Consider the following 120,279-nt stretch of genomic DNA (forward strand, 5'->3'; position numbering starts at 1 on the left):
TTTACCCATTTCTTAAGTAAAACAGCTATTGGAATTTTTAAAGCATTATTACTTTGAGTCGTTACTGAACTGTGTTAAAAGGCAGCTTTCCTCTTGACTGGAATGTATTATTGAGTAGCATTGGCTTTTCCATTTGGCTATTTTGAAGGAAAACAAAAGCCAGCAAATGGGAACAAGATAATATCAGTTAATGGTGCCACTATAACTGCTATTGTACCACGAAAGGGGGACACACAAGGCGATGCTGAAGTCTTGAGCAAAACACAAAGTGCTGGTGGAACTCAGTGGGTCAGGCAGCTTCTGTGGAAGGAATGGAGAGGCGATTTTTCAGTTTTGGTTTCCCTTCCACAGAGAGGCAGCATGGTGGAGCAGCAGGTAGACCTGCTGTTTCTCAGCACCAGAGATTCGTGTTCGATCCTGACCTCGGGTGCTGTCTGTGTGGAGTTTGCACATTCTCCCTGTGGCCGCATGGGTTTTCCCCGGGAGGTCCGGTTTCCTCCCACATCCCAAAGACATGCGGCTTTGTAGGTTAATTGTCCTCTGTAAATTGCCCCTAGTGAGTAGTGAATAGATGAGAAGTGGGATGACATAGAACTAGTGTGAATGGGTTATCAATAGTCGCTGTGGACTCGGTGGGAGCGGGATTGAACCTGGGTCACTGATGCCGTGAGGCAATGGCTCCACCAACTCTGCCACTATGCTGCCTAATCTTGACCCATGTTAACACCACAGTGTCCCCCTGTGAAAGCTCATTGGTTGGTATGGACTCGTTGGGCTGAAGGACCTGTTTCCACATTGCATCTCTAAACTATCCTATCTCATGTACAAGCAAATGTCCAGCGGAGGGGCATGGGGCCCATCCACATATGATATGTTCAACCTGCGCTTAACCTTGTCTAGGATTGGAAGAAGGCACGAGTTGGCCCGATAATCTTTCCATATAAGCCCCTTCTCTTATCATCTCCCCCACCTGACTCTTCTCACTCCACATCAGCAGTGTAATGGGTGATCAAAGCAAGGAAACAGTATATTTGTCAGCGCAGACGGTGACAGTATAAAAAAAGAAATCAGTATACTTGTCCAAATCTTGCAACATACTGAAGCCAGATGGTGCATTGAATCAAACACCAATTAATTACAGCAACAACAAAAAAAATCAGATTCTGTACAAGTGCACAGCTGTTGTAAGAATCCTACATATTTCAACTGTCCTTTGCTAATATTAGAAACATAGAAAAATAGGTGCAGGAGTAAGTCATTTGGCCCTTCGAGCCAGCACTACCATTCAATATGATCATGGCTGATCATCTAAAATTAGTACCTCGTTCCTGCTTTTTCCCCATATCCTTTGATTCCTTTAGCCCCAAGAGCTAAATTTAACTCTCTCTTGAAAAGATCCAGTGAATTGGCCTCCACTGCCTTCTGTGGCAGATAATTCCACAGATTCACAACTCTCTGGGTGAAAATGTTTTTCTTCATCTCAGTCCTAAATGGCCTACCCCTTATTCTTAAACAGTGTGACCCCTGGTTCCGGACTCCCCCAACATCGGGAACATTTTTCCTGTCCAATCCTCCAATATTGAGATAACATGCATTCTTGCAAAGGAATGAAGTCCAACAGCTTCTAAGAAATTGCCCTAAGCAGAAAAACATTAATCTCTGCTTTACACAAGAATGCTCGAATTTAGTTCACTTTTCCACAGAAAGCAGCCCAACAGTATCCTTGAAGGAGTAGGATAAATTGAATAATCTCCATCTTATTACATAAGCCTGTAAAAGTCTAACACACTATTGATTATCTGTAAGTAATGATGCAAGGCGTGAGATAGTGTTGTTAAATTATTCACATTTACAAAATTACTAAACATGTTGAATTTTAAACAATTCTGCACTGGTTACAGTTCCTGTCCAATGATTGTAGCCAATCGATTTCTTTGATGTATAAACAGTAAAATATTAAAGCATTGCAGTTAGCAAGTTAGTTTAGTTTAGTTAAGTTAGGTTTAGTTGTAGTTTAGTTTATTGTCAAGTGTAAGGCAAGGCAAGGCAACTTTATTTATATAGCACATTTCAAACACGAGGCAGACTCAAAGTGCTTCACATAAAAACATGTCATACAATAAAATGAAATAATAAAATTAAATAAAATCGAAGAATTAAAAGAAAAGAAAAGCAAAATTAAAAATGCATTATAAAAAGTGCAAAAGTTAAAAGTGCAATGTAGTTAAGATTTAGCTAAAGTAAACATATAAGTTTTCAGTCTTGTTTTAAAAGTAGTCAAAGTTGAGGCAAGTCTTAAATCTTCAGGAAGTTTATTCCAGCTATTTGTTGCATAGTAACTAAATCCTGCTTTCCCATGTTTTGTATTTACTCTGGGAATCATTAACAGATTGGTTTCAGAAGATCTTAGCGGTCTAGAAGGCTTATATAGTGGAAGCATGTCAGTGATATACTTCGGTCCTAAACCATGTAATGATTTATAGGTGAGCAGCAGGATTTTGAAATCAATTCTCTGACATACAGGGAGCCAATGTAAGGATTTAAGAATTGGTGTAATGCGTTCAAATTTTTTGGTCTTTGTTAGAACTCTAGCAACAGCGTTCTGAACAAGCTGTAGCTGCCTGACAGTTTTTTTCGGAAGACCTGCAAGGAGACCGTTACAATAATCTAGCCTACTAATAATAAAGGCATGTACAAGTTTTTCTAAGTCTTGAGCTGACATGAGTCCTCTGAAACTTGCTATGTTTTTGAGGTGATAGTAGGCTGATTTTGTTACTGATTTGATGTGACTGTCGAAATGTAAATCTGAATCCATAATAACCCCAAGATTTCTGGCTTTGTTTGAAGTTTTCAGGGACAGAGAGTGAAGGTGTTGGGTTACTTTAAGCCTTTCTTTTTTTAGCACCAAAAACAATTATCTCCGGTTTGTCCTTATTTAGTTGGAGGAAATTTTGGCACATCCAGTCTTTGACTTGCTCAATGCACTGGCACAGCAGATCTATGGGGCGATAGTCATTTGGTGATAGCGTTACATAGATTTGAGTGTCATCGGCATAGCAGTGGTGGTCAATATTATTATTTCGCATGATTTGCCCTAGTGGGAGGATGTAGTTGAATAAAGAGGGCCCTAAGATCGAACCTTGCGGGACTCCACACGTCACGTTGGTTGGTTCTGATAGAAAGTCGCCAATGGAAACAAAATAGTTCCTATCTTGTAGATATGACCTGAACCAACTTAAGACTGTGCCTGAAAGCCCCACCCATTTTTCCAACCTGTCCAAAAGTATTGAGTGATCAACAGTGTCGAATGCAGCACTGAGGTCTAATAGCATTAATATTGAAACTTTGCCAGAGTCTGTGTTAAGATGGATGTCATTTACAACTTTAATAAGGGCGGTCTCGGTGCTATGAAGAGGTCGAAATCTTGACTGGAAGTTGTCGTAGCAGCCAGTTGTACCGGGGTACAGTGAGAAACTTTTGTTGTGTGCTATCGAGACAGCAGAAAGACTGCATGTTTATAATCGAGCTATCTACAGTGTACAGATACAGGATAAAGGATATAATGTTTAATGCAAGATAAAATCCAGTCAAGTCTGATTACAGATAGTCCGACGGTCTCCAATGAGGTAGGTCGTTGGTAGCTCTCCAACTGGCAAGAAACTGAGCACTACACACATGACACTGATTCTGCCTACCACAAAACTACAGACATTGCCTGTGCTTGTATCTGACCGACTTCGATTGGCTGAACGTCATCGGGTGGCGTCGCGAGCGTGTTCGTCCTTTCAACTTTTTTTGTGTTTTAGTTTGTTTTAGTGTGGGGGGAATAGGGGGAAACCGTTTTCAGTCACTTACCTCGACGGAGATGCGACTTTTCTCTTTGTCGCATCTTCGCCCCCATCACGGACTAACAACTGGATTGGTGCGGCCTTTCTCGGAGACAGGCCCAGAGTTTCAGCAGCAGGCGCGGCGGAACTTTAACATCGCAGAGTGGGGCGATCCCATGTCGGGGATCGGCAGAAGATGTACTCCGACCACCGGCCTGCGGACTATAACCATGAAGCCGTGGTCTGCGGAGCTTCTAGACGCGTGTGTGATGTGAACTTTCCATCGCGGAGCCTGGGATCCCTTGCCGGGGATTGCCAGAAAAGGTGCTCTGACCGCCTGCCTGCAACGCAGATATTGTAAAGCCCTCAGCTAATTCAATCTTCTATATTGTGACAGTGGCACTGTGGGTTGAGCAACTGCCTCACGATGCCAGGGACCTGGGTTCAACCCTGACCTTGGGTGCTGTCTGTACCTGGAGTTTCCAAGTTCTCACTTTAACTGCATGAGTTTCCTCCAGGTGCCCCGGTTTCCTTTCCAAGGACATGCAGGTTTGCAGGTTAATTGGCCCTCTCTTAATTGCCCCCTAAGTAGGATAACTTAGAACTAGTGGGAACAGGTGATCAATGGTCAGCATGGACTCAGTGGGTGGTAGGGCCTATTTCAATGCTGTATATTTCAATTCAATTCAATCCAATTCGATATAATCCTATTTCATTTCATTCAATTACATTCAAATTCATTTTAGTTTTGATACAGCTTGGAAACCGGCCCTTCGGCCCATGGAATCTGCGCTGACCAACAACCTGTATACTAGTTATATCCTACACATGAGGGACAATTTACAGAACCCAATTAACCTGCAAATCTGCACGTTTTTGGAAAGTGGGAGAAACCCAGAGCACCCAGAGAAAACCCACATGGTCACAGGGAGAACGTGCAAACTTCATACAGACAACACCCATGGTCAGAATTAAACCCGGGTCTCTGGCGCTGTAAGGCAGCAACTCTACTGCTGTGCTACTTTGCCACCCGATTCAATAATAATTCAATTCAATTCTATAACAGCACATTCTTTTCAATTCCAAATATGATTTCAACTATTTTTTTATGCAGGATGAAGATCTCATACTTTGTTGTTCCCAATGGTGGTTATCAATGTTGAAACTCTTCAGGGAAGATCTAAGAGACTTTGAATCTCTTTGTCTACCACTTTCTATCATTTGCCCTCGGTCAATTCTCCGTGAAATACACCACTGATTTTCCAGCACCCTTGGTTCCAGTGCCTTTCTGGTTTATCTTTCTGGTTTGCTGGACCAGCAGAGGTCACAGCCTCCGGGAGGAGTCCAACGGTGCCTGAATGGTCCGCCTGGGCAGCCAAGGACCCACGATACCAGCCCGCAAAGATGGCCTCGGAAGTCGGCTATGGGAACGGATCTGCCTACTCCGGCCAAGATCAGGCGCCTCACCCAGCCTTGGCGCCACATTTTCATGTAGGCATTTTTTTTGGGGGGGGGGGGGATCGGATTTCAAGTGTACTCTCCTAATTTTGTCCGGATTAAAGTGCCAGACTACCAGTTGCCAAAAAAAAAAAATCGCTGGTGGTGCTATAGCTGCATTGGTACTCAGTCACCCAACATTCTTTGTACAAAGAACTGCAGGTGCTGCTTTACTAAAGAAAAATGCAATGTTCTGGGTGTCGATTAACCATATTAGTCTGCCTTTACGCAGTTGCGGACTGGCCAGGGTGTCAGCTTGCCCGATGGCATGTGGGCCCCTGATGAAGTGATAGATAGCAAGTGGGCCCCTATTAAATGATAGCATTGTAGTTGTGGGTGGGCCCCCTTTGTCTCCTGGCAACCAATATTTTTAGACCCAGTCCGCCACTGCCTTTACTATATCTATCACCACACATAGTACGGATGCTGCACATTCCATATAAAGTCTGCCTTTGCGAAAGTCCAGTCCGGATCTTCATCCCTACCCCGAACTATTGATAACAGCACTTCACCATCTCAGTCAGACTTGATGCTGACTACGGAGACAATAACATGCAATGTTTCCTCCGCGTGTGTTACAATAAAGACTATGAGTTGTTACTCCTGTGTATGGTCATATTACACAACACTGTGGGGTAACTCACAAGGTCAGGCCACATCTGTAGAGAATATGGGCAGGTGACATTTCAGGCCGGGACCCTTCTTCAGACCCAAAACGTCACCTAGTCATGTTCTCCAGAGATCTAGTCACCTAGTCATGTTCTCCAGAGATCTGAAGAAGGGTTTACGGCTCGAAACGTTGCCTATTTCCTTTGCTCCATAGATGCTGCTGCACCCGCTGAGTTTCTCCAGCATTTTTGTCTACCTTCGATTTTCCAGCATCTGCAGTTCCTTCTTAAACACTCCAAAGATGCTACTTGACCTGCTGAGTTACTCCAGCGCTTTGTATCATTCTTCGTACATACTCTGCCTGCCTGAACTGTAATTCTTCCAGCAACGGGTAGATGGATGCTGGGGAGGATTGTCCGGGGCAGTCTTTGTACCTGGAATCTTGATTTCCTACTTGATGTGAGGTATTCCAGCCTACTTATGTGCTGTGTGACTATGAATAGGTGTGTCTTGTATCTTGTCTTGCCGCTCAACGTGAATCTATGCAGACGGGTCCTGTGGAAATAATTGAACTGTCTGGTATGTCTGCTGTACACTGCCCATGTCTCACAAGCATAGAAGATAGACATAACGTGTCAGACTGAATCTGACTGATGAAGGGTCCCGACCCAAAACATCACCCATCCTTTTTTCTCCAGAGACTTGCTGAGTTACTCCAGAATTTTGTGTGTATCTTCGGTATAAGCCAACATCTGCAGTCCCATTCTACACATTTCCTCAAGCATAGAGCGAGTTGGTAACAACACGATACACCTTCAGAGGCTTTCGACTGATCGCTATTTATTCCCACACTTGACTTCAAAGTTTCCCAGAGCAGAGCTGCCTTTTGCTTTCCTGTTTTTGACTTTGTGTACTGAGGTACAGTGAAAAACATTTGTTGCATGCTATCCAGTCAGTGGAACGACTATACATGATCACAATCGAGCTTTTCGCAGTGTACAGATACATGATATAGGGAATAACATTTAATACAAGGTAGTCCAGTAAAGTTCAATTAAGTCTAGATGGTTTAATTGCCTGATGGCAGCTGGGAAGAAACTGTCCCTGAATCTGGAGGTATGCGTTTTCACACTTCTGTACCTCTTGCTTGAAGGGAGATGGAAGAAAAGGGAGTGACCGGGTGAAACTGGTCCTTGGTTAGGCTGGTTGCCTTGCCTAGGGTTTGCTTCTGTGAATGGGGTGTTTGGTGCATACATTTCTGTTTTCTCTGTGCTAATTGTGAGGCCAAAGCTGCCCCAGTTACTGGCAACACAAAATTGCTGGAGAAACTCAGCGGGTGCAGCAGCATCTATGGAGCGGAGGAAATAGGCGTCGTTTCGGGCCGAAACCCTTCTTCAGATCTTCCAGCATCTGCAGTTCCTTCTTGAACAACCAGTTACTGGCAAAATTGATTGCGGCTGGAATCTTGAACAAAACTCAAAGTGCTGGAGGAGCTCAGTGGGTCAGGCAACATCTGTGGAGGGAATGGGCAGACGATGATTCAGGCCAGGACACTTCGAATTGAGATGCGATTCGGGGATCGACTCTGGTAGAAAAGAAGCTATGGTTCATGTACAAAGAACGAATCTCAAAATCATTTTTTAATTTGTATTTATGTAAAATACAACGCCAGAAATGTCGTTATATAACAGTCACGACAAATGAGACGTATACATCTGTATACTTTAAATAACACTAAAAGCAAAGACATCGTCTGTAGACTTACGCAACCCCGCGTAATGCAACACCGTGACTTTCCAGTGTGAGAGAGGACTGTTCTCATCAAATCAACGAGCTGAATGTAAAAGGTTGGAGTTTAAAATTAAGGTGTATCATACACATGTATTATACACACTTTGCAACTCATTCTGAACAGACACTGACTATCGACAGGTGCCGTGGGTTTGGTTTCCTGCATAATCAATGCAACCCCCCCCTGCAATAAATCACATGCAACAAGTGCAATTCAATACAATTCCTGCATCCAGTTTCCAAGCCTTTGGCTAGGATGACTATTAACAGCTGTCGCAGGGTCTTTTAAATGCATCCCTCCTGCAATAAATCACATGCAACAATTCCTGCAGTAAGTATCCAAGCATCCGCCCGCAGCGTGGGAGAGGAGAGGATGATTGACAGGTCCCCCGGACTCTCTCGCAGGAGGCAATGCCAGGAAGCATGACGTATCCCCGGAACTGCATGGGGGAGGGGGAAACTGTCTGATGTCACTGCGGCAGAGGGAGGGTGACGGTCAATGGCGCGTGCGCAATGGCCTGACGTCACTACGGCCGCAAGAAGAGTAAGGTGGGGGAGGGGAGGCTCGAAAACCGGCGGTTGCGCATGCGCTGTTGGGGTAGGCATGGAATCGGTCACGCGGGCGCGGGACGCGCGTTGCCTGACGTCACGGGAGAGGGCAATGAGCTTGGAGTTGCAGCGCTGGCAGCTGCCTGTCGGGGGCGCGCTTTGCTGGGCGCGGGGACGCGCACCGCTTGACGTCAGTGTGGGGGGGGGTGGGGAAGCTGGAGCGCGGGCGGCTGTCAGAGGCGCGCACGGGCGGGTTGCTGTCGTCGTCGCCGCTCCGGCGCGGCCGTCTCTCCCCTCCCTCAGCAACCATGGCGGAGCTCGGCTGCAGGTCGTGACTGGTGGCGCGCACTTAGCACTTGTTTTAAACAAGGCGAAAGGAAAAAAAGAATAAGCAACCTTTTAATTTATTCTCTACATTAATTATTTAGTTACCTCCCCTCTCCTTCGCTTGCTCGCTCGGCTGGGCCTGACCTCCGCCGCCCCGGGTCTCTGCACCATGTCAGGAGTCAGGCCGCACTACTACCGGCAGGAGTTGAACAAGACCATCTGGGAAGTGCCCGAGCGATACCAGAGCCTCTCGCCCGTCGGTTCCGGCGCCTATGGCTCCGTCTGGTACGTGTCTTCGCTTGCTTGTTTTAAACATTTATTTACTTCTCGCACTAGTTGCACAAGGAGGAAAGTTGTTAAAAAAAAAACATTTTTTTGCAACAGCAATAGGTTCTACTTTGCAACCTCACTAGGCCCAGAAATGTGTCCTTACTGTTTGCATTTTTGACCCCCGAAATATGTCCTTAGTGTCTGTATTCGCCCTCTGAAATGTCCTTAGTGTTTGCATTTTGCCCCCTGAAATGTATTCTTAGTGTTTGTAGTTTGCCCACCCTAAAAATGTCCTCGGTGTTTGCATTTTTGCCCAAGAAATGTGTCGTTAGTCTTTGCATTTTGCACCCCCCGAATTATTTTGCATTGTACCCCCCACCCCCCCTCCGAAACGCCGTCGGTGTTTACATTTTGCCCCTGACATGCCCTCGGCGTTTGCAATTTTGGCCCCAAAATATTTCCTTAGTGTTTGCTTTTTTGGCGTGTTTAGTTTAGATTTGTGCATGCTCTATACCGATGACCATTTTGCAAACAGTCATTGCATTAAGCGAAGGTTGTTATCAACTCCCTCCGTTCTAAATGAAAGAAGGTCGGAAGTAGGTTGCTCGGGAACATGTTGCAAAATAAATCGGGTTCTCCTGGTCTAATGACTGCTTCAAGTCATGTTGCAACAATAGCGCGAAGTAACCAGATGCTGGCCAGAGTATGTAGTTTCTTTCGTGATTGAATCGGAGATGTGATCCAAAAGCAGGTTAAACTTTCAAAGACAACACTACAAAGGTTTGTGATATTGCCCCGAACCCGGCTGCATTAATTTGGACAATCAAGCATTAAAGTGATTTTATTTTTCCTTGTTACTTCTTGACACTCTTGACTCTCTCAATGCTTTATTTCTTAGTAGAATTGAATAGCATTAACATTTTCTTTCTTGGGAATCAAATTGTAATCTGCTGGTTATCAATGATTTAGCTTATTAAAATGTTTCCCTTTTTTTTGGGAAAGCACCTACATTGTTTGACGGTGGTTTGTAATTTGCTTGGTTTGTGTTTGGCAAGACTCGTTTTTGTACCTGGTGTTTTCTGTAGGTTTCGTTAATTGCTTTGCTCATCCGTGCCAAAAAACTGCTGTATATAATTCTCTACTTAGCCTGAACTGTTGCAAGAACAAGACTGAATCTCGTTATATGATGGTACAGTAGATGTGTACTAATTTCAACAAATTTAAGTAAAAAGTCTTGCTTGTGGATCTGGAACTTGAACACAAAGTTAGGGTGGAGTAAGACTGCAGAGGAACTTGTAAATAAGGCGGAGGATGTCTTTAGGGATATGGAGCTCATTTAAAGAGATTAAAGAAAAATGTATTTTATTCATGTGTGTGGTGTGCAGCAACTCGAAGAGCTCAATCAATAGACAACACTGATGGGGAGAGGATCCCCGCACACCCCACCCCCACATTGTTGATCAGCTTCTGCCAGATTGGTTGTGCTACCTGATAAATTGAACCTATGTTTTGAACAGGCAAAATTGGTTCACATAATTAAGTTTTACATTGAGGAATCCTGCTGATGCCAATGAATGCTGTGACAAAGTTGCACAAATGGTGTGACAAAGTTGCACAAATATATTATTATTTACATTAGTACATACCCTACAATACAGTTGGACAGTAGTCAAAGCAAAGTAAAACAGAATGGGAATGTGAAACAATGCTGACAAGTGCATGATAGGTGACGCAGCATCTGTGGAGATGAAAACGTTTGTTAATGCTTCTAGTCGGCGAGCTGTTCTGATGAAAGGTCTGTTTTTTCAGCAAAGATTTTGCCAGACCTGTTGAGTATTATATAATTGGACACATTTGTTCATTACAGTAATGAGTAGAAACACTTTAACAGGCTGGGTAATAAAATAAGATATGGAATGGCAATTGGGTGTGCTTTTAAAGCCTGTACTTTTTTTAAAGCTTTCAACTACTATTTGGAGGTTGTTCATCGGAAATGTGAAGTTAAGGTGAGAAGGTGCAAGTATGGTGAATAACCAATTCAGAAGATTTAAAAAATGTACATATTTAAATATAAAATAAAGCCGATTTTGTCAAGGCAGCACTTTGAGACGGTAATCCACGCCTTTGTTACCACCCGGCTGGATTACTGCAATGCACTGTATCTGGGGGTTAGTCGGTCCTCCATCGCCCGTCTCCAGATGGTACAGAATGCAGCTGTTCGTCTCTTGACTGGCACACGAAAGCATGATCATGTTTCTCACCTTTTGGCCTCTCTCCACTGGCTGCCTATTCAGTATAGGATTCGTTTTAAAATTCTTTTATTTACTTTTAAATCCCTAAGTGGTCTTGCCCCGTCCTACCTATCTGAGCTTCTTCACCCTTATTCGCCCTCCCGCTCTCTCAGGTCAGACGATCAGCTGCTCCTGATTGAGCCAAAGACTAAGCGGAAGCTCAGAGGGGACCGTGCCTTTGCTGTGTCGGCTCCGAGATTGTGGAATGAATTGCCTCTGCACGTTAAACAGGCCCCTTCTCTAGCTGTTTTTAAATCACTCCTGAAGACATATCTATTCTCCATGGCCTTTGTAGACCAGTGAGGTGTTGAATTGTTTATTAACTTTATTTGCTTGGTTTTGCTGCGTTGTTCGTACTTGTGTTTTATGTTTTTTTTTTAATTTATTGTTTGGATTTTTGTATGTAATTTATGCGCCTCGTGTTAGTTGTATGTTCTGTTGTTCTGCCTGTTTTATGATGTCTTGCTTGTTTTCTTTTTTCTGTACAGCACTTTGGTCAGCTTTGGTTGTTTTTAAGGTGCTTAACAAATAAAGTTATTATTATTATTATTATTATATTCAAGACCCTAATTTTTATCAATTTGGATATTTGAGGAAGTTCTTAACCTCTGCAGCATTGCTAAATGTGAAATGTTGAATCGTGAAATATTTTAATTTATCAATGCCGCAGGGTTTAAGAATATCAACATTTATAAAACTTAAAATTGATGATAAAATATTGGTGGGCCATTCAATTTGCTTTATTTTTATGAACAAATTGTTTTGTATGCAAATTCATTTGTTTTGAATGCTTTTATCAAATGATTGAAGAAACATACCATAGTCAATGATTACTGCTGTTTATCACAGTAAGTAAATAAGCAGCAATTAATGGTCACGTTTTCACATGATAGTTGCAGTTTGTTTCCTGTGGCGTAATGTTAGTACACCAGATTTATGTATTCAATTCCGAAAAACCACATGATCTTGAGATAATCCAGTAAGACCCTATTTAAAAATTTGCAGTTGTTGGATTACGCAATACATCTGCTCGTGTTAATTCATTTTCATACTTGCTAACAAGCTGATGCCAGTCATTTCATAAACAATATTGAGATGGAATCTTTTTTCAGATACTGCTAATAAGTCTTTCCAATTTATCCAATGTTATAACTATTTAAAAAAAATTCTATAAGAAAAAGTTATCTTAGTTTAAGCACCAATTTGCAATTTTTTTTTCCCGATTTTATATAATGGCTGTTATAATCCTCCAACTATAGTTCATGAGATGCAAGGAACTGAAGATGCTGGAATCTTAAGCAAAAACACAGTGCTGGAGTAACAACAGATCAGGCAGCATCTGTGGAGGGAATGGAGAGGTGACGTTTCAGGCACCTTGTGCGATGCCAAACAGCTTTACATTTACACAGTGTCATTAAAGCAGGTGTTCCAATGTGTCATGTAAATAGAATACCAAAGCGCAGTGTAAATGGGGGCACTCGGAAAGATGAATTTTGGAGTGTATTTAAAAGTAAGGATGTGAACAGACTTGGCAGAGTATGAATGGCTCAAGGAATATTATCTTTGAATGAGAAGCAAAGAACAAATGGGATAGTGCATGACAGAATGTAGCGCTGAGCTTTGGACGAGTTGGAAAAAAGTGGCGTATCAGAGACCAATATCGAAAACGTTAGTGGAGCCAAATCTGGAAATGCAAAAAGGATTTTTGGTAATGCCAAGTGTATACATTGAAGAAGGCTGGAAATAATAAAAAAAAAATTTGCTAGGATACAAATTTGCTTCTGTGAATGGCAAAGTCTGCTTTGAACTGGTATATGAAACAAGCAAGTGAAATTTATATTGGCTTAATATATTTTTTTAAGTTTCCATCGATGTGCTAATGGCACTCCTTGGACTTTTTATTTAAAAAAATATTTTCCTGTTTCATCTGTTTATCCACACATCAAAAAGGATAATGATGCTTGTAGTGTTCAAGATGATGGTCCTATTCCAGAGGCTACCATAGATTAGGCAGTTGCATTAATGCAATGCAGGGTGAATGCAGTACTACATTGATAGATGCTTTTTTTCACGCTTATTGTGTGCTCAGCCTCTGCAGAACGATTTGGACAATTTTTGTGAAAGTTCTCCCAGGTGAGTCAGTGTTGCCAGTAGATTCTCTGATCATCTTCTTTACCTTGCGAGCTCTGATGTGGAAATGTGCCGTTACACTTCCTATATTGCATCAGTAATTATACTGCAGAAGTTTTGTGATGTACTGACATCATGAAAAGTACAATGGAAGTGTAAGTACCTAATTAGTTTAAATTATTCTTAAATGTATATATTTGGATGACTGAAAATCTGTATTCGTGTAGGGCTGATTTGATTCACCTTTTTACCAATAAGAACCTGCATGATGTCAGTGCAGACCAATGTAATCCTGCTCTATCTGCAAATGGGTTTAGTTTAGCTTTTAGTTTAGAGATACAGCGTGGAAACAGGCCCTTTGGCCCACTGAATCTCAATCGACCAGCGATCCCCACACATTAACACACACACACACACATTAACACACACACACACACACACACACACACACACACACACACACACACACACACACACACACACACACACACACACTCAGCCAATTAACCTACAGACCTGTCCATGAGGTCACGGGGAGAATGTACAAACTCCGTACAGACAGCACCCATCGCCAAATCGAACCCTGGTCTCTGGCACTACAAGCACTGTGCCGCCTGGTTAAATCTAGAGAATTCAGTTAAAACTATTCAAACCCATTTTTTTGGGTTGAACATTGCATACTTCAGGCTGTTATCATTGACTACAGCTTCGAGTTCAGACCCATTATACCCTCTAAACGTAGCAAATTCAGGGAACTGAATCTTTGCTCATCCCTACGCAATTGGATCCTCGACTTCCTCATCGGCAAACCTCAATCAGTACATTAGAACAATAACTTCCTCAATGACATCAGCAAAGGGGTATCTTAAAGCTGCGTGCTTTCTTTATACCCATGACTGTGGCCAGACACTGCTCCAATGCCATCTTTCAGATCGTCGATTATACCATTGTTGTTAGAAGAGATAGAGGACAGGCGGGAGACTAATAATCTGATTGAATGGTACCACAACGTTAGCAAGACCAAGGAGCTGATTGTTGACTTCAGGAATGAAAAGCTGAGGATGCACTTCGAAGGCATTTAATAAAAGCATTTATATTTAATTGGGCGAAATGACTGACCTTGATTTAATTCTCATCTTTTATGTCATCCTAGATTTTTGTGTGTAATAGGGGGGTTGCACGTAAGGTCACTGGGTCATAGGTTCTTGACGCACGGAGCCACTCAATCCATCTGGAGGACATCCGTAACTTCCGGTATATGTTATTAATGCAAGAAACGCGTACTTTCCTACATGTTAAAAAACGCCAAAATGTTGAATTTTTGCGCTGTAAAAAAATTGTGGAAGTTGGGGTAAGTGTGAGAGACATGCATCCAACTTCAAAATTTGAGTAAAGAGAAGCAAGAGCTGAAGGGATTTCAACAGCTAAAGTGCTTGGCGAACATTGGCTGTGCAGATATCGGAATTAAAAATATTGGGAATTATCGCGTTTGCTCACTGCATTTCATCAACAGTAAGGCATTATTTGTGTTTTTTCTTGATTCCTTTGGTATCTAAAAAGCCTCAGTGATAAATCTGGCTGTAAATTTTTCTTCAGATGCATTTTCATTTCGTATGTTAAAAACCCACTTGAGAACCATGGGCGATTTAAAAATTTACAGCCGGATTTATCACTTCTGAAACTTTTTAGATGCCAAAGGAATCGAGAAAAAACACAAATAATGCCCTAGTTGATGAAATGCAGTGAGCAAATGGCCAATGTTCGCTAAGCACTCTGGCTATTATTGTCCCTTCAGCAATCGCTTCTATCTACTGTCATTTCTCCTCACTTTTGGAATTCTGAAGTAGGCTAAATGTCTCTCACGCTTATCCCGATTTCCATAATTATTTACAGCGCAAAAATCGACAATTTTGGCGTGTTTTAACGGGCCCACTACGATGGGAACAATGATAAGTGCTTACCTGCAGTTCATCACGTTTACTCCAGTTGGAGTAGCGTAGCAACAGTACGGGTCATGGGTCGTGACCCGACTGCCGTGAAACCTCCCTAAGGGCCTGTTTCCACGCTAATCCACTGTACCCTCATCTGGATAAGAGTGTTGTGAACTGAAATCATATTTGACACACATTATTTGACACACATAATGGATATAGGGGCCATATGTTTGTCCAATAGTCAATAGTCTATTTAATTGTCATTTGGACCCCTGGAGGTCCAAATGAAATGCCGTTTCTGCAGCCATACGTTACACACAAATAGACCCCAGACACAACATAATTACATTTTACATAAACATCCATCACATAGCTGTGATGGAAGGCCAAAAAAACTTATCTCTCCACTGCACTCCCCCCCCCCCCCCCAATGTCAGAGTCAAAGTCAAAGCTGGCGATGGCGATTGTCCCGCGGCCATTAAAGCCACGCCGGGTGGTGCGAGGTCGCACACCGGGTCTTGGTGTTAAAGACCCCGGCGTGCGCTCGCACAGTCCCGCAGCCATTCCAAGCCGCGCGGGGCAGTGATGTAGGCCCTGCTCCAGGAGCTCTTCAACCCCGCAACTCGGGCGGGGGAAGTCGCCGTTGCAGGAGCCCCGAAAAGCGGTCTCCCTCCAGGGATCCGCGGGCTCCCGGTGCCGCCGTCCGCAGACCCGCAGCAGCAGCCTCCGAATCAGCAGCAGCAGCCTCCGACTCTCCGGTAGCAGCAGCAGCGGCAGCGGCAGCGCTCCTCCACTGCTCCACCCGCTCCGGTCTCGGCCAGCTCCGCGACGGTGAGGTAAGTCGGCACCAGAGTCCCCGGCTTCTTCCTGTTGGAGGCCGCTCCTCGTTGCGGCCCCAACGACAACCGAGTCCCGACGAGAAAAGGTCGGGTCTCCAGTGCAGGGAGAGATTCAAAAGTTTCCCCCACCCCCCCACACACACACCCCAACATAAAATAACAAAAACTACATAAAAACACAGACAAAAAATAATAAAAACGCGGACAGGCTGCAGAGGCCGCTGCTGACCAGAGTCGCGCCGCCTACCGCCTGGTCACGTCCTGCTCTGCCATCCTCCAAACTTCATGTGTTCCTTTTGCTACATTGAGTATCTGGAAATAAATGCTAAGGTTCATGGATTTATAGTGGGGTTAATAGTAGTGGTAGCCCTGGTTTTTCACAACTGTGCTATTGTTACTCGTGTAATGTTGCTACAATGTGTTTTAGCTGCAGAATGGTCTGGGATAACACACAATTTTTACCTTTTTGTAAAAATAAACCTGTGCTTAGTTGTGAAGATTATAATTGGTCCATTTTAGTAACACTATCTACACATAGAATTTAAATAAATCACATTTGCACCATTTAGCATATTGCATTTGAGTTTATACTTTCAAAGCACATGATCCCTTGACTCTCTAGCGTGTATTTTATGTCTTTAGCATAATAATATATCCATAGTTCTTTGGCACATTATCAAACATAATTTGCCTGTAAATCACACAATGATATAAAAGGACAGGTGTGAGAGGCAAGTTTAAAAACAGAGGTAACTTCAGAGTTTGGCACCATATCAGCAGATAATTTGACTTTCAGTGGAACAGTAAAAGTCCGGAAGAAATCAAGACTGGCACCTTAAAAAATAAAAAATAAAATAAAAAAAAGTAGCACATGCTTTAAAAGGTTCCAAAGAGTTTTAAATCCATGGTATTCTTTGAAGTGGTCACTGGTGTAATGTAGGACTGAATATGGGCAAATTGTAAACTGTAAGCAACTATAACGAGTAACATGATGACTTTTTCCAAGTCATTAAAAATCGCTTGGAGTAATTTTCCTGCTTTCCTTCAAAGTAGTCTTTGGAATTTTTTTGCAAGTAGTTGAGAGAGCAGACAATACTTGTAATAAATGTCTTAAATTATATGACTGCATGTTTGATAGTGTAGTACTCATTCAGAATATGTTGTCATTTTTAACAAAATGTTTTGAGATGACATGGAGAACAGGATTTGAAAGATCTTTGGTGGGGAGCGTTGTGGGTTGTTGTCAAACAGAGGAGTGATTTGAAAGTGTTGGGGATAAACTCGGGGTTCGAAAATAAGTTTATAAGAATTTAAAAATCAACTAATTGATAGACTCGATTTGTCAGCTGAAAGTAGGTGAACAATACAGGCTGAAAGTCAGAATATAGCAATTATTGAACAATAAACATATTACGAGAGGTACTAGACAAGGCAGTATCTATGGAGGAAAATGGACCAGTGACGTTTGTGTCAGGGTCCAGTCTGCATAGTTGCAGTGAGGCGGCAGCTGGTGCAGGGAGACAAAGGTGAACAGAGTGGGGTCTAACTTATGTGGTTGCCTGTGGGAGACACCTGCAGAGAATGAGGACTGAGTGGTGGCCGGGTGAGGCGAGGGGTGAAGGTTCACGGGTCAATAATCGAGCAGTCTGGCGTAGGCCACCGGAGATCCTGAAGCAGCCTGCGGCTTGTTTAGATTGTGCATCGCTCCAGGGGGCCGAGCGTGGGGATCGGATACGGCCTGCAAGAACACGGACAGTGGAGGACGCCAACAACTTGGCTTAGCCAGGCCAAATCTGCAACACTGCCTGGACAGCGGGCTCTTATGGCCAAGTCGAGTACTCGATATTTGAAATTATATCTGGAGAAAAGGAATAGGTGATGTTTCGAGACCCGAAACATCATCTTTTCTTGTAATTAAATCCATGCTCTGTACCCCAGTCAGGTCATCCGAGTTGTTAATGCTCAGGAAGTTGAAGCAGTTGCCTCTTTCTCACTGAGCCACCAATGAAAACTGATTCAAGTCTCCTGACGTTCCCTTCTAAAGTTCTGTCATTCTTTAGGGATAGGGAGTTCCCCTCTTCGACTATAGATGAGGCTCTCACCAGGGTCTCTACTATATCCCGTAGCTCCGCTCTCACTCCCCATCCCCCCCACTTGTAACAAGGACAGAGTCTCCCTTGTCCTCATCTTCCACCCCACCAGCTATCACATGCAACAGATAATCCTCCGACATTTTCGCCACCTCCAACGGGATCCCACTACTGACCACATCTTTCCATCTCCTCCTCTTTTGGCTTTCCGCAGAGACTGCTCCCTCCGTAACTCCCTGGTCAATTCGTTCCTTCCCACCCAAACCACCTGGTACTTGCCCTTGCAACGGCAGGAAATGCTACACTTGTCGCTTTACCGCCCCCCTCGACCCCATCCAAGGACCCATGCAGTCTTTCCAGGTGAGGCAGAGGTTCATCTATTGCATCTGCTGCTCTAGGTGTCAACTGCTCTACATCGGTAAGACCAAGCGCAGGCTTGGTGATTGCTTTGCCCAACAGCTCCGCTCAGTTCGCATTAACCACCTGATCTCCTGGTGGCTCAGCAATTCAACTCCCCCTCCCATTCCATATCCAACCTTTGTCCTGGGCCTCCTCCTTGTCCAGAGTCCCGCCGCAAATTGGAGGAGCAGCACCTCATATTTTGCTTGGGTGGTTTACACCCCAGCGGTATGAACATTGACCTCCAATTTCAGGTGGTCCTTGCTTTCTCCCTCCTTCCCCTCCCCTTCTCAGCTCTCCCACAGCCCACTGTCTCCGCCTCTCCCTTTCTTCTTCCTGCCCCCCCACCCCCACATCAGTCTGAAGAAGGGTCTGGATCCGAAATGTCACCTATTCCTTTGTTCCATCGATGCTGCCTCACCCACTGAGTTTCTCCAGCATTTTTGTCTAACTTCAATTTTTCCAGCATCTGCAGTTCTTTCTTAAACACTCCCCTTCTAAAGTCAATGGTTATTTCCTTGGTCTCCTATGTATACTTTTTCCAGGTGAAGGTTTTAGCAGTAGGGAGGGTGACTCGATGTTTAATGAAATGCGTAACATTCTAATATTGGAAGAGGAAGTGGGTTTCTCCCAAAGATATTCAAACACAAGTGCCTTGCATGTGAGAGTTGAGATGCGGATCGTTATATTCTCACTAGGGTGAGGGAACTAGTTTTTAACTGAAGTTAATGGTCCAACTTCAGAATTGGAGAATTTTTTTATCAAAACATGTCTTTTATATATCACCCCATCTTTCTTTGCAACAAGTTCACTCAAAAGCTTGTAAACCGCATGTGGTTAGTTGTTAATGAAGTGGCTGAGCATTTTCCTTTGACACTGACCACAAAAGTGTATATGGCTTAACTAGCCTTCTGATTGTGTGGGTGTAGTGAAGAGAGAAGAGGTGGGTTCATGGAGCAGAACGATATTCTTTGCTTACAAAACTGCTATAAAAACTTTGGCAAATAGTCCAAATATTACCGTGTGCCCGAGCTGGATTTCAAAGTTGTCGAGAAGATTGGACTTTATTGCCTTCCATCACAGTGAGGAATGTGGGGAATCCGCTGTGGTGGATGTTTGTGTTAACTTTTATGTAGTTGGGTGTCTTGTTGCTTTGTTTTAGTATGGCTGTATGATAATTCGAGTTTAACTGTACCTAAATTGGCACACGTGACAATAAATTGACCTTTGAACCTTTATTTAAAATATTCACATTCATTCAGATTTATTTAAATTAGGATGTTTTAAAGTTTAATTATTACTATTCAACAAGTAAAATATAAAACATTTCAAACTTTTACAATTTGGGAAAAAATTGAAATAAAAATGTAAAATTGCACACTTAATATCTTGAAGGTGTGTTACAAATATGGCGAGTTTAATAGCCTGATGGCTGTGGGGAAGAAGCTGTTCCTGAACCTGGATGTACCAGATTTCAGGCTCCTTCCTGTACCTTCTGCCTGATGGCAGCGGAGAGATGAGTGTGTGGCCAGGATGGTGTGGGTCCTTGACGATGTTGGCAGCCTTTTTTGAGGCAGCGACTGCGATAAATCCCCTCGATGGTAGGGAGGTCAGAGTCGGTGATGGCCTGGGCAGTGTTTATAACTTTTTGCAGCCTTTTCCGTTTCTGGACTCTCAAGTTGCCAAACCAAGCCACGATGCAAACAGTCAGCATGCTCTCTACTGTGCACCTGTAGAAGTTGGAGAGAGTCCTCCTTGACATACCGACACACCGTAATCTACTCGGGAAGTAGAGGTGCTGATGTGCTTTCTTTATAATTGCATCAGTGTGCTGGGACCAGGATGGGGATCTTCAGAAATATGCATCTCCCCAGGACCCGACCTTTTTTGAAGTGCTTGAACCTTTTCCACCATCGACCCGTTGAGCTGGCCGAGACCGGAATGGGACTGCTGTGCCGCCGCTGCCCATCCTACCTGTTCCTGCAACGGGAATTCTCCCGCCGCGTTTGCGGGGTCGAAGAGCCCCACGGAATCAACCTTTTTTTCCTTGGTTTTGCTGGTGTTGAGAGAAGAGGTTATTGTGTTGGCCACCATTTGGTCAATGCGGTCGATCTCAACACCAATACTCTGACTGCGACCTCGCACCCCCGGCGTGGATACGGGTCCCACAACCGTGGTGACTTTTGTCGGGGGGGGGGGGGGAATTTGATGATGATTTTTTTTTTTGGCCTTTCGCACTGATGGATGTTTCTGTAAAATGTAATTACGTTTATTTGTGTGTCATGATGGCTGCAGAAACGGCGGGCATTTCGTTTGGACCTATAGACTCTTGACTCTTGATGAGTGAGTACAGCAGGGGGCTGAGCACACAGCCTTGAGGTGCTCCCGTGCTGATTGTTATCGAGGATGACACATTTACACCAATACGGACAGACTGTGGTCTGTGAATGAGGAAGTTGAGGATCCAATTGTGGAGGGATGTGCAGAGACCCAGCTCTGAGAACTTGGTAACCAGCTTGGAGGGGATGATGGTATTAAACGCCGAGCTGTAGTCAATGAATAACAGCCTGACATGAGTTTTTCCAAGTGGTCCAGAGTGGAGTGGAGAGCCAGTGGGATTGCATCCACCGTTGATCTGTTGTGGCAGTAAGCAAACTGTAGTGGCTCCAGGTTTTTGTCGAGTTATGAGTTGATTTGCGCCATGATCAGCCTCTCAAAGCACTTCATCACCACAGACGTTAGTGCCACTGGTCGATAGTCATTGAGGCACATCACCTTGCTCTTCTTGGGCACCGGTATTATTGATGCCCTTTAAAGCAGGTGGGAACCTCAGACCTCAGAAGTGAGAGGTTGAAAATGTCTGTAAAAACTCTAGCGAGTTGGACCGCACAGGTTTTTAAAAAAAGCCCGTGTATACCATCAGGTCCAACCGCTTTCCGAGGGTTCACCCCTCTGAAGGATCTTCTGACGTTGGCCTCTGTGACTGTACCAAAATACCATCATGGTGAATGGGGGCTCGGGAAGGCAGATCAGTGTTCTCCCTATCGAACTGTGCTTAGAACGCATTGAGCTCGTCAAGGGGTGATGCTTCACTGTCATTTGAGCTGCCTCCTGATTTCGCCTTGTGGGAGGTGTTGGCATTCAAGCCCTGCCACAGTTGCCGAACATCCGTATCATCCTCCAGAGCAGAAGTCCCTTTTGGCCTTTTTGATGGCCTTACCAAGGTCGTATCTAGACTTCTTGTAGACCTCTATCTCCAGACTTGAATGCCCGGGATCTGGTCTTCAGAAGAATGCGGATCTCATGGTTCATCCAAGGTCAGGAAGCACTCGCTTGGGATGCAATCCTCCACACATTTCTTTATGAAGTCTGTAACGACTGTGGCGTATTCAGTCAGGTCCGTTGCAGAGTCCCTGAACATTGCCCAGTGTACAGACTGCAGACCTGGAGTTGTCTCTCTGTGCCCCCCCCCCCCCCCTCCCCCCCCCCCCCCCCCCGTACAGTCTTCACCTCTGGGGGTGCGCTCTTCAATTGCTGCCTGTAGGCAGAAAGAAGCAGCAATTCAGTATGGTTGGACTTACCGAAGGGCATGGGATAGAGCGATAGGCGTCTTTGATGGTCGTGTAGCAGTAGCTGAGGGTGTTTGATCCTCTGGTGCAGCAGGAGACATATTGGTGGAAGTTAGGGAACGATTTCTTCAGGTTGGCTTTGTTGAAGTCTCCGGCTATGGTGGTAAATGCCTGGGGTAAGTCGTGTGGTGCTTGTTGACCACGGCGTGCAGCTCTCCCAGTGCCTGATGGACATCTGCCTGGGGAGGGATATAGACCGTGGTCAGGATGATGGAGATTAATTCCCTCGGTAGGTAGGAGGGACGGCACTTCACAGCTAGGTGTTCCAGGTGTGGAGAGCAGGAGTTGGATAGGACTGCCACGTCTGAGCAACATGCAGAGTTGACCATGAGGCAGACGCCTCCTCCTTTCCCTTTCCCAGATGCCAGTACGGTCCATGCGATGGATGGAGAAACCTTCAGATTGGATGGCTGTCTAGGGAGCTGGGGGTAAGCCATGTCTTTATGAAACAGAACACGGAGCATTCCCTCACCTCATTCATATTTGCGTGGTAACCAGGATGTTACTTACAATATAGGCAATATTTAGGGATTGAAATATCTGCAGTTTTTTACTTTTTAATTCCTTAATCTATTAGCCTGGTTCATAAGTGTGTGCCAATAAATCTAATCAGTGTGTTTTATTAGCCTGATGTTATTATGCATACCTCCTTTGGTATTTCAACAAGTATCAAATCCTGACCAAAATAATACCCAAGGCTCCAAAGTAATAATTGTCAAGATATGTGTTACTGCTAATTTAGCAGCAAATATTTTATTATTTATTGCCTATCCTATTGTACTTAATAAATCCATAAGTGAACACTCCACTTTACTAAGAAACCATACAACATGGTTAATAACTATTTTTGTAGTAATTTCTTTAATTTATTGCAGCCATGGCTGTAATTATTTCATTTGTTGAAACAAATTCAGAACGATAGTTTGATAAGTTTTAAATGATTTGGAATTGTAAAATTTCTCAATTTTGATAATTTCATAAAGTTTATTTGGACAATAAAAAAAAAAAGTTAAGGAGTCCCTCTGGCCATTGAATTTATTTAATTACTTTGAGCAAAGAACCAAGGGTTGTACACTGTTACCCTGCTTATCATTAATCTGCAAAATGTTCATTTGCTATGACGCTCTTGGTCCTAGTCCGAACACACAGAATAATTTAACCACTGCCCCGTCTCCATCGGATCGCTCATTAAAGCAGTCTTCAAATCTGGTGGTGTGTGCTGCTCTGCAGGCAAACTGACGTGAAATATTGCCTCGATTTGTGTTCCCTCAGCAATGAAATTGTGATGGTGTCGCCACATGGCATGATGACCACCAAGCTAATGTGCAGAATATGCTTGTGCCAACTGCTGTTTGGACAAGTGGTACAGCTGTTCATTGCTTAGGTGTGATGCCCGGGGCATAATCCTGGTCAATTTAGTAAGTATGGCCATTGTTGGGGACTGGAATTGGCTGTTCCATGTACAACCATGTTCTCTCACTGCCTCCTGATGGATATGATAGAAACTATTTTCTACCTCTTTGTTCGGCTGCATAGCTCTCCTGAGCCTCGGAATCTTGTTGGTAATATGCCCAGAAGGGGAGATGCCGTTTTTCGTTACACCTCATAAGGATAAAAGGGACCTTGGGACCTAACAATCTGTCAGCACATGGAACAGCCACTGCTAGTCCACAGCTAGTCTTTCTCTTCCCCTCCTTGTCACTCTCCCTTGGATAATGCGGATGGGGTAAATTGCTATTACACAATTTCTTTTGAGTACTGCATTAGGGGCTTGTTTGATAATTTGGAAGCCTTATTTTAGAGACTTGCTAGGAAATGTTTAGTAAACATTCAGAGAACTAATCAATATTGATACTCAATAAATGTACAGTAAAATCCTGATAATCTGTCTGTCCATTTCGGAAATTCAGATGATTAAGTATCTGGCTATCAAGGTGATGTTTCCTGTGCTCCCCTCCCATGCACTGTGGCCTGGCTCACATGCCTCCTTCACACAACCTGGTGTAAAGTAAAACTAAAATACTATGAAAAGAAGTGAATTGAATGCAGGTTGGATCGGAGAAATAACGTTCACAAATCCAGAACATCTGCTGGTCTGGTGCCATCAAAGTCCAGTGGGTGCTGCGTTGAGTTTTACTTTAAAAGCATACATTTGGACAAATACTTTGTGCTTCTTGGTTGTCTTTCTGTCTTTGTCAGCTAAATCTTGGTTCTGTTTCCAATTGCTTGTGTATCAAGCTACTAAAACTGCTTGAGCATATTAGGTTTGCTCATTTGTCAAAGTAATTTGTTCATGAATGTCTGTTTGCATTTCCAGAATTAGATGCTCTTTGTTTATTAGAGAGCACTAATGACCAATTGCAATTCTTTTGAAGTATAATTGACTAACTGTTTAATTACGCACACATTTTTATGAGGAGAGAGATAAGGAGCCTGTTTAATTCCAGCTATAAACTGTAACCCCTTCTGGGGTTTACATGAAACCTATTGTCGTTTACATAATGTGTCTGTCCCGAGTTTCATGCACAAATCAATCTTATTTAGAATAAAGGTATATGGCCAATCTTTTGGGGATAAGAGCAATCGTGTGCTGTAATTTGCATCTTTCTATCCCTTTGGTAGCAACTTGTATTTAAGGTTAGTTTAGAGATACAGCAGGAAATAGGCCCTGCGGTCCACCGAGTCCGCACCGACCAACGATTCCCGCACATTAACACCACCCTACATACACTAGGAACAATTTTACATTTATACCAAGCCAATTAATCTTCAAACCTGTACGTCTTTGGAGTGTGAGGAAATCGATGATCTAGGAGGAAACATTCGCAGGTCACAGGGGGGTACAAACATCATACAGACATGCACCCGTAGTCAGGATCAAACACTGGACTCTGGCACTGTAAGGCAGCAGCTCTACTGCAGATCTATTGCAGCTCTACTGCTATGTCACTGTGTCGCCCATATTTCTTTAAAATATACTTGTTCTGTTTTCATGCAATGTTGAAACCAAACTTTATTGGGGTTTTACCATCAGAAGCATTATATTTAAATATACAATTCAATCCTAATGTTGATGTGAATTCATGTTATAGGAGCAGAAATAGGTCATTTGGCCCATCAAGTCTACTCTGCCATTCAATCATGGCTGATCTGTCTTTTTCCCTCTCACCTCCTCCCCCCCCCCCCCCCCCCCCCCCCCCCCCCATTCAACTGCCTTCTCCCCTGACCCCCGTACTAATCTAGAACCTATCAATTGTCACCTTAAAAATATCCATTAACTTGGCCTCCATGGCCTTCTATGGCAATGAATTCTACATATTCACCACCCTCTGACTAAAGAAATTCCTCCCCATATCTTTTCTAAAGGCATGTCCTTTTATTTTGAGACTGGCCCTAGATTCTCCCACTAGTGGAAACATTCTCTCCAATTCACTCTATCCAGGCCTTTTGTGGTCTTAGAGTAAAGAGTATGCATTTGAGATCTGAAGTAATGTTGAATATGGGCAAAAGATTGTTGCAGAATGGGTACTTTTTTGTGGCACTGACCCGTAATTTTTTTTAAATCGGTCAAATAGGTGACAATTTTTGCCCAAACTTGAAAGTTAAATTGTGGTTAATAAACCTTTTGTTATTTTGTTATAAGCAAATTATTGCTGAGTACAGAATATTGTGCAGAGATCTTAATGGTTAAATTGTTAATATTTTTGTATCATTTGTATTGTCGTACAAATAGAGTTTTATTTGTATTTTTGTAGTTCTGCTTTTGACAATAAAGCTGGTGTTCGAGTGGCAGTAAAAAAACTTTCCAGACCATTTCAATCTATCATTCATGCAAAACGAACATACAGAGAGCTGCGATTGTTGAAACATATGAAACATGAAAATGTAAGTATTTACTAAATGTATCAAATTAGATTCAAGATTCAATTTAATTGACACGTACCAATTAAGGTACAGTGAAATGTGAGTTACAAATTATATTCTGACATTTCAAAATAACTGAAAAAGGAAACATTTATATTTGTACATTTGATCAAACATCATGTTCATTGGTGCCATGGAAATGGCAACTTCATTGCTAAATGTAACTTTGTAAAACATTTATTTTTGAATTTGAAAATTTGTAGTCTTTAGTCAACTTTGTTCCAGTTAACATTGTGCCATAGATTTGGGTGTTTACTGATACATAGTGAAATTGTTTGCAGTCACTGTAATATGAAACTGATAAAACAACGATGTAGTTAAATGCAGAAATCCAAGTGATTTCCTGCTCCTCCAAAGGTTGTGCTATTTTGCAAAGTTCTCTGGTGTAATTTTGAGAAATCATAAACTGAAAATAAATTTATAAACAACCTTGCTAGCATTCTCCTAAAGCACCTTAAAAATTATGGGTTTTTTTGCTTAAATTATGTGCAACTTTGTTATTTAATCTAAACAAAATTTAATTTAGTCTATTTCGATAAGTATTTAAAATGCCCAAATCAAAATAAAACCCACAAGCAAAATGTTGCAAATGCCAAATCGAACCTAAGATATTAACTTTCTCTTGCCAGACTTGCTGAATATTTTTTTATTTTTGGGTTTATTTTTAGCGTTTTAAATGTTTTCCCCCAAAGTTGATTTTCAACTTCTACCTTTATTCATATCAATCTTTACTTCCAGCTTTGTAAAGTGATTAGTTAAATATTGTGCGATTTTCCCTCCTCTGTTTGCAGTCTGGTAATTCTTCACGGTGAATAACTGTTAAGCTTGTTTTGATGGGATCGCTATTTGAAACTAAAAGCGGTGCCTGACAGCCCCTGGCATTGGAAAATATCGAAATCCACACCAGAGGTCACTGGATCTATGCTTTTCAAGATCAACAGTGAACACTGCTGTTGATTACAAACTCAGGACTCGTGGCATTGCTGAAATTAACTTAATACAGATCATTGGGTTTAATTTAGTTGCTACATAATTGCGAACTGCTAATTTTTTAATATTGTGACTGTTACATGTTTGTATCTGAATCTTCTTCCTTGACCACCACCATCTACCCAAACTAACTTGATTGGCAAAATGTTATGGTGGCACCGATTTCCATAGTACAGGTGGTTAACTTAATCAAATATTTATAGAATCATGTAATTTTGATCGTTGTACTCTTTCAATGAGCTCTTCAATTAATCCCACTGATGTACTCTTTCCCCAGAGAACAGTGGTTATTTCCTGCATGCACATCAACTTCCCTTTTTATATTTGCAATGGAATATTATTTTCAACCCATTCAGTGCATTGCTGATCATTGCAAGTTTCTGCATTTATAAAAGCCTCCTAATTCTTATCAGTCACCTTAAATCTTAATGTTTGCTTTACAAATCGTACTCCCATCCATTAACTCCCTTTCTCCGCTCCTTTACTGTGGCATCCTTTCATCCCTACCTGTCCTCCATAGTTCCCACTTTTCGGTAATGGTGTGCCTGAAATTGATTTATCTGATAATCTGTAAACCAATGATACCTAAAAGTCCACACAACATAGAACCATACAGCACAGGAGCAGGCCTTTCATCCCACAATGTTTGTGCTGAACATGATGCCAAGTTAAAATTATGTCCTCTGCGTGCACCTGTTCATTATCCCTCCCTTCTTCATATCTGTATATCTATCTATTGCCTCGTGTATGCCCCTTTTGTATCTGCTTCCGCCACCATTCCAGGCCGCGCATTCCAGTCACTCGCCACTCTATCCAAAGCACAATCTTGCCCTGCTCATCTCCTTTTCACTTTGCCCAGCTCACTTTAAAGCTATACCCTCTGGTATTTGGCATTTCCACTATTGATGAAAGGTTCTCACTATACCATCTATGCCTCAGAATTTTATATACTTCTAATGGTTCTCCCTTCAAACTCTGATGCTCCAGAGAAAGCAATCCAAGTTTGTCCAACCCCTCCTTGCAAATAATGCCAGCGAATCCATGTCTTGCATATAATCCGTGATTGAGCATTTACAATTTTCCATGGTCAGATATTCAAAAAATTGTCTGTGCACAGAAATTGTTCATTACCTTGGTCTTAAATTTGGATCAATCTTCCTGATTGAAACATCTCGGGTTTAGTCCCTTGACCTAGTTTTAATTTTTTTTATATATAGGTGATCGGCCTGTTGGATGTGTTCACACCAGCTATGACTTTGGAAGAGTTTACAGATGTGTAATTATGCAACTTTATAAATTTGTCCTTTTGCATGGCTTTATACATTGTGAATGCTTTTACGTCATCCTCTTCCTGTTCCATCAATTGACAAAAGATTAATATCCATTATTTAAGAGTTACCAGAACTGTAAATAGAAGCCATTTCCTGTGTGGAATTAGCTCTGAGTAATCATCTAACAAATGAATAATATGAAATAATGGAAAACATTACTAAATTTTCCTTCTGATTTTATTTTGAGGGAGAATTGTATACGCCATTCTTATAACTAAAAACCACCATAGTACTCTTGCAGCAGAATTCTGTTCACTCTTAACATAATTGATTTCAGAATTACAATTGATTGCATCCCAATAAAATGGTGGTTTGATCGCATTAGAATCAAGTGATGATAAATTGATTTTTGAATGTGTAAGCATTGTAAAGCAGAGTGATCCATCAGGAGAAAGGTAACATAACTGAAGCTTATTAAAATTGTTGTTCAAGCCGTCAAAACATTTGTTCAGATTATGAGCCATGAAGCCTTGTTTCTGTGGCAAAAAAAAATCACACATCTGAAGTGTAATGAAAAGTGAAGTGGGGGAATTTGACCTGGAGTTTACAGACCCAGGTTCACTTTTATAAACCTCAGAAACACCAGCATTGACAATCTTAGAGACAATTGGCCGGGCCCATAGCGGAAGTAGGGACTGAACCATGTAATGGTGGCGTGTAAGTTGGTCAAATGTTCCAGAAGGCTTTTGACGACGAGCAAAGCCCACTGAGAGTCTGTCTGAAGAAGGGTCTCGACCTGAAAGGTCTGGACCCTGCAGCATATGGCAGTTAAGTGATGTTCCTTTGAAGACTGCTCCACAGTTAAACAACATCAAGGTTCCTTTCCTTGAGTGACACACCCCATGGTGAGGGATGTATCAGAGTTTTCCATCGCTTTGATTCAGCTGGTCCACTGGTACCATTTCAGCATAACCATTGTCAATTATTTCTGTGAGGAAAGAGAAATTTCTTATTCTTGCCAAACCTGCGTTTCAGGCTCTGGATGAGCTGGTCTGCAATGCAACGATTATTTGGCATGCTGACGCTTTCTTGTTTGAAAGATAAGTCTAGACAATAGTGTCCATCTATCATCTTTGCTGAGTGATTCATAATATCCAAGAACTTTACATCTTCCCTGGACATTTGTTCTGTTTCCTCGCGGGTTCTTTCACTGAAGTCGTGATTGAACTGCGAGACCAGTAGCCTCTAGGTTTACAATGGATTTTCGATTGACAGCAGCAGCAGGGCAGCCATTTTCATCCCTGCTTTCGTTGTCTCTTCTCAAGGGATCATAGATGACCCATCCCGGTAGGGCCCTCACGGCGTACGGTCCATCGCCTTGGCTGTTGACCAGCTCCCAAGGTTCCAATACCTTTGAAGCATTTGTCCTAATAAGTAGGTCAATGCCAGAGTCTATTTCAGGAATCTTGATATCCTTCAAGTAAGGCCATTGTATCAGGTCTTCCTGTCTGGGAATGTTTAGCTGGGAAACAGGCATGGTCTTATGTGTGAACACCTCAGATAGTTGTATTAAATCGTCTTTGTCCAGACTAGATCTTTCCAAACCTGAGATATGATCACAGGCTTCGTTGGGTTCATGGTATGCAAGATAATATTGGTCTTTTGTCCTGTAATGTTCAGCCTTCTCATCAAGCTCTGTGTGCAAAAGGTAGATGAACTTCCATGATCCAAAAATGTGTATGTTTGCAACACTGTGTCCCCCTTGTGGCTCTTTACCTGTACTGATACAATGGAGAAGATGCAGGTTTCGTCATCTGCCCCAATATGCCTACACATATGAGACGAGGGAACAGCATTACTCACAATTGGAGTCTCATTCTGTTCTGTACGCTCTGGCTTCTCTTTGTTCTTTTGTTCAATGTGCAGTATTTCAGGATGATTTTGGTTGCACACATCACAAGTCAAACGACTCTTGCAGTCTTTGCTCGTGTTCCTATCTTCAAACATCCAAAGCAGACTCCCTTCTCCTTGAAAAAGTCTATCAATAGACAATAGGTGCAGGAGTAGGCTATTCGGACCTTCAAGCCAGCATCTTGTGACTGAGCTTTAGCTTTGACCACAGTTCACTATCTCTTTAAGACTCGTTGACGTAAAAGCCTTATGCCAGTATTTCAAACAACTGATATCGTTCTGATTCTCAAGCTCAATTCTCAATTCTCCATTTTAGTAGCTGTTTTCCAATACAGCTTATCAAATATAGCTTGTCCAATAAAACTTAATGCTGTACGTACTCACTCTCCCTGTGCTTTGGCTTTCGAGGATTCCAATCTCCGTTAGATTAGCGCAGGTGGCGATCTTGTCCAGTTGATCGGGAAAGGCAGCGTCACTCTTGTGAAATAAAACAATCCTTGTTCCGTTTGAATGATTCGCCAGCTCCAGTTTCACTCATAGACCTAGCTCTCACTTAAATATAATGGAAATGTCCGCCTCTTCCAGTGTCCAACTTTCCGTTGCCATTACTACACGGGTAAGTAGGAGTGTTCTTACGCCACCAAATAGAACAGATTTTCCAGTTGTTATTTCCAGTGGTTCTTTATTGAAGTAGTTGCACAGACAAAGAGATGAACATACCAGGTTTTCCTTTTCTGCACACAAGTTGTAGCTAGCTGTTCTCCCTGGTCTGATGAGAACTGGATGCTCTCCCTCCCTGTGCCTGGTCTGCCCCTCCCATCTGTGCATCTAATGGCTGCCCTCAAGTGTCCAAAATAATACCGCAAGATATATCCTGACAAAATAATATAATATGCCAACAGTAGCTAGCCTAAACATAAACATAAACCCCATGAGATTTGAGATGGGCAGATTTTGTGACCTGCCACTGTGGGCTAAATATATGATTTCAGTGGTCAAAGGAAGGATTTCCACCCATTCCAATCAGTTCTTAGATTTAATTCTAAGTGTTACAAAGTGTTTTTAGCTTTTGAAATAAATTATTCTTGAAATAGAGAAAAAATACGGATGAAAATAAGGTCTGTTTAAATATATTTAAGCTCATATATCCTTTGAATGCTTAATTGCCAGAGTGGGTTTTTCTTTGTATTGTAGATTATAGCTTGAAATCTTTTTTTATTGTTGTACTTTGACTTCAATGTTTTGTTCACAGGTATTTGGTAACACATCTAATGGGAGCAGATCTAAACAATATTGTTAAATGTCAGAAACTCACAGATGACCATGTACAGTTTCTAATATATCAGATACTACGGGGCCTTAAGGTGAGTTCATCTCCACAATGAGTTTAGCTTATTGTCACATGTACCGAGGTACAGCGAAAAGCTTATGTTGCGTGCTAACCAGTCAGCGGAAAGATCATGCGTGATTACAATCGGGCCATCCACAATGCACAGGGAAGGGAACAACATGAATAACATTTAATATTTGGTAAAGTCTGATCAAAGATAGTCCAATGGGCTCCAATGAGAGATAGTACAAGACTGCTCTCTAGTTGTTGGTAGGATACATGCATAGATACATAGACAATAGGTGCAGTATTTGGCCATTTGGTCCTTTGTGCCAGCACCGCCATTCAAAGTGATCATGACTAGCATTCACAATTAGTACCATGTTCCTGCCTTCTCCCCATATCCCTTGATTCTGTTAGCCCTAAGAGCTCTAACTCTCTTTTGAATGCGTCCAGTGATTCGGCCTCCACTGCCTTCTGTGGCAGAGAATTTCACAAATTCACTACTCTCTGCGAAAAAGTTTTTCCTCATCTCAGTTCTAAATGGTCTACCCCTTATTCTTAAACTGTGGTTCCTGGTTCTGGACTCCCCCAACATCAGAAACAAGTTTCCTGCAACTAGCGTGCCCAATTCCTTATTTTACATGTTTCTATAAGATCCCCTCTCATCCTTCTAAATTCCAGTGAATACAAACCCAGCCGCTCAATTCTTTCATCATATGACAGTCCCGCCATCCTGGGACCTCTTGAACCTACGCTGCACTCCCTCAATAGCAAGAATGTCCTTCCTCAAATTAGGAGACCAAAGCTGCACACAATATCCAGGTGTAGTCTCACCAGGGCCCTGTACAATTGCAGAAGGACCTATTTGCTCCTATACTCAACTCCCCTCATTATGAAAGCCAACATGCTATTAGCTTTCTTCATTGTCTGCTGTACCTGCATGCTTACTTTTAAGAATGGTTCAATTGCCTGATAACGCCTGGGGAAAAAACTGGCACTGAATCTGGTGGTGTGCATTTTCATACTTCTATAAATTTGTCCAATGGGAGAGAGGAGCGGAGGGTGACCAGAGGGAAGATACGTCCTTGATTATGCTGGCATCGACATTGATTATGCTGGATTACAAGGCACCGTGAGGTGTAAATGGAGTAGATGAAAGGGAAGATAGACGCAAAAAGCTGGAGTAACTCAGCGGGACAGACAGCATCTCTGGAGAGTAGGAATGGTTGACGTTTCAGGTCGAGACCCTTTTTGGAGGTTGGTTTGAGAGATGGTCTGGTCTACATCCAAAATTCTCTGCAATTTCTTGTGGCCTTGGATGAAGCTGTTCCCAAACAATGATGTGATGCATCCTGATAAAATGCATCATACGGTGGATGGTGTGGTATTCGTGCCTTTTGTCAATTTGACCCCACCATCTGCACTAACCATAAACATGCAAATCATCTTTAAGGGCCTGTCCCACTTGTCGATTTTTTCGGTGACTGCCGGCATAATTGACTGACGTATCAGGTCACCGAAGAAGTTGCGGAATGATACGGTCGGTGACACGGCATGACGACGTATTGATGTGCGGTGTTTCCCCTAGTGTCACAACTTTTTTTTGTCGCCGCTGGTTTTTGAAATGTTCAAAATCTTTCGGCGACCCTGATACGTCAGTCAATGATGCCGGCATTAGCCGAAAAAATCTCCAAGTGGGACAGGCCCTTTTTGGGCACACCTTCTGCTGTTTGATTGAAAAAAACTGAAGTAAGTTGATGGTAAACAGTATAACCCAGGATCTGTTACTGTAAAAGGGGACATTTATCCCTAGTGTGTCTATGCTGTCTGGTTAAATTGAACACTCAGTTTTCAGTCCAATTTTCCAGTTTTGGTTTGACTATTTTTTTTGTATCTGGCACAATCATTTAATTAGTAGATTGCAAACACTGTTGTTGAACAATATAGCAAAATAATTCCTAAAAAGAGTGGTTATGATCTCTAATATGGTTATGAGCCAACTAAAACAATATTCCTGCTTTGGGGCTTATGTGATATGTATGTTACTTGCCACTTAATACAGACAAAAAGTCTCTGTCAGATCTTGACATTCATTGACATTATTAACCTGGATCTCCCACTGATTTTGCAGCAAGTAACTTTTCTCCCAACTTTCTCAATGGTTTTTAATCCTGTCTACAAAGTTTGAGTATGATGGAATATTGTTCATGTGCAAGGACAATAGTATTTGCAATGACATTAGAAACGGCGCAAGCAGTTCATTTCATTGATAGCCACCCTAAATGTTCACATTCTTCATCTTTTGCTCAATATTCCATTATCTGCAGTTTCTTGTCTCAGCCCTCATCACTATTCTGGATCAAAATCTTCAAACCCTCCCTTTTCATCATCATGATAGTACATTCACCATAAATTCTATCTAGAAAGCACCTTCTCACTGTCATTTGGGCATGAGTGTTAGTGTAAATGTTGACCCTGCCAGTTTCATCCACATCCCGAGTATGAATCAACTTGGTTTAAAATTTTCAGTTGCATGGCTTTCACATCTCCAATTAACTAACACTAGTCCCTTTGAGAAGAGAAGTGAAAGCAAATGGTTGCTTGCTGCCTTTAAAATTATTATTACGTCTTCATTATAAATAATATCTTGTTTTAGTATTTGATGTGTAAAATATAGTTTGATTTTAAAACTTAAACAATACCTAATTTTGCTTCTTTACAGTATATTCATTCTGCAGGAATCATACACAGAGTAAGTAGTTTGTATTTTGAATGTATAGATTTGTGTTTACTGCATACCCTTTGGAAATATTATGAAAATAGAATCCTTAGTGCATAAAATTTGGGAGTTCAATAGACTTGGTACGCTGGCATTTACAGTGTTTAAGGCGCTGAAATTTCCAGTATAAAACGTTTGCTTAAATTTAAGATCTAATAAATATCAGTTATACCAAAGAAGTTCAAGGGATTGATAGTTATCATTTCATCTAACAATGCAAACTCGTTCTTGTGAATTTTGTTGTTATGCTTCTATGGAAAGTTGACGAGGGAAGATTCATCGCCAATTAGCCTTTTGATTAAACAAAATAAATGCCAATTGTAATTATAAATGTAAATCAGACAAGGCATACTGAGAAGTTGTTTGAATAGCCACTATTAACCGAATTGTTGTAGTCTACATTAACATCTATGAACCAAACTTGCTGGGTGGAGGAGAGGGGGGGGTGGGAGTCTTCAGTTTTCCATCTCCTTACTGACGAACTAAACCAGAAAAATTGCCAGACTACGTTCTGTCCTTGAGGTTGATATTCATTGCCATTTCTAAGATATCCAAAGCTTGCATAGTGTCGTAATTACAAACAGGACATTATCCCACTATTAGGCCAGTTTGTCATTCATCAGTTGAAGCCCATTTTCTGTGTATTCAGTTTGGAGTGCTTTTTTTTCCCCCAATGGAGATGTCTGGAAAGCTTTAAGTAATCTTTCTCAAACTGCATGTTCAATGCATGAATTCTGAATATTTTGAGCAAACTACAATGTAGCTGAATAATAGATTATTTGAAATTTGTTTTGTCTGATAGGATTTAAAACCCAGCAATCTTGCAGTGAATGAAGATTGTGAGCTGAAGGTAAGGAACTACAATATTTAACGTATTTCAATTATTGGAACCATAAAGTAGAGAATGTCTATATCTGTTTCTAAATGGATAATTGGATATAAGATTACTTGAGAAATGGAATTAAGTTATTTTGATTCCCTTTACCATAATGCAGAGATTTCTTTGTTGTTTCCAAATGGATAATTGGAGATGTAATTACATGAGAACTGAAATTAAATGTTGATTAAAGAAAAACTCTTTGATTGCTTGGAATCTTTCTTACATTTTTTAGTGGATTTCACTCCAGAAGAATCATTTTTGGAATAAATTGTTTTGATCAGCATGTGCTGCAAGACGCTTCTCCCACAACGAATGCTGCTGCAAAACTTCGTAGTAATGTTAAAACCTTTGCAATAAATCATCATAGAAACATAGAAACATAGAAATTAGGTGCAGGAGTAGGCCATTCGGCCCTTCGAGCCTGCACCGCCATTCAATATGATCATGGCTGATCATCCAACTCAGTATCCCATACCTGTCTTCTCTCCATACCCCCTTAGCCCCAAGGGCCACATCTAACTCCCTCTTAAATATAGCCAATGAACTGGCCTCAACTACCCTCTGTGGCAGAGAGTTCCAGAGATTCACCACTCTCTGTGTGAAAAAAGTTCTTCTCATCTCGGTTTTAAAGGATTTCCCCCTTATCCTTAAGCTGTGACCCCTTGTCCTGGACTTCCCTAACATCGGGAACAATCTTCCTGCATCTAGCCTGTCCAACCCCTTAAGAATTTTGTAAGTTTCTATAAGATCCCCTCTCAATCTCCTAAATTCTAGAGAGTATAAACCAAGTCTATCCAGTCTTTCTTCATAAGACAGTCCTGACATCCCAGGAATCAGTCTGGTAAACCGTCTCTGCACTCCCTCTATGGCAATAATGTCCTTCCTCAGATTTGGAGACCAAAACTGTACGCAATACTCCAGGTGTGGTCTCACCAAGACCCTGTACAACTGCAGTAGAACCTCCCTGCTCCTATACTCAAATCCTTTTGCAATGAAAGCTAACATACCATTCGCTTTCTTTACTGCATGCTGCACCACATGCCTACCTTCAATGACTGGTGTACCATGACACCCAGGTCTCGCTGCATCTCCCCCTTTCCCAATCGGCTACCATATTAGTGATTTGGTTGTAATAACTTACTGCATTATACGTCATTTTTTATTTTATCCTTTCCACTCTTCCTCCATCTTCCGGAATATCCCAACCTTTCAACTAACTACAATGTCATTAGAAAAAAAATATTTTAAAATAATTATTTGGATTGTATACTGAGAACTTGCCTAACACTACCAGCCTCATTATCTTGTAATAATCTTGTAAATTAGGGTCACAGAAGCAGCCCTCCACAATCCTTCACCAACTTGTTAACGACTTGATCATGTGGGTTTTAATGTTTTGGACATATTTTCCACTTGTAGGGTCTTGTGAAAGGTCTACATTATGTATAAGTCTGCCCTTGTCAATGGGTTTATTTATTTTTCTCAAGAGAACTCTATGAAATTAATCAGACAAAATTTCCCAGCAAATACTACCTCTGATCCATTGCTGCCTTTCCAACTGTAGATTAGTCTTGCCCTTCAGTATTTTTCTGTTTTCCTATAACTGGCACTGGACTGGCTAGCCTATATTTACCTAGCTTTTCTCCTTTCTTTCTTGAATTGGCATTAAAAAAAATGTTTAAGCTTTTTACTAATTTATTGGTCTGCATCAAATTGGTAGATTCTGTATAAGTCGGTCGCCAAGCAGGAACTAGCCAAATTGGTTTAGTAGCTATGTATGATAACTGCTCTCCATCCCCAGGCAGTATAACACAAATTTCCCATTGTGGATGTATCAAATTACTACCTAAAACTGAGATGAGGAATAAAATTAGTTCTTACAGAATTAGCGGTGCGGAAAAAAAAAGATAAATTAATACAGTTTATCCTTACTGGACACAAATGCAAATGACATGGCTTCTGCCTTACTGAAAATCGCAATACAGATCAATTTCTAAGATTGCAATCTCATGACTCACCAAAGGTCCAATAACATTAGTATGAAGTATGACAAATCAGATTTTCTGAATGTCCTCTACCCCCTTCCTTGATCTTTTGAATGAAAACTTTAAACACATTTCAATCTGCTTTTTCGAGAGTTAAAGGCTTTCTGTACTCTTAATGAGTATGCCAATTATATGACTCCTATTCCTGGCAATTTGGGTGTGAGCCCAATTTCTCCAATTTTCCAGCACATGTTAAACTAACTCATTGAAAGGGGGATAGTGCTTGTTGTAAGAAACTAAATGTTTTTCCAGCAAAAGCATCGGTAGATGATGAAATATTTATTTTAAACAAAATTATTTTATTCATTTTGTGTTAGATCAATTCTTTTTACATATGGTGCTCTCTAATAAAAAAACATAGTTCAATGCTAACTCAATGCTAGCATTTATTTCAAGAGAGCTAGTATACAAAAACAGGGATGTAATGTTGAGTCTCTGTAAGGCGTTGGTAACGCCACATTTGGAATATTGTGAGCAATTTTGGTCACCATATCTGAGGAAGGAAACCTCCTCTTCCAAGAATGATCCCAGGAGTGAGTATGTTAACTTATGATGAGCATTTGTCGCACTGGGCCTGTGCTCACTGGAGTTTAGAAGTATGAGGGGGGACCTCATTAAAACATACAGAATAGTGAAAGGCTTGGATAGAGTGGATGTGGAGAGGATGTTTCCACTAATGGGAAAGTCTAAGACTAGTCATAGCCTCAGAATTAAAGGACGTTCTTGTAGGAGGGAGATGAGGACACATTCTTTAGTCGGAGGTGAATCTGCGGAATTGTTTGCCACAGAAAGTTGTGGATGCCAAGTGAATATTTTAAATTCAGAGATAGATTCTTGAGTAGTGCAGGTGCCAAAGATTGTGGAGAGAAGGCAGGAGAATAGGGTTAGGAGGGAGAGATAGATCAGCCACGATTGAATGGTAGAGTAGACTTGATGGACCAAATGGCTTAATTCTACTCCTATCCCTTATGGCCTTATAGTTCGATCAATTTTCCGAAGTTATTTTCTGATCTCATTTACATTGATTTTTGACTTCAGTTGATTACTTTCAAATGCTAAGATTTTTTAAACTTTTGCTATGAAATGACATGAGTCTGTATACACAATTTAGTTTTAGTTTTTAGTTTAGAGATACAGCGCGGAAACAGGTCCTTCAGCCCACCGAGTTCGCAGCGACCTGCGATCCCCGTACACTAACACTATCCTACACACTAGAGCCAATTTTACATTTATAACCAAGCCAATTAACCTCCAAACCTATGCGTCTTTGAAGTATTTTGATTTCCAGAGTTGCTTCTTTGTGATTTTTTTTCCCCCCCTCCTTGGCCTTCTGCAATTCAATAAAAAAATTCCTTTATTTTTGGTTCTTTAAAATTCTTATAAAATATATTCATTTTATCATTGTAGATTTTGGACTTTGGATTGGCTCGTCATACAGATGATGAAATGACTGGATATGTAGCCACAAGGTGGTATAGAGCACCAGAGATCATGCTAAATTGGATGCATTACAATCAAACTGGTATGTTACATCAGTCTTCTTACCAATTGGTTTCTATATTTCATTTTGTGTCGTTTCTAATAAACTGAAATAATGGACAGGATTTTACCTCTTTCTCACAAGGGGAGAGGAGGACTTTGAATTATCCATCTCCCACTTCTCGTTTATGTGAAACTGCATTGCCTCTTTATCCCAGACAAAAAAACACTTACTATTTGTGTTAATTATTGAAACTGCTGGCAAGAGGCTTCTGACTACTTGTAAGATTAGTCTTTATTTTTGTAGAAGTATTTGGTTGCCAAACCAACCAAGTCATGTTTTAACAAGTCTGTAACTGCGGTTTTCTCCAGTGTGTTCGACATAACTCTTTGGAGCAGTAACCTTGTATTTTTCAAAAAAGGGTTCACAATTTGGTCAATCAATACATGCTGGTTTCAACCACATGGACCTGCATTGTAAGATGTTAAGTGTATTTTTAAACACTGAAAATCTGTTTAATTTTTTCAATGACTGATTTTTGCGACAGGTTTTTTGATGAATTTTGTTGACTGCTGACACTTATTTTAGTTCCTTTGATAATTTTTCCACTATTGCCTAAAGCCTGTAACCACTTTTTTACTGTGCCAATTAAAATAAAACATTATCAAATTAATTTAAGTTGTCAGACTGATTGGCATTAGACAAGCCTGGCACAGTTCAGAATCTGCACCAGTGACAGAACTTTACAGTTTTCAATGTAAAGGAAATACAAATTTAGAATATTAATTGAATTGAATAAATTTTATTAGCCAAGTATGTATACATACAAGGAATTTGCCTTGTGCTTTGCTTGCAAGTAACAACACGATATACAGTAGACAATTTTAAAAATGAAACATTATATAATGTAAACGTGAAGAATTAAATAAAATACCAGAGCACAAGGAGGTTACAGACCGTTGAGTACAACCACTGCTCGTGGAAAAAAGCTGTTCTTATGTCTGGCTGTGGTGGCTTTAATAGTCCGGAGTCGCCTTCCAGAGGGAAGTGCTTCAAAGAATTTGTGGCCAGGGTGAGAGGGATCAAAGATTATCTTACGCACTCTCTTCCTGGCCCTTGCAGTGTACAGTTCGTCAATGGGGGGGAAGGTTGCAGCCAACAACCTTCTCGGCTGATCGTATGATGCGCTGCAGCCTCCAGATGTTATGCTTGGTGGCTGAGCCAAACCAGACCATGATGGAGAAGGTGGGGACAGACTCTATGATGGCAGTATAAAACTGGACCATCATTGCCTGTGGCAGATTGTGATTTCTCAGCTGCCGCAGGAAGTACATCCTCTATTGGACCTTTTTGACTGAATTGATTGTGGCATCCCATTTAAGGTCCCTGGAGATAATGGTTCCAAGGAACTTAAATGACTCCACAGATGTGTCTGTAGTATTGTTGGTGAGGTTATATTACACAACATAAAGAATGTTTCCGTATAAAATATTTCTATATAAGAACCATTAAGCTTGGTTTCAAGTTGCATTTGTTGTACATGGAATCTAATATGGTAGAGGTTTTAAAAGTGAGGACTCGTGGATGGGCTATGGATCAGGCAAAGGGGAACAGTGTGGGCTCCAAGGAGCATAAGTAGGGTGAGGGTGGGTTAGCAGGTACTAATTCTTTGCATTAACTTCAACTAACCAGTTTAATAACCTTTTTTCCCCCCCCCCCCCCCCCCCCCCCCCCCCCCCCCCCCCCCCCCCACTGTTGAAGGAGGTAGATTAAAATGTGAAGTATGGTAAAATGTGTTGTGTCCTTTTAATATGGTCTTCCATGGACCCAAATACTGAATGTCTTCTCTCTATCTCCAGTTGATATTTGGTCCGTTGGGTGCATTATGGCGGAGCTACTGACAGGGAAGACTCTATTTCCAGGCACTGACCGTATCCTTGTTTTATTTAAAAATACGCTTGATATTTTTGTGTATGGGCAGGACAAAGATTTATGCTTTGTTTTCATAAGATCAGGAGCAGAATTAAGCCATTTGGCCCATCAGGCCATCTAGTAAATGTATGTTATTCCCTCAGTAAAAGTGTTTTATTGAATATCTGCCCATTAAATTGTCAATATCTTGTCAATGTTGCATTTAATAATTGAACTATTTTCAAATGTGATTTAAATATTTTATTTTACCATTGTGATCAAAGTTAATTGTAGCAAACAGAAATTTGTTTTCATATTCCTCTGCATCCGAGTTTGAATCTTGATTTTAAAACAAATGTTCTCATTTCAAAATATTTCATATCATCCCCATGAAGTGAGTTTCAGGTGCAATATTTATTTTAAAAGGGATGTTTTGGGAACTAAGTTGCATCATTGTTAACCTTTTGGTAATTACTCTGCTGAAACGAATTCTATAAATGCCGTTTCATGTGTACAAGACTAATGTTGACCTGCTCCAACATGGAAAATACTATTGGAAAAGGTAGAAATCTTGTTGGAGACCCATCTGGCTAGTTGCACTCAAATTCCATCTAATCTAGAACTCAATTCAAAGTCAATTTTATTGGTCACATACACCCAAAGGTGCAGTGAAATGAATTTGCCAGCAGCGATACACATTAAAAATAACACACAATACACAATAAAATTGAACACAAACATCCACCACAGCATTCTTCACTGTGGTGGAAGGCAACAAAGTTCAGCCAGTCCTCCTTGTTCACCCGTGGTCGGGGCCATAACCCCTCCGAAGTCGCCGCTACGGACGGCCGGATGTACAGGCCCTTTCGTCGGGATGATTGCAACTCCGACGTCGAGACGGTCGAATACACTCCGTGGCTTGGAAGTCCTGAATCGGCACATTCTTACCGGAAATGATATGATATTATGTATATCATGTCTGATTCTTGCCAGTTGTTAAAAGGCTGATCATCAACAGGAAATGTAAAATAGTATCCTCTGCCTTGTTTTCAAATTCATTTGACTCTTCTCTGTTCCTTTTTCCACCTGTAATTTCTGAAGCAGTGTTCTTAATCACAAAATATCACGCTCATTTGACAATTTTGAAAACATTTTGGCTTCTATTGGCGAACAGTTTAAAAAAATAAAATAAAATATGGTGATAAATCTTCACTTTTTTGTTTGAAAATTGGTTTGCAATACCTTTCTAAACAGGAATTTTTGTTAAGAATGGTATTAAGTTACTTTTTTGCAAATATATTACCCTTATAGTCGACTACTATCAAAACAAGAAAGCTAATAATGCTTTCCTGAATATTGGCTACTCCATTGCTTTTTGTAAAACCTTTTGTCAATTTGTGCTAATGCCAAATATTTATGTTTTGAGCGAAGGTTGATGGAAAAAGGAAACGTTTTTTAAAACTTGTGCTCAATTTGGTAGTTTAAAAATGTGCAAAAATAGTTAATTTTGGCATGCACATTATCGAAAAAGTTATTTTATCGTGTTTTAAGCAGTTCTACCTCAAAGTACATTAAAAATATTTGAAATTATTTTAATTTTACTTTGGTCCTTATGGTCCTTTCAATAAGGGTTGTTAAATGGTTAACCCATGTGATTACTTTACAAATAATGGTAATTAATTATAGTTGATCTGTTCCTAAAAAAATATACTTCTTTTAATGTATATGTATCAATACAATTTGTTTCAGATGGAAGTTTTTTACTTCCATGTTGTACAAGATTTTTTCAAATCCAGACTGACCAGATTCAACAAATTCAATAATAGAGCTGTTTGCCAAATGAAACTAATCTGTGTTCAGTCATGATACCTAAAATTGTTTCAAAGAAAATGAAATTCCATTTCTAAGATCATCCTTTGTCTTGGTTCTGCCTTCTTGTAACTGCATTCTGTCTACTCCATTGGATTAAATTACAGGTCTTGTACACTTTCCAGTGCAATAATAAACAAGTGACTTCAGTTCAGATTTCTATTGGAAAAATACGTTTCTGTGGGCATTGTTTGCTAATGAAAACTCTTTCATGCTTTCTTAACTCTAAATGCCTCTGAGCTTTTCAGCTTTTGACATTTTATATTTGAATTTCTTTACACAATTATAATATTTAGTATTTGCCTAGAAAACTGATCAGTTTGCGAGATTTTTTTAAGTGGGCAAGTTGTTCATAGTATATGGGGTACTTTTTCTCATTTTCTTGTTGTGATGGTGTGGTAATTACATATTTGCATTTAATCATATTTATCTTGATTATTGAATGATTCTATAAATTGCCTATCGATTAAATGATGTTTACATTATTCTGATAACAATTATTCAAATGTTTGAATTTCCTTTTATCAAACTGCTATATTTTTGTGTGCTGGAATTGTATTGAAATACTTTTCAGATGAACTTTAATTTTTTTTATTTAAATGTTTGTTAACACTTTATGCATGAATCCATGCTTTGCTGCTTTGGAATGTTTTGCATGTAATTATTTTCTCAATGCACATTCATTCTTGATTTAATCTTTATTTTGCTCAGAAGAAAGTTTGCAATTGCTGCTTCACCTGTGCAAGTCACAGAACTGTTAAAGGAAAGTGGCCTTGTATTATAACTCAGTGGTTATTTATACTTTGCATGAGCCCATAATTTCATCTGTTCCCACTCATGCTTTGTGTTTTGTCTTTACTAACCTAATCCTGCACAGACAAACATTTCAACTACTAGGTAGAACTCTTAATGCTTATACACCAAGAAAATTAACAGCAGGTTACCTTTGAATGCAATTATAATCGAACTTGCATGTTGAAAGTAGTATTAAAGGGCTGAATTCAGGTTTAAAGTTTTATGAAGCAAAAATTAGGCAGGGTATGATAGTCTAACATTAAATGTCATAATTAAATTCACCAATAATTATCATTTTTTTTGATAGTTCAATAAATTAGCTCACTTTTAAGATATTAAGGGTTAGAATTATATTAATTTAGTTGACTGCAAAGATGTTGCAGAGCATGTATTGAAGTGATTTATTTCCAAGTTCAGTTTTCAGTCTGAACACAGAACTTTTCTCAGCAAGGGCAATAGATCCAGTAATGCTGATGTCTGGTTGGAGAGGTGTGTTGGTTGGGGTTCTTGCTCTTCATCAAGCCGATATTGTAAATAGGTACACATACATGGAAATTAAATGGCAATGGTCAGGCACTAAAGATTGAAAAGAAGGCATGTTAAAAACTACCAAAGAGTGGACAATAGTGCAAGTTATGTAAGCTAATCATGCTGAATGGAACTGTATGCTAACCCAAATGAGCACCTTAAACCTATTTTAGTGTGATTCTAACATTTAATGGCAGAAACAATTAATTCTGTAGTTCATAAAATAATACTAATAACAATGATCAAATTTTTAATTTTCTTGTTAAATCAAATGGGATTTAAAATTATGCCTCACAGATCCTCTTAACTTTTTTATGGGACACTTTTTGATAATCTACTACTTGCACTCTGCTTCTGTTTAGTAAAAATCTGGCTTGAATTCTTGATACATTGATTAATATTGTGACCTTGCTGCTTCACTAATTCACTTTCAATTCCTTTTCTGATGCTGCAGAATATAAGCCAATATAATGTTTTTTGTTTCAAATATTCAAAGGAAATGTACAGTAAACAGATCTATTTACTGATCATGGAGATTACTTCAAATAAATGTAGTAAATATACAATATTACATAATGTAAATATAATATTTGGAGTGCAAACCTTAAGGATTTATTTTTGACGATTTCATTCAGTTATAAATTTCAAGGTAAAGTGAAGTGTGCCTTAAACCATGTTTAATCTCATTTGAGACACCTGGAGTGTAATACTTAATAATTTCAACCTTATCACTGGAATGGATTTCCCAAAAGGCAAATATTAATAATATCTAGTTCTGTGTTAGTTTACTTTCCAGTAGTAAGATTTTACATTTCTCTGATATCCAGTTTGTGGTTGTTTCAAGAACATAAAGGTCCCCAGAAGGTAGGAAGATGGAGAGAAATATGAGACTGGAGTAAAGTGTGTCTGAACAGGATATTTTTATTTTGCCTCTAGTTTAGAGTTGTATCGGTGATATGAAAATAATTCTACGATGAAACGGTCTTTCAAATCCTGCAAACATTTGTACGGGTTACCCACATTGGCTGTCGCTTCTAATCAATATGGATAAATAAGGCAAAAATATTGGTTGATAAGTTTAAAGCCAAACTTCTACAAATAATTTAAAGCATTGGAAGAACCTGGAAATTCTATACTCGGAGAGGGATACTTCTGTCGTCATTAATCAGATCGGAAATCTTCAATGCATACTTTGAAATAACTTCATTGTTAAACTGTATGCATGTGAAACTTGACAAAAAAATAAAGGGCGGATCCAAAATCATGATCTGATCTGATTAGTAGATAATGCCAACTGGTGTTAATTGAACTTACTCCTCTAATATGTTAATAACTAATATTGTTTTTAATTAAGTAGCTACTCCAGATAAGACTAAATTCTACTCGTAATTGAATTGTGCTCCTGCCAATACAATTTAAGAAAATCCAAACCTTCAAAAATTGACAAACCTTGAGCAAGCAAATGTCACCTATGATGAGCAGGACATTGGCTGATGATGCCTTTAAACTCCATTATCGTTACAACTCTAAAGTACATGGGCCGTTTTTGTTATAACCTGTCCCCTATGTTTTCCTTTATGTTACAATGTTAGATATTGATCAGTTGAAGCTAATAATGCAGCTCGTCGGAACTCCAGGGCCAGAACTTTTGATGAAAATATCATCTGATTCTGTGAGTTGATGTATTGCCTGTACTTTCTGCTGGTGGTTATTGACCACTCCTGGTAAATGATTTCTTGCAGTGCTTCAAATAAAATCACCAAGCACAGATTCACCAACATTGATTGGCACGGTTTGATTTACTTAGAGGTGTTTTTTTTGTTTGTTGATATGATTTTAGTTAATGCAGAAATAGTTTTGTAGGTGATGTTTTAACATATTCTATAACAAGCCAGAATTAACAAAACTTTTTGATTAATCTTCACTTTTGCTAAATGTGAGATTTGGTGACTCTTAGATTGTTTGTAATTTGCTTATATTTGAAGTGCTCTTTACTCTTAAATACAGTAACATACATTCAACACTAACAAATCTAATGCCATAGCATGCCTCGTGGATATCACTGCTATCACCCTTCAGCCTTGCATGTTTATGTCTTTTATTTTCCTCTGCAACCTTTGTACATTTTAATGTAGCAACCAGCAGCACATGAATTTTGCTAAAATTGTTATTTAAGTGGATGAAAACAGTTTTCCAAACTTGAGTATCCTTTTGACAAATGGATAAACGCCTTGACCTGGGCGTTTAAGATATTAATCAGCTTCAGCAGATCATGAGATTGACAGGAACGCCTCCAGCATCCTTAATTAACAGGATGCCCGGCTATGAGGTGAGACAGACAGGCTGTCAAATGAGCTCCTTGTGGGGGAGGCATATTGATGTTGTGTATTTTCCTTGGGTAAATGGAGCACTTATCTAATGGTGTCAATGTAGTGATGAATAGATGCCAGTTATTTGTGTCTGGAACGATGACGTCTATTTCCCTGTAAATTTGGGTAAAATGCTAAATTTGACTGAAGATTTTAATCTATCAACGATGCATAAGTTGTTTGTGGGCTGGAATATCCATGTGGGTTTTCTAAGGTCTAAGTAGTGTTCTACCATTTGATCAGTGTTCATGTTAAAGCGACTCTGAGAGTAGCGTGGCGGTTAGGTTTGCAACAACCAATTAGGTGTTTCAAATTGCTATTTTTATTTCTAACATCTTGGGCACACGAATAGCTATTATTCTACACTTTTGAAGCTAATTTGTGATAGAAAGAGCAATTTCGAGAGGAGGGCTTTTTCTGGCTGCTTTCAGTTTCAGGCATTTTGTTATTACAACCAAAAGTGTCATTTGAAGGAGGTGATTTTTCTCTGGTTTATGCTTCCTTGGGCATTGAGTATCTTTTGCTATGGAGGCAATAGTAAATCATTTAGTTTGTGTAGTCTAGTCAGTGCAAGGCAGCACTCGTCACCATTTTAAATGTCTTAGCATTTAGCCAGGGAAGTGTTTTGTATGAATATTTAAAATGTAACCCCTTTCAGAAACTGAACACAAGATATTTAATTTTAGAAAGACCATGTGCATCCAAGAATGAATGCAATAAACTTATCCACTATCCATAGTTCTTTGTAAATTTAAATATGCCAGGGAATAAAATTGTGCATTTCTATTTTTACGTGCGGTATCAATGTATTTAAATTCCTGTGATTAATTGCAATCATTAATCTATTAAACTTAGGCCCTGCTCACTAGAATGCTGCTCTGGCTACCAGATCTGCCAAAGCTAATAGTAATTGTGATTCTGTCAAAAATAACCAAGAAGCGTTTTTGACCAATTTGTACCATGATATTAATCAGTTCCTTCTTGCAGCATTAGAGCCAAACTTTATTCCCAAAAATGCTTTAATCCATTTATTTAGAAATGGGAGATGAAAATACTTGTATTGAAAGCAGGCGTAATCTGGATTTGGTTTGATCAAGATTAATTGAAAAGTTTGAGGAAATACTATTCATTGTCCTTTTGTCTGATTTAACAACTTTAATTTTATGTTCTCTTTGTAGTCTGAAATCCATCAGCGATAGATTGATTAGATCATATTCATGGAAATTCCTAAACTACCTGTGAGCCTTGTCCAGTTAGGAGTAGTAAAATATCTGCTTATCCCTAGTGCATACCACATGGATAATGGCTCTCATTATGACTAGACACTTGTCCCTCCCAATACAATATACTAGCACTGATGTAAATATCCCAATTGTTGATCAAGGGTGGAGGGGGTGGATGGAATATTTTGATGTAATCCCTCTTAATTCTTGGGTGTTTGAGACCATTTCCGAGTATCACCTTAACCAAGTGAAATCTAGAAAAGTGTTGCTTACTGTATAGTTGATCAGTTCTTGAACTGACCCAGCTTTCTCATAGAAGCAGGCATTTAAAGACTAATTGATGTTTTAGTTTACTTTTTTTAAAGATTGAGTTAATTCAGTATATAAATATTGTGCATCTAAGTAATCATAGCTAATTAATCCGGCACTCAAATACACCTGGACTATTTCCGACACTTCCCTACCATTCCTTGACCTCACTATCTCCATCGCAGGTGATAGACTTCTGACCGACATCCACTATAAACCTACTGACTCCCATGGCTATCTGGACTACACTTCTTCCCACCCTGCTTCCTGTAAGGACTCCATCCCCTACTCCCAATTCCTCCGTCTACATCGCATCTGCTCCCAGGATGAGGCTTCCACACCAGGGCATCTGAAATGTCCTCATTCTTCAGGGAACGGGGGTTCCCCTCCTCCACCATAGATGAGGCTTGCACCAGGGTCTCTTCCATACCCCGCAACACTGCTCTCTCTCCCCATCCCCGCACTCGCAATAAGGGCAGAGTCCCCCTAGTCCTCACCTTTCACCCCACCAGCCGTCACATACAACAAGTAATCCTCCGTCAGTTTTGCCACCTCCAACATGACCCCACCACTCGCCACATCTTCCCATCTCCCCTCATGTCTGCTTTCCGCAAAGATCACTCCCTCCGTAACTCCCTTGTCAATTCTTCCCGTACCACCCCCTCCCCGGGCACTTTCCGTTGCAACCGCAAGAGATCCAACACCTGTCCCTTTACCTCCCCTCTCGACTCCATTCAAGGACCCAATCAGTCGTTCCAGGTGCGACAGAGGTTCACCTGCATCTCCTCCAACCTCATCTATTGCATCCGCTGCTCTAGATGTCAGCTGATCTACATCGATGAGACTAAGCGGAGGTTGGGCGATCGTTTCGCCGAACACCTCCGCTCGGTCCGCAAGAACCAACCTGACCTCCCGGTGGCTCAGCACTTCAACTCCCCCCTCCCATTCCCCATCCGACCTCTGTCCAGGGTCTCCTCCTTTGCCAGAGTGAGCAACACCGGAAATTGGAGGAACAGCACCTCATATTCCACTTGGGGATTGCATTCTGCGGGTATGAACATTGAATTCTCCCAATTTTGTTAGCCCTTGCTGACTCCTCCCCTTCCTCAGCCCTCGGGCTGTCTTCTCCCATCCCTCAGCCCTCGGGCTCCTCCTCCTTTTTCCTTTCTTCTCCCTGCCACCCCCCATCAGTCTGAAGAAGGGTTTCGGCCCGAAACGTTGCCTATTTCCTTCCCTCAATAGATGCTGCTGCACCCGCTGAGTTTCTCCAGCATTATTGTGTACCTAGCCAATTAATTGCTTGGCATGGTTTTTGATCCAGCACTTTTACCTTGTTTTACTCCACCTCCAAGATTTTATCCTTAGTCCTCACTTGTTATCATCAAAAGATTGCTGCTAGGGGCCACTATCCAAAATAGTGTTGGATCCCCTTGTACATTGACACATCCAGCTCATTTGACCAGCCTGGCTCTAACTTGTCACATTGCTTGTCTGGGAGAAAGTAGTGAATGAGCAGAAATAACCTCTGGAATACATGGAATAGTGGAATACAGAAGACATTTTCTTATGTCTGTAGATTGCATTCCTTGAGCATATTCTCCCTGCCACTGATAGAGGTTGAATGAAATCTTGCAGTCGCATTTATAAGTGTAATGACAGTTCACACTATCACTAAATCCATTGCCGTGCTATGCATCAACACATGACTACATACCAAGTCCAGGTGTTACTGAAGACCTATTAAGTTATTTTGAAAAATTAAAACTCTGACTTCCTTTATTTTACTTTCTGTAAACTCGTGTTTTTGCAAATCTCTGTTGCCCAAGCCCAGTTTTGCTTGCTCCCATTTTCTCACTGGGCCACCAGGCGGCCACGAAAAGTGTTTTCTGTTTTAGAATTTTGGTCTTTGGTTTCTAATACATTTGTAGCCTTGACCTTCCCTAATGTCATGTTGCGCTACAGTTCTCAGATATTTGCTCTTTTCCAGTCCAAGCTTCTTGGGCATCCTTAATTTAGATTCCCCATTGTGTGTATGCCTTCAGTTTCCAAGGGCATGCGCTCTGGAATAATGAATTTAAACATTTTTTGCCTTGCTCTCTTCCTTTAAGGTAATCTTTAAAACCTAACTCTTTAACCAACTTTAGTCATTCCATCCTAATGTCACGTTAATCGCCTTGGTGTCAAATTTTGCTCCAATGTCATTACAAGGTCCTTTTATTATGATTTTTTTTAAATGTCCTCCAGGCAAAAAGATTTGAGTATAGGAGCAGGGAGGTCCTACTGCAGTTGTACAGGGTCTTGGTGAGACCACACCTGGAGTATTGCGTACAGTTTTGGTCTTCTAATCTGAGGAAAATACATTCTTGCCATAGAGGGAGTACAGAGAAGGTTCACCAGACTGATTCCTGGGATGTCAGGACTTTCATATGAAGAAAGACTGGACAGACTCGGCTTGTACTTGCTAGAATTTAGAAGATTGAGGGGGGATCCTATAGAAACTTACAAAATTCTTAAGGGGTTGGACAGGCTAGATGCAGGAAGATTGTTCCCGATGTTGGGGAAATCCAGAACAAGGGGTCACAGTTTAAGGATAAGGAGGAAATCTTTTAGTACCGAGATGAGGAAAACATTTTTCACACAGAGTGGTGAATCTCTGGAATTCTCTGCCACAGAAGGTAGTTGAGGCCAGTTAATTGGCTATATTTAAGAGGGAGTTAGATGTGGCCCTTGTGGCTAAAGGGATCAGGGGGTATAGAGAGAAGGCAGGGATGGGATACTGAGTTGGATGATCAGCCATGATCATATTGAATGGTGGTGCAGGCTCGAAGGGCCGAATGGCCTACTCCTGCACCTATTTTCTATGTTTCTATGTAACACAGTAACTTGTTATATTAAAAATGAGCAGTGATTATGTTGTATGCATACACAAACTAAATGGAATGGCTGGGAAGGCGTTCCATTTAGTGTTAACTTTAAGTCAAAAATCATCAAAAGATTCAACATTATTGTCCCGTTACGCCCAGGGTGATTAAGCATATTGCCCTTTGGTAATTGTAAATCCATTAGACTGGAACAAATAAGACAAATATTAGCATAAATGTGTAATTATCCTGGAAAGTCTTTGTTTGCCAATGGCAATTTCATTTTTAATATTAGTAGATTTAAATAGTTTTCCCATGTAAATTTGTCACAACTTTAAAGAGATAGTTGGGGACAGCTGTTAATATGTCCCATGGTATATCTCAGTTGCATTATCAAACACAATCTTACACTGAGCCATTATGAGAAAGTAGGGAAAATAACTGTGATCCTGGTATGAATTTAGTAGCTGAAAGTACAGCTGCTACTGTTGGAGCAATTCAATTTGTGGATGATCAAGAGGCCAGAATTGGAGGAGCACAGTAAACTCCAATTCAATGTATCTGAAGGAGATTAATGTTAGAGGGGCAACATCTTGGAAGAATTTAAAAGCAGGCCTGGAAATAGTGACCCAAACTTTACTTAATGTAATGTAGGCCAGCAAGCACAATGGCGATAGATAAAAGGACCTTGAGCTGTAGGATTTTGGCAGCAAAGTTTTGGAAAGACCAGAAAATTAAGGCACGAAGGTTCAAAGGCACCTAGCCTGGAAGATTAACACGCAAAGGATCTGAGACTTGGTACCCTTTGTAATTTTACAAGGTTGTGGCAAGAACAGAAAAATGATTGCAGTAAAAAAAATGGGCAGCGCTATCAGCTACAGAAGGTTGGGTGATATTTTGGGGGCTAACAGAAGGTTGCAGATGGGAAAATAGTGTTGGCAGTTTATGGAGATGGGCAGCAGGTAGTTTGTACAAGGAGACCAGTATTTGGTGGGGGTGGGGGGTGAGGGGAGGGGAATGGAAGGACTGCTTAAAGTGAGAATAGGCTTGAGTAAATAGCATGCGAGACTCATGAGCAGATTAACCTCAAAGAGCATGAAAAAGATGAGGCAAATTCGGAAAGTTTGTCTAGGACAGAGGAGAACTTCATAATTTGGGCTAGTGGATAAGGGCATGACTCCAGATACCGAATCAAGAACTTTTTTGTGTATCTTTTCACCATTTTCCCTTTAACTCAAATTGAATAGGTACTCTAATCTTTGTATGCATGGTAACTTCTTGGCAGACTGGTTATGGTTACCCATTTTACTTCTCTGCATTATCACCACCTTATCTCTTCAACTTTAAATTCCCAAACTTCCATATTGGGTTTTAAACTCATCTCTGGATCAATAGACCCAGAACTCCAGCAGCTACTCCACTATATCAGTATGTTACTAAATTTAATTTTATTTACATATTTTGTGAAAAGTTGCTCCTTAAATTGATTTTATTACATTTTTTTTAGAAGCACAGCAGCTGAAAGGTATTAACCTACTCTTGGTATGTGACCTTCATGTGGGCAGCCGAGGAAGAATTGTGAAATATAATCAAAGTCCTGGAACAAAGCGCGTGTTGATCTGCATACATACCGCTTCAAAAAGCTCACCTCAAAAATTGTGTCTCCGTTTTTAAAACTAAGATATTCCCAGTTAGCATTTGGAAAATTGCAATCTCCCAGTACAATAATCCTATTTTTGTGCAGTTCTCTGATGTAAGCTTTTATATTTGTTCCTCTATCTCCTGTTGACTTGGGAGATCAATAAATTAACATTATCCCTTTGTTTGTAACAGATGAAGCATCTTTGAAAAGAGAAACACAAATTAACTTTTAAAAAGCGTAATAAGCAAAGTAGATTAATTCATTGATTTAACATGTCGTTCTATGATATTGTTGCTATCGTTGCACTATGGATGAAGGACAGGCAGGACTAGTAACTCGGTATCCCAAGATGTAGAATTATCAGGCGAGAGCGTGGAGTAAAAGGGAAGGAGGTATGGCACTGTTGGCCAAAGATGGCATTAATTGAGTAATGAGGGAGGCAATAGACTTCACTTTACACTTTAGAGATACAGCGTGAAAACAGACCTTTCAGACCACTGAGTCCATGTCAACCAGTGAAGACTCCCCAACACTAGCACTATCCTGCACACAAGGAACAATTTACAATTTTACTCAAGCCAATTGGTCTACAAACCTGCATGTTCCTTGAGTGTCGGAGGAAACCGAAGTACCCAGGGAAAACCCACGTAGTCCCAGGGAGAACGTAAATACTCCATGCAGGCAGCACCCATAGTCAGGATCGAACCCGGGTCTCTGGCGTTACATCACTATGCTGCCAAGAACGCATTTCATGAAGCCATACGGGTAACGATTAAGAACAAAAGGGATATTGTTGCTATGTATTGATCTCCCATCAGTCAACAGGAGAGAGAGGAACAGATATATAGACTTATATTAGCTGTCTGGCAATTGTACATGCAATTTCAATTTCCCAAATGTTAACTGGGATTATCTTGGTTTTAGTGCCTCGGAGTGGGGGCAACAATGTTTAGGTGTGTTTAGGAGAGCTTTTCAAAGCAGTATGTAGATAGATGGACGGGGAAGGAATATTACTAGACTCTACCTTGGGGCATGTAGATGGCCAAGTGGAGGGAGTGTTAGTTGAACTGCTGGAAATTGGGGCATTCCAGATTTTCTTGATAAATAACCATTTTAATGATTCCTAAATGTTTGAAATTTACTCTCTGTGAATACGGTATGATTTTTCAAGTTTTAAATATTTCACAAATTCAGAGTAAAATGAACAACATTGGGGTTTGATCTGCACAGATAGTTCTGATAGTTACATATTTGGTAGGTAACTACAAACTAATTGCTTTTCCTTTAATATAGAGTTTTGATTGTTTGCAAAGTGTGTGCAGTGCAGAAACTGTTCTGTCATGATCCAAGCATGATTTGTATGCCTGTAAAAGAACAAACAAATCTATAGTAGTGATGTATAGATTATTATTTATACCGAGATTAAATATTCACATTTTATGTCTTCAGGCAAGAAACTACATCCAATCTTTGCCGCAAATGCCAAAACAATGCTTTGAAGATGTATTCATTGGAGCTAATCCTCAAGGTACATATATTTTTAATATCCATATATCCATATATTGAATCATTTTTGGGGCTCTGGGCAATATTGGCATTTATTGGCCATTGTAAATTGCCCGGGGAAGGTGTGTATGATTGTAAGCTTCAATTACTGGAGTCTTTTTGATGATCAATCTATGATGCTGTCAGGGAGGGAGTTTTAAGATTTAGTCCCTGCAACTATAAAGGACCAATGACATGATGGCTGCAGTCGTTGAAGGTGACAAGACGAGGATCACTACAACCTCATGTGGGATCAATAAAATCAGGATCCCATGCAGCTTGGAAGTGATACCTTATCTTGTAAATCCACTGCACATGCCCTTGAGGGTAGTGCTTGAGTTTGGAAAATTCTTTTGGAATAGCACAAGAGAGTAATTGCATTTTATAATGCTATACACTTGGCTATTGTCCACCAGTAATAGAGAGAATGCATGTTTATGTTGGGTGATGGGATGCCAATTCTCTGTTGTGCCTCACGGGCATTGAAAAAGCTTTGGGCTGAGAGAAAGTGAGCCAGAAGGCACCCACGTACCTCTGACCTGCCCTTGTACTCATGGTATGTATGTACTTGGGCCAGTTGACTTTCTGGTGAATGGAAACCATCAGGATGTTGATTATAATTTTTCTTTATTTTTTAAACAGTCTGATGCTGGAGTAACTCAGCGTGTCAGGCAGCATCTCTAGAGAATATGGATAGGTTACATTTCAGGTCGGGACCCTTCTTCAGAGTGATAGGATATTGCTGATGATATTAATGTCATTGGATGTAGGGTTGGCTGGCTAGATTCTCTCATGTTGCAAATTGTCAGCATATATTTTCGTATTCAACAGGGTTCTTCATTACAACATTTTAATAATTAGGAAGTAATTCCTGTTTTCCAGTATTGCCACATAGGTGTAGAAAGAAAGTGTAAGAGTAAACTAGATCATCCCAAAGTTGCTGATGGTGACAGTTTTTAGTTTCTTTGCCATGGACAACAAATACTAGGTCCAGGAAGCATTGTTTAAGCAACGGCATTACCTCATATCACTTCAATTGGCTTTACAATTTGTTAAAAAATACTGGGCTAATATTGAATGTGATTGATCCAACTCGGGTCCAGAGCTACCTTTTTGTTTAATTGTGTAGAAAAAAGTAATATCTGAGAAATATTTTTAATGGATAAGTAATGATGATTTTCCTTCTTCATCTATCACTACCATATGAACAAAACACCACCAATAGATTTTACTTAAAAAAAAGACGTTGCTGGAGTAACTCAGCTGGCCAGGAGACCATGGAGATGGCCCCGTCACTAAATGTCACATAGGTCCCAACCTGAAGCGTAACCTTTCAATGTTCTCCAGAGTTGCTGACTGACCCGCTGAGTTACTCTAGCACTGTCTTGTTTTTATATAAACCAACAATTCATTGTTTCTAGATTTTACTTCAACTCTGGTGGTTTTCTGAGACCGATTGGATTTTTGGAAGCAGTGTTAACTTAATGGGTCTAGCACCTCGCACCATTAACCACTAGTAGATGTTGTAAATTACAAGGAGAGTATGTTTTATAGGATTCAAAAAAATTATTTCACCTATATGGTTCATCTTCAAGGAGAAGGCAATGAGAAGATTCAAATGATGTTAATGTATTTCACATGGGTGCTATTTCAATGGTAACATTTAGCTTGCTTTTGTTAAAAAAATGTTCATGTAATGTAGCCATAATTCAATGATTCTTCATTGTCACGTGTACCTAGGTGCAGTGAAATGCTATATTTTGAATTCAACCTGGTAAAGTCATACAGCAGACATCACCTGGGCAGTACACGAGTGTCGCGTTTCTGGCACTGACCAGCATGAAGTGTGAATACTTAATTAAAATAACGTGCCTGTAATGCTGCAAATGTGTCTTTGTTTTGCATACGTAGCTGTGGACCTCTTGGAGAAAATGCTTGTGCTGGACACAGATAAGAGAATCACAGCAGCAGAAGCCTTGGCTCATTCTTATTTCTCTCAGTATCATGACCCGGACGATGAGCCAGAAGCAGATCCTTACGATCAGTCTTTTGAAAGCCGAGAACTTGAAATAGAAGAATGGAAAAGTAAGTGCAACGGTTATTTTTTAATGAAATAGTACTTGAAACATTATACTACACACTGAACATTTTTTCTCATTTATTTCATTGTTCTGGCTGGGAGTAATGACAATAAAATACTCTTGAGATCATCAACTTTAATGAACAAAACAGTGCTGGAGTAGCACAGCAGATCACGTGTCATCTGTGGAGAGAAAGGATAGGTGTCGTTTTGGGTTGAGTGCCGTCGGACCAAAGGGTCCTGACCTGAAATGTTGCCTAATCATTCCCTACACAGATGCTGCCTGACCCATTGTGTTACTCCAGCACTTTGTGCTTTGGTCAATATTCCTGCAGTTCCTCATGACAACTTTTGAGTTCCTCCAGAAGTTCGTTTTTTGTTCCAGATCAAAGCATCTGCTGTTTTTTGTCAGAACCTTTATGCCGTCATTACTTCCTTTATTTGTTGCTTGTTAATTGGACGGATGAAAATCTGACTTTATTTTGAATTGGATTGCATCCAATAATGGAAAATCATATTAACCATATAAACCATATAACCATATAACAATTACAGCACGGAAACAGGCCATCTCGACCCTTCTAGTCCGTGCCGAACACATAATCTCCCCTAGTCCCATATACCTGTGCTCAGACCATAACCCTCCATTCCCTTCCCATCCATATAACTATCAAATTTATTTTTAAATGATAAAAAGGAACCTCCCTCCACCACCTTCACTGTAAGCTCATTCCACACAGCTACCACTCTGAGTAAAGAAGTTCCCCCTCATGTTACCCCTAAACTTCAGTCCCTTAATTCTCAAGTCATGTCCCTTTGTTTGAATCTTCCCTACTCTCAGTGGGAAAAGCTTTTCCATGTCAACTCTGTCTATCCCTCTCATCATTTAAAAAACCTCTATCAAGCCCCCCCCCTTAACCTTCTGTGCTCCAAAGAATAAAGTCCTAACTTGTTCAACCTTTCTCTGTAACTTAGTTGCTGAAACCCAGGCAACATTCTAGTAAATCTCCTCTGTACTCTCTCTATTTTGTTGACCTATTGATCAATGAGCTCGAATAGGTAGGCCTTCCGGCCAAGTGATCCTGTACCATCGTTCAAGATAATGACTGACATTGTGTAATTTTCCTGGAAAAAGAGGCCCTTATTTGCCATGAAGAGAATTGTGCTGAGATGCTCTAAGTTGTTGCAGGACTTGTGTACCTATGCAAACCACAAAATGCTGGTGGTACTCAGCAGGTCAGAAGGTATCTGGAGGAAATTGACCCAACATCGCCTGTCCATTTCCCTCCATGGATGTTGCAAGAACTGCTGAGTTTCACCAACATTTTGTTTCGCTCAATATGTCAGCATCTGTAGTGTCTTGTTTAAATGTGGCTAGTTTCAGAAAATGCAGACATGTTTCAAAGAAGGTATTGGGAAACTAAAAAATATATTAATGTGTGTGTTTAAAATCTGCACCCAATCATAGGCTTCACATGTGGAATAACATTTTCCTGGCATATAATACCAAATTGTTGCTGGATCGGTTGTCACCCCCTGGACTGCACTATTTAGTCCTGATATTTATATTTATCCAACAATTAAGTTCTTCCATGCTAACTGAATTGTCCAAAAATCCCTTAAATTGTTTGTCATTAAGATACTACGGGGGGGGGGGGGGGAGATACTGGCACGCAAAGTTAGCCGTGGAAGGCATCCATGGGAACGGGTCTGTCCGCTCCAGCCGGGCTGGAGTTCCAGAGACCTGGCTGCAGGGTGCAAATTTGACCCGCCGATCGGTGCAGAAGTCCTGATTAGGTCGAGATCTAGGCCCCACATTTGTGGGGGGGGAACCTCTGGGGGAATGGGTGGATTTTGTTTGGATTAAAGGGGGATCCGGACCACCAGTTGCTGCAATAATCAATGATGTACCTTTCATTGATTATTTATGTGATATTATGATACCACATAAATATCCATTATTTCCCTTGAATGCTGGTTTCACAATCTAGGATCTGAATTTACACTAATGTCTGTTCTACTTGACCGTACAAAATATCAATCTTCATTCTGTTTTTGTTTGCTTCAAATTAATCTCAAGATATTTAAGATTATGCTCTTTCCTGTTCAGGACTAACCTTCGTGGACCTGATGAGCTTTGTGCCGCCGGAGCTAGTCTCTGAGAGTATGGAGTTGGAATCATGAAAACCTTTTACTACCATAGATTTTTTTTTATCGCATCACTGTGAGGACTTGACCAGTTCCAACATTATCAAGTGCCTATCAGGGTCTTGATGACAGATTGTTTATGGGTGAGGGCAAAAATGAAACTTTCATAATAATTATTCTACATCCTGCATGTTTTGCTAAATCCTGGGCGACTGCCAACTGTTTGTATATTGCCATTTTCATCCACTGTGAACTCTGTTTGCTAACAAGAACTTTTGCAAGCACTGGTAAAAATTTGTGTATTTGTATGCCTTATTTTCAGAATTGCATACTATTTTAAATGTTTAATTATATGTACAAAAGTCACACACACATCTAAAAACATGCAAGCAGTAATTGTTACATTTATATAAAGTACAAATGGGATGTACATTAATTCATAGATGTATTTGCTGTTAACAGCATAAGAGGCAATTGTTTTATGGTAATTTCATTTTTGAAACCTACTTGACTGTTCAGCAATACTACTACATACTAAAAGAGTGCATGTTTAATTGTTTATAAGGGATTTGGAATGGGAATGTCATGGCACAAATTCAAAGGTGTAGGTAAATATACATATTTGTATTAATATACTTCACCACTCTTGTACTAGGTTCAGTAGAATTATATGAAAAATATTTTCATAATTACTCCAGTTCTATGTACCTCTCAAGTTCTTGTTGTAATTGGGACGTGACTTACCATGTGTGATATTGTAGTGAGACCATACAATAAACTATTCTGAAATAAATTCAAATGCTTTTTCAAAAATAAGTAGTTATTGTGTCTTGAAAACTGTAAAAATGTTTTCTTCATCCAAAGCAATGTAGTTTTGATGAAAATGAAATGTGATTTGATTCAGTCATTTCATGGAAGATGTATGTTTTGAATAATATTGCTTAATATCATATGTTCATTATTGATTATTAGTCATTCCATTTTTAATGATGTTCAGTATGTGTACAATACAAAGGTGAATTAAGAGTAGTCTTTCCACACCTAGATAAAATTTTAACTAATAATTCTCCTGTTCTCCCTGATGAAACATCACCCAAATCTTTTTCTCCAGAGATGTTGCCTGACCTGCAGTTTTGCTCTCGCATTTCGTATCCATCTAAACCCACCATCGAAGGGATCTACGGTAACAGCTGCCTCAAAAGGCAGCTAATATCATCAAAGATTAATCACTTTGGCCGCACTCATCTCGGTCCTACCATCAGGGAGAAGGTACAGGAGCCAAAGAACGGTTACCTTCAGATTCAAGAACCACTTCTTGCCATCAACTAGCAGGCTCTGGAACCACCTTACACAATGTTACCTTGGCACTAAACTACCATGGACTTTGTATGAGGTTATACTTATACAAAATCCATGGTAGACTATGTACTTTGGCTTGCATTATTATGGGCTAGTTACCTAGTATAACTGGTAATTTATTGAATTGTTAATTACATATTTATTTGTTGCTTTCAATGGTACTTTATTGTCATGGACCTAAGTGCAGTGAAATTATTTGTTTTTGCATGCCATCTGGTAAAATCATACAGCAGACTTCACAGAGTCTGTCTCGGTCAAGGGTACCTGACCTGTGGTAAATTTACCCCCAGAGGGTAGATTTTGCCTACCTATTTGTTGATTCTGGATTTGTACGTATTTTTTCTGATTGACTGAATGTGTTTGGTTCTGGTATTTGTTCATCATTAGTTCATAAATAAATGAAATAACATTGTTATGGGCTATTAAAGTTGCCAGGGGTAGACGGGACGAAAAAGGTTGGGAACCCCTGGCTGAAGTGAAGTCTGGCACTGACAAAGTTACAAAAGGTTCTTCAAACAGTCTTATCTCGCAGCAGGAAACCAGGTCCTTTGATCCCCCCCCCCCCCCCCCCGCACCAGGTCCCTCCATGATCTCAGCAGCTTGTGTCCCACTGTTGGTGGCCTGCCCGTTGGGTCGTTCGACTCCATGGCGCATCTTGGGAGCTTTTTGCTGCTGCGCAGTGCATCTCACATTCTGTGGTGCGAGAGCCAGACCTGCCATTGGAAAGGTCCGTGGCTCGCCGGGATTCCTTTTGCAGCACATGGCTCGACGGAATCTGTAAAGCTGTAGAGGTATGAATTTCATTGTTCCATACCAGGTGCATATGACAATGGAACATTCTTGATACTCAATTTCAAAATCTTCCTTCGTTCTTGAATCATCTGCCAATGTATACAGTTCCCTGCTGTCTAATCCGGTTATGAGTTCATAAAATACTACAAAATATATTCTCAATATTTGATAACAATCAGTTCTGTCTAATCAAGTTGCTGAAATCCCTCCTGCTAGAACTAGTCAAGTAAATTTGTTGTCATTCTCTCCATTGCCTTCCCTGCATATTATTCTCTACATTTATTTATAAATTCCACGTTTAGCTAATGCAGTCAATCTGCCTTGCAGATTGCAGGGTTTTCTCTGGGTGCTCTGGTTTTGTCTCACTCTATAGATGTGTGGGTTTGTTGGTTAACTGGCTTTGGTAAAATTGTCCCTAGTGTATAGGATAGTGCTAGTGCACAGGGTGATCGCTGGTCGGCATGGACTCTGTGGGCTGAAGGGCCTGTTCTCTGTGAGCTGAACGGCCTGTTTCTGCACTGAACATCTTAAAGTTTAAAGTAGTCTAGATCACTTCTGGCTGCACTGTATTAAACTTAATCTATTGCTTATTTACTCATTCTGCGCGCATATCTCTGCCACACACTATTAACATTCTCTTTCTTGTTTACCACATTTCTTGCTATTTTGTCTTCTACATATTTGGGAAATGTTATCTTGCATTTACCATCTATAAATCATAAATGTAATCAATTCATAAAAGGACTAACACCTGGGGAGCATCATATTCCAGTCTGGGAAAACAAATGTTCACGATTAAGTTTCTGCTTTCTGCCTTCAAGCCAATTTCACATCCATGTGACCTTTTACAGTAATTTTTGGGACAAATACCCATTTATTTATTTGACTCTGCACCCCACAATTTGAGATTTGTAATAGAAAAGATCATATGTGGTTAAAGTGCACATTGTCAGATTTTAAGATAGGCCATTTTTATACATTTTGGTTTCACCATGTAGAAATTGCAGCTGTGTTTATAATTTCAGGGCACCATAGTGTTTGGGACACAGCAATATCATGTAAATGAAAGTAGTCATGTTTAGTTTTTTGTTGCTTATCCTTTGCATGCAATGACTGCTTGAAGTCTGCACTTCATGGACATCACCAGTTGCTGGATGTCTTTGGCGATGCTCTGCCAGGCCTGTATTGCAGCCATCTTCAGCTTATGCTTGTTTTGGGGGCTAGTCCCCTTCAGTTTTCTCTTCAGCATATAAAAGGCAAGCTCAATTGGGTTCATATCGGGTGATTGACTTGGCCACTCAAGAATTGACCAATTGTTGCTTAAGCAGTATGTTTGGGATCATTATCTTGCTATAGAATGAACCACCGGCCAATGAGTTTTGAGGCATTTGTTTGAACTTGAGCAGATAGAATGTGTCTATACACTTCAGAATTAATTATGCTGCTACCATCAGCAGTTGTATCATCAATGAAGATAAGTGAGCCAGTACCTTCAGCAGCCATACATGCCCAGGCCAGAACACCCCTACCCACAGTGTTTCACAGGTGATGTGGTATGCTTTGGATCTTGAGCAGTTCCTTCTCTCCTCCATACATTGCTCTTGCCATCACCCCTGATATAAGTTAATCTTTGTCTCATCTGTTCTCAAGACCTTTTTCCAGAATTGGTTGCTCTTTTAAGTACGTCTTGGCAAGCTGTAACCTGGCCATCCTATTTTTATGGCTAACCAGTGGTTTGCATCTTGCAGTGTAGCCTCTGTATTTCCGTTCATGAAGTCTCATGCGGACAGTGGTCATTGACAAATCCACACCTGACTCCTGAAGAGTGTTTCTGATCTGTCAGACAGGTGTTTGGGCATTTTTCTTAAGAATTATTCTGTCACCAGCTGTGGAGGTCTTCCTTGGCCTGCCAGTCTCTTTGCGAATAGTAAGCTCACCAGTAGACAATGCTGGAGAAACTCAGCGGGTGAGGCAGCGTCTATGGAGCGAAGGAATAGGTGATGTTTCAGGTCGAAACCCTTCTTCAGTCTGAAGAAGGGTTTTGACCCGAAACGTCACCTATTCCTTGGCTCCAGAGATGCTGCCTCACCCGCTGAGTTTCTCCAGCATTTTTGTCTATCTACGATTTTGCATCTGCAGTTCTTACTTAACCAGTAAGTTCACTAGTGCTCTCTTTCTTCTTAATGATGTTCCAAACAGTTGATTTTGGTAAGTCTAAAGTTTGGCTGATGTCTCTATAACAGTTTTATTCTTGGTTCTCAGTCTCATAATGGCTTCTTTGACTTTCACCGACACAACTTTGGTCCTCATGTTGATAAACAGCTATAAAAGCTCCAAAAGTGAAGGAAAGATTAGGTGCTGAGAGCTCATATCTGCATTAAGGAGACATTTAAACACACCTCAGCAATTCCAAACACCTGTGAAGCCATGTGACCCAAACATGATGGTGCCGTGAAATGGGGGGACTATGTATAAACACAGCTGTAATTTCTACATGGTGAAACCAAAATGTATAAAAATACCCATTAACAAAATCTGACTGTGCACTTTAACCACGTGATTTTTTTTTTTTTTTTTTTTCTATTACAAATCTCAAATTGTGGAGTACAGAAGCAAATAAATAAATTATGGGTCTTTGGCCCAAGCATTATGGAGGGCACTAATTCCATGCAGCTGAATATACAAGGAAGATGAAGAATTTAGCTTTAGGGTACAAGATACGGATATTTGAGCTGCAGTGGTAAAACTTGGATGCAATGCCAGCAAAAAATAGGCTGCTCTGGCAATAGTGGAAACGATGTGTCAGCAGTGTAGCCACTTGATGTGTAAGTAATGTGCTGAAGCCACAAATGGATGATGGAAACGCAAGGACATGTAGATGCATAAGCTGGGGTGCACAATAGATTTTGCCTCCAAGATTGGCCAGAGCTCTTTTCGGGACCCTTCTTCAGATAATGGAAATGCAACATGTTCATCATTCAATTGAAATCACGGTTTTACTTGTCTTTAAGTGAAAAGCCGAAGCATGCAGTCTGAAGAAGGGTTTCAACCCGAAACGTTGCCTATTTCCTTTGCTCCATAGATGCTGCCTCACCCGCTGAGTTTCTCCAGCATTTTTGTCTGCATGCAATACTTGTTGCATTTGGCATTGAAGCTGAGCGCTTGCATGGTGTAGGCTGTAGGGGATGCTCACACAGTTCTTGCTGTAGTGAATGCAGCCTCTTAAATATATATTGCAAGGTGCAAACATATCTGAAATGGCAGGATAATGTCATGTTTCTCTTTTTCAAGAAGATCCAATTACATGTTTCTCATCAGGAAATAGCCTTGATCTAAAATATCAATCCTGCAAAAATGCAGTATTATCCAGGTTAACTTGATTAATGCCAACTTTTACGGTTAGTTTAGTTTATTGTCACGTGTACTGAGGTACAGTGAAAAGCTTTTGTTGCATGCTAACCAGTTAGCAGAAAAACATTACATATTACAATTGAGCCGTCCAGTGTACAGATATAGGGAAAGGAAGACTAGGTCAATGCACTCAATGACTTCCCCATCACAATTCTCTGACATAGAAGGTTCCAAAGATTAATGACGGGGAAATTTTTTTTCTCATCTCCATCTGTAATGGGTGATCATTTATTCTGAAACACTAACTAGGGAATAAGCAGCTGAGAGGAGCCGCTATGGAGACTCAAAACTGAATGTTTAATGTTCGGGAGTGACTGCTCCAGTGGGTATGATAGGAAAGCAGGTACAAGTGGAGCGGTTGTTTTGGGAGAAGCTGTTGAGGTGAAGTACTCTGAGGGTAATTGTTAAGGCTTTGACTTGAAGCGTTGATGAAGTGGATGTGTGGAGGTAGAAGGTAAGATAAGGTAATGTTTCATTTACCCGCCAGTTCTTTAGTCTTGATCCAGTTGGAATTGCTGGGCATTGGTATGCTCCTGCAGGATGTGGGAGATCAGGGAGAGCTCCAGTGCCCCTGAGGACTACCTACACCTGTGGAAGATGCATTCAGCTGCAGCTCCTGGCTGACCGTGTACAAGATATTGGTGAGGCCACACGGATTGTGTTCAGTTTTAGCCAGCCTGCTGTTTAAAGGATATAATTAAGTTGGAAAGAGTACAGAGAATTTACGAGAATGTTGCCAAGACTAGAGGGCCTGAGCTATAGGGAAAGGATCAGAGGGCTAGGACTCCATTCCTTGGAGTGCAGGAAGATGAGGGGTGATTTTAATGAGGAGTGTAAAATCATCAAGGGAATGGATAGGGTGAATGCAGTCTTTTACCCGGAGTAGGTGAATCAAGAACCAGAGGACATGGGTTTAAGCTGAGGGGGCAAGATTTAATAGGACACTGAGGGACAACCTTTTTACTTTGAGGGTGAAGGGAATATGGAATGAGCTGTTGGAGGCGATAGTTGAGGCAGGTTCTATAACAACATTCAAAAGATTCTTGGACAGGTACATGGATAGGAAAGGTTTAGAGCTTAGATGGGGCATCTTGGTCGGCATAGACGATTTGGGCTGAAGGGCATGATTCTGTGCTGCATGACTGTAACCTCTGAGATATAGGCAGACTGGTGGAGGCTATAAAGGATGGTGTAAGGAAAATTATTCCAGGTTGTATGTGTAATCAAAACTGTTCTAGACAGAAGTTAGTTATTCATCACATTTATGAGCATTAGGACAACTTTCCAGCCCTTTTTTGTTACATTTTGTTGATGTAGATCATGCCAGCCAGCTGCATAGAGGGCCCCACAAAAAGCAATGAGATGGGCATTGGTCTATTGTCACATAGATATAGTGAAAAACTTTGTTTTGTGTGCTATCCAGGCATATACCGCCATATAATGAATTCCTATGAGGACAATTGTGAAAAAAGGGTAAAATAATGAGTGCAGAATAGTGTTTACGCTAAGGAAAATGCTAAGTCTGTAACAATGAAAATTGGGTGATAGAGTTCCTTAGTTTATGAGAAGTTTAGTTAAAAGATACAGCGGAGAAACGGGCCCTTCGGCTCACCGACTCCGGGCCAACCAGTTATCCCTGTACACTAACGTTTAAGAAAGAACTCCAGATGCTGGAAACAAACTCAGCGGGTGAGGCAACATCTATGGAGAGAAGGAATAGGTGATTTGGGTTGTGACCCTTCTTCAGACTGATGTGGGGGTGGGTGGGAAGAAGAAAGGAAGTGGTGGAGACAGTGGGCTGTGGGAGAGCTGGGAAGGGGATGGGAAGGAGGGAGAAACCAAGGACTACCTGAAATTAGAGAAGTCAATGTTCATACCGCTGGGGTGTAAACTACCCAAGCGAAATATGAGGTGCTGCTCCTCCAATTTGCGGTGAGACTCTGGCCATGGAGGAGGCCCAGGACAAAGGTCGGATTCGGATTGGGAGTTGAAGTACTGAGCCACCGGGAAACCATGTTGGTTAATGTGAACTGAGCGAAGGTGTTGGGCAAAGCGATCGCCAAGCCTGCGCTTGGTCTCAATGATGTAGAGCAGTTGACACCTAGAACAGCGGATGCAATAGATGAGGTTGGAGGAGGTGCAGGTGAACCTCTGCCTCACCTGGAACGACTGTTTGGGTCCTTGGATGGAGTCGAGGGGGGAGGTAAAGCGACATTTCCTGTGGTTGCAAGGGAAAGTACCAGGGGAAGGGGTGGTTTGGGTGGGAAGGGACGAATTGACCAGGTGGTTATGGAGGGAGCGGTCTCTGTGGAAAGCCAAAGGGGAGGAGATGGGAAGATGTGGCCAGTGGTGGGATCTCGTTGGAGGTGGCAAGAATGTTGGAGGATTATTTGTTATATGTGACGGCTGGTGGCGTGGAAGGTGAGGACAAGGGGGACTCTGTCCTTGTTATGAGTGGGGGGATAGGGAGTGAGAGCGGAGCTACGGGATATGGGGTAGACCCTGGTGAGAGCCTCATCTATAGTCGAAGAGGGGAACCCCCGTTCCCTAACGAATGAGGACATCTCCGATGCACTGGTTTGGAACACCTCATCCTGGGTGCAGATGCGACGTAGACGGAGGAATTGGGAGTAGGGGATAGAGTCCTTACGGGAAGCAGGGTGGGAAGAAGTGTAGTCCAGATAGCCATGGGAGTCAGTGGGTTTGTAGTAGATGTCGGTCAGTAGTCTGTTACCTGCGATGGAGATAGTGAGGTCTAGAAATGGTAGGGAGATGTCAGAAATGGTCCCGGTGTATTTGAGTGCCGGATGGAAGTTGGTGGTGAAATGGATGAAGTCAGTGAGTTCTAAATGGGTGCAGGAGGTAGCACCAATGCAGTTGTCAATGTAGCGGAGGTAGAGTTCGGGGATAGAGCCATGGTACGCCTCGAACAAGGATTGTTCGATGTACCGAACAAAGAGGCAGGCATAGCTGGGGCCCATGCTATGCCTGGGATTTGGAGGAAATGGGAGGAGTCAAAGGAAAAGTAATGTTATCCTACACACGCTAGGGATAATTTACAAAAGGCAAATTAACCTACAAACATGTACGTGAGCACCTGGAGAAAACCAGAGCACCTGGAGAAAACCCACTTGGTCACAGAGAGAACGTACAAACTCCGTACAGATAGCACCCTAGTCAAAGTCAAACCCAGGTCTGATGTATTCAAATTAGATGAAGCTCTTAGGGCTGACGGAATCAAGGAATATAGGAAGAAAGCAGGAACTTGGTACTGATTTTGGATGATTAGCCATGATCATATATTAGAGGCTTTGCTGGCTCAAATGGCTTACTCCTGCACCTGGTTTATGTCTCTGGTGCTGTAAGGCAGCAACTCTACCACTGTGCCGCTTGTTCAAAAGCCTGACAACAGCAAGGAAGAAGCAGTTCATGACTGTTTGTGCTTTCAGGCTTTTGAATTTTTTTGCTTTGTAGGAGAGTGGAGAAGGAGGTATGACTGTGGTGTGAGTAATCCTTGTTCATTAAGTGTGCTTTCTTATTACAGCATGAAGCAGAGGTAGAGTCGATGAGTGAGAGGCTGGTTTGTGTGGATGGACTGGGCCGTCTTCATATCTTTGCACTTTCTTGCAGTCTTGGGCCAGGCAGTTGTCATGCAGGCTGTGATTCATCTGATACGTTGCTTTCTACTGTCTGCAGAAATTGCTATGAGTCATTAGAGACATGCCAAATTTCCTTTGTGTTTTGAGGAAGTGGAGGTGTTGTGCTCTTTGGCTTTAGCATCTGTGATTGGTACAGGGGAAATTGTTGGTGACATTTACGCCAAGGAACTTGAGTTTCTCGCTCATCTCCACTTAAGCACCATTAATGCAACGATGGGCACTGTCTACACTGCTTCTTCAAGTCAAATGGTCAAATAGTCTGTTTTAGTAATTCTGGCTAAGAGATCTGTGTGGCAGGGTAGCACCACCTTGTGCATTTGAAATTCAACCAAGACTTTGTCCTTGTTTCAGGAGTGGGTGTTGAACCGTGAACCCTTTCAATAGACAATAGGTGCAGGAGTAGACCATTCGGCCCTTTGAGCCAGCATTGGCATTCAATGTGATCATGGCTGATCAACCCCAATCAGTACCCTGTTCCTGCCTTCTCCCCATATCCCCTGACTCCGCTATTTTTAAGAGCCCTATCTAGCTCTCTCTTGAAAGTATCCAGAGAACCGGCCTCCACCACTTTCTGAGGCAGAGAATTCCACAGACTCACAACTCTGTGAGAAACAAAGTGTTTCCTCGTCTCTGTTCTAAATGGCTTACCCCCTTATTCTTCTATCTGGATTTAAAAGGGAGTTAGATGTGGCCCTTGTGGCTAAAGGGATCAGAGGGTATGGAGAGAAGGCAGGTATGGGATATTGATTTGGATGATCAGCCATGATCATATTGAATGGTGGTGCAGGCTTGAAGGGCTGAATGGCCTACTCCTGCACTTATTTTCTATATTTCTTAAACTGTGGCCCCTGGTTCTGGACTCCCCCAACATTGGGAACATGTTTCATGCCCCTAGCATGTCCAAACCCTTAACAACCTTATGTTTTCATTCAGACGTGAGAGGTCTACTAGCTCACCACAGTTGGTTTGTGTGTTTCAGAGAAGAAGCAAACCCCAGACCATCACACAAACCAACCCGTCTTGCATTGACTCCATCTACACTTCACACTGCCTCGGCAAGGCCATCAGCATAATCAAGGACCAGTCACTCCCTCTTCTCCCCACCTCCCATCAGGCAAGAGGTGTAGAAGTTTGACAATGCATATCTCCAGATTCAGAGATAATTTATTCTCAACTGTTATCAGGCAGCTGAACCATCCTCTCGTGAGCTAGAGAGTGGTCCTGACCTCCCATCTACCTCCTTGGAGACTTGATCTATTTTTAATTGGACTTTATCTTGCACTAAACATGATACCATCTATCCTGTACCTGTACTCTGGACGGCTTGATTGTAATATATAGTCTTTTCACTGACTGGATAGCTCACAATATAAAGCTTTTCGCCGTACCTCAGTACTCGTGACAATAATAAACTAAAGCAGGAATTGGATGTGTGGAATAGTTTATTCATAGGCTGTGAGGTACAGGAGTTATTGCCCCCGAACTAAACCATTTCGGAGAGAATTTAATCATCAACCACACAGCTCTAGTCTACAGCCCAGACCAAGCATGCACGGCAAATGGTTATGAAGGACATGACTGAATCAGACTAGGGACAAAATTACAATTTGCAGAAGCCAATCAACCTACAAACCTGCAACCAAGACAATGTTGCAATTCATCAACTCACTAAAGGTCATTATAACTTAATCTGGATCAGTCCACCACGAGAGACCCTGTCAAATACTTTACTGAAGTCTACGTAGACGACGGCTACTTCCTTGCCCTCATCAATCATCTTCGTCACTTCCTCAATACACTATCATACATTGGTGCTTTGTTGCAAATAATTTTGTTTAAGGCATTGATTGCGGATTTCTGAATCTAGGTGAGATGGCTCATCGCCCCGGTACAGTGCACATGTCAAAGGGAATGGGCTCTAATAGTTTTATATTGTGGCAGCACCACAATATTGTGGCAGCACCAGTCTTAAAATTGATGTCTAACTAAAGCTATGAACCAACCAGACAGTTAGTAGAAACTAAGAACTGTTGATGCTGGTGTATACCAAAGATAAACTCAGTGCTGGAGCAACTCAGGGGGTCGGGCAGCATCTCTGGAGAAAAAGGATGGGTGAAGTTTCTGGTGGGGACCCTTCTTCAGACCCTCCTTCACCCACTACTTTCAGTCTGAAGAAGGGTCCCGATCTAAAACTTCATCCATCCTTGTTCTCCAGAGATCCTGCCCAGCCCACTGAGTTACTCCAGCACTTTGTGTTTACCTGTCGCGACGATTACATGGACATCACGTCATGTTCACATTTTAAAGTTTGTTCTTCCACGTGTAATACCCTTTATATACACACACACACACACACACACACACACACACACACACACACACACACACACACACAGAAGTCTTCTGAACCTTTTCATTAAAAGGGAAAAGATATTGAAGTCAAGCCCAAGCACGATGAATAGGCGGGTGGGTGGAGTGGCTGAGGTGAGAAACTAAATGATTGTGTGTTTGGTGATGGTGAAACAAAAGCCAATCCTTGCAGGGTGGCGAGCCAAGAGAAATAAAGTTACACAGATGGCATTGATGCTGGTTAAGAGGGCTTGTGTATTGCAGGTCATCTAACTGGGGGAGGTATAAATGTAGGGAGACACAGGAGAATATGAGAGAAAAGAATGTTAGAACTGTGTAAAAAAAAATCAGTTTTAGGTTAGAGACGCATCGTGGAAACGATTTCTACCCACCGAGTCCACGCTGGCCATCAAACACCTGCCTGCACTAGTTCTATGTTATTCCACTTTCTCATCTACTCCTTACACACTAGGGGCAAATTTCCAAAGGCCAATTAAACCTACCACCCTGCATGTCTTTAGGATGCGGGAGGGAATTGGAGCACCTACAGGAAACTCATGATCGCAGGGAGAATGTGCAAACTCCACACAGACAGTGCCCGAGATCAGGATTGAACCCGGGTCTCCGGTGCTGTAAGGTAGCGGCTCTACCAGCTGCGCCACTGTGCTGTCCAGTTGCTGGAAGTCGTACATAGAAATACACATTGAAACAAAATAAATAGGCCAGGCAGTGTATGTGGAGAGCGAAACAGTGAAAATTGCAGCGTGATGACTTTTCAGTGGAACTGGTCAGTTGGGACACAGACTAGGAAGTTGATCAACTTAAATTGGCGAATTCAGTATCGTGTCGTGTTAAGGGGTCAGAGTTTTAAGCATGTTTAATTGGCATATGCCTTGGAACTCAAAGAATGAAATTCTTGTAAATTGACTAAATGAATTTTACTCCAGACGTTGTCTTTTTTGGGGGGGTATAAACAAGCAGTGTCTGCATTTCCTCATTATTACAGAATTCAATTCTTGTTGCATCTTTACAGGCACAGAAAATGCAAAAACACGGCAGGTAAATAAACAATACATTATCACTGATTAAGAAGGAACTGCAGATGCTGGAAAATCGCAGACAAAAATGCTGGAGAAACTCAGCGGGTGCAGCAGCATCTATGGAGCGAAGGAGATAGGCAACGTTTCGGGCCGAAACCCTTCTTCAGACTGATAGGGGGTGGGGGGAGGCGGGGAGAAGAAAGGAAAAAGGAGGAGGAGCCCGAGGGCTGAGGGAGAGGTAGGAAGGGGAGGAGTCCGCAAGGGTTAACAGAATTGTGATAATTTATCAGTTCTAGGAAGCTAAACCATAAATTATCAGTTCTCCTAGGAAGGTAAACCAGCCAAAGTATACAATGCACCTTAGTGTAAAGTCCATGGTAGATCATTGCTGAGGTAGGGTTGTGGTTAGTGGTTCAATAGCTCATCGTTGAGGGGAAGACGTCCTTGAACCTCTCGGGCTCCTGTGTCTCTTCTCGATGGTAGCAGTGAGATGAATGTGTGGCCATCATGACGCGATGTTTGATGATTGCCGTCTTCAGACAGCGCTGCCTGCAGATTCCTTCAATGGCTGGGAGGTCGATATCGTCCTGTGATGGATTGGGCAACGTCTGACACTTTCTGTACTTTAGAGATACAGCGCGGAAAGTCTTGAGTCTGCAGCGAGCGACCAGCGATCACCCAGACTAACACTATCCTGCACACTGGGGACAATTGACTTTTTTTTCTGAAGCCATTTGACCTACAAACCCACAAGTCTTTGGAGTGTGGGAGGAAACCAGAGCACTCGGAGAAAACCCACACAGTCACGAGGAGAAAGTACAAACTCCGTACAGACAGCACCCGTACTCAGGATCGAACCCGGTTCTCTGCCGCTGTAAGGAAGCAACGCTACTGTTGCGCCCCCATCCCGCCCGCTGGCTGTGAACATTGAATGCAATACATTAAAATAGAAGGTGGTAAGTGATTTGTACTTCACATGGAAGGTGTTTTGGTATCTGAGGGAAGAGATGAGTGGGCAGGTGTTGGGTCTTTATATAGAAACAAAGAATTGCAGATGCTGGTTTATACCAAAGAGCAGGCAGCATCTCTGGAGAAAAAGTATACGTGACGTTTTCGGTCCGATACGTCACCTACGCTTTTCCTCCAGAGATGCTGCCTGACCTGTTGGATCTTTATAGTTTTATTTGAAAGATAAAGCATGGAAAAAAGTCCATTTGGTCCACGCCGACCATCGATCACCCGTTCACACTGGATCTATGCTATCCCACTTTCTCATCGACTCCCTACAAACCAGTTGCAATTTACAGAGACGAATTGACGTACGAGCCTGCACATCTTTGGATGTGGGAGGAAATGAAAGCACCCAGGGCAAACCCATGCGGCCACGGAGAACGAACAGACTCCACACAGACAGCACGCAAGGTCTGCATCGAACCAATGTCTCTAGTGCTGTGGGGCAGCAGCTGTGACAATGGGCGCTTGTTGTCATGATGTTCCATGATGTGATGATGTACACTGTGGACAGCTTGATTATAGTCATGTACAGTCTTCCCGCTGACTGGATAGCACGCAACAGAAAGTGTTGCACTGTATTGGTACGTGAACCATAACCGGCCACTCCTTCTTCTCGTCTCTCAGTTCAGGCAAGAGGTACAGACATGTGAAAACCCACACCTCCAGATTCAGGGACAGTTTATTCCCAGCTGTTATCAGGCAACCGAACCATCTTATCACCAGCTAGAGAGCAGTCCTGACCTCCCACCTGCCTCATTGGAGGCGTTCGAACAATCTTTAGTTGGACTTTATCTTGCACTAAACGCTACTTCCTTTATCCTGTATCTGTCCAGTGCAAAGTCACTTTCCGTTGACTGGATACCACGCAATTAAAGCAGATTTTTTACTGTACCTCGGTACACGTGACAATAAAAACTAAACTAAACTCTGAGATGGAGGGGCGTCTAGATAAGTGTTAGTGGTGGATGTGGAGGGCAGACTGAAAATTGGCAGCAAAAGTACAGCACTGTACCAATATCAGTTGATTCGCTGTGAATATGAATCAGTTGCTGAATAATCATGTTGACTGAATAATCATTCAGGCTTCGCCAGGCTGTGTTGTTGATGTGCCGCCTAACCTGTAGAACCATGCCTTCGGTGTCTGGGAGCTGCGAACATGTTCTTTCAAATGCTTGCCTTACCTTGTGACACACAAAACACAACACACACCCAACCGCTGGGGCGGGGCACGTCTTCCCAGGCAGGAAGCGATTGTTCCCATTACTTTACCATCACAAAACCCTCCTTGGATTGCCACTCCACTGCTCAAGGAGGTGGCGGAGAGTTTCGCAGCTTTTAAAACATGTGTGCTGCCAGTTATAACATCGAGAACACGCTGTGGGAAGTGCGGGGGAGGTATGCGAATCTCTCTACCATCGGTTCTGGAGCCTACGGGACCGTGTGGTAAGTGCGTTCAGTAGGTGTGTGTGTGTGTGTACACCATGTGGAGACTTTGGTCACTTTGTAAGCAATGCAGGGGCAAAACAACTCGAGCTAGTGTCCTCTCTCCCTCTCTGTGTGCAAATGAAACGGCGAGTATCACCACATAGGGTGAAATATCAATATTTGTTTCAATTTGCATTGTAACCAACAGCTCGGCAAGTGACAGGCGGACGGGACTCAAGGTCGCAATTAAGAAACTCCATCGCCCCTTCCAGAGCGAAACTTTCGCCAAAAGAGCGTACAGGGAACTCAAACTTCTCAAACACATGAAACACGAAAACGTAAGTTTGGCAGCGACCCACCCGTCTGGCCCTTCGGCCCTTTAGGAATTCTATCTCCTCGGCATTCTTAAATAACAAGTAAAGTTACAGGGGAAAAAACATTGAAGACAAAACGAGTTTCAAACATCACCAGAGTCTCCTAAAACAAATTCTAGATTGCATTGGTTTATTAATGTCCCGCCCACTGAGGTGCAATTAAAAGGTTTTGTTTGCATGCTATCCGATTAAATCAGATTGAACATATTGGACACCAGGACAATCAAGTCATATACAAGTACAAAGAGAAAAGTACCAGAGCATAGAATATAGTTTTATAGCTTTGTAGCATTACAGAAACAGAGAAAAAGTCCAGTCAAGAATGGGGTGGGTTGGAAGATCGGGACCACATCCTAACTTGTTAGAGGACCCTCAGTAGTCTTTGGGTGTTGCTGGCATATGGTAGCGGAGACCTGGGTTTGATCCTGACTATGGGTGCTGTCTGTTCAGAGTTTATCCTTTCTCCCTGTGACCACGTGCTCCAGCTTCCTCCCACATTCCAAAGTCATGCAGGTTAATTGGCTTCTGTAAATTGGCCCTGGTGTGTAGGGAGTGGATGAGAATGTGGGATAACATAGAACTAGTGTAGACGGATGAACGTTGGTTGGCGTGGGCTAAGTGGGCCGAAATGCATTTTCCCAAGCTGTTCCAACCCTTCTCCTGCTTTCTCCCCATAAACCTGACAGTCCCCCCTCCTTCCTCTACTTTCAGTCTGAAGAAGGGTTCCATCTTGAAACGTCACCTATTCCTTTTCTTCAGAGATGCTGCCTGACCCACTGAGTTACTCCTGCACTTTGTGTCTATCTTCAATGCGCTACAATGCTGAAAACTATATTCTGCACTCTGTATCTTCTCCTTTGCCTTGATTGTATTTATGTATCGTGTTTAATCAAGGACAAGTCGCACCATGGCCACTCCCTCTTCTCCACCCTCCCATCAGGAAAAAGGTATAGAAGCGTAAAAACGCAATCTCCTGTGTGAGGGACAGTTTCTTCCCAGCTGTTATCAGGCAACTGAACCATCCTACCACAACTAGAGAGCAGTCCTGAACTACTATCTACTTCATTGGAGACCCTCAGACTATCTATGATCAGACCTTATTGTCTTTATCTTACACTATGCGTTATTCATATTATTCTCTTTATCGTCCATCTGTACACTGTGAATGGCTAGATGATAATCACATATATTGTCGTTCCACTGACTGGTTAGCACAACAAAAACTTTTCACTCCACCTCAGTACACGTGGTAATAAACTAAACTATTATCTCATCCGATTGGATAGCATGAAATGGTGTTGGGTAGATTGATGGGACTGAAGGCTGATAAATCCCCAGGACTTGATGGTCTGGATCCCAGGGTACTTAAGGAAGTGGCTCTAGAAATCGTGGATGCATTGGTGATCATTTTCCAATGTTCTATAGATTCAGGATCAGTTCCTGTGGATTGGAGGGTAGCTAATGTTATCCCACTTTTTAAGAAAGGCGGGAGAGAGAAAACAGGGAATTTCGATAGCAGTAACAGGATTGGTCCGAGTCAGCATGGATTTACGAAGGGGAAATCATGCTTTGACTAATCTTATGCTTTTTTTGAGGGTGTAACTCGGAAAATGGACAAGGGAGAGTCAATGGATGTAGTGTACCTGGACTTTCAGAAAGCCTTTGATAAGGTCCCGAATAGGAGATTAGTGGCCAAAATTAGGGCACATGGTATTGGCGGTAGGGTACTGACATGGATAGAAAATTGGCAGACAGGAAACAAAGAGTAGGGATTAATGCATGCCTTTCAGAATGGCAGGCAGTGACTAGTGGGGTACCGCAAGGCTCGGTGCTGGGACTGCAGCTATTTACAATATACATCAATGATTTGGATGAAGAGATTAAAAGTAACATTTGCAAATTTGCAGATGACACAAAGCTGGGTGGTAGTGTGAACTATGAGGATGCAGGGTGACTTTGCCAGGTTGAGTCAGTGGGCAGATGCATGGCAGATGCAGATTAATGTTGATAAATGTGAGGTTATCCACTTTGGTGGCAAAAACAGGAAGGCAGATTATTATCTGAATGGTGTCAAGTTGAGAAAAGGGGAAGTACGACGAGATCTGGGAGTCCTTGTTCATTAGTCACTGAAAGTAAGCATACAGGTACAGCTGGCAGTGAAGAAAGCTAATGGCATGCTGGCCTTCATAACAAGAGGAGTTGAGTATAGGAGCAAAGAGGTCCTTCTGCAGTTGTACAGCACCCTAGTGAGACCACACCTGGAGTATTGCATGCAGTTTTGGTCTCCAAATTTGAGGAAGGACATTCTTGCTATTGAGGGACTGCAGCGTAGGTTCACCAGGTTAATTCCCGGGATGGCGGGACTGTCATATGTTGATAGAATGAAGCGGCTGGGCTTGTGTACTCTGGAATTTAGAAGGGCGAGAGGGGATCTTATTGAAACATAAAATTATTAAGCGATTGGACACGCTAGAGGCAGTAAACATGTTCCCAACGTTGAGGAATCCAGAGCCAGGGCCCACAGTTTAAAAATAAGGGGTAGGCCATTTAGAACGGAGATGAGGAAAAACGTTTTCGCCCAGAGAATTGTGAATCTGTGGAATTCTCTGCCTCTGAAGGCAGTGGAAGCCAATTCTCTGGATGCTTTCAAGAGATATTTAGATAGCGTTCTTAAAGATAGCTCTTAAAGAGTCATGGGATATGGCGAGAAGGCAGGAACGGGGTACTGAATGTGGATGATCAGCCATGATCATATTGAATGGCGATGCTGGCTCGAAGAGCCAAATGTCCTACTCCTGCACCTATTGTCTATTGTCTAAAACAATGCTGTGCACTGTAGCACCATGCACGTGACTATTATAAATCTAAACAACACCTAATTTCAATGCATTTAATTATTACTATCTGAGTTAGAACACAATCATCATGCCATTCCATGGGCACTCATCCTTCCCACTGGACTGCTGAATTCAAGAGTCAAGTCTGTTCTCTAATGTTAGGTAAACATTGCATTTTCCAATCTTAGGTAACTATAACACCCCCCCCCCCCCCCCCCCCCTTCCTCCACCCCACCCCTTTCCCATCCCCTGTGTCCCACTTGTACCTATGTCTCCCCAGCCCCTCCCCTTCCACCTACATCCTTTCCTCTAGCTTCACAATTCACAACACTTCAATCCTTTTGTCTGACACCTGTCTTTGTCCCAACCATCTGCCTATCACCCCCCCCCCCCCCCCCCCTCACTTCACCCAGTAACGATCTATTGCCTGCCAGGCTTTATCTTGCCCTTCCTCTTTTCCAGCTTTCATCCCATCCCCCACTGGGCAATCCATCTGCAGAAGGGTCTTGATGTCAAACGTCAAGTATACGTTCTCCAGGGATGTTGCCTGGACAACATGGTCCTGTTGAGTTCCTCCAGCACTCTGCGCCCTTTTTCTCTCTAGTCAAGAGTGTATAATTGTTATATGTACTGTCAACAGAACAGACTGCAGCACAGCAGGTCTGTAAACACAATAGCAGGTTCAGTGCAGGCTCAGCAGAGAAATCCCATACATAGACACAAAATGCTGGAGTAACTAAGCGGGTCAGGCAGCATCTCTGGAGAAAAGGAATAGGTGATGTTTCGGGTCGGAACCCTTCTTCAGACTGCCACCCTGAGCTGTGGGAAATCTAAAGCAGTATGTGGCCTGGATCAGAAATTAACTGAGCGGGGAACTGATCTTAGCCACATGTAGTGAGCTGGTTATGTGTGTCTACTAGTAGAGAGATACAGCAGAGAGAATGGGGTTGAGGGGGACTGCCTAACTTTGCTCCTATAACTTATGAACTTACTAGAGGTAGGAAACTTTGTTCAGACTGAAAAGTCTGAATGACAATAAAGGATACTTTACTTTACTCAAAAGGCTAGAACAAGTTGTAACGCATCAGTTCCCTGGACAAGCTTGATTTTTTTACATCATAATCGTGTGTGTTGTTGATGCTGTTTTTCCAATTGCTTGTTTCGAATGTGAATGCCAACAAAATATCCAAAGGGGCGATTTGGCCAACGGCTATCAGGATGCATCCCAACTTAGTTTGGGAACAGCTCAATCCAAGACCAAAATAAATTGCAGTGAATTGTGGACGTAGCCCAGAACATCATACAAGCCAACCATCGCTTCCATTGACTCCATTTATACTTCACGCTGCCTTGGCAAGACCAGCAGCATAAGCAAGGACGAGTCACATCCTGGTCACTCCCTCTTCTCCCCTCTCCCATCAGGCAAAACATATAGAAGTGTGAAAAGACACACCTCCAGATTCAGGGACATTCCTCCCAGCTGTTATCAGGCAACTGAACCATCCTATCACCAACTAGAGCAGTGCTGAACTACTATCTACCTCATGGGGGATCTCTGATCGGACTTTACTGGCTTTACCTTGCACTAAATGTTATTCCCTTATCATGTATCTACCTATACACTGTGAATGGCTCTATTATGATCTTGTATAGTCTTTCCGCTGAGTGGTTAGCAGGCAACAAAAGCTTTTCACTGTACCTCGGTACACATGACAATAAACTAAAACTGAACTGTACTGAAACTGGCTTAGTGGGTCAGATCGACAAGGCATCTACAGCTGTCAGAACCCCCCCCCCCCCCCCCCCCCCCCCCCCTCCTCCTTCCTCTGCCCCCAACCCAATCTTCAAAGTTCTTGTTGGCACAACAAACTGCAGATGCTGGCTTACAAAAAAAGCACATGAAGTACTGGAATAACTCAGCAGGTCAGGCAGCACCTCTGGAGGACAGGGATAGGTGACGGTTCAGGTTGAGACTCGTCTTCAGGTTGATTGTACTATGGGGAGAGAGAACACTGGAGGAGAGGTGGGGGTTGCAACAAAACCAGGCAAGTGATGAGCAGTGACATCCATGTTCTCCACAGATGCTGTCTGACCCTCTGAGTTACTCCAGCACTTTTGAACTTTTGTTCTTTTGGTTTGTTCGTTTCTATACCTTTCATTCATTTGTTCCTTGTACATTTTCACAACTCACAGCTTCCCTCTCCCATGTCTCTCAGTCTGAAGAAGGGTCTCGACCCGAAACATCATCTATTCCTTTTATCCAGAGATGCTGCCTGACATGCTCAGTTACTCCAGCACTTTTGAGGGCTCCATCTTGAATGAATGGCTGCAGACTATAAATATAAATATCTGTACAGTGCTACCTGGAACAACCACAATTATTCAAAGGCATAGATTAATGAACAGCTAGATCTACTTTGAGAATTCAAAATCTATTATTCTCAATGTTCTTCCACCATTTTGATGCTCAATATGTAAATTTGTTATAGAATCATTGAGTCTTATAAGCACAGCCACCAATATGTCCTATTTACACTAGTTCCACCTGCCTGCGTTTGGCCAATATCCCTCTAAGCCTGTCGTATCCATGTACCTGTCTAAATGCTTCTTAAACATTGCAATAGTACCTGCCTCAACTACCTCCTCTGGCGGCTCATTCCATACACCCACCACACTTTGTGTGTGAAAATTCTCAACTCGATTTCTGTACCTGTTAAATTCTGACCACAGTTTGCCACAATTGCTCATGTGAAAAGTTAATTGCAAAACTGTTCCTGCAGATTGTAATATGTGCTGGACGGTTTGTTAGTTGTGAAACAAACTCGGGAAGTGAATTCTAGTTATGTACGTCACCTCCTGTCAGCTGATTAGCTCAATAAAATGCTTCACTTACTAATGTGGTTTTTGTTCACTCCCTGAATTGGCTTGTGTTAGAAATCTGATGTATTCGGAGTCATCTGCATCAGATAATGTGTGGTAATTACCTACTTGCTCGAGAAAATTGCAAATAATATAGAACCTATATGTACAGCACAGGAACGGGACCTTCGGCCCACAATGTTTGTGCCAAACATGATGCCAAGTTAAACTGATCTCATGTGCCTGTACCCAATTCATATTCCTCTATTCCCTGCACATCCATGTGACTATCTACAAACCTCTTACAAATCACTGTCATATCTGCCTCCGCCACCAGCCTTGACAATACGTTCCAGGCCAAAACCACTCTCTGTGTGAAAAAAAACTTGCCCCGCACATCTCCATTAAACCTCACAGGTCCTCTAGTGTTGAACATATCCACCCTGGGGAAAAAAGGTTCTGACTGTCTACCCTATCTATGCCTCTCATAATTTTATCTGCCTTTATCGAGTCCTCAACCTCCGACATTTCAGAGGAAACAATCCAAATCTATCCAACCTTTCCCTGTATCTGAAACCCTCTAGTTCAGGCATTATTCTGGTAAAGCTCCTCTGCACCCTTTCCAAAGCCTCCGCATCTTTGCTGTAATGTGGTGACCAGAACTGTACGCAATACTCAAACACGGCCTAACCAAAGTCCTATGCAGCTGGATCATGATTTCCTGATTCTTCTATTCAGTGCCCCTCACTTCTATTCAGTGTCCCAGGCCTTTACTACCCTATCTATTTGTCTCCTCTTTGATGCCTGGTCTGGTTTGCTAATTGGAGATGAAGAACGCAAGGTGCTGGAGCAACTCAGCGGGTCAGGCAGCATCATCGCAGAACACGGATAGGTGATGTTTAGTTTAGTTTTTTGTCACGTGTACCAAGGTACAGTGAAAAGCTAACTTTGTCTGCTAATCAGTCAGCGGAAAGACAATGCGTGATTACAATCATGCCACCCACAATGTACAGATACATGGTAAAGGGATTAATGTCAATAACCTTTAGTGCAAGATAAAGTCCTGAAAAGTCCAATTAAAGATAGTCTGAGGTTCTCCAAGAAGTCTCTGGGGAGGTCGATAGGCTGCAAGTCTTGATGGTTGCAGTAGGCCTCACCGGTTGGGCCCTCGTGGCGCCAAGAATTGTGTCAGGACCCTTCTCCAGACTGATTGTGGTGGTGGGGGGTGGGGGGGGGGGGGGGGGGGGGGGGGGGAGAAAGCTGGAGAACGCTTGTTCCTTGTGGCTGCAATTTGGATAGTTGAGAACCAAGTGACCTGACATCGGGTGAACGCTGACTGAAAGAAACAGCTGAAGCGAGGATTTTGAAATGGATTTTGACAGCCAACAAAACATTCAAGTGTTGAGCGGCAGAATATCGATATTCATGGTGAAAGATATATGCCCTACATTGAATGTTTATAAACAACGGTCTCTGATCACCTAGTAACCTCCTGCATTTTCCACACACTTTGCCAATCTCCTTATTTAGCAGCAAGCACAATCTCCATTTCAGTCCCCTGGGACTTTGCTGAAACACAAGGCAGAATAATAGTTATCCCTGAGAACAATTACATTATTTGGGCGCAAGGTCTCTTTGTCAAAAGTTGCAGCAGGATCTTGGCCAGGTGGGCTGAGAAATGGTTGAAGGAATTTAATAGAGAGAAATGTGAGATGTTGCATTTTGGAAAGTCTAACATGGGCAGGACTTGCACTGTGAATGGTCTGTGAATTACTCTGGGGAGTGTTGTGGAGCAGAGGGGTTTAGGAGTGCAGGTACATAGTTCCTTGAAGGTGGCATCACGGGTAGATAGGGTGGTCAAAAGGTTTTTTGGCACGTTGGCCTTCATTAGTCAGAGTATTGTGGATGGAGGTTGGGAGGTCATGTTACAGTTCTCATAAATCGGTGGTCTAACCGAGGGGATGGAGCTCTTACTGTTGCCAATTGTAATATTCTACATTTTAGATCTAAAAATGAAAAAGAATACTAACAGATCCCTGGGGCACACATCCAGCCCAAAGCATTGACATCTATTCATTCCAGCTCCATTTATTTCAAGACTTTAATGACTTCAGTTTTCCGAGCCCCCACTCCGTCATCTTTACTATGGATGTTCAGTCACTCTACACCTCCATCCCCACCAGGAAGGCCTTAAAGCCCTCCATTTCTTCCTCGACCACAGAACCATCCAATTTCCCTCGACTAACACTCCACCTAGCGGAGCCGGTCCTCACCCGTAACAACTTCTCCTTCGACTCCTCCCACTTCCTCCAAGTCCGAGGCGTAGCTATGGGCACCCGCATGGGCCCCAGCTGTGTAGGGTACGTTGAACAATCCCTGTTCCAGGCGTACGTTGGCCCTAACCCCAAACTCTATCTCTGTTACATTGATGGCTGCATCGGTGCTACCTCCTGCACCTATGCAGAACTCATGGACTTCATCAACTTCACCATCAATTTCCATCCTGCACTTAAATTTACTTGGACCATCTCCGACACCTCCCTCCTCTTTCTTGATCTCACAGTCTCCATCACAGGAAATAAACTATTGACTGGCGTCTCTATTACAAACCCATTGACTCCCATAACTATCTCGACTGCACTTTATCCCACCCTGCTTCCTGCAATGACTCTATCCCCTACTCCCAATTCCACTATCTATGCCACATCTGCGCCCATCCGAGATGTCCTAATTCTTTAGGGAATGGGGGTTCCCCTCTCCCATCATAGATGAGACCCTCACTCATGTCTCCTCGGTACCTCACAGCTCCACCCTTACTCCCTCTCCCCCAAGTGTCAACAGAAACAGAAAAGTGTCAAGAGTCCCCCTGGTCCTTACATTTCACCCTAGCAGCCATCCCTTACAATACATAATCCTCCAAAATTTCCGCCACCTCCAACAGGATCCCACCACCATCCACATTTTCCCATCTCCACCCCTTTCCCCCTTCCGCAGAGACCATTCCATCCGTAACTCCCTGGTTAACTCATCCCTTCCCACCTAAAACACCTCCTCCCCAGGTACCTTCCCCTGCAACCACAGAAGATGCAACAACTGTCCCTATACCTCCTTCCTCGACTCTGTCCAGGGACCCCGACAGTCCTTTCAGGTTAGGCAGAGATTCACTTGCACCTCCTCCAACCTCATCTACTGTATCCATTGTTTGAGATGTGGACTCTTATACATCGGCGAGACAAAACACAGACTGGACGATCGTTTCGCTGAACACCTTTGCTCAGCCCACCTGATCCTGCCTGATCTCCCAGTTGCCAAACACTTTAATTCTCCTTCCCATTCATACCCAGACCTTTCTATCCTTGGTCTCCTCCATTGTCAGAGTGAGGCTAAATGCAAATTGGAGGAACAGCATCTCATATTTCACTTGGGTAGCTTGCATCCCAGTGGTATGAATATTGATTTCTCTCACTTCAGGTAGCCCCGGCATTCCCTCTCCTCTCTCTCTATCCCTCCCCCACCCAAGTCGCACCAGCTTCTCGTTTTCACCCAACAAACAGCTAACAAAGGCCTGTTTCCTTTCTCATCGTTACTTTTTTGTATATCTTTCATTCATTGTTCTTTATCTCTCTAAATCATCGTCTATATCTCACGTTTGCCTTATCCCTAACCAGTTTGAAGATGGGTCTCGACACGAAACGTCACCCATTCCTTCTCTTCAGAGATGCTGCCAGAACCTGAGCTTTTTGGGTCTGTTTTCCATCTATTTCAAGACTTGTTTGGGTTACATTCGCAGGGTTTTGCAATTTTCTCACGCCCCTTCTCTGGCACTTCATCAAACTTCTAAAAATACTTCAACAAACATTCCATTATTTTTCTCTGTATATTCTGCTGCAGCTTCAAAAAAAAATTGCCCTTGGTCAAACATAAGCTTCTGCAGTGGAGGTTATTGCCAATTAATTTGGCTGTTTACAAATATTATTACAGATTATGAATTCTTGCAACTTGTCCATTATTCCTTTGTTAACTTGTTTTCACAAGCGTACCGATTGCAGTCATTCCATTCTTTGGCACAATTCCTATTTCCAGATTTGGAGAATTTTCTACTTTCATCCTTGTTAAGTATTTCCATTTTTCTACTTGTCTTTTTTCCCCCCATATTATCCCAAAGACTTCTCTCCCCTCCATTTTATTCCCCATGTTAAACTGAGGTAATTTATTCGATATTTCTAGGCTTCACAGTATGGGTTAACTGGTCTCAGTAAATTGCCCCTAGTGTGCAGGGAATGGATGAGAATGTGGGATAGCATAGAACTAGTGTGAACGGGTGATCGATGGTTGGTGTGGACTCGGTAGGCTGAAGGGCCAGTTTCCATGCTGTATCTCTAAATTACACTTGAAATTAAATCTTATTTCGGTCAGCAGAGTGGCCGCAGCAGTAGAGTTGCTGCCTTACAAAGCCAGAGACCTGGGTTCCATCCTGACTATGGGTGCTGCTGTGCGGAGTTTGTATGTTCTCTCCGTGACCCGCATGGGTTTTCTCTGGGTGCTTCACTCTCCAAAAATGTGTCGGGTGGACACGTAGATTAAATGGAGTTGGTAAAATTGTCCCTAGTGTGGAGGATAGTGCTAGTATACGTGGTGTTCATTGGTGGTTGCTGACTCGATGGGCTGAAGGGCCGGCTTCTGCACTGGATCTCTAAAGTCTAAAGTTATGTTTAAATAATTTGCAGAATTAGGGAGGGTTCGATAACCTGGAGTCCAGCTAGTCCACGTCAGGAGAGTGCTGTGGTCAAGCTGATTCATTTACACTATGCTTTGCTATTACATTAGATTCCACTGCAAAAAATGTTCACAGCACCTCATTTATTTCAGTTGCAATGTACGTACATACACAAGCGGCCATGTGTGAAACACAAGGGACTCTGGAGGCACTCAGCGAGTCACGCAACATCTTTAGAAGAAATGGATAGGTGACATTTTGGGCTGGGACCTGTCTTGAGATTGGGAGGAATGACCCACCCTCGCTGAGTCTATATGTGTTGTGGGTCAAACACAGTACAGTGATGTCCCAACTTGTATGTTTCTAAATATTTGTCTGATAACAATCGACAGAGAAAGTTTTCATAACTGTGAGGCTCAACTGAATTAAATACTTTAGAGAACAAATAGTTTTTTTTCCCTAACACTTGCCGTAAGAGTGTTTTTATCAGTCCAGGTGTTGGGGAAAGGAAATGTTTGGTGAATGCACTTATTGAGAAATATTTGGCAAAGATGAAGTTTATCCTGGCTTGCTTTCTTGGGTTTCATTGGCTTCTATCCATTACCCGAGTTCATAAATTCATAAGTTCCAGGAGCAGATTAGGCCCATCAATTCTACTCTGCCATTGAATCATGGCTCATCTATCTTTCCCTCTCGACCCCATTCTCCTGCCTTCTCCCCATAACTCCTGACACCCGCACTGATCAAGAATCTGTCAATCTCCGCCTTACAAATACCCAATGACTTGGCCTTCACAGCCGTCTGTGGCAATGAATTCCACAGATTCACCACCCTCTGATGCAAAAAAATCCTCCGTTTGGTGTTCTGAGAATCCTAACAACACTTTCTGTCAAGCAGTAATTCTTTTCCTCCCTCCTCCTTAATATGGAACTTAGGATTGAAGTGGAGTTGGCGTACTTGCTTGCATCTGAAATATTTCACCTCTCGCAGGTAAATCAAACCTGTTGTCTAATCTCTTCTGCCTTCTGCATTGTTGCTGACTTGCCAGTGTGTGCTCTGCTCACTCTCTCTGCACGCTGAGGCCTGCACGGACTAAGCCTTCTCCATTCCGATGAGAAGCCGGAGAACTCGAGCATTGTGTCGATCTCCATGGATACTCCCTGACTTTCTGTACACCCCCAATGTCTAGTGTGTTAATTTCAGATCTCCGGTGGCCTGAGAAGTATATTTCAATAAACCAGTTCTTTGGGATTGAATGTGTAGGAAGGAACTGTAGATGCTGGTTTTAAACCGAAGATAGATACAAAAAGCTGGAGTAACTCAGCGGATCAAACAGTTGCCTGACCAGCTGAGTTACTCCAGCTTTTTGTGTGTATCCTTGCGATTGAAGGTGACTTGTTCCGTGTGTACTGAATTTGCTGTTGAACATAGAACATCGAACAGTACAGCACAGAAACAGGCCCTTCGGCCCACAAAGACCATGCCGGACATGGTGCCTGATCTCCTCTGCCTCACATGATCCATATCACTCCATTTCCCTGCATATCCATGAGCCTATCCAAAGCCTCTTAAATGCCACTATTGTATCTGCCTCCACCACCATCCCCGGCAGCATGTTCCAGGCATCCACTACTCTCTGTGTAAAACAATCCTTCCCCGCACATCTCCATTAAACAATGATTAATTAATACTTTATTATCACGTGACGTCACAGTGAAATTCTGTAGGGATTTTGCACCTTTTCGCAAGAGGGGCTTTGAGAACATTTCGGGATGGCGCGGTGGCACAGCGGTAGACTTGCTGCTTTTACACGCCAGAGACCCAGGTTTGATCCTGATCCTGACTACGGGTGCTGTCTGTACAGAGTTTCTACGTTCACCCTGTGCCTGCATGGGTTTTCCCAGGTGCTCCAGTCTCCGCTCACAAACACCAGCAGGTGTAACTGGTATAGATGGGACATGTTGGTCTGCGTGGGTTAGTTGGGCTAAGGGCCTGTTTCCATGATGTTGACTCTCGGCTATTGTGCACTTGCTGTTGTATCTATCATTATTGTAGAGAAACATAGAAAATAGGTGCAGGAGTAGGCCATTCGGCACTTCGACCAGTCGGTCATTCTATATAATCATGGCTGATCATCCAAAATCAGTACCCCGTTCCAGCTTTTCCCCCATATCCCTTGATTCCCTTAGCCCAAAGAGCTAAATCTTCCAGCATCGGCAGTTCCTTCTTAAACATTAAATCTATGAGCTTCACATGAATAAGGAACTTCATTGCATCCTTGTGTATATGACAGTAAATTGATCTAAATGTCCACCAATGTCCTTGAGGCTGATTGCCATTATTATCACTGTTATTACTGTGAGGGGAAATGGCTGATCCCAATGCAGCAATTGTGGTGAGAGTCTGCCCTCTTGTGGCAAGAGACGTTAGTGCCGATTGATAATGTTTTTACCCATCAGTGAAATTACTCCTGTCATTAAAGTATTTCCTAAACAATACATCTTAAAGTGGACACAAAGAACTGCAGATTAAAAAAGCTTACCAAAAAAAGGCACAATGTGCTGGAGTAACTCAGCGGGTCAGGCAGCATTTCTGGAGAACATGGATAGGTGACGTTTCGGGTCGGCACCCTCTTCAGATTGATCTTTTTGGATAGCATGCAAAACGCCTGATACACGTGACAATAATAAACTTAAACCTTCCCGCTTCTGCTTTTTAGTCCGCAGGTCAACTTGCAGGTCAGTGAGTTTGTAGGTTTTTCCTCAAGTTTACGAAATGTAATTCCCCCCCCCCCCCCCCCCCCACCACTCATAATTTCATAGTGCGTGAAAGAGATGTGACTAGTTTTTTAGCAACAACAAATGAACTCATTCCTAATACAGAATGAATGCTGGTTTTTACAGGGAGTTGGTAGAAGCTGGTTATTGTGGTGGAGAACTTGCCTGAATAGTTTATTATTCACTTGCAGGTCATCGGACTCATTGATGTCTTCACGCCCGCAGTCACATTGGATGAATTTCATGATTTGTAAGTGTTCTTATATATAATATATAAAGTGCACAATATAGTGATCAAAACTATAACGAACCTGGTGTTACATACAATCCGCTCACAAAGAAAGATCATGGGGACAGAATCATAGAGTCATACAGCATGGCACCGGGCTCTTCAGCCCAAGTTGCCCACGCCGACCAATATGCCCCATCCGCACTAGTCCCACCTGCCCGTGTTTGGCCCATATCCCTCTAAACCAGAGCAAATGATTCTAGTTGAGATGAGGCATGTGGGTTGACATGGACAGTTGGGCCGAAGTGGCTGTTTCCACGCTGTATCACTCTGACTCTGTGACTCAAAGAGCTTGCCATGAAGATTAGCTTCTAAGTTATGGAGAGTGCTGCAGTGCAGTGATGCCCTGACCTAAGTTTCTAAACATCTGTGTGATGACAATGGGCAGAGAAAGTTTGTGAGACTCTACTGTATGAAATAATCAAGGGAACAAAGATAATTTTTTGCTAACACTTGCAGTAAGAGTTTTAAAAAAATCGTCCAACCCCTGTTGTGGAAAGGAAATGCTTCAAAAGCTTCACTTATGCCAACCCACATGCCTCATCTCAACTAGAATCATTTGCTCTGGTTTAGAGGGATATTGTCCATCTACCCGCCCAAATGTCTTTTAAAAGCTGCCTCAACTACCTCCTCTGGCAACTCATTCCATACACCCACCACCCTCTGTGTGGAAAAAGTCACCCCTTGGGTTCCTATGACATCCTGTACCCCCCCCCCCCCCCTCCCCCTCCCCCTCCCCCTCCCCTCGTCTGAAACCTATGCCCTTGGTGCATGATTCTCCTGCCTTAGGTAAAAGACTGTGCATTCATGCTATCCATTCCCTTCATTATCTTGTACACCTCTATAAGATCACCCCTCAGCCTCCTGTGCTCCAAGATATACATTCCTAGCCTGGCCAACCTCTCCCTACAGCTCAGGACCTTGAGTACTGGCAAAATCCTTGTAAAAAAATCAGTTACACTGTCAACATCAACTGAGAGTGTATTTGGTAGTGTTTGTGTAGTACTAGTTGAGTAAATGTTAGGTCCTCACAATTCTGCTCAATTAGCCATTCCATCCCCCTCTACACCTGGGTTGTGTACAAAGTGTTTAGATGTCTAGACAAGTTATAGTTCTGGCACCAATTTAACATTCAGTGCCTGGAACTAATCCAGGCACTTGATTAACAAATAGTATGTATTCTAAGAGGCAAAACCACCAACCTTCCCCCAAACTATCATCAACAGAGCGTTCTTGGGGTCCAAATCCACAGATCCCTAAAAGTAGCAACACAAGTAGTTTGAGTGGTAAAGGGGGCATATGGTACGCTTGCCTTCACTGCTTGTAAGAGTCAGGAAGTCATGTTGCAGCTTTATCAAACTTTGAGCAACACTCAAAGTGTTGGTCAGCGGGTCAGGCAGCATCTTTGGAGGGAAATGATAGTTAACGTTTCAGGTCGAGACCCTTCCTCAGACTGATCATAGTAGGGGGAAGAAAGCAGTTCTGGTTGTCCCATTACAGACAGGATATGGAAACTTTGGAGGGTTATGGGAGATGCAGGGAATGGAGGGAAGTGGATCACGTGCAGATAGTTTAACTTGGATTCATGTTCGGCATGACATTGTGGGCTGAAGAGCCTGTTTCTGGGCGCCACTGTTCTGTGTTCTTAAATTCAGTAACTTGTTTCTGTAGACGGGCGAGCAGCAGGAAGAACAGATTTAGAATTAGACTGTTCTTGATTTTAAAAGTTCACTTGGAGCAGGTAAAACTCGTTGGCAATCTGGCCTTCAGGTTGAGGTTCTGAGAATTCCAATTTGGAATCGCACAGGAACGTTGTGACTGCCCAGCGGAGGTTGCAAAGGAGATTCTCCATAATGTAAAAAAAAAAGGCAAAGTGCTCGGTGGGTCAGGCATGCTGGTAACACGGATAGGTGATGTTTCTGGTCGAGACTTTTCTTCAGTGATTGTGGGGGTGGAGGGAGAGAATAAGGCTGGAAGAGAGGATGGGCAGGGCAAACCTGGCAAGTAATAGGTAGACACAGATGAAGGAGGGGGTTTTGATAAGGCAGATGGTTGGACAAAGGTCCAAGATGAAAGGACAGAAGCTGAGGGACAAAAAGATTGAATAGTCGCAAATTGGGAAGCTAGAGGAAGGAATATAGGGGGTAGGGGGGGGGGGGGGGGAGAAATAAGTGTGAGTTTAGGTGGGGCACAAGGAAGTGGAGGGGGGGTTGGGTTAAGGGGACGAATTTCTGGTGAATATGGATCAGATTACATTTTGGGTCGTGTCTGAAGAAGGGTCTCGATCCGAAAAATCACCTATCCATTTTCTCCAGAGATGCTGCCTGATCTGCTCAGTTACTCCAGCACTTAGTGTCTTTTTTTGTAAACCAGCACCTGTAGTTCCTTGTCCCTCCAGGATGTAGCCTAGGTCGGTGCACTTTAGTTACGAGAAGATTCTGGTTAGGCTGGGTTAGTTGCTGTGGAGTGGAGAAGGCTGAGTGACAACCTAATATAACATTCTGATGGCGATACATAGGAGAGATGGTAAAAATCCTTTCCCCAAGGTTGGGGTTATGGTGTCACGGAGTCTCACAGCACGGAGACAGGCCCTTCAGCTCAACTCATCCATTCTGATCAAGATGCCCATTTATGCCCATCTTTGACCCAAATGCCTCCCAACCATTCTCTGCCCAGAGAACAAGGGCAAGAGATCATAGGGCTGAGATCAGAGATTTAGAGGGAATCTGAGAGATTTATTTCACAAAGGATCTCTGGAGTCTGGAACGTTTTGCCTGAAGAGATGATGGAGGCAGATACCCTCAACATTGAAGAGCCATCTAAACAAGTCCTTGAATGGTGAAGGTGTGGAAGGCTACAGAGCTGATGTGGGTGGAAAGGCAGTGGAAACATAATCATTGTGTACTGTTTCAGCCTAATGCACTATTTTCACACTCTTCAACTTAAGAATGGTGGAATATTTAGACAGAGCTGTATGTAACTAAGTAATTTTACTGCTACAGGTGCTGTCTGTATGGAGTTTGTACGTTCTCCCCGTGACCACGTGGGCTTTCTCCGAGATAGAAACATAGAAACATAGAAATTAGGTGCAGGAGTAGGCCATTCGGCCCTTCGAGCCTGCACCGCCATTTAATATGATCATGGCTGATCATCCAACTCAGTATCCTGTACCTGCCTTTTCTCCATACCCTCTGATCCCTTAGCCACAAGGGCCACATCTAACTCCCTCTTAAATATAGCCAATGAACTGGCTCAACTACCCTCTGTGGCAGAGAGTTCCAGAGATTCACCACTTCCTCCTCCTCACTCGGTTTTAAAGGCGTACTTGGGCTTGAAGGTTAATTGGCTGGTGTAAGTGTAAATTGTCCCGAGTGTTTGTAGGATAGTGTTAATGTGCAGGATTCACTGGTCAGTGCAGACTCGGTGGGCTGAAGGGCCTGTTTCAGTGCTGTATCTCTAAGCTAACGTCAACTGTACCGAAGTACATGTGACAATAAAATACCATTGAACTATTGGTACACAAGGGGTCGTAAGGACAATGTGGTGTGAAGGGCCTGTTCCTGTGCTGTAACACTGTGACTCACAGCTGAACCAGATAAACTGTGGAGAATGAGAACCGCACCCATTCGGTTGCTAAGGGATGAGTCGTCTCTCTAGGTAAGTTTTGTAACTTGTTTTCAAGCTGTGAATCAGTTTTGCAACCTGCTACATTAGACGGAAAATACTGAATACTGTTTTTGGGCCGACAAGCTACTTTCTCAGTGATTGCTATTGCTCAGATCTTACTGATCAATGATAGAAACTGGTGCTTGACACCTGAAACTCCACGGAATTGGAGTGAAGGAGACTCCTTTTAATATTAGCAGAAAACAAAGTGTTAGAGGAACTCAGCAAGTCAGGTAGCATCACTGGGGGGAATGGACAGATGGTGTTTTGGGTCGGGGCCCATCGTCAGATTGACGAAGGACCCTCCCCAGGTGCTGCCTCACCCACTGAATTCCTCCGGCACTTTGGGTTTTGTTCAAGATTCCAGCATCTACAGTTCCTTGCGTCTCCTTTAACATTACTATGCTATGTCATAGAGTCCCTGCTTCAAACAGTGTGGAAACAGGCCCTTCGGCCCAACTTGCCCACACTGGCCAACATGTTCCAGCTACACCAGCCCCATCTGCCCATGTTTGACCCATATCTTGCCAAACCCGTTGTGTCCATGTACCTGTCCAATTGTTTCTTGAATGGGATAGTCCCTGCCTCAAGTACCTCCTCTGGCAGCTCGTTCCATACACCCACCACCCTTTGTGTGGAAAAAGTTATATCCCAGATTCCTATTAAATCTTTTCCCCTTCACCTTAAACCTATGTCCTCTGGTCTGATTCACCAACTCTGGGCAAGAGACACTGTGTATCTACTGTATGTGTCCTGTAGGTATGCAGACAATAGATCAGTACAGCACAGTAACAGCCCCTTCAGTCCCACGATGTATGTGCCAAACATGATACAAGTTGAACTAATCTCCACCGCCTGTACATGATCCATGTACCTCTATTCCCTGCATACCCATGTGTACATATAAAACCCTCATAAATGCTGCTGTCATATCTCCCAAACAGCAATTCTGTTTATGACCAGGAGTTGGCTCAATAGATCTCCACAACTGTATGCAAGCTAATATTCCCAGTTGGTTTCAAGTGTGCAGTGAAGGCTCAGTATACTTATCCCACACTCTTTTATTTTTAGCTACCTAGTTATGCCATTTATGGATGCAGATTTGAGTAAAATCATGGGAAAACTGACAGACGACAGAATTCAATATCTTTTATATCAGATATTCAACGGCCTTAAGGTAGGTAACATAATGTAAAGTTAACATGTTAGAAGTTTTGGAAAATGTATTTGGAAGCTGTGTGATAAATTTATAAAACATTAAGTGTTTGGACTCTTGCGTTTTTTGCTGAAAACCTAAACCATGTAATTGTCAGAGTACATGAATGGTGGGATTGTGACTCTTGTGAGTGGTTTATCATTGCCACCAGTGTGATGTCACCGTTGCCACCAGTGTGATGTCATCATTGCCACCGCTGTGATGTCACCGTTGCCACCAGTGTGTTGTCATAATTGTCACCGGTGTGATGTCATCATTGTGATGTCACCGTTGCCACCTGCGTGATGTCACCGTTGCCACCTGTGTGACATCATCGTTGCCACCTGTATGATGTCAGTTGCCACCAGCATGATGTCACCATTGCCACCAGTGTGATGTCACGGTTGCCGCCAGTATAACAACATCATTGCTGCCAGTATGGTGTCACTGTGATGTCATCTGCCCGGTGTCACTGTGATGTCATCTGCCCGTGTCACAGTAATGTCATCAGGCTGAGTAGGCTGCTTATAATAGATCCTTTGTTCATATCAATAAGGAAATTTTAGCTAATATATTAAACCCTTTACAGAAAATGATATAATGCTTGGAATATCTCATGAGTAAGGTCAGAGTGAGTGACATGTCACAAATAAAATTTTTATGAAAATGAAATCTGTTATTTTTTTAAATATCTGGTATAAAAATGTACTGGTATAAAATTATTTTCTATAGGTTGGGGAGTTTACTGTGCAGGATTGTTACACCATTTAACATCCTACTTAGACCTACAACAGGGAAACATTTTGCCAAGGAATTTTGTGGAGATGCAAATGTATAAATACCTGTGCTCTGATCATTTCAACGACAGACTGTGATGATAATTGCCGCAAGGCAGTTTTTGAAGAGGAGCTGAATCACTGACTTCAGGATTTTGGCACTAAATTATGTGGAACTGGGCACGAATGCCAATAGTCAGATGCCATCTATACAATTGCAACACATAGGAAATTAATTTTCCAAGCAATGCAAACCATGACCCATGATCATGAGAAAATATATTCTACTTATGGTCTTGATGTGTTGATTCCTAGTGGAAATCAATTCGTTAAAGGCAAAAATGTTTTTAATAATCAGTTAAACGGCAAACAATTCTGCCCATTAAAGCAATTTTCTTACCTTTGGTATAGAAACATAGAAAATAGGTGCAGGAGTGGGCCATTCGGCCCTTTGAGCCAGCACAGACATTCAATATGATCATTGCTGATCATCCAAAATCAGTACCCCATTCCTGCTTTTTCTCCATTGTATTCACTTGAATCCACATCCAATTCTCTTGAAATCCACAGATTTACAACTCTCTGGATGTAAAAGTTTTTCCTCATCTCAGTTCTAAATGGCCTACTCTTTATTCTTAAACTGTGACCTCTGGTTCTGGACTCACCCAACATCGGGAACATTTTTCCTGGATCTAGTCTGTCCAATCCCTTAAGCATTTTGTATGTTTCTGTAAGATCTCATCTCATCCTTCTAAATTCCAGTGAATACAAGCCCAGTCGACCCATTCTTTCATCATATTCATCCCGCAATCCCAGATGTGGATTGGTTAACAGGTATTATAGAAACTAAAATAAAATAAACATCTGAGAAACACACAATGACATTTTGGTTTAAACACACTTTGTTTCATCTTATTTGTTTAGAGTATTCGGCGGAAGGGAAATTCTTCCACCGGCCATTTATATTCGGGAAGAGCGATGGGAATAATCTTTTACCAGAATGCCTGTAGGGATGTTTATAGATTATACCCCCTCTTCCAAGTACAGTTAATTAATTGTATTGAATTTCCAAATGTAATTAAATGATGCCTATTTCATCTCTCCTCCTCATTGAAGGCTTCTACAATATTCATTTTTGACAAAAGGTGAATATGGAAATTGACTTAAAAATTCCAGTCAGTCTTTTTTAAGTTTAGTTTAGAAATACAATCGGAAACATGCTCTTTGGCCCACCGAGTCCGCACCGACCAGCGATCCCCACATATTTACATTACCCTACACCCACTAGGAACATTATACAATTTTACTAATCCAATTAACCTACAAGCCTGTATGTCTTTGGAGTGTGGAAGAAAACCGAAGGTCTCGGAGAAAACCCAAACTCCGTACAGACAGCACCTGTAGCCGGGATCGAACCAGGGTCTCTAGAGCTGTAAGGCATCAACTATGCTGCTGTGCCACCGTGCCACCCTCCGTGTGCTCGTTAGCAAAGAACAAAACAATATAACTGTAACAAAGGTCTCATTATTCTATTGCTTTCTCCTAAAAGACTGAAGGAATGAGGAGTTCACAACATATCAGATTGTGATTATGTAATTACTATGTGACAGAGCATGTTAAAGTATCAAAGCACCATATCGCATGTCAGTGCGAAAGTACACTTTCATTATGCCTATTTTAATACTAAACATGCTCTAATTTCACAGTTGTCGTTTCTCAGTTAATGAACGCTATAAATAATTTTTTTTTTAAATTAAATGCTACAACAATATTTACGATAAATACTACTCATTTTGTTTCAGTATCTCCATTCAACTGGAATTATCCACAGGGTAAGTCTTTTTTTAACAGCCTGATTTTGATTTCAAATGCTATTCAGAAGAATATGGAGAAGGGCGGTATCACGTGGGTGAGGACTACATTTAGGTGGGTTTATCATGAAGTGAGAAAGTAGAATCCACACGCCTATATGGGTTGTATATTTCCGCTTCAGTACTGGAGGTGAAATGTGGTGACGTCTTGATTATATTTGATGCTGAATGCACGGGGAAGTATAAAGCCCACTTTACTGATGTTAATATGTTATTGAGCCAGTAACTGTCTGTGTCGTGTCTATAGATGTAGTCCTCTGACTATGGGGTCTTGCATAAAGAACTCCAGTGATTTTTATTCAACCTGGGTGTGTATGTGGTTTTCTCAAATCAGAAAACTGAGAGCATCTTCAACCACGTTGACCTAGAAATGTTCTTGTGCCAAGAAAGTGCATTGAATTGGTGGTGTGAAAGGGAAACTGCGGATGCTGGAATCTTGAACAACATTTGCTGGAGAAACTCAGTGGATCGGGCAGCAACTGTGGAAGGAATGGACATTTGTATTTTCAACAGATTAATTGAATGTACAAACGTATGAATTAGGAGCAGGAACAGGGCACTAGGATACAAGCATTTATTTATTTTGCTGCCAGTAGGTGTGGCCTTGCCAAAGCTAGCTGCACACAGAAGTGGTTCCTTCACTGTGTAATGCTTGGACATGCTGGAAGTATAGTTCTATATCATCCCACTTTCACATCCAATCCCTACACGCTAGAAGCAATTTTACAGAGGCCAATTGACCTACAAACCCACACGACTTTGGGATGTGGGTTGAAACTGGAGCACCTGGATGAAAACCACGCGACCACAGGGAGAACGTGCAAACTCCAAAAGGACTGCACCAGAAGTCAGCATCGAACCTGGGTCTCTGTTCCTGGTTGTTTCCACTAGTGGGAGAGTCTAGGATCAGAGAATACAGCCTCAGAATAAAAGGACGGAGCTTTAGAAAGGAGGAATAATTTCTTTAGGCAGAGGATGATGAACCTGTGGCATTCATTGCCACAGATTGCTGTGGAAGCCAATCATTGGGTACTTTTTCAGATGGAGATTGACAGATTCTTGATTCGTATGGGGGTTAAAGGTTACAGGAACAAGGTAGGAGGGAAAGATAGATCAGCAGTAATTGAATGGTGGAGTAGATTTGATGGGCCGAATTACCTAATTTTGTTCCCATGCCTTATGAACTTCTGAACATATGACGGGCAGAGACTAAAACCTGACAGTGAAACGCCTCCAAAAAGCTTTTGGTTAGCCAATTCTAATCCAGGATGTGGTGGACATTTTAAAATTTTGCAGACTGCGATTGAAAGTAGGATTCACATTGCCTGACATTGTCCTTGTGCAGCAACAAGACATCAATGTGACATTCGCCTGCTGGTGACCGGAACAGCGGGGATGGTTTCCAATAGCAACTGCCTCATGGGTTCCGAAGCATACAAGCAGAATTGTGCACTGATTAAGATTTAGTGCAAATTGGACCTGCCTATTAGATTATACCGTTAAAATGATTTGCTTGAAAAACAATTATCAACAACACAGAAAATGGTGGCACAGCGGTAGATTTACTGCCTTACAGCACTTGCAGTACCAGAGACCCGGATTCGATCCCGACTACGGGTACTATCTGTACTTAATTTATATGTTCTCCCCGTGACCGCGTTCTCAGAGTGCTCCGGTTTCCTCCCGCACTCCAAAGACGTACAGATGTAGTTTAATTGGCTTGGTATAAGTGTAAATTGTCCCCAATGTGTGTAGGGGATCGGTGCGGACTCGGTAGGCCAAAGAGCCTGTTTCTGCGCTGTATCTCTAAACTAAACACAAATTCGATTTATCACTGCAACTTTACTAAATGGAAAGGTCCCCATACAAAACACGTCTGTTCATTCCTTCACAGATGCTGCCTGACCCGTTGAGTTTCTCCAGCAATTTGTGTTTAGCTAAATATGATTCTTCCAAATATATTTAATTTTGCTGATTACACATCGAAAATGATTACTTATGATCTTTGGAAAATGATAAATCAATTGAAAAATGTATTAGATGGAGTTTAAAAGAAAAACGGCCAATATATAAAACTTGAATGTAATGAATAGCACTTTAAACTATCTTGACTGCGCTGATTTGAAGCTACTGTTCTGTAATAATCCAAAGTAATTTGAATTGATATTTTTTTACGTGACATTTTCTTTGGTTTTTGACATTTCCATCTGAAAATAGTACATCTGGTTTGAATGTTCAGGTATTTGCAGTTAAGTTTTCATCGGCAATTTAGATTCAAGAGGGTTCATGTTAGTGAAGAGCAAAATCACCATTCAGCTTGTCATAGCTTCCGAGAATGGCTTTCTAGTTATTATATTGATCTTTTAATGTTAATTGCATCCCAAGGGCAAAATACACTTCACAGAGAATAATTTACAACAGTCTTACTGAAATGGGCTTTTTGGTATTGAGCACTAACTACATTTAACATTTCTACGTAATTGATCATGGTTTAAAATTGCATCACTGTTAAATGTTAACCTAATACAAAGTAAAGGTCGTAATTATTATGTATTGGTTAATTTATTTGATGTCTAGAATTAATGCTCTTTTTTTTGGTTTCTTAGGATTTAAAACCTGGCAATTTGGCCATAAATAAAAATTGTGAATTGAAGGTAATACACCTATTTTAAATGTAGCAGGAGAGGTGGGTGAGGGATTAGATTTAAATACCAATGCATTTAATCTCAAAGTATTATACTGTTATATTTTAGACCAGATAATCAGATATCAATTATAATATGAAAACAAGCTATTATGATAATTCAGTCCATGTTGCTGTTGTTCTCCCAACGTGTAGCAAACCAAAGATAGACACAAAATGCTGGAGTATCTCAGTCGGGCAGACAGCATCTCTGGAGAGAAGGAATGGGTGACGTTTCGGGTCGAGACCGTGACATTTCAGGTTGAGACACTTCTTCAGAAGAGTGTCTTGACCCAAAACATCACCCATTCCTTCTCTCCAGAGATGCTGTCTGTCCCGCAGAGTTACTCCAGCATTTGTGTCTATCTTTGGTTTAAACCAGCATCGGCAGTTCCTTCCTACACAGGTAGCAAACCAAATATTGTTTCCTGTATTTCCCATACCATACCATTCTCATTCCCCTAATGACTTGTCTCACCTAATTTTAATTGTTGACATAGTCTCTGTTCAGTCATTATTTCTGCAAACACTTTCCATAGTTAGTTTAGTTTATTGTCATGTGTACTGAGGTACAGTGATAAGCTTTTGTTGCGTGCTAACCAGTCAGTGGAAATACAATACATGGTTACAATTGAGCCATCCGCAGTCTCAATCTTCTGTGTCCAATAATGTTTTTTCTGCTTTCTGCCGTAGACCTCTTAAGTACAGTTTACATCCATAATCTTGATTGATACGTCACTGATAAATAGCTTTCTTCAAAAATCTGGGAGGGTATGTACGACTGTTGGTCTGACTTTAGGCACAAAATGCCAGACTAATTCAGCGGGACAGGCAGCATCTCTGGATAGAAGGAATGGGTGCCTTCAGACAGAAGATGGTCTTGACCTGAAGCGCACCCATTTCCTCTATCCAGAGATCCCACTGAGTTACTCCACTATTTTGTATCTATCTTCGGTGTAAACTAGCATCTGCAGTTCCTTCCTACACATGTTGGTCTGACTAGAGGGGTGACGGTGGAATATGGGTGCTGGGGAGTGCAGGGAATCAGGAAGGCCGAGGAGATGGAAGATCTGTCAGATTTAACGGGGAGAAAGTAACATTTGTTTCTCTGTTTTCCACAAGTTAATTATAGCTGCTGGATGGAATAAACTAGCACCATGAACCTACAGCTGTGGTCTAAGAAGTTCATGGCAATGAGGGCAGGCGATTTAAGATTAGGAACTTGCGAGGTGCAGCTATTGGAGAAGGGGGAGCAGAGGGAAGATGGGCGGAGGGGAAGAGGCGGTGATGGGCGGTGATTGACATTGAGAGAGAGAGGGTATCAATGGCAGGAGTTCAGCTAAGCACCTGGTCTTTGTGCTATTGCTAAACAAAGACATTCTCTCCTATCACGTGTCCCACCGTGAGGGCCAATATCAACCACCACTATCTGTTGCACCAAATCCAAAGAAACAAGAAAGGCAGAAATCTTAGAATAAATTGTGCACACTCATATTCTGCCCCAGGGAAGCTTCTTGCTGTCATTATCACATATAATGATGTAATCACAAATCCCAGTCCTTTCCGAGGTAGTTTGGAAATCTTGATACTTGCCATCATCAGACACTTGTAGAAAGCATTTTATCGCGATGCATCACAGCCTGGTTTGGGAACAGCTCCATCCGAGGCCGCAAGAAATTGCAGAGAGTTGTGGACACAGCCCAGACCATCACGCAAACCAACCTCCCTTCCATTGACTGTATCTACACTTCACACTGCCTCGGCAAGGCCAGCATCATAATCAAAGACCAGTCACACCCCAGTCACTCCCTCTTCTCCCCTCTCCCATCAGGCAACTTGAATGTAAAAACACATACCTCCAGATTCGGAGACAGTTTCTTCCCAGCTGTTAACCATCCTACCAGTAACTAGAGATCTGATCTACTACCTCTCTCAGGACCATTGAACTATCTTCAATTGGACTTTACTGGACTTTATCTTGCACTAAACATTATTCCTGTTACTCTGTACACTGTGGACAACTTGATTGTACAGTCTTTCTGCTGACTGGTTAGCACGCAACAAGAAGCTTTTCATTGTACCTCAGTACATGTGGCAATAAACTAAACAACTTATTGCAATTTGGTGGAAAAGCAACTTCCATTTGTGGAACCCCCACAGAGATTTGTGGAAAGTATCACTCAGCCTACTGGGAAATTGAACTGTCAGTCCCAGAACAGAAATTGATGGAAAATTGACTAAAATTCATCCGTGCTAAACAGGTGCTGTGCCATTGACCAGCCATATCACTGTCCAGGTATTTGTTCCAAGTCAATGAATATGTTTTCAGTAGGGTATTTAACCTTTCCAATCCAAGACTTTTACAGAAGACTGCAGTTTAGATTTCTATCTTCAGAGAATTTGCAGATAGTGATTCACTTCCAGATCTTTGACAATCTAATCTTATTCTGCTCATTAAACTTATTTTCATTGGTATTACATGTATTGCACTTATTACTGCAGTGGAATTCAATCTTTTTAACGGGGGGGTTTCACGCAACAGCAGAACTCAGTATTTTGACATAACATTTAAAAGTTATAATGAAAAATGGTCCGATCATACAATTTATATCAGCTGGTATATTTGCTACTTGCACTCTATCAAAATCTGGATAAAACAACTATTTTGCTGTATCTGTTAAATTTAAATTACTGGATATTTCTGTAAATGTTCGTACATTAGGCTTGCAATTTTGTTATTTGTAAATTGTGCAAGGAGTTCTAAACTATTCAAATAAGAAACCAAAAACCGTTGACATTTTGGATGTTGACTCATTGTACAAAATTGCACCTCACCAACACTTTTTATCTAGTCTCCTGTTATGAATGCAATGAATCGGGTTTTAAAGAAACCTATAATCCACACTCTCCATATATCATTCATCCAATGAACCTAGGCCTGTTCTTCGTGTCATATCTTACTTGGTTTTCATCACACACTTTGAATGGGAGGAAATGCTGGGTGGAAGGAATTGACTAAATTCCTTAAGTCTATTAGACTTAAGGAATTTAATTTGACTTAAATTTGACTTGAATTGACAAATTTAATAGACTTAAGGAATTTGAAGGAATAAGGGCTTTTTCAGTGCCACTATTGACCTGTGGTTGGTTTGGCATGTATGCATATCTAGGTTGGTCGTATCTCAATTGCAATTAAACTGATGCTTGCTGCAACATGCAACAAAAACTTTTGGCCAAAAAAGTTGGAGGACTTCCTTGCTTATTATTTATAAAAAATGAAGCTGGTGTATAGGAACTTGAGGGGTGAACCTTTTTCACTCAGTGGATGTTGGGTATATGGAATAAGCTACCAGAGAAGGTAGTTGAGGCAAACAGGCAATTATGGCAATGTAGCAATTTTAATGCATTGCAATCAAACTTTTGCTTAGTTTATTATTGTCACATGTACCGAGGTGCATTGATAAGCTTTTTATGTTGTGTGCTATCCAGTTAGCAAAAATACTATACGTGATTACAATCAAGCCGTCCACAGTGCCCAGATACAGGATAAATGGAATGGGTTTAGTGCAAGATAAAGTCCAGTAAAGTCTGATTAAAGATAGTCTGAGAGTCTCCAGCGAGGTAGATGGTAGGTCAGAATTGTTCTCTAGGTGGAGATAGGAGGGTTTAGTTGCCAGATAACAGCTGGGAAGAAACTGTAGATAGACACAAAGGTGCTGGTTTATCTCAGCTGGTCAGACAGCATCTCCAGAGAAAAAGGATGGGTGATGTTTCTGGTCGGGACCCGTCTTCAGACTAAAGGTAGGGTAGGGGAGGTGGTGTGGAGTGAAGAGCCGGAAGTAAGAAAAGGACCAATCAGGGCTGGCCATAAATGACCTCAGGCAGGGTGGTGCCCTGGTAGGCCCATTGTTGGCGAGGGAAGGTGCAATCTCAAAACGGATACAATGTGGCAGACTCTGGAACTGGTTAAATGACTAGGGTGGAGCAAGAAACTATCCCTGAATCTTGACAGACACTAGTTGCTGGAGTAACTCAATGGGCCAGGCAGCATCTCTGGAGAAAAACGATGAGTGGCGTTTCAGGTTGGGACCCTTCTTAAGGCTCAGTCTGAAAAAGAGTCCTTATCCGAAAGGTCACCCATCCTTTTCCTTTGGAGATGCTGCCTGACCTGCTGAGTTACTCCAGCACTTTGTGTCTATCTCTGGTATAAACCAGCATCTCCAGTTCTTTGTTTTTACCTGAATCTTGATGTTTGACATCCAGTTTATCAATGTTTAAAATAAATTATCCAAGGATTATCCAGAACAAAACATTTGAAATTGGATCTGCATATTTGTAGATCATCGACTTTGGTCTTGCCAGACAAACGGATTCAGAAATGACCGGCTATGTGGTTACAAGATGGTACCGTGCACCTGAAGTCATCTTGAATTGGAGGCATTACACTCAGACTGGTGAGTCCTCATCACATCCCGATCACACAAATCATTTGTTCTCAGGCAAAAATGTTTGTATCACAACACGATTAAACATTTATACTAAATCAATGCTATCTGCATTAATATGGGAACTAAAAACGCAAACTGTTAAGAATACAGAAGTAAGCCAATATCTAGAAGAACAAAGGACAGTAAGCCTATATCTCGGACAGAAAATGTATTTTTTACTGTCAGTGTTTTCGTTTTCAGAATTTGAGTGTTGGTAGATTTTATTACATAATAGTAAAAGCTACTTGAAATTGTTATTGAATATTATTATCCTTTAGTTTATAATTATTGTCACATGTACCGACGTACAGTGAAAAGCTTTATGTTGTGTGCAATCCAGACTGGACATGATTACGACACAAGCCGTCCACAGTGTACAGAATAAAGGGTATAACGTTTAATGCAAGATAATGTCCAATATTATTGTGTTCAGTAATGGTACTAAAATGGTTTGAAAAATGCTGCTTGGTCAGCTATTGCTGACTGAGCAAAGTAATTTATTAGCAAAATGAAGCCAATCCCAGTGAATACAAGGCAAAGTTTAGGTTAGATTTCAAACGTCCTACTAATAAAAATATTTTACGAGAACAGGCCATTAAACTGAGATTCAGCGGCTCAGTGTTGCCCACAGCAAAGATTTGCAGCACTTCAGTGTTTCTCACTTACTGGAATCCCTAGGCACTGTTACTGTCATTGACATTGAAAATGTAGTCAGTTTGTTTTACAGATATGTTGTCTTTCTTCATTGCACCCTTTTTTAAAATCCATTTTATCCCATACTCTCTCTGATGGCTGGATAACATTCGCTGCAATTACAGGACTCCAAGTCATTAATCCAATGCAGACCTTTTATATACACAAGACCAATAATAACCACTTGAGTAACTGCTTTTGTTAATTTGCTGCTCAAATCCTAAATGGCCAATCTATTTGGGTGGCACAGTGGTAGAATTGCTGCCTCACAACGCCAGAGAGCCTGGTTCGATCCTGACCATGGGTTCTGTCTCTGCGGAGTTTGCACGTTGTCCCTGTGACCGCCTGGGTTTCCTCCAGGTGCATCCTGAAGACACGCAGGTTTGTGGGTTGATTGGCTTCTGTAAATTGCCCCTGGTGTGAGGGTGCAAAATTGGGATAACATATAACCTGCGTATGGGTGAACAATGGTCAGGGTGGACTCGGTGGGCTGAAGGGCCTGTTTCCACACTGTATCTCTAAACTAAACTGCCTCAAACTAAATTCTGTTGATATGGATATCATGATATTTTATATTCATTTTTAAAAGTCTGATAGGAAGATGAAATAAACTAATGCACAAATGTTACATTCCAGCTTTCTCCAGAGCTGTTTTAAATATCTTCTGGATGTAAGAGACACTAACAAGGCTGCTTTTATTACACATCCCTTATTTAGAAGGGAATAGGCCAACTTGAGCGAATTTATTTTTATAACTGAACCCACCAATCTCCTATCTATCCAGAGGCAGCCAGTTCATAAAAGGACCAAGGGGACTGGACCTCACTGTGAATGGATGGTGTGATTTTCTGAAGGAAAATTGACCGATGGAAATAATTCACCTCAGAGAGGCAATGTAGTCGAACCTGAATCTGTTCACACCAGAGATCTATTCTTTATGTATGAATTAACAGCACACAACATCTGATTCAAAATTCAACACAACAATTTTGTCAATTTTACAATAATTTAACAGCTTTCTCTATTGGTTTTCAATTTCAGTTGATATTTGGTCCGTCGGCTGCATTTTTGCTGAAATGATCAATGGCAGGACATTGTTCAAAGGAAAAGACTGTATCCTTTTATCCTGTTTTGCTGAAGTAGTTCACGATTACTTGAATAATCCAAATTGTCTTGGCCTCCCCCATTAATATCTTAACTATCGCATGAAGCAATATATGACTTAAATTGGGGTAGGTTATTTATTAATCTCATACACTACAAGTGATAGATAGAATCTACAATGTAAGCTTATTTTAAATGTTATTTACAGAAATATCATCTTGTTAAGTATATCAACATGGTTGAGGAAGGGTTAGTAATGTAATGGAGTTGAACAGATCAAAAGGGAAACCAGGTTCAAATCTCTTGTAGTGCAATCTGAAGTATTGCAAAAAAGAAAAATGTGCATGTGGTGGGATAACTAATAATATTGTGTATAAGAGTATGTGGCAGCACCTCAGAGAAGGGGGTGTGAAAGAGGTGATTGGTACAGGAGTCTGATAGCGGTAGGGAAGAAGTAGTTTTTGAAGTATTTTTGTCCAAGCTTGCAAACTTCTCTATGCTCTCCCAGAAGAGAGAAGCAGGAAAAAGGAACGGCTAGGGTGGCTGACAGGCATCTTTGAAGATACTTTCAACCTTCCTGATGCAATGCACTGGATGGAAGGAAGTGACACTGACAAGCCTGTGATGGACTAGGTTGTGTTCACCACTCTCTGTAGGTTCAGGCAGCCAGAAGCAGAACTGTTGCCATGGCATTGTTTCGGAATAGTTTCAGTAACGCATCTACAGAAGTTTGAGAGAATCCTTGTGGACATGCTGAATCTTCCCAGACTCTGAAGAAAGAAAATATGCTGTTGTGCTTTCTTGATCACCTCATCAGTGTGAAGGGACCAGGTTAGGTTGCTGGTGAAAAGAATGCTGAGGAACTTGAAGTGGTCAACTATCTCTACAGCAGCTATGTTGTGTTGACCTGGTTCTTTAGGTTAATAACCAACCCTCTTGTCTTGCTGCGACAAGGGTCTCAATCTCTTTCCTGTACTTTGTCCCATAATTGTTGTAGATTTGTCCGACAACAATGGTATCGTTGACAACTTAAAGGGTGTATTGGTGTGATCCTTGGCCTTACAATCACGGGAGTGCACAAACTTGAGGAGCACCAGTGTTGATGGTCAGGTTGGAGGAAATGTTATGGACAATTCTAACTGCCAGATGTCTGCCGGTCAAGAAGTCCAGAAGCCTGTTGCAAGTGGATGCCCCAAGGCCTGGGTCCATAAGTTTAGGTGGGAGGTTCTTCGATATAATTATGTTGAAAGCTGAGCTCTATCAATGAATGGCATCCTGCCATAAGTGTTCTTATTGTGAAGTAGATCAGGAGCTGGTTGTAGTCCAAAGGAAATGGAAGGTAGACACAAAATGCTGGAGTAACTCAGCGGGTGAGGCAGCATCTCTGTAGAGAAGGAATGGGCGACGTTTCTGGTCAAGACCCTTCTGGAAATAGTGTCCTCTGTGGACCTATTCTCCCTGTACACAAATTGTAGATCTAGAGATTTAGATTGTCCAGGAGACTGGCATTGATATACACCATTACCAATCTCTCTAAGTACTTCCTTATGGTCTATGCTAGAGCAGTTAGGTGTTAATTATTGACACAGATCGCTTTACTTGGTCAACTGTGGCAACTGTGCTGAATTACCACTGTGTATTCACTGACTGCTGGAAATTGGGATATTACTGTTTAACCTGATTGTATTACTAATTATGGCCAAACATTTTAATGGCAATAATTGATTCTTGACCAAAAGAACCAGATCTAGATCAACTAGCACAGATTATGAAGATTACGGGCACTCCTGGGACTGAATTCATTCATAAATTAGAAAGCATTGAGGTAATGCAGCATTATAGACTTTGCATGGTTCACATTGTTCTCAGTTTAATACCTTCTGTAATACTTATTGCTAGCCTTTAAAAATGTTGGATTTTTGTAAGAGTGCAACATAGTATTAATCATTAAGTGTAATGTGTAAAAGTCTTTAACAGATGATGGGATTTTCAGTGTACTTGCATTAATGTTTAGTGCTATTGCAAGGCTAACCATTGCAAGGCTACACCCTACATTTCCAAACATTCCCTGATTTGATATAGTTGATAAAAACCATAATAAAATGTACTTGGGTAATGTGGAACACTGAAGATACCATCAGTAAATGGACCACACACTCACAATACCAGTACAATTCACTCAAATTCAGTTAACCCATCTCCAAACTCAGTAAAACTCTGTTACTTCACCTGCTCGGTACTTTGATCTTGGACTGGCAGATTTTCAGCACAATTGGATATTACTCCCACTAATATCATAACACAGAGTCCTTGGAAATTGCAGATGCTGGAATCTTGAGCAAAACCCAAGTGCTGGAGAAACTCAGTGGGTCAGCCAGCAGGACTTTATGCATTGAAGTGCAGGAGGATGTGAGGTGATCCTACAGTGGTGTATAAATAAGCTCATGAGAAGAAATGCATATACAGGGTAGTTGTTTACTCAGAGTAGGGGAACCATACTTAGGTGCACTGATGAGGTTAAAGTTTTTAAAGTTTTAGTTTTAGAGATACAGCATGGAAACAGGCCCTTCGAGCCCACGCCAACCATCGATCACCCATTCATACTAGTTCTATGTTATCCCACTTTCACATCCGCTCGCTACACACTCAGGACAATTTTACAGTGGCCTATAATCCTACAAATTCGCACATCTTTGGGATGTGGGAGGAAACTGGAGCACCCAGAGGAGACCCATGGGGTCACAGGGAGAATGTGCAAATGGCACAAAAACAGCACTGGAAGTCATGATCGAACCTGGGTCTCTGACGCTGTGAGGCTGCAGTTCTACCAACTGATCCATGGACATGTGACCTGGTGAGCCAGATGTCGACCCATCGAGATTTATAATGGAAGAGCATATTATCAGACTTTTATTGTGATGGAAAAGTTCGAGTGCATATTGCATTCAGGGTAATTCTGTCATCTTTTACACAGAAAGCAAGCACTGCTTGCAAAATTGGCCTGTTTGTTCATTGCTCTGAATTCCAGCATCATTGTGTCTGTAGCTGTTATGAGCACTTGGTCTGCATCCATGGCTTTGTTGAACATTTCTGTGTAACATTCTAAATACTTTTTTTAGTGACTTTAAAATTAGCCCATTCACCCAGGCTGTGATGCATCCCGTCAGAATACTTTCGACAGTACATCTACAGAAGTTTGATAGAATCCTCTTGGACATGTTGAATTTTCTCCTATGACTAAGTAAATAAATACGCTGATGCTGTTTCCTGATCACCCCATTGTTCTAAAGGGACCAGATGACTGTCTCACAGTCATAGATTCCCAACTGGCTCCAGAATAACATAAAATTGCTAATTTATCAGGAGGTTTTCCAACATTATTTAAGATGTTTGCTTTCATTTTTAGGCTCGAGAATATATTAGAACTCTCCCCTATATCAAGAAAACAGACTTCTCTTTCCTATTTCCCAACACCAAATCTATAGGTAAGTTAATATTTTTCTTTCATGAGTGATGTTTGTTTAATTTCACAGATTTTTCCCTTCAACTGAGACTAACCAGTTGAAATTGGGTTTTTTTTAAGTTTAAAGTTTTATGCTTTGGTGAAACTTTTATGGTCAAAAGGGATTAAAAAAAAGCAGTGCAGGGCTTTTTACATTTGTAGTCATGCAGCCTATATATTCACAGTGTCAGTGCTTCTGTAGATTAATGGTGTTAGCACATTTTTGTGTACATGGTACCATTACCACTCGCTTGGCTCTCTGGAGTGATACAAACTTTAGGTGTTTGAGGGGCCTAAGTGTCCAGTGGCTGGAGGACCTTGGACTGCAGTCCTTCCCCACAAAACCTTTCGTAGGCTGCATCAGTGTGTCCCTTGTCAGCATTCCCTTATGGATGTCTCATTGTACTGGAAGATTCAGACAGGTGCAAAGAATATCTTTCACTGAGTTGATGAACTTGCAGCAAGAATTGTTTTAGAGTGAACGGGTGATTTATGGTAGGATTGGACTCGGTGGGCTGATGGGCCTTATCCCATGCAATGGATTAATCAATGATAACATGGCTGATGAAAATATTAAGAGTGCATCTTAATGAAACATAGTCAAAATAATTATACACAGATGAGTATTTTATCAGCAGAAATGTTTTAGAATTGTTGTTCAATCCTGTATTGCATGCAAGATTGGAAAATACCTATATTTAAAGGTACAGTTATACATTTTCTCAGTCAGTTACATTTATTAGTGAAAGTATTTGCAGTGGATGCAAGCCATTCTTGGTCGTACGGGACTGCCTCTGAAGAGAGGAAAAATATACTACATCAGCAATTTGAGATCACTGGCTTCTGCATATATCATTGTGGAATATGAATCACATCTAATGATAAATTGTGACAGTCTGTTTACAAACCAGGATATGGGAACCGTACACAACATAATTATGCAGAGATTAAGAATGGATGCTTTGTTGTTCCATCAGCTATTTTTTCCTATTGGGACTGAATGAAGAGAGAGGGCATCAGCTTATAAAAATTACACATTCCACTTTTGCACTCCTGCTCCTGTACTCTACTTTTCTCATCAGTTGTGTATTAGTTCTACTATTTAGATTTCCAGCTCGGACTAAATCACCAATGGTGCTCAATAAGGTTTTAGAAGAAATTGCACTTTCCTCAACTCGTTACAAGTAGTCACTCAACTTGCAGTAAAGCAGCTTTATTCTCTTGTTATGCTTATTAAAGATTACCAATAGTAATTACTTCTTTGCATTGAAGTGCAATGTTGTGGATTGATAGAATCCTGAAAATTCAAAGGTTTTATAAATGTTCAGCCATGATCACAATGAATGGCGGTGCTGGCTCGAAGGGCCGAATGGCCTCCTCCTGCACCTATTTTCTTTGTTTCTAATTTTGTCCAAATTTGTCAACATTAACACTGCAAACAATCTAAACGATTTTAAGCTTGCAGTCACAAAACGGTCCAGGTTATACTGGTTACTGGGCCTCTCTATAATTCTCATTGGCAAGTTTTCCATTGAGAGCTCTGAGCCAAACAGAAATCAACTCTCACATTCCAGAAACATTTTCTGGCTGGCTAGCCCAAGGCATACTTAAAGTTGTTACAGACCTCTCAGAGCAAGGATACGTGTCATCCTTTAATTTCCAGGGTACTGGATGAAGCAATATGTAACATATGAGCGAGACAAGGCTGCATATTTCCAGAGCTAATGTTAGAGGTGCAGTATGGTGGCGCCTCGTTAGTGTTGCTGCTTTACAGTGCCAGAGATCTGGGCTCGATCCTGACTTTGGGTGCTTGTTTGTACAGAGTTTGTATGTTCTCCCTGTGACTTGCGTGGGTTTACTCTGGGAAGCTCCAGTTTTCTCTCACAATCCAAAGACGTACAGGATTGTCAGCTATTTGGCTTGAAATTGTCTCTCTAATGTGTAGGATAGTGTTAGTGTATGGAGATCGCTGATCGGCGCAGACCCGTAGGGCCTGTTTTCCGCCCTTTACCTCTAATCTAATCTAAAGGTGAGGTCAGGGAGGAAACTCATGACAGCAGTATTTTAAATCTTTTCTACCTTCTCAAATTCCCTTTAAGATCCCCCCCCCCCCCCACTTGCCTCAAATAACTGCCCTCTAGTTTTAGACTTCTCTGCCTCCAGGACAGAGACTGTGACTATTTATTTTATCCACACCCATGTCATTTTAAGATCACCAAAGTGCATCATGTGCCAGAGGGAACAAATGCAGTCTATCCAGTATCTCCTAACTAACATTTACCATCCTGATGAATCTCTCCGCCACACTTTCTAATATTGCCACTTTTTTCCTGTAGTGGGTTGACCAGAACTGTACAAAATTTTTGGTGTGTCCAAAAAATAAGTGTGGCTTAACCAATGTTTTGTACAGCTGCAACACGATGTTCAAACTCTTATGCTATGTGTCTTAGCTTCTAAAGGCAAGTATGCCCAATGCCTTCTTTGCTGCCCTGTCCCACTGTGTCACCATTTTCAGGGAACATTGAACTGAAAACCCCAATATCTTTATGTACATCAGCACTCTCAAGGTCTCTGCCATTTACTGTATATGTCCTGCCAGATTTGATATCTCAAAATACATGACCTCATAAATGTCTGCATTAAATTCCATCTGCCAACAATTCATCTAACTTTTCAGCTTATCTATGCCCGACTGTATCCTTTTCTGCTGTCTGGGACTCCACTAATATGCACGTTGTTAGCTTATTTACTAATTTTAGTTTTAAAGATACAGCATGGAAACAGGCTTTTCAACCCATCGAGTCCATGCCGACCAATGATCACCTTATACACTAGTTCTGTCCAACTCACTGGGAACAATTTACAGAAGCCAATTAACCTACTTCAAATATACCTGCACATATTTGGGGTGTGGAAGGAAAGTGGAGCACCCAGTGAAAACCCATGCATCACAGGGAGAATGTACAAACTCCATACAAACAGCACTCGTAGTCAGGATTGAACCCAGATCTCTGGAGCCGTAAGGCTACCACTGTGCCACCATACAATTTGAGCTCCTAATTTCAATTTAAATAATTAATGTATATATGTGGCAAACAACAATGGTCTGCACCAAACTTTGTGGTACATCAATGGTTTAGACTTCCAATCAAAGAAACAATTCTCCCCCACTACCCTCTGTTATCCTCATACCAAGTCAATTTTGGATTAAGTTTGTCAATACACCTCAGGTTCCATGTGGTTTAATCTTCTGATTAATCTGTTGTGTTGGACCTTGTCAAAATCCTTACTAAAGTCTATGTAAATCATAAGTAGACAAAAATGCTGGAGAAACTCAGCAGGTGAGGCAGCATCTACGGAGCAAAGGAAATAGGCGACGTTTCGGTTCGAAACCCTTCTTCAGACATTTTCTATGTAAATCATGTCTGCCAACTCACCATCAAAAATCTCGATTGGACATGCAAGACGATTTCCCCTGCACAAACGATGCTGACTCTTCCAAATCAATCCCTACCTTTCCAACAGATCATAATTTCTTTCCCTTAGAATTTTCTCCAGTAACTTCCCTACTACTGCTGCAAGGTTCTTTAGCCAGTAGTTTCATAGTTCATCCCTGCCATCCCTTTTGGAATAAGAAGACAACATTTGCTCTCCTCCAACGAGGCTAACGAAGATGTTAAAATCTCGATAATCTCTTCCCTTTCTTTTCATGGTATCCTGTAATAAATCCTGTCAGGACCTTCATTCGACTCTTTGTATTCCAGTAGGAATTTTACGAGGACTGGAAACTTCCCCAAATTACACTAACGATAATGCAAAGCTCAATATTCCTCTCTGGTATATTTAAATGTGCCACTTTGAAAAATCAGAAATCTTGCTTATTCACAGAACAATCATTTTATCCTGAAATAATGTTATTTGAAATGCTAACATTCAAAGAGAACCAGGGAAACCTACGCAAGTAGAGAAGTCCTAAGATGCTAGGAATTAATTCTTGGAATTTGTTTACCCATTTAGTGTGAGTCCAATGAATATCAGTCCTTCACACGTGGGCAAATGGATATATTCCAGTGAGCAACTTGGTCAGTGTAGACAAACGTGGAGGTGACAGTTTGCATTGCTGTTATACTCTATGACTTGAGATTGACAGCCAGAATTGTGCTAAAGAAATACAGCCATTGGAGGATAATATAAAGCAACAACCAGTGTACTGTTATATCACGGCGAAACAAATGTACAGATTCAATGTGTTTTTTTTTAAGAACTCACAATGTTTGTGTGTTCCTCAAAAAAAAAGATGCCGAAGTAGCAACAAGGGAGAAAAATCTGCAGATATACTATGAACTTAAACAATTAGCTAAGTTTTACTATAATAAACAAAACAATTAAAAACAAAACTGTCACCCGGATCATCTAATGTGGATCATCTTACAAAAAGCATTATCCATCGAGTGCTTTTGAGAATTCACAATTTCCTTGAAAATACTCTGAAAGATTTGCACTTTGAGATGAAAAAAAACAAGCTTTTCATTAATCTGCTAGTTATTCATCGTTGACATCAATCTGACTCATGGGAGTGTGATCTGCATATTTCAATTATCCTTGTAACTACTGTGACCTCGGGCAGCTCCTGTGAGCATTCCTGACATTCTTAACAGTGCAGTACCGCAACTGCAGAGAAATTGTTTTTCGGAGACTCAACTAAACTTTACTGAAAATAGAAAGAAAGAAAGACAAAACTATTTAAAATATTTTAATAGAAAGATTTATTTATTTGTGTTTTGCATTTCAACTATTGCTTAATCAGAACGAAGCTATACGTTTCAGATCAAATGGAAGCTCTGAATTACACTCTCGTAGAGAGCATGGCCATTGGCATGTGTCCATTTGCACCAAGAATGGGAGGGTATTTGACATGCACATACAGTACCAGAGTTTGCAGCATTTATTTAACTATTTGAAAGAGTTGCTGTCTAGCTTTTAGCACCAAGTGTCAATGGTTTGATTTCATTCAGCTATTGAATGGGATAGATTTGCCATCATGATATCTTCAGACCAGGTAAATGTTCATGAGAATAAGATTAGTTTAGTGAAACAATCTCTTTATATGTGGTATATCTTTCCTTACTGGCAAACTATTAATTGCTAGTGCTTGTGGAGGAACGGGGCACAATGAGAAATTTGCACTCTATCTGTTCCTGAATACAAATTGAGTAGAAATCCAGTTAATTCACTAACTCAGCATTGAGTAATAGAATTGACAAACAAGATTTTAAAAAAAATCATTATCAAGATCAAGATCAAGCATGTTTATTTATCATAAGCACAGGATTTGAATGGGAACAATGAGATTTTTACTTGCTGTAGCTTTAAAGGCTCATTAAATGCAACAGCATCAAAAATAAATATACAATAAATTAGTTATTATTCCATATAAACTAGATTAATATAGAGCAAAAAGCTAAGTATGTAGAGCAACCATAGTGTAATGACCACGGTGATTTGGTGCTGAGGTTGGGTTGCGGTTAGGTTAGAGTTGTGCAGATTGGTTCAAGAATTTATGGTGATGGGAAGAAGCTGTTCTTGAACGTGAATGCTTAATCTCCTCAAACATTTGAGGAAGTAGACAGTGGAAAATCTTTCTATTTTGATAACATCAATGTGTTGAACCCGTGACAGATCTTCAGAAATGTGTACACCCAGGAAATTGAAGTTGTTGACTCTCTCCACCACCACCCTACCAATGAAGAAAGGCACGTAGCCCCTCGGTTTTCCTTTCCTGAAGTCAACTATTGGCTCCTTGGTCTTGCTAGTGTTGAGAGCAAGATTGCTGTGCTGGCACCTCTCAACCAAATTATAGATCTCCCATGTTGGGCATAGGCTAATCACAAATCAGGAACTCTTATCACATTTAAAATATCAATTACTCTGGGAATATATTGTACAGTAGTAAATGAAGCTGTTTATCCTTGGGAGTATTCTGGATTAAATTGTTCAATTATTATCAAACTTCATTCTTCGTCTTGCCTATGGTGTGCACAGCCTAACAAAACACTACATCTATTTGTTTGTGCACTTCGGGTTGGTTGCATTAGTCGAAACAAGGTGGACCACGTGAAGGTTGAAATCTCCCACCCCTTCAACTTCATTTAAGTATAAGTATTAGGTAGTCTAACTGCATTAATTTTCAACATGGACAGCCTGGATAGGATTTAATTAAAAATTATATTTTCCTATTGCACAGAACTGGTTCTGAAGAAGAAGTCTGGGCCCAAAATGTTAACTTTTACTCTTTCTACTGATAGTGCCTGACCTCCTGAGTGTTTCCAACATTTTTTGTTTCCAATATCTGCAGCTTTTAATTCTGATACCACTTGTCACAGTATTCCTTCTCTACAGCATGCTTTCTATTTGCTTTTCCCTTAAAGAAAATCTAAGTTTGTCCAAATATTTAAAACTTTGTGGTGAGGTTGTGTTCCATGTCACTTAAGTGAATGGTATTGTAGATAGTGAAGATGGTTGTCAAAAATTGCAGCAGGATCTTCATCGGTTGGGCAGATGGCCTGAGGAATGGTTAACGGAGTTTAATATAGAAAAGTGAGACATTGCATTTTGGGAAGTCAAACCAGGGCAGGTAATTCACCTACACAGTGAATGGTAAGGCTCTGCGGTGTATTGTAGAGCAGAGAGATCTGGAAGTGCAGGTAGATAATGTGGTCAAGAAGTGTATCGGCACATTGGCCTTCATCAGTCAGATTATTGAGTATAGAAGTTGGGAGATAATGTTACAGTTGTACAAGACATTGGTGAGATCACATTCAGAGTATTGTGTTCAGTTTTAGTCACCCTGTTATAGGAGATATGTTGTTAAGCTGGAAAGGGTGCAGAAAAGATTCAGAGGATGTTGCCAGGACTCGAGGGCCTGAGCTATAGGATGAGGTTGAGCAGGCTAGGACTTTATTCTTTGGAGCGCAGGAGGATGAGGAGTGCTCTTACAGAGGTGTACAAGAGGAATAGATAGGGTAAATGCACATAGTCATTTGCCTAGAATAAGTAAAACTAGAGCAAATAGGTTTGTGAGGGGCAACGTTCTTTACTCACATGGTGGTAAATGTATGGAATGAGCTGCCGGAGGAGGTAGTTCAGGCAAGAACTAGCACATTTAAGAATCATTTAGACAGTTACATGGATAGAATAGGTTTAGAGCGATAAGGGTCAAACGCAGGCAGGTGGAATTAGTGTAGATGGGCATGTTGGTCGGCATGGGCAAGTTGAGCCGAACGGCCTCTTTCAGTGCTGTATTAAGACCCTGTCTAGCATCAAACCAGTCTTCAAATTGCAGGCTGGAGTGTCTGGGCAGATCTTGCACCCCTCCAACATCAAGAGTGGATCTAAAGCAAAATATTGGAGAGATATTAACCACCTTCCACTCTTATGGTACCACCCGTGGCTGAAGATGATGCAAATATATCTGCTGGGGCTCCAAATATTGACAGAACTGACTCTTTCTACAAAGGATGTAATTTATGGATGCAATTTCACAGAAATATTGGTAGAATGCTATACAGATATTTCTGATGGTAACTTTTGGATTAAGAAGAGTTGAAAGTTCTCTCTTCTTTTAAAATATCAATGATTTCTCTTAGCATTGGACCTCCTGGAGAAAATGTTGGTGTTGGATGCTGACAAACGGTTATCAGCCACTGAAGCTCTGAGTCATCCTTACTTTGAACCATTCAGAGACGCAGAGGATGAGACCAAACCTGAGCCATTTGATGATTCTTTGGACCAGTTGAAATTATCAGTTGATATGTGGAAAAGTAAGTGATTGTTGAATAGTTAGTAAGTAAGCTGCATCACTTCTTTTCACGTTGAGAAATTATTTTCTTTTCTAAAACATATGCTGAAATATTACTTGATTTGCAGATTAACAAAAGCAAAGGACTATTTATGGATTTCTTCATGTGCTGATTAATTTATGGGATACTAACAACCTTAAAAAATGTCAAGGAATTATTCACAGGATAGACAGAATTGTTTTAAGCTTGTTATTAATTAATGAAGGCTTTGCAAATATATAAATAAATCAAAACCCTTGGAGGTAAAATGTTAAATATCTGTATGTAAACCAGAAAAACATTTAATTGATTACTGTTATTTTCAGGGCATGCATTTCAGGAGGTGATGAGGTTTGTTCCTTTTTCAAGTCTAAACAGGATTCCGAAGGAAACACCACTGTAGCTCTCTGACCACCACTGACCCAACTCGTGTGTTGAATTGAAAATCCTAAATAGTACATGCACATTTATAAATGACAGAATTTCATACATTTTATCTTTTGAACATTTAAATCACATGTATATGTTAATATTAACTTTAGTCGAATGTTCTGTACAATCATTGACATTAAGAGTAATTGATAGGAAAACTAGATGTGAATATAATTATTTCTATAATTTTGCCAAGATGTCCAATAAACAATGTTCAATGTATGCTCAATGGATTAAGCTTTTGTTTCCTTTGAACTTATGCAGACATAGGCTAATTTTCTGTGGTGACTATGGATAAGTTGCTCACAAATCTACATCTCCACCATCAACCACAATAAACTGTCTCTCTAATATTCTGGGTTGGGTCAGAAGTGTGAAGAACTAAGTTCTTGGCATATTCTGCTATCTCTACCTTTCTCTTTGCTTTGACTATTGTACTTAAGTCTGAACTGATTGTATATATGTATGGTATGTGTGATGTGTTTAGATAACACACAAAACAAAGCTTTTCACGTACCTCAGTACACGTGACAATAATAAACCTAAAACGTAATCCCGGTTTAGATTTGCAACAATGTGTAAGAAGGAACTGCAGATGCTGGTTTAAACCATACATAGACACAAAAAGATGGAGTAACTCAGCGGGACAGGCAGAATCTCTGGAGAGAAGGAATGAGTGACGTTGAGTTACCCCAGCTATTTGTGTCTATCTTATTCATAATTGTGTCAATTTATTCCAAGCAAACCCTTCTGCTCTTGAAGCAGACATAGTGTCAGATGCATACACCTAACACACCTACAGGTCCTGTTTAAATGTCAGCAGTGTCCTACCTGATTCAGAAATGGTCATAAATGAACTAAAAATGCTGAAAACAACTTGGCAATATACAATTTAATTTGTAGGCGTTTTTAAGTAGAAATTATTAACTTTCAATCTTCAGAGAAATTTGGGTGGCTTCCTAAATCAATCAGAAAGTTTATAAGTAAAAGCAGCAAGCAGTTAGGAAGACGAGCTCTATGTTGCCCTTCATTGCAAGAGTGAAGAAGAGCCCATCCAACACATTGTTGTCTAATTCCATCCACAGATGCTGGCTTGCCTCCCGAGTTGCTTCAACTGAGTTTGTATTAGTTTTGAATGAACTCTGTGACAGTGTTTCCACAGCCCTGAGAGGTAGATTTCCAAATATTCTCCACCGTATGAGTTAAGAAATAGTTCCTTTTCTCAGTTATAATTAGATTGTCCCTTATTCTCAATATGTTCCCCCAATATGGTCTAGAGTCTTCAGTAAAAGGATACATCCTCTCTGCATCTAGTCCACCAAATCAATAGGTCTTGACTCATACTACTGAACTCCATAGAATAGGTTGATTTATTATTGTCAGATATACCAAGATACAGGAAGGAAAAAAATTGGTTTGCATGCTATCGTGTCAAAGAAAATACTGTACATGAATACAATCAAGTTGAATGGATGAATACTTTATTATCACATGTGACAAGTCACAGTCAAATTTGCTTGCATACCCATAAAGGGCACTTACAAAGTTACAAAGTACCCCTTTGTCCCCCCAGGCCGGATCCTCCATTGTCCATTGTTCTTCCCCCTCCCACACTGGGTCCCCAAAGGTCCAACATTTAGTACAAAGATATAACATTGAAGTTCGACAAAGTTCAATATCCCGCTCTACTTGCTCTTGCCTTGTATAGTAAACTCACCAGCTCTGGGTTCAGTCCTGTGAACCTTTGCTGCATGCAAGGAGACAAGAAAGTAAAGTGTGGTTTTACCAAGGCTCTGTAGAATTGTGATAAATTTTCCCTTCTGCTGTAATCCTATACTCTTGCTATGAATACCATTTGTTTTCCTCATCACCTGCTGAATGTACATGTTGGTTTTCAGTTACTTGTGTACAAGCACACCCACCTCCCAACATGTAGTTAAGGCAAACAGCATTTCACCCTTTATTGTGAAGGGGTTTGTTTAAAAATAGGAGGGGGTTGTTACATTATGTAGGGTATTAGTGATGCCATATTTAAAATACTCTGCAGATTTGGGCTCCTTACTAAACAAAACACTGGAGACAGTATAAAGATTCAACTGGGATTAGAGAGAGTTGTCCTGTTAAGAGACTAGACAGTTTGCAACTGTGTTCCTTGGAATTTGGAACAATGAGGTGTGATCCTATTCAAACATGTTGACAAAACATTCTCAATAGTAGATTAAAAAAGGGACATAAAGTACTGGAGTAACTCAGTGGGTAAGGCAGCATCTCTGGATGGATAGGTGACGTTTCGGGTTGAGACCCTTCTTTGATAGATGTTGAGAGATTCTCACTGACAATCAAGAACACCGGGACACGAACACAGGGAAAAATAAAGGGCCAGTAATGCCTAAGGATTTCTTCACTCAGAGGGCAGTGAATCTCCGGAATCCTCTGCCCCGAAGAAAGGTGGACCAGATCATTAGATATATTTAAGGTGGAGATAGGTAAATATTTGAAAGATCTAGAAATTGTGGATTATGGGGAACTGGTACACAAGAGGCAAGGCCAGCGTAGATTAGCCATGCTCATATTGATCTGGTGGCCTACTCAGATATTGCTATTTCCATGTGATTTTGTGTATTCTTTGCACATCAACAGTGTCCAATCTCACATCTTTTAATAAATAATTAGCTTTTTTGTTAAGTTCATCAAAGTGGAGGATCTCTCGGTTTTCTGCATTATATCCCATGTGCCAGGTTCCGGACCATTTATTTAGCCTAAATGCCTCACTAATGTACATGTGAAAACATTGACTGTCCTATTCTCATCAATCACCTTCTTGATAAACTCAATCAAGTTTATAAGGCACGGACTAAGCCATGTCCTAATTATTCCATTCCTAATTATCCCATTCATTTCCAAATCTGTCTTGGTATTTTTGTTTTTGTTACCGTTGACATTAAATCCGGAAAACATCACAGCTCCGATTAACTAATTGTATTTCTTAATTATTTATTTAAGCAAAATGCAACACAGTGTGTGGAAATATGTAAACTGAAGCTTGTAATGTTTTCTAAAGCGCCCGAGGCAACGGGAATCTCATGAAAGGCTTATAACTCAAATTGTAACCAAAAATGAGAAACTTGAAAAATATTTAATCCGTTTACAACTTGAAATTTAAACTATACTGACAAGAGAGATGATGCAGTGGATCTTTTACTTCATTAGTTAATTAAATATACTCCATAATTATTATTAATCTGATTTAATTTGGATTGTTGGATGGAATTTGGTAGAAATGATTTTCCCTAGCTAATAACATTTTAAGCTGCGTGATGCCTATGTGTTGACATGCCAGCCAGCTAAGCACACTTTCAGTGCAGAGGGGCCAAAATAATATTTTTAATAATTATTTAGCACAAAACCATTCGATGTGACAGTTTGAAAATCCAATTGTCTCAAGTATTCTGCAACCGGGTATATGGACACATCGAATTTGGATTTTTACACCGGCATTCGATCGAATTTTCACTTCAAAACGCAATAAGGCTGTGTCCCACGTTTTAAAAAAATCAGTTTACAGATCTGGATCAGTTCCGGTAATTTGATATTATGCAGTACGAATTATGCAATGTGTTAACGGAACTATCAATGAGCGCTATTTCTTTCGCTTTATTTTCAATCAGACGGGCAAAAGGACAGGTGTCATCACGTTTTAAAGTTCCACAACTTTTTCATGACATTTTTTGAATAGCATTTATTTTCATTGAATAATAACAATGACTGAATACATTTAAACAAACGAAATCCTTGAGTGGGAAAGCACGTGACATAAACATTTGAAGGCCAAAGACAAAATCTGGATTCGAGTTGTGAATGTTTTGATTGAGATATAAGAGTCTGAAGAAGCTGGAACCTGGAGCAAAAGATAAACTGCAGGAAGAACTCGGCGGAGGCAAACAAAAAGGGGAGGGGGAGGGGGGAATTGATATATCGGGTCCAGATCCTGCCTGACCCGCCGTTCTTCCAGCAGTTTGTTTTGTGAAGCTTTTCTTGCAAGTTACTAAGTTACATCCTTGTGGAAGGATGCGGAGATGCGTAGCAATTTACTCATCAAAATACAATTTATTTAGAACCTATCGCATTGGATTGAACTTTTGAATTCGCAATTATCGCTGCCAGCAGCGTTGCAATAATATTGAGTGCAATCGGTACCATAGATCTGTGATCTTTGATCATTGATCAGTGCCTCTGGTTTGAGAGGAGATATTGTTACTGGAATCTCGAGGGAAACACAAAATGCTGGTACAACTCAGCGGGCCAGGCAGCATCAGTGGAAGAGATGGACATACGTTTCAGGTTCAGAATTTTCTTCAGATTCCGAAGTCCGGAGAAGGGTCCAGACCCAAAACGTCTCCTACCCAGTTAGATGACCCATTGAGTTCTTCCAGCACTTTGTGTGTCCCTTAGATGTGAGAGGACACTGGCCAAGCTTAAAGCAGGGGAGCTGCTGCAATGTTGCAAACGTCTATTTAAAGTTCTTAACGGCCGTGCATTGATGTGACTAAAAAAGTGTTGGAAGAATTCTGCGAGTCGGGCAGCATCCGTGGAGGGAATGGACAGAATGGTCTCTACTTCACAATGAGTGTTCAGACCCGGGGGGGACGACGACGACAATTAAAACCACTCCTTTACATAAGTAATATTATTGTAGCCCGCCCAGCTCGTCTCCTCCGCTCAAAGGAATTCCGAGGTTCGGTGCAAGGGAAGCGATTCTTGCCCAGGAAGAGTGGACTGGCGCCGTGCCTCCCACAACATTCGCCTTTCGCCACTGCCCTCCCCACGCTTCGCCACTACCCCCCTCGCCCCGTCCTCTGTTGCCCCTCGCCACTGTTCTCCGCCGTTCACTCTCACTGTCTTATCTTGTCGCTGCCCTCCCCTACAGTCGCCCCTGACGTTCACCCATCCCCTGCGGTTGCTGCCACCCTCCCCACCGTAGATCTCCCCGCCACTGCCCTCTCTCTACGTTGCTTTGCTCACCTCTACCCTCCGCTGCCGCCTCTCCCCTCCACC

General features: G+C 41.5%; 2 protein-coding genes across 4 annotated transcripts; both read left to right on the forward strand.

The window, feature by feature from the left end:
• The first annotated feature begins 8,485 nt into the window (after positions 1–8,485).
• Positions 8,486–58,868, forward strand: LOC129708685 (mitogen-activated protein kinase 14). 3 transcript variants are annotated; one of them, XM_055654608.1, is made up of 12 exons: positions 8,487–8,885; positions 25,938–26,067; positions 28,314–28,372; positions 31,531–31,642; positions 34,334–34,363; positions 35,193–35,240; positions 38,723–38,837; positions 40,655–40,726; positions 46,148–46,227; positions 53,752–53,830; positions 55,759–55,932; positions 58,038–58,868. In XM_055654608.1, the coding sequence occupies exons 1-12, from the start codon at positions 8,770–8,772 to the stop codon at positions 58,109–58,111; spliced, it is 1,089 nt and encodes a 362-aa protein (XP_055510583.1). In that variant the 5' UTR covers positions 8,487–8,769; the 3' UTR covers positions 58,112–58,868. The 3 variants fall into 3 exon arrangements, with proteins under 3 accessions (XP_055510584.1, XP_055510583.1, XP_055510582.1); XM_055654607.1 differs by lacking the exon at positions 46,148–46,227 and adding an exon at positions 45,491–45,570 and having other exon boundaries at positions 8,489–8,885; XM_055654609.1 differs by lacking the exons at positions 25,938–26,067; positions 28,314–28,372; positions 46,148–46,227 and adding an exon at positions 45,491–45,570 and having other exon boundaries at positions 8,486–8,885.
• A 14,022-nt stretch (positions 58,869–72,890) lies between these two features.
• Positions 72,891–115,453, forward strand: LOC129708686 (mitogen-activated protein kinase 13-like). The gene is made up of 12 exons (XM_055654610.1): positions 72,891–73,142; positions 73,333–73,462; positions 86,880–86,938; positions 91,715–91,820; positions 94,417–94,446; positions 97,092–97,139; positions 101,508–101,622; positions 103,390–103,461; positions 105,198–105,277; positions 106,859–106,937; positions 114,601–114,774; positions 115,119–115,453. Exons 1-12 carry the CDS (start codon positions 73,042–73,044, stop codon positions 115,193–115,195), a joined length of 1,071 nt encoding a protein of 356 aa, XP_055510585.1. The 5' UTR covers positions 72,891–73,041; the 3' UTR covers positions 115,196–115,453.
• Positions 115,454–120,279: the final 4,826 nt, after the last annotated feature.

Source organism: Leucoraja erinacea, chromosome 24 (genome assembly GCF_028641065.1).
Source record: "Leucoraja erinacea ecotype New England chromosome 24, Leri_hhj_1, whole genome shotgun sequence".
NCBI classification, from domain to species: domain Eukaryota; kingdom Metazoa; phylum Chordata; class Chondrichthyes; order Rajiformes; family Rajidae; genus Leucoraja; species Leucoraja erinaceus.

What these genes read in the sequence shown, in the direction of transcription:
- LOC129708686 (XM_055654610.1), top strand. Translation starts at nt 73,042, where the DNA reads ATGTGTGCTGCCAGTTATAACATCGAGAACACGCTGTGGGAAGTGCGG. An exon ending in GGAGCCTACGGGACCGTGTG is followed by an intron (nt 73,143 to 73,332) that starts GTAAGTGCGTTC and finishes TGTAACCAACAG; the next exon opens with CTCGGCAAGTGACAGGCGGA. An exon ending in TTGGATGAATTTCATGATTT is followed by an intron (nt 86,939 to 91,714) that starts GTAAGTGTTCTT and finishes TTTTATTTTTAG; the next exon opens with CTACCTAGTTATGCCATTTA.
- LOC129708685 (XM_055654608.1), top strand. Translation starts at nt 8,770, where the DNA reads ATGTCAGGAGTCAGGCCGCACTACTACCGGCAGGAGTTGAACAAGACC. An exon ending in AGATACTACGGGGCCTTAAG is followed by an intron (nt 31,643 to 34,333) that starts GTGAGTTCATCT and finishes GCTTCTTTACAG; the next exon opens with TATATTCATTCTGCAGGAAT. An exon ending in ACAGGATGCCCGGCTATGAG is followed by an intron (nt 46,228 to 53,751) that starts GTGAGACAGACA and finishes TTATGTCTTCAG; the next exon opens with GCAAGAAACTACATCCAATC.